The sequence below is a fragment of the Neolamprologus multifasciatus genome, chromosome 12, assembly GCF_963576455.1.
Source record: "Neolamprologus multifasciatus chromosome 12, fNeoMul1.2, whole genome shotgun sequence".
NCBI lineage: Eukaryota > Metazoa > Chordata > Actinopteri > Cichliformes > Cichlidae > Neolamprologus > Neolamprologus multifasciatus.
Genome location: NC_140450.1, coordinates 25348624 through 25470519, shown reverse-complemented (window position 1 = coordinate 25470519; position 121896 = coordinate 25348624). Strand labels below are relative to the sequence as shown.

At 40.9% G+C, this 121896-nt stretch overlaps 7 protein-coding genes across 15 annotated transcripts in view; 4 read left to right on the top strand and 3 right to left on the bottom strand.

The window, feature by feature from the left end:
- The first annotated feature begins 2593 nt into the window (after positions 1 to 2593).
- On the top strand, positions 2594 to 8268 carry slc20a1a (solute carrier family 20 member 1a). Its single transcript, XM_085179466.1, has 11 exons — positions 2594 to 2745; positions 3498 to 4150; positions 4256 to 4396; positions 4530 to 4615; positions 4841 to 4937; positions 6101 to 6220; positions 6370 to 6579; positions 6666 to 7146; positions 7235 to 7420; positions 7493 to 7577; positions 7706 to 8268. Exons 2-11 carry the CDS (start codon positions 3802 to 3804, stop codon positions 7859 to 7861), a joined length of 1911 nt encoding a protein of 636 aa, XP_085035592.1. The 5' UTR covers positions 2594 to 2745; positions 3498 to 3801; the 3' UTR covers positions 7862 to 8268.
- A 2397-nt stretch (positions 8269 to 10665) lies between these two features.
- dtx1 (deltex 1, E3 ubiquitin ligase) lies at positions 10666 to 74115 on the top strand. 3 transcript variants are annotated; one of them, XM_085179463.1, is made up of 11 exons: positions 10666 to 10972; positions 11124 to 11177; positions 11670 to 12287; positions 36563 to 37310; positions 44557 to 44618; positions 44734 to 44895; positions 47387 to 47448; positions 47556 to 47714; positions 49015 to 49179; positions 53250 to 53339; positions 53431 to 74115. In XM_085179463.1, the coding sequence occupies exons 3-11, from the start codon at positions 12029 to 12031 to the stop codon at positions 53653 to 53655; spliced, it is 1932 nt and encodes a 643-aa protein (XP_085035589.1). In that variant the 5' UTR covers positions 10666 to 10972; positions 11124 to 11177; positions 11670 to 12028; the 3' UTR covers positions 53656 to 74115. The 3 variants fall into 3 exon arrangements, with proteins under 3 accessions (XP_085035589.1, XP_085035588.1, XP_085035591.1); XM_085179462.1 differs by having other exon boundaries at positions 10666 to 11177; XM_085179465.1 differs by having other exon boundaries at positions 10668 to 11177; positions 49018 to 49179.
- On the bottom strand, positions 60724 to 77051 carry rasal1a (RAS protein activator like 1a (GAP1 like)). 5 transcript variants are annotated; one of them, XM_085179457.1, is made up of 21 exons: positions 76560 to 77051; positions 76216 to 76272; positions 74650 to 74763; positions 74173 to 74294; positions 72957 to 73086; positions 72336 to 72417; positions 72043 to 72186; positions 71786 to 71877; positions 71053 to 71170; positions 70711 to 70864; positions 69376 to 69440; positions 67874 to 67986; positions 67108 to 67300; positions 66850 to 66987; positions 65369 to 65513; positions 64570 to 64742; positions 63573 to 63710; positions 63145 to 63280; positions 62678 to 62798; positions 62429 to 62508; positions 60724 to 62266 (listed from the first exon to the last, which is right to left on the bottom strand). In XM_085179457.1, the coding sequence occupies exons 1-21, from the start codon at positions 76622 to 76624 to the stop codon at positions 62118 to 62120; spliced, it is 2529 nt and encodes an 842-aa protein (XP_085035583.1). In that variant the 5' UTR covers positions 76625 to 77051; the 3' UTR covers positions 60724 to 62117. The 5 variants fall into 5 exon arrangements, with proteins under 5 accessions (XP_085035583.1, XP_085035579.1, XP_085035580.1 ...); XM_085179453.1 differs by having other exon boundaries at positions 74233 to 74294; XM_085179454.1 differs by having other exon boundaries at positions 67108 to 67297; positions 74233 to 74294.
- A 56-nt stretch (positions 77052 to 77107) lies between these two features.
- dgcr6 (DiGeorge syndrome critical region gene 6) lies at positions 77108 to 82893 on the top strand. The gene is made up of 6 exons (XM_085179478.1): positions 77108 to 77201; positions 77370 to 77481; positions 77604 to 77764; positions 81667 to 81767; positions 81852 to 81992; positions 82107 to 82893. The coding sequence occupies exons 2-6, from the start codon at positions 77378 to 77380 to the stop codon at positions 82182 to 82184; spliced, it is 585 nt and encodes a 194-aa protein (XP_085035604.1). The 5' UTR covers positions 77108 to 77201; positions 77370 to 77377; the 3' UTR covers positions 82185 to 82893.
- A 121-nt stretch (positions 82894 to 83014) lies between these two features.
- slc7a4 (solute carrier family 7 member 4) lies at positions 83015 to 90517 on the top strand. Of its 2 annotated transcripts, XM_085179459.1 has the most exons (6): positions 83015 to 83490; positions 84025 to 84129; positions 84575 to 85638; positions 85740 to 86446; positions 86537 to 86645; positions 88442 to 90517. In XM_085179459.1, the coding sequence occupies exons 3-6, from the start codon at positions 84657 to 84659 to the stop codon at positions 88657 to 88659; spliced, it is 2016 nt and encodes a 671-aa protein (XP_085035585.1). In that variant the 5' UTR covers positions 83015 to 83490; positions 84025 to 84129; positions 84575 to 84656; the 3' UTR covers positions 88660 to 90517. The 2 variants fall into 2 exon arrangements, with proteins under 2 accessions (XP_085035585.1, XP_085035584.1); XM_085179458.1 differs by lacking the exon at positions 84025 to 84129.
- Positions 90518 to 109101: 18584 nt separating this feature from the next.
- On the bottom strand, positions 109102 to 112781 carry LOC146507109 (kinesin-like protein KIF1B). Of its 2 annotated transcripts, none has more exons than XM_085179448.1 (3): positions 112438 to 112781; positions 111990 to 112211; positions 109102 to 111843 (listed from the first exon to the last, which is right to left on the bottom strand). In XM_085179448.1, exons 1-2 carry the CDS (start codon positions 112524 to 112526, stop codon positions 112013 to 112015), a joined length of 288 nt encoding a protein of 95 aa, XP_085035574.1. In that variant the 5' UTR covers positions 112527 to 112781; the 3' UTR covers positions 109102 to 111843; positions 111990 to 112012. The 2 variants fall into 2 exon arrangements, with proteins under 2 accessions (XP_085035574.1, XP_085035573.1); XM_085179447.1 differs by having other exon boundaries at positions 112055 to 112211.
- Positions 112782 to 117630: 4849 nt separating this feature from the next.
- Positions 117631 to 121896, bottom strand: part of LOC146507108 (uncharacterized) — an 8840-nt gene continuing 4574 nt past the window's right edge. Inside the window, exons 1-2 of the mRNA XM_085180875.1 lie at positions 121470 to 121896; positions 117631 to 118550 (exon numbers count right to left, since the gene is read on the bottom strand). The exon at positions 121470 to 121896 is cut by the window's right edge and continues 4574 nt beyond it. Of these exons, the coding sequence (XP_085037001.1) occupies positions 118251 to 118550; positions 121470 to 121896 (727 nt within the window). The 3' untranslated portion in view covers positions 117631 to 118250. The remainder of the gene's footprint in view (positions 118551 to 121469) is intronic.

Genomic DNA, 121896 nt, shown 5'->3' with positions numbered 1-121896 from the left:
AAAGAAATTAATAAATATTAAACAAATGTTAAATATAATACATAAAAGGCACAATCAGTGGTGTGTTAGTGAAGGGATATAACAAGTAAATATGATTGGAAAACCTTGCAAATGCTCTTGTTATGTAGTGCGTCTGATATTAAAGGAATAATGTGGATGAACACCACATGGGCATCATTTACATGTAAAGTAGCCACAGAAACAGTCACAAAAAAATGAATCATCTATGTTGTGGGTGGATAACAGATATTCATCTGTGACTGTAGCTGATTAAAGCTGCTGTGTTCAATCTGATTTTTTTTTTTTTTGCTTTTGGTAATGTGCGATGACTCTAGGGGTGTGTATGTGTTTAGGCTAGTGTGGGAAAAATATAATAGTGTAAAATACTAGAAACACACATATATACAGCTGTGCTCAGTTTACAAATGCCCAAATGGATACAGGCTCGAATATATACACACACAGTATATACACACATGCACCTCAAGCAGATGCTTGTGGTAGCCATCAACAATCTTCTGGCATGATTCTGGCTGGATATTTGACAACCCTTCTCGGCAGAACTGGTAGAGTTCATTTAAACCTGCTGGTTTCCTGGCACGGACCCAGCCTTTAAGCACAGTCTTCAGGTCGGGGCTTGGGAAGGCCATTTCAGAAACTTAAACTTAGCCTGTTTTATCCAGCCGAAAACCAGTTTTGATGTGTGTTTGGGATCATTGTCCTGTTGATCTGTGTCCAACCATCTAGCATGTGTGCAAAGAAGTAGAGGAATTGGGAGGTAGTCCTTCTTCATCATCATCCCACCCACTTTGTGCAATGTACCAGTACCAGCGGCAGCAAAACAGCCCCAGAGAATGATGCCACGACCACTATATAGTTGGTACAGTGTTCTTACGTTTGAAGGCCTCACCTTTACACCTCCAAACATGCCTTTCATCACGGTGGACGGATAGCTCAATCTTTGTCTCATCTGACCATAAAACTTTTCACCTGAAGACATTTTGCTTGTCCATGTGGACAGCTGCAGATTTCAGTCGAGCTTAAAAATGCCAGTTTTGGAGCAGTGGCTTCTTTCTTGGCATTTGTTGGTCCATATAAAACCAATTCATGGTGGGCTTGAGCCTTGGTGGTTCCTGAACATTCTAACCAATTTCCTCTCACCTGAGGGTGACAGTTTGGGGCTTCTTCCTGACCTTGGCAAAGCGGTGACACACCCGAATAACTTGTTCTCCCGTTCAGTTGTTTGAACCGATGATCTGTGAATCAGCAGTTGTTTAGCAATAACTCCCAGAGAGCCTCCCAACTTGTGTAAATCTGCAGTTCTCCTCAGAGCTTTACTGAGCTCCTTGGACTATACCATTGTTCTGAGGATTGGTCAATCCAATGAGTGCTGTCAATCAATCTACAATCTTCAGCACCACTTATTAAAAGAGTTAAGTGAGTGTATGTATATATTTGTACAAAATAAAATCAAATTTTTGTTTTTTAAAGTCATTAAAGATGTATGCTGTACAATCATTCCATGCTGGAAAAAGAAAAGTTCAAAGAAATTATAAAGACCAAAAATGTCCATGAAATTCATGCCCATTGTGAGTGGATGTAAACTTCTGACCATAACTGTATATAATTATTATTAGGAATGTCTTTCCTTGCGCATATATATGCTTAGTTTTCCACCATCCTTCCATTTCCTGACAATCCTTTTTAGGTAATTTGAACTTCCTGCATCCGTTGGGAAGGTCAAAATATTCCACAAAGCCCGGCACTTGTGTGAACATGTTACAAATTAAATCCCACCAGCACTGAATAAATAAGTGATGAAGAGGAACTGATCAGCAGATTTGGAGGTACTGTACCATTTCGGAAAAAGACTGTGTTCTGCTGACAGCCTGACACTCTCCTGGAGTTTCTCAGTAAATGAACTCTTCATGGATGAGTAACCGATTGATGATCAGCACTGTTCGTGGCTCCTGCTTCACATTAGTTACACTATGGCTTAGTGAGCTATAGAGTCTACACTTTCCTACAGCGAGTTTACTACTTTTTTGTTTCTATTTTTTTTTTTTTTTTTTTTAAAGAGAGACGTTACCAGAGATTTGGTAGTAAACTACACATTTCAGCACAAAGTTTCCAGAGGTCTCTTTAATCTTGGTGGGTGAAACTTGCTAAATTCGACCAGCAGGTGGCACCAAAGCCCCGTTTGTAATATCTTACTCAGTCATTTTAAAGTTTTAATGTCCCCGTTCTTAGAAAATTGGTCATATTCGGGGAACACCGCACTGTTTATATCCAAACAGCAGAAGCTTAACCACCATAAACAAACTGTCACCAGAAATATTTCACTTACTTTTCTTTCTGAATTAGACTGAAAGATGGGCTATTTCGGCAACACAACAGACATTTGTCTTTCCTCGGCGCTTGGATAAATATAATTTGGGGATAAGGTTAAGCAATATAATCAGCAGACAACTATAATTACTCCCCCCCCCATCAACAAGCTCGATAAACATTAGCCCGAGTGCAGCAGCGAGTGTCCCATGACTGCTTTGGAAAGGCGGGTTCTCACTTGAGGCGCAATATATAAACCAACCTCCAAAGGGAGCCTCAAACACTGCAGGCCGCTGGACTGGCACCTCCTCTGACATCCTCTCACTTTGCATAACACCTGCCGAGCAAGGCCGATCACCTGACAGAGAAGCCCAGCGAGCGCAGGGGACAACACAGCGGACACCTTTGCTTACACATGTAAGTGTCACCTACCTTTAATCTCTACTCATGCTCCCCTTGTCTCTCCCCCCCCCCCCCCTCCTTTTGAATTACGTAAGAGCAGCAAGGCAGATTAACATACCGCTATTTTCCATAGGCCTGAGTGAGTACTAACAAACTAAGAGCCCAGTTACTCCCAGTCTCTCAAACCTCTTTCTGAAGTTTTAGGTGGGATTTGTTTGTGCAAGTGGGATTTGAAAGGCTGCTGTAGTTATGCAAGTCCCCCGCAGTGCCACACGCGTGGATTTACTCTCTTAACCGCCTATTAAACAAACTTTACTGGCCAAAAGTTAAAGAAAACTAAATCAGCTGCTTGTTTTACTACAGCGCCATTTCCTCTCTATGAAAACGCTCAGTAAAACTGCACAACTGTGCATTTTCCATTTTTGCCATACTTACCTGCTGCTTTGATCCTAGTCATAATTTAATGAATTGCTCCAACAAAACGCTGTGTGGAAATGTCATGTAGTAGCGGTAGTGTCATGTCCAACTTAAGTGTGAAGTGTATGAAGTGTTAATATACTGCTGATAACACGAAACACTTCCTTTTTTCTACCATTAGCCAGTAAATCATGGATGCCAGGTAAAGTGGTGTGTCCTGTTTGGTTGTGTCACGTACTGGAGTTTGGGCTTGTTAATATGTAACTCATCTTAGCCTTTCCAAGGATTGAACACGAGGAGTTTCAGCCACTAACTTGTGCATTTCTGTGCCTGTTTTTGTGTAATTGCAGTGTGCATCATCAGAGGCTGCCCGTCACAATGGATTTCTCCCCCATCTGTATACCTTTTCATTTTACAATGAAGCCTACAGAGAAACCCTGCATACCTAGCTAGCAATTAATTTAAATCTCCTTCCTTTTGGAACTTTTAGATCTGAACTAAAGGGCTCTTCTATTTTTTATCGTGGTAGTAATTTATTTATAAAAACATATTACCTCATGAGTTACTGTTAAATTGCAGGGGGGGGGAAGAGAAAAAAAATTTGCTTGGGTTAAGAGTGATTGTGACAAAAACTTAGTTATATTGTGAGAAGCGATGGATACAACTACATTAGCGACCCTGGCTGCTGCCACCACCGTGGCTCTGGCCTCTCAGTCTGGCATGTCGGGCTACCTGTGGCTGCTGGTGCTAGGCTTCATCATCGCCTTCATCCTGGCTTTCTCTGTGGGGGCCAATGATGTGGCCAACTCATTCGGTACAGCGGTGGGCTCTGGTGTGGTCACTTTGCGGCAGGCCTGCATCTTGGCCACCATCTTTGAGACCGTGGGCTCGGTCCTGTTGGGGGCCAAAGTAAGCGAGACCATCCGGCAGGGGATCATTGACGTCCGGATGTACAACGGCTCGGAACACGTCTTGATGGCAGGATCGATAAGTGCTATGTGTGGTGAGTGCACAGACAGTGATGACTTGAACAATCGCAGCACGTGCGTGCTGAAGATGTTCGGCCTGGTGTGTTTTCAGTGATCGCGATTGTGCCTTTGTTATCCAGGCTCTGCTGTGTGGCAGCTGGCAGCGTCGTTCCTGAAGCTCCCCATTTCTGGAACCCACTGTATTGTTGGAGCAACAATTGGGTTTTCCATGGTAGCCAGAGGTCACCAAGGGGTGAAATGGATGGAACTTCTGCGCATTGGTGAATACGTGTTGTTGTTTTTACCCCCACCCCACACTCGATAGATAAAAATAGCCGTTAAATATGAAATGCAAGTTGAGTTAAAAGCAAATTTATTCCTAATGCATTGAAAATATGCTCCGCTTGTCCACAGTGGCCTCCTGGTTCCTGTCCCCCGTGCTGTCAGGCATCATGTCAGCAATTCTCTTCTATTTTGTCCGCAAATTCATTCTGAATAAGGTAAAGCTTATTCACTGGGAATACTTAATCAGGTCCATTAAAATAACGAGCACTCACACTTCCTGTAGTCTGGAGGGTTTCAGCTGAGCAGTCAGGTCTCTCAAAGAGTTAAAATATAAACATAGAGGCACCAACAGCTGAACAGAGAACAGCTTGTTTCTGATCATTTTTGATTACATGTTGCTACTTTAAACATATAACAGAGAAAGTCTGTATTTTTCACAGACTAATCCTGTACCCAACGGCCTGCGAGCCCTACCTATCTTCTACGCCATCACGATGGGCATCAACCTATTCTCTATCATGTTTACAGGAGCACCATGTGAGTATCACGTCCTCAGACTGCACTGGTTATTTGTTTGATTGTTGCTTAACACGCCACGCTACTGCCACAGCAGTTGAAATCCCGGGATGAGGTGGAGAAAAGTCACATGGGCGAGTTGGGACTCAAAGTAGGCGGCAAATAAAGAGGAAGCAGATTCAGAGGAAAAACCAGTCTTGAAGATGTAGAATGTTCTATATAAAAAAAAATTGCAAAGATCAACAGTTAAAGCGAGCAAACACAACAGGAAAATAATCAAAGCGGCTCTACAACAGATTCCGCTAATAAATGGAAAATTTCCATTCCTTTTTGTTCTGTTTGCAGGCTTGAACTAATCAAGGAGTCAGCTGGCCTGGGCCCTTCACTGAAGGCTGCAGGCCTGTGTGCGTGTGTGTCTGTGTGTGGGTCATGGAAATTAACACATCGTAACTCCTGCAATACAAAATTGCAGAGTAATACAGTATAGTATACTGCATGCACGTTCCAGTCCGAGCATCATTTTTTATTACATGTCTTATCCGTCTGTCCGGTCAGTAGAGTTCAAAGCCAGTTTGGCTTCACGTGCATGCTGAAGACAGGACACACCCATGCAGCTGTGGCTTTAATTGTGCGACCTTTTAATTGTTGTTAAGCCGCTGTTGTCTGTGAGGAAAAACAGGTAAGCTGAGTTATTAAATGTTGCCTGACTAAATTCTATTCACCTGTTTATCTATGCACTGACAGCATTTGCAGGAAAGTGAAATTAAGTTTCTTTAACAGCAGTTTGTTTGTTTATCTCTGGGCTGCAAGGCCGAACTCTTTCGCACTATCTGATTGAAGGAGCATACACTCTCGCTGATACTCTTCTGTGTAAGAACGAGCTGAAGTGCTGGAAGAGGCCGTTGAAACATTTTGCATAATTTCTTAGCAAACGTGAACGTCGCGTGACCGCAGCCTACAAAATGTGGCTCTTGACTTTTTGGTTTATGTGAAAGCGTGAGAGTTGCGCTTTCAAGACGTTGCCATGTTTCTACAGTAAATCAAAGTTGTGCGTGAATGTGAAAGGGCTAACAGTTTTCTCTCACTGTTTTCAAAGGAACAGAGCTGTGAATGAATTAGTTACGTGTCTGTTTCACCTTTTCTGAGACCGTGTTCTCTCTCGTTCCCCTGTCTTTTGTGCACAGTGCTGGGGTTTGACAGAGTGCCGTGGTGGGGTACGCTGTGCATTTCTCTGGGCTGTGCTGCCGTCACAGCCTTGTTCGTTTGGTTTGTCGTCTGTCCCCGCCTCAGGAAGAAAATCCAAGGTGAGTAAATCTGACTTTAGACTTTCAGACTATACTTTTGTAAATATGCTGACAAAAATATGCGACTTATGTATTAAAATTCTATTTATTTCTGCACTGGCATCACTGCTTTCTCTTGCGTTAAAAATCTGAGTGCTTCTTTCATCCAGCACAAACAGCTGCTGCTCCCTGTGCAGCTCCGCTCATGGAGAGGAACTCCAGCAAACCCGTGCAACCGCAGCAGTCCCCAGTATCTCATGCACCCCGACCACAGAGCCCTCCAGCAGACAGTCAGAAGGTGGCGTTTAAACTGGGAGGCTCAGATGAGACGGATTTAGACAGCATAGATGCAGAAACCAAAGACCTGGACATCGCCAACGGTAATGACTTGAATCTGCACTCTAAATAGAGTATAACCAGAAGAAACTCCAACAGCTGAATTACATTTAACTATTTATTTTCATAGGTCTGAATGGGACCGTAGGCCCCATGGTGATCACTGATCCTCACAGTGGTCGGTCCCACACAATCCACAAAGACTCTGGCCTTTACAAGGACCTGCTGCACAAGCTCCACATGGCCAAGGTTGGCGAATGTATTGGTGACAGCGACACAGAAGAGCGGCCCATCCGGAGGAACAACAGCTACACCTCCTACACCATGGCTATTTACGGAATTCAAGGAGACGTCAGGTATAAAGACGGGGACGGTGGGCTGCAGAGGAGACCGAGAGTGGACAGTTACAGCAGCTACAGCTCAGCAGTGTCCAACAGGAGTGCAGCTCTGGACGAGAATGTGGCCCAAGAAGCTGGCACCGACCTTGCTGGCACGGACCAGGAAGAGGATGAGCTGGAAGTCGACCAGCCTGCTGTTTCCTCGCTTTTCCAGTTCCTGCAGATACTCACTGCGTGCTTTGGCTCTTTTGCTCATGGAGGGAATGATGTCAGGTAGGCAAGGAGGTTTGTTTTTTCTGAAGAATTCATATACGTTGGTTTGTTCAGATGGCTTACAGAAACTTTTTTTTTCTCGCATTAGCAATGCTATTGGCCCACTGGTGGCTCTCTGGCTTCTGTATGAGAGTGGCTCCGTCTTGTCAAGTGCACCGACACCTATCTGGCTGCTTCTTTACGGTGGAGCCGGCATCTGCATTGGACTCTGGGTGTGGGGTCGGAGGGTGATCCAGACCATGGGCAAAGATCTCACCCCTATTACACCGTCGAGGTATGCGGCTGACAAATAAAATGCTTATTTGTGTTAAATGTCGAAGCATACTGACATTTCCTTCTCTTCTAGTGGATTCAGCATCGAGCTGGCCTCAGCAATCACGGTTGTGGTGGCATCCAATATTGGCCTTCCTGTCAGCACAACCCACTGCAAGGTAATGAAACTAAAGGGACTGTCTTTACTACAAAGAGACGCATACGTTAGAAATAAGCTAAGCTTTCTGCACAAGTAACGTACACGGTGGCGCATGACCTGATGAGCTCTTAAATTATGTGCACACAGGTGGGATCCGTGGTGGCCGTGGGATGGTTACGTTCCCGGAAGTCAGTCGACTGGCGTTTGTTCAGGAATATCTTCATAGCCTGGTTTGTTACTGTTCCAATCTCCGGGCTGATCAGCGCTGCCATCATGGCTCTCTTCATCTATGTTATCCTCTGAGGCCAGCACTGTCCAGCGACACTCCTACTTGAGTTGATGGACTGCGGCCAACAAATTGTTTGACTCTGATAAATCCTACGCCAATAAAAATGTCCTGTTTGTTCTCCATTTGCTAATGATTTATATTATATCATTAAGTCAAGGCGATTATTTTATCTCCCATGGTCGCGTCCTTGAATTATGTAGATTCTAATAACACTCTTCAGTTATCCGAAAGACTGTTATCTTGTATATCCTTTTGTATATTTGTATAGAAGCAATGTTTTCATCAGATGATTCCCTTTTGACTGAAAAAGAACGAGCAGCAGTTGTATGTTTGGATATTTGGATACAGTAAAATATGGAGTTGCTTGATTTGATGATATTTCAATGTATTTTACTCACCATTAAAGATTTTCTTTTACAGAAAGATGCTTTTCTGAGTTTTAATGTGGGAGGGATGGATTATTAAAAGCAACAAAACATCATCATGAATTTGATCGGAAAACTGTTTTGAGTTTTCACTAAGGTGGACGTTATAGCGAACCATCGACACTAATAGTGTCAGCGGTAGTGCATCTGATTCTCCTCAATGTTTTGGTGCTATTTCTGCAAAATCCACGAGGTGGCAGTGCTGCAGCGGCCTCTTTTACACACAGACTGACTCCTCCATACAGGAAGAACCTTTAAATGCACAATACTGTGCAAAGGTCTTCATGGCTCTATATTCTGCTTCCAAGAAGCCAATTTTTCTTGTAGTTTTTTTTTTTTTCAAGTCTGGTACCTGAAAAGACTTGACTGAAACAGAAATTTTTCAGAAGAATCTTTTTTTTTTGGTTGTTTAAGCAACTTAACACAGAACCATGAATCATTCAAACATTAAAATGCAACTAATTAATGAGATGAACCAGTTTTGTGTCTTCACATAACTGACGACTTGGTAATGAACCGAATTTAATGTGTGTCCTTAGACATTTTGCTATTAGCAGCCTGACAGAGAACTACATTATCTTTGAATCTATGAAAAGGGGAAGAGTGGCTATCAAGAAGCCACTCTTAAGGAGGGGAAAGGCTGAAGTATGCCAAATTACACAAGAACTGAAAATCAGTGGCAATAGGTCTCATGGAGTGGTGAATCTAAATTTGAAATCTTTGGTTCAAATCATCATCAACATGTTCAGAGGAGGTCAAGAGAGAGAAAGAGGTACAACAGTGAGTGTCTGTAGTTATCCGCTTAGTGCTGCATTTCAGCCAGGTGTTGGAGGTCCTTTCAGAATTGATTGAAATTAATTAATTCAGACTTTGATCCACTACTGTAATACCATCCAGAAAACATCTGACTGGAACTTCATTTTTCAGTATGCCAACGATCCCACACACACTGCCAATGTAGTAAAAGCATATTGGACAGAAAAACACACTGAGGAACACTACTGATCACGGACTGGCCACTGTAAAGACAAATAACAATTTATTATAAAAGCCAGAAAGGCAGAACTATTATCTTTATATTATTTATTTTGAGAAGTGTTCTGACATCTTTGTTTAATCTTCCCATTGCAGTAATAGTAGTTTGGCAGCAGATGCTGCTGCTGTTCCATTTAACAAGCTTTGAAGCGACTCAGTGGATATCATGGACAACAAGATTAATATTAATTAGCCATAGAACTTTCTATACACTATTTATTTAAATAACTAGCCTCTCTGTTCTCAACAAGTCAATGGATTTGACTCTTATTACTTGCATTTTTAAACAGCCTAGCGCTTTTTGTGTATCTGTGTGTATATTTCTGTTGTTATGTAACAATCTCAGAGACTGCACATGTAAATGAGTCATTTTGGGTTTGTTTGTTTTTCTACCATTGTTATCTAGTTTCATCAATAATTTAAAAAAAAATCCACAATTAAAACTGGAAATATATAATTAAATAAATCAATTTACTATAACTCTGCTGATTTGTCATAAATTTTGCTTAAACTTTGTTGCCAGAAATTTTTGTCTGCCATTGATGTTGCCATAAGACGGAGTCAGTGTGTGATTGAAAGAGGTGAAGTTGTCAATGACATGCAATCTGTTTCTGATAACTGTGACAAATTGTTGAAATTTGCTGTCTACGTAGACAGCAAATTCACATTAGACTATTACATTTGAGCTCAGCAGCCTTCCTGCAATATAGGAAAAGTACAACTGGAGGTAAGTTGAGTCGTGCAAATACTCATTGAGATTGATGGCAACATCTGTTTGCATTTATAAATTAATATTTACAAACCTTCATCGATCTCTGAGAGTGTTTGCAGTCAGTACCAGTCAGACTGCGAATATTTGCAGAAAGATTGTCTTGAGATCCAAAGCGGTCATGAGTGTGCAACACCATTAAACTGTGGGCAACCATTTAGCACACGTTGCAATCCACCACAGACTGTGAAAAATTAAATGCAACCACCAGACAGCCACCGATTTTTTAAAAATTCATTTTAGCCGCTAGCTTGCTCTTAATTATTAGTAGATTCGTGTCGAATCTTTAATGGCTGACCCTGAAACAAAGGTTCATGGGACTTTCTGTGCAATCTGGTATGACTTGTATAACCCTATGCCAGATAGAGCTGGATCTGTATGTTTTATGAAATATAAATAAATTTAAAAACAAACTAATAAGCAATTGGACGGTGGTGTCTTAATATATTGCTTTGTTGTTTCCACATTACCTGGTCTGCTTCCCTCTCTTCACTGTAGTCTTATCTCAAGCAGGGATTTTATTTTGAAATTGGGGACAGGAAGTTGTATAAATCTTTTCGCCTTTTTATTGACACTTTGACTGATTTTTAAAAATATATATATATATATATATATGGGCTCTTCATACAGGTGTGCTTGGACATTTATTGTTGTTGTGATGATTATTTGGGGTTAGGCGGGGATCTTGCGTGTACTGCGTGGATGTTTGTCTGCTTGGCGTCACGAAGGAGCGCGCACAGCAGCGCAGCGGCGGCTTCGCTCTGCACTGAAAAACCGTGCAACTGGGGCATGCGTTCACTTTACACAGCGGACCAACAAGCTGGTGGAGACCGTGGCGGATTCACGAGAATACCGCGACGTGTCGATTTTCTGTAATAAACACCGGATTACTGGAGGTGGGTTCGGGGAAGATTTGGGGGTATTTAGCGATAAGGAAACGTAGAAATCACAAATGTGAAAAGGTGCGCTTTACCTCGGGCTTTTTTTTTTCTCTCTTTTCTTTCTTCCTCTTCCACCTTTGATAATCTGATTTTCGTCCGGATCCAGTGAAAATGCAGCCTGTACCTGACAGATGTGTGGCACCACAGCTGCAGCCTACAGGTCTGTATCGCCGCTATTAATTCAAGCGTGTTTTTTATGCCATAAATGAAAATTCAATATGAGGCTTAAGACAGACTGAGAATTGAATCAACAGAGGCAGTCTATGGTACTGACTGCATCTGAACAGCTTCTTATGCAAAAAAAAATAATGAAAAAATGTCTGAGTGATATTCTGTCTGCTGTAATTATAGTAGCATCTGGCCTTTTGTGCTCTGCTCCTGAAACACTCACTTGATTAGAATTATTTTGTTGCCAACATAACAACAACAACAAAAATCCCCAGACAAATTTCTTCACTACATTTTAAGTAAACAAAACGAATTGGCACAGGCCGGTTATCGCGCTACAGCACGGTGCAGGTTAGATTTGTGTCAGGTCCTCTAAAACAATGCCTGACTGCTTACTCAGAGGATAAATCACAGCTTTTGTTTGCCAGTGTGCCTGTGCACCTTGTCTTCTGTTTAGAGAGTATCTCCTGTCTACCTGCTGCAGATCTGCTGTGGTTGGCTGTGGAGGACTGAGATTGTTAAAGCTGCAAATCACATCATCAGCATCATCAGCATCAACATCTGCCACTTCAAACGCGACAAGACACAGGAGGACGCAGGCTGCTTTTTTCATGATCAAAGACGGAGAAGTCAGAAAGTACCTGTAGACGATGACTCCAGCGGAGCTGTTTGCTTGAAAGCAGCATGAGATAACTGGGGGCTGCCACGCTAATCGCTGATTCAAGCTTTTTTCCCGTTTGGCAATGATGAAAAAGCCCCTCTTTGTCAGCTGACTGACAGGGTCGCAGTGGTGCTCTAGCACAGGACGTTGCCAGCAGCCGAAGCGGAGACACCACAGAGGAGATGGCTCGTCCGGGATCCGGGTTGCTGGTGCCCGTAAATGGGCTGGGGTACCCCCCTCAGAACCTCGCCAGGGTGGTGGTCTGGGAATGGCTGAACGAACATGGACGCTGGAGGCCCTACACCGCAGCAGTTTGCCACCATATAGAAAACGTGCTGAAGGGGGATGCCCGGGGAAGTGTAGTTCTAGGACAGGTGGATGCTCAGCTCTCTCCTTACATCATCGACCTGCAGTCCATGCACCAGTTTCGACAAGACACAGGTAAGAGTGTGCACAGTTGACACAGATGCCAGTGCCAAGGAAAGCACAGATAACACAAATCTAACCATAACAATGTACTGTATACGTTACTGATAATTAATCAGGTATTTTAGGATGTCCTCATAGCAGATGATGTCATATTATCCAATCTGGGCCAAACCAGCTTTAATGCGCTTGGTACACAAACTCCATAGTCATTCCAAGAGAGCCCCGATTGCTTTGAGGCTCGTGTATATGAGCCACAGGTAGAGCCAAGAGGCACTGCCACAAGATGAATGTGAAGCATAGAGCCAATTAAAGTGTAGCAGTTACATATCGAGCCAGAAATGCCTTCATGCAGCTGTTGGGATGCCATGACCTTGCCAAAGGTCACCATGCTTTAGCAGTTGTGCATCCATCAGACAAATGAGATGCAGTTCAGTGTAAACCTCACTCTGTCTTGTTATTCATGTGTTAAACAGTTTGTAATTCAGCGAGTTACAGTATGTTGTTAGGATCTAAGTCATTTCTTATCCTGCTGCTACATGAGTTCAGTTTCTGTAACTTTTCACACCTACATACCGAAAATGGAACAATCTGGTTTCACAGTTGATTAGACAATCGATACCCCGCCATGTTTGAAGTACGGCGCGTGCAATCAAAAACTTTGTCCTCAATTTTGCATTTAATGCGAGCTCTGTGAGACAGCATGAGGCCAACATTATCTCGACTGAGGGATCGATCGCTTCTTGCCATAACAGTAAATGCCGACCCCCCCCCCCCCCCTTTCCTGTTACTACGTGTCGCTTTAGAGTAAAATCCAAGCCACCACAGCCTTTGTTTGGCTTGCAGTAATTCTCTCAGATGACTGCTACCTTTTAAAATAAGCCCAGATGCTTTTTTGTAATTCTCCACCAACGATCAACACTCTCTCTTTGTGAGGATTCCCGTCCTGCTTGTTCCAGTGTGTGTGTGAAGCAAAAGGGGGTGGAGGTTGTAGGCATCTGTTAAGAGCAGCCTTGGAGAAATCGCAGCTTTCTCAATTATTATTCTTCACAGTCAGCTGTGGTTGATTACAACTCTATTAGCCATTTATTGTGACATCTTTGTTAGGATGCTCTGAAACTCATTAAAAAAAAAGTCTGACGACGAGAGCTTCCACTCTCTTAAGTTAGAGGCTGGAGTTGCTGTATTTGAAAGTGTTATGTAACACGAGAAGTGCAGGGACACTCTCGCAGGATGTACAGAAGGTAACTTCACTGTCCGCGGGTCTGCACCGTGTCACTTGTCATCAGTGTGCGTGATTCATCAGCATTAATGAATAGCTGCAGCGCCGTGAAGAATACAGATAGAATTGAACAGAGCTCAAATTCCTAAAAGGTCAGACCAATTTGCAAATGCATTAAGTAATAACCGTGTAAGTGTCTTTCAACAGATGGGTGTAGTTCAGGCTATAAATGCAGAGGAATATGGCAGTGGTCACAGTGGTCTGTGGTCTGCTTGCCCCTTTTAAACTAAATAGTAACAAAAAAAGTGCTTAGAAACCAGCAAGTAGATTGGGGTATCTAGAAAAATATAAATATTAGCATAATGTATCTTATAGTCAGTCAAACTTGGTATATCAGTATTTTTCTACTGTTCTGACATGCTCTGGTTGACTGTGCTGACTATGAGGACAACTCCATTTGTGAATGGCTGTCAGGTGGGTTGTAGTACAAGCAGCTGCCTGTTTTTCAGCCGTTCTCGTTGACGTCCCCCCCTTTGATAAAACACAGAGCTGCACATGTGTCTGTGAGATGAACCACTGAGTCGTTTATCAGCCATTACCACGACACGGGGGCTAGGCCTGACGTTTATCGCTCCTCACTGTGCTGTTCGCCGTGTTACCTTCCCCCTCGGCTGGGATAAACCTGTCATGGCAGAGGCTGATGGAGAGTAGGTCTGGATGCTCGGTGCCTCCTCCACTTTGTCCTCCTCTGCGCTCTCTTTTGCTGTCCTTCCACACGGGCACACCTCTGTCCTTCGTCGTCATCGATTCAAACTCCCATGAGGCCTAGCTTCCAGGCTGTTGCGATGTTGTTGTAGCGCCGCTTGCGTGGAGGGATCTCGGCGAGCTTGTTTTGCTATAACGTTGAGTGTGATGCATTTGTTTCACATCGGATGTTTGCTGTAGCTCAGCAGGTCACCCTCAGCCACTTGCTTTATTGCAGGCTTATGGAGTGTCCCTGTGGGGAAACCCCGTTTTGTCGCAGAGCCAGTGAGCTTGCCCTCTGAGGCTGTTTCCTTTTTTGCTAAGAGTTGTAAAAAAGGTTAAGTATGATTGATATCCACTGTGTGTGTTTCTGAATAAATGGTTGTGTTTTTGCATGTGAGTAATTGTTGCTTGTGTGATTGGTGCCTTCTGCCTGTTATGATGTTTGGGTCCCGTCCCTGCAGGCTGTGCAGGGCTGCCCTTTGCTCCCATGGGTTTGGGAGGATCTGTGGGTGGTAGCCAGGCTGAGTTACTCAAACTAATGAGACAGCAGCTATGTTTCATCTCCATGACTCTCTCTAATCAGAGTGCCATGACAAGAAAACACAGCCACCGCAAACGACGCGGCAGGGCCCGGTTATGGAGGGAGTAGCCTTAGAACATCTGCATTTAATTGGCACTCAAAAACATACAGGGCATGGATTTCATCTCAGTACAGTTGGTAGCAAAGAACAGCAGAGTTACTGGTGAAAAACACCAGTCTGTGGTGAAATCCCGACTAGCACTGCTTTATGGATATAGTATAAGAGAAGCCTTAGAGGCTCATATAAGCATAGTGTGAATAGCTATCCAGCTGAAGGCAGGGGAAGAATTGACTCTCGGCCAAGAAGGATCGATCCGTTTTCCTCCCCAGAGGGGCATTTAAACCTCTAAACACTGCTGTGGACTGATCCCCTTTCACTACAGCCACCCCCACAGCAAAATACACGGGCTTATCTGGCATTTCTATCATATACCAACACTTGTGGCCTGTCTGATGGATTTCACACTGCAGCCACTGCTTGGATTTTAAGCACTTTTTCTTTTTATATGTATCAAGATCATATGTAGGTGACATAACCCAGAAACCCTCATCATCACCATTTGTGCTCTATCCCTCGATCTCATTTAGCAACAAACATTCACACTTATTAAGTATGCATCCAAAATTCTGTAACACCATAAAGAGACAGTCACTTAAATCAGTTCTTCTCCGCTGAGTGCGAAGAACAATGAAAATGTAAATATTTCAATTCACATCGTCAATCTAATATTGATGTGATTTGTATTGAAGATTGTTCAGCTTAATTTAGACTCTGATTGTTGTGAATGTGCGATATGGATTCCAGCGTTTCTGTGACCTGGAAGAGTGTTAAGGTTTAGCTAACAGTGCGCCACCATGACCGTGGCTGGACTTGTGCACGTCTGGTCAGCTTTACTTTTCAGAATGTTTGTTCAGATGTTAAATACAGCAGCATTAAAAAAAACTCACTGTTTCAAAACATGCTATATAGCAAGAAACAAGTGTGATGTAACAGCAAATGTAATGATAACAAAATGAAGTTAAAATACAGCGTTAGCAAGTTCCGAGCTCTGATTGTACCTAGCTTAGAGGATATTGTTGATGCTAACTGTGTGCCACTTATGGAAGACATTGCTAAATAAATCAACAGATATCATCAATGTTATTTACAACTGACAGAATCAATATTTTAAAAAAATGAACATTTTACAACAAAATGTGGATTTTCTTCTGAGGATGAAAAAATGTGTCATTTATACGCAATAGGGGAGGTTCAGGCTATTTGTCTTTGTTACATCTACCCTTCAGTAAACGAGGTAAGACATGTTATGTTGTTATTTTGTATTCTTGGGCTCCACAGCTGAGGTCCATCATGATCGATTTCTCTGGAAGCGATCACCCAGATTGGGTAGAAACTCAAGATCGGAACCTTTTTCCACATCTTTATATTTAAACATAATGCTACAAATCCATAACAAAAATCCAGTGGTTAAATATATGGTAAAAATTTGTTATGGTGTTCATAAATATTTAAGAGAAGCCACTCCCCTATCTCAGTTTGTCTGGTACGGGGTAGTCAGTCAGCAGCTACCTGGAAGAGCAGATTGTGTTTTTATGTTTGGATGCATTATGGATTTTTATGGAAATTAAAAGAAATTGCAAGATGTACTGACTGTGATTGGAAATGAAACCAGCTTATCCAGATCCCAAGTCTTGCCTTCTTGGTTTATATTCAGAAACATATAAATATAGTAAGAATGAAAGGACACTAATGGACCTCAGTCTGCAAATTACAAGAAGAAAACAATTGGCAAAACAAATGCTATCAATGTACCGCTGGAAAAGAAGAAATTACTTAAGGGAGGGCAAGTTCAAATACAAATGGGATCCATTTATGGTCCACAAACACAGACACTGATGTATGTGAATGAAAGGAAAAGGGTTTTTATGTGTGTTGTTTTCTGTTCTGTTTTATATTCAAAGGGGCTATAAAGGCTGGTCTATAATAAGTTTCCTGTGAGTTAGTTTTGTGATCACTGATCTGACGTAAGTAATTGTTGAACTTTGCTGTAATTATATACATTGTTTTTTATTAAAAATATGAAAACAGTGTGAGGTTGATGGACTAGATGAAGCTTTGGCATGTAATTATTATATATGTAATGATTGTGGGGTGGCTGTAGCTCAGGTGGTAGAGCAGGTCATCTACTGATCGGAAGGTTGGTGGTTCGATTCCTGGCTTCCCCTAGTCTGCATGCCAAATATCCTTGGGCAAGATACTAACCCCAAATTGCTCTCCGATGCCTCCATCGGAGTATGAATGTGTGTGAATGTTATCTAGAAAGCACTTAGAAAGATGTGCTTGTGCGAATGGGTCTGAATGGGTGAATGCACAAGTTGTGTAAAGCGCTTTGAGTGCTCAGATGAGTAGAAAAGCGCTATATAAGAACCAGTCCATTTACCATTTACCATAAAAACACTGTAAAAAAACATATTTCTATAGTAGTGAAAAAAACAAGAAGGTTTCTGTTATTTAAATGTTTATCTGTTGCATGGGGGAAAGTCTTCATCAATAAGAAAAGCTGTAAAACCTGGGGAAATACAGTTAAAATACACACATTCACATTTTCCAAAGCTGTCGAGTGGGGCCATATTGAAGTCTCTGTTGGACCCGCGAGCCTTATGTTTGACACCCTTTCTTTAATAGGTCCCGATGTTGATATTTTCTCACAAAGTTGAGAAAATACACAAATACAATAAATCAATTTGAACTGCAACAGAGAGCAGCGTGCAGGTCATTTCTGCATACGTGTCACATGTGTGTGTGCAGTTGCGGATTACGGTTACTCTGCGCTCACCGTTGTGAGCTGGCCCATGTGTGACTGCAGAGATAACCTCTATCAGCAGCTGTTGGCTGCTGTGTTGATGGAGCAGCTCTTTGTTTGTTTTTGTTTCACAGGTGTGAGAACCTCTTCTTCTCTGCCCTATTTCCCTCGGCTAAATGCCCTCTCTGACTAATTATGGTTGAAAGTGTCACAAGTCAAAAGCTCTCATCTTCTGTTATGTGTTGAGCTGACAAACAGCAGTAGTTGTGGTTTGGATGCTACCTGTGAATGTGCTCGAGCACTTGTTATGCTGTAGACCAGAAAAGAGTGTGGCGCGTTTGTGTGTTGTTTTCTTTTTTTTTCCTTTTTCTTCTTTATTGTCATTTAGTAAGTAGTAAGTGTGTGTGGGAACTGTTCTGGTGGTCTGTGGGAGGAAGCTGTAAAAAGGATCCCTGCGATGTACGTGGTAAAGGTCAGGTACTGTATGCATCAGCTCTGACTGTGAAATCCCACTTGCGTCAGAAGAAAGAAAATAAGCAGAGAGCCCAGCGACTCTAAAATGCACATTTGGTATCGAAATGTGAAGAAGAAGCAGGTAGAAATAGAAACAAGGCAGACAGAGTTACCTGAAGAAGAAAGTGGTGCATAAGCTGACACACTGCGTGAGAAGATGTCATACTACATCCTCATACTGGGTGTATTTCGACTTGCAAGAGATGAATCATACATAAATGAGTGTGCATGTATGTGAAACTTCGAGTGGATGTTTATAGCAACATCAAAATGATGCTCAGCCTATTGGTAGACCCTGTGCTCAGGTTCTCCAGTGCACCGAGCTTGGTGAAATCCACTTGCGTGTTGGCAGGAAAGGAGCAGGAGCATCAGCGCTTTGGGGAGGGGGGGGAGCACGCAGAGGTGAGGAGAGAAGAGGAACAGAGGGAGAGGTGGAACGTTTTCCTGATGGAAGCTGACAGAGCAGAGGGAAGGATAATAACACCGTGCACATTTCCCTGCTCCTTCACTCTCACATGTGCTCAAACACCTCGCCGTCCATCCCATCAAAGCGTGCCTGTTTTTAATTATAAAGTCATCTGCCCGTGTTTTTTATCACTTACCTGACAATATGCTTTGTTTATAGAGGCAGATGTCTGCAACAAGATACCAGAGTGAAAAGTTTCAAGTTTACAAGTTTTTACAAGTTTCAAGTTTTATTTGTCATATGCAAGTTAGCACAGGGTCAACATTGCAATGAAATGTGTTTGACGAGCAGCAGTCACTCAGCAGCATGATACAGTACAGAAAATATAATAAAATATAATAAAATAAAATATAAAAATAGTAAGGAGCTAAATATTAGAGAGACATGGTAAAAGAGAAAAGATGACTAAATATATATGTATCTATAAATATAAATATATGTATACTAGTGATTAAATAAGAAAATCTTGAAAAGAAATATGACGGGAGGGCAGATGGGATATTGCACAGGAATGAGCAGCAGAAAATTACAGTATTGCACTTTAAATATAAATATCAATGACAATAAAGTGAAGTGACCAGTGCAGATTAAACAGAGTACTTGTGAAGCTACAGGGTAGCTTCTGAGTGCTGTGTTGTGTGTGTTTAAGTGTTGTGGTTGAGGTGTCGTACGGCTTGGTGGTAAAAACTGTTTTTAAGTCTTGTAGTCCGAGCAGACAGACTCCTGTAACGTCTGCCAGATGGTAACAAGGGGAACAGCTGATGTGCTGGGTGGCTGTGGTCCTTGATGATGCTGTGTGCTTTACGGAGGCATCGCTGGAGGTAAATGTCCTGAATGGCAGGAAGCCTCGTGCCAGTGATGTGCTCTGCTGCCTTCACCACCCTCTGTAGTGCTTTACGGCTGCTGGCAGAGCAGCTTCCGTACCAAACTGTGATGCAGCTTGTCAGCAAGCTCTCAATAGTTCTCTCAAAAGTTGCTTGTTTAGTTTGACTGGCGGTTACCTGTGAAGCGGTACACATGATTCTTTATCCTCATTGCATTATAGTGATGAGCAGGCTGTGCATCCCCTGGAAACCACTGGCGTTGGTAGCTAGAGTGCATCTCCACATCTCCTTCTAATCCAGCGCATGAACTTCTAAAGCAGATATCTTACTTTTTCATCAAGGAAGCGGCTTTACAGCCACTCTCTGCACTGGTTGCTTATCAGCCCGCTCTAGGAGGTCAGTCAGATCAGTAACTGTTGTCTGTTTCAGCCCGTCTGTCTGCTGCTGCTCCTGCTAATAAAGACGTATGCATGATCACAGCATTATTTGATTAAACGAGCCTCTCTCCTGGATCCATTTATGGGCCGATCTCTTATCTTGTTCTAGCATGTCGAAGCAATGTCTTTAAGTATCATCACTCTCATCTTGGGTGCTTTTATTTCCTAGATAAATAACTCTTTCCAGTCTGTTGCAGATAGAGCTGCTCCAAAATATGATAAATAAAGTGAGTCTTGTTCTGTTTGTTGTGTTGAAGAATTTCCGTGCGGCTTCATAACACAGAGAATCTGCCAAGTGCTAGCTAGCTGTCACGTTGAAAAGGGACAGAGTGTTCCTGCTGTAACCAATAGAGTGTCTTTGATCTACACCGTATGGTCTAACATTTACTGAAAACATCTTTTGACTGAGATCAGAGCTGCAGTGACGCAACTCGGGCTGCCAGCGGTTGCGGCGAGCCAAACTCAGAACTCCCTTGATCAGACTCAGTGAATACACAAAGACAGTGTGGGACTTTAGCGTTTTCACTGCCTTTACAAAAAAACGAAAGACCTTGCTTTAGCAGCGTGGAGGCACGACAAACCGCTAATGCTGAAAAGGGACGGCTGCCTCAACAGCATCTTAGTGATAAGCCAGGTGTCCGTGAGCGGCTGCAATGGACGGAAAACATCATCCCAAAGTAATCTGAACATCAGGCTACTTTAAGTACTTTGTGTGTTAATAAACAGCCAATCACAGAACTGCTAGCTTGCAGTGGAAGCTCAAATGCTAGCATCTGAAATATATTTAAGGGATCTGTGAAGGGATGATTGCCGTTGTTCACCAACACTTTCTGACTTATTTGTCACACACTGGTAACAACGTGAAGGCCAAGGCTGTTACAGTTAAACGAAACTAAAAAGAAAAACTAGCTTACACGCTGTAAGATTTGAAAAAATGCCAGCCGTGGATTCAACAGCCCTCCTGTCAGGTGTAAAATAATAAACTACGTGGTCCAGTTCTAACTGCAGCTTGACGGCCGGTCGTAAGTAAAAAAAAATAGATAGTAGTCAGTTGTTTTGTTTTTCTTTATGTGTGCATTTCTATGCTGCCCTCACAACTGTTTAAACTCATGAACACAAAGGATGTATTTCCTTAACAAGGCGTGGGATAAACTCAAGCTTACTTTTCATATGCATTACACAAAAACATCACTTATTTTGGTTGTTGGCTGCCCAGCAGGCTCTGCCTAATGTCAATGCGAGGCATTCTCACTTTTCGCTCCTCCTGTCTGCGTGTCACCTGTTAGTACTTCTAAATCATGGCTGTTGGTAAGAGTCCAAGTCCTGTGACTGTCCAGCATGAGGAGCATCCTGCAGTAGCCTGTGATATGAGGAATATTTGCCAGGTTTTCCTGGCAGCCAAACTCTGCTTGTGCTATTCAGAGGAGCTGCTCACACCATCAATTTTTATGCCTCGTGCCAGCAACCGCCACGGTGTGGAGGAGTTATGTTGTCAGCTTGTCTGTGCTATACTCTTGAACACAATATTTCAGGAATGAGGGAATTTCTTCTAATTCCACACAAATGTCCTTGAACTGATGAGCTGATTTTAATTTTGGTTTGGTTGTAAAAGGGTCACCATGATTTGACAAAGGCCTTTTTTGGCCATTGCTCAAGAACTGATAAGTGAAGTGTGACAAAGTATGACACAAACTTCTTAAAGAATGAAATGGTGAAATGATGACATTTCATATCCTGAAGGTCTTAAGGTTTGTTTCACAGTTGCATCATGATGTTTTACAATAATCCTTTTCTGGCCGTTATCAAACATCATAACTCAGGAAGTAATGATAATAATGTCGTTTCACTGTCGATACAGGTTTGCAAACTGTGTATAAAAGTGTTGCCTCGGGGTCAGTTTTTATCAAGCTGAAACAGCAGTTGCCTCCTTCGTGTTTTGTTGGATGCATTTCAGTTAGAGAGAGATATGCTGGTCAGTAATGAACACAACTACAACATCTTTAGTTTTTTGTTATCGCTGTTACTTTTTCTATATTTTGACATATTACTGATTCACAGATAAAAAGGGTGGCTTTATCTGGAAGATAGCATAAAGATTAAAAGTGTTCCTTCCCATATAAAACTATATTACATATGACTAAACAATTGACCTTGATATGAACATGAATGATGGAGTGCTGGGAGTGTTCCTGATAAAATAAGAAGGATGTTAATTATTGTGTAACATTATTAGCAGCTTACCCCCAAAAACACATAATTTGTTGACTTGTCTTCAGTTAAATGCCAGACATAACACAGGTTGACAAACATAAAACAGTATTTTGCACCTAACTTGACAAAGCTTGGTATGCTGTGCAGTATGTCTTTAAAAAAGTTGAGGGAACTGCTCAAGTGGAGTATAAAAGCAGAAGTAACAGGTCTAAAAAAAACTATCTACGTCAGATGAGCAGTATCTGAAAAAGTCTTAAAACAAGACCAGATACATGCATCTTGCCCTTCATTTGATCCATCTACTGTTCACTGAAGCCTCATCTGGTGTAAGTGGAAAGGTGGATGTCAGGAAACAAATCTTAAGGATGAAAATGGCTAAAGAGTGAGTGATGACCAAAAGGTTTCGATTGAAATTGTCATCAATTTGTAAAGAGGAGGTCAGTAGAGAGATACAGCCTTTATCAGGTAAACATGGTGGAGACTCTGTCATGGTTTCATGGAGGCTGGATGTCAGTCAGTCGTGTTGGGGATCTTGCGAGCCTTGCTGAAATTGAAGAAGCACCACATTCAGCAAAAACCTAACACAGGATATCAGCGCAAACACTTCATACCATCTGTCAAGCACGGTGGTAGAGGTGTGATGATTGGGTTTGTCAGCCATGGGAAATTGACAGCAAGTTTACCATGAACTAATTTTTATACCAAAGTGTTGTAGAATCAAAAGTGAGGCCAACTGTCCAAATACTAAAGTTGGCCAAAATTAGGTCATGCAACAGGACAATGATCACAATCACACCAACAAATCTGGCAAAGTTCAGACCTCGACCCAACTAAAATGCTGTAGTATGACCACAAGAGAGCTGTGCAAAAACAATCGTCTGAAAACCTCAATGAACTGAAGCAACGCTGCAAAGAAGAGTGGACCAAACTTTCCATAACGCTGTGAAGGATAAATGATAAATGCATGCAGAATACAATTATTTTGTTTCATTGTTATTGCTTCTAAGCTACTGAATAATTCTACGTAGAATTCACAGAGGGTATACTTCTTTCCCCCATAAGTTTTCGAGGTTTATATGAGTCTGTGGCGAGCCCTCAGTGCTTTCTCTCGCCTCTTTGTTTTGTCACGAACTTGAGCTTGTTGTCATTTAAGAGGCTTGATTTAGAAGACTGACAGTCAGAGGGATCCTGCAGTGTTACAAAATATTGCGACTCTGCTGTCAGCTTTTGAAAAGGTGAGAAAGTGTTGCCTGAAAGTCAGCCCTTGTGCTCAGTATGTGAGAAATGAAAGCCCTGGACAAGCTTCACATATAGTACTGTAAGTGAGGAATGACTTAAGTGACAAAAGAATACAAACAAGTCTAATAAAGTAGTTCTGATTCTGGTATTAAAGTCACATTTAGGATGGTAAACAGAAACACTGGGACATGATTATGCTGGCAGCCTTCTAGTTTCAGTCTCTGTACATACGTCATTCAATGCCGTAATCATTTGTGATACTAGATTGAAACAGCTCATTAACTCAAATGTCTAATCTGCCAATCACATGGATGCAACTCAGTGCATTAAGGCATGTAGACATGGCCAAGATGACCTGCGTAAGGTCAAACTGAGCATCAGAATGGGGAAGAAAGATGATTTATGTGACCTTGAACATGGTGTGGTTGAATCGGATAGCCAAAAAACTGACAATGAAGAACAAAATACTGGAAAAAACATTGCCTCACTGTTTGTTCTCAATTTCTGCTGCAACATCCAGATGGTAGGGTCGGAGTTTGGTGTAAATAACATGAAATCCTCGATCCATCCTGCTATATATCAAGAGTCCAGGCTGCTGGTGGTGGTGAAATGGTTTCTTGGCGCACTTTGTGGCCCTTAGTACAAACTGAGCATTGTTTAAATACCACAGCCTACCTGAGTGTTCTGCTGCTGACCATGTTCATCCTTTACGACTACAGTGTACCCATCTTCTGATGACTGCTTCCAGCAGGATAACACGCCATGTCACAAAGCTCAAATTATCATGTTCATTGAACATAATGAGCTCCCTGTAATTAAATTACCTCCACAGTCACCAGATCTCAATCCAACAGAGCACCTTTGGGATGTGGTAGAAGGGAAGATTTACAAATCTGCAGTGACTGCGTGATGCTGTCATGTCAATATGGACCGAATTCTTTAAGGAATATTTCCAGCACTGTGTCGAATCTACCATTAATAATTAAGGGATCTCCGAGGTCTGGCGTAATGAGCTGTTAGAACCTCGATAGCATAAAGTTGTGTTCTTGAACTGAAAATGACCTTTCATTGTGATACAGGCGCTTCCAAACCACACCTTCACATAACACTATCATTCATATTCATATTTGTAGTTTTTATTTGCAGATTCTTTAATGTTACCTTACCATTGGTTTACTGAAAAGTGGGTTTGTATAATGGGTTTCTCAAAATACTTTGACCCTCAAAAGTTAGCGTGCCACTGTGCCACGTCTGTAGGCTTTGATGAGGTCTGTCGAATCTGTGGTCAGGCTTTGAGCTCAGTAAAAGCTTTTAGCAAACCAACAGCAACTTTGCAACAAGGACGTGACCCCGATTACATTCAGCCCTGACATCTGCCCTTAGCAAGCATGAATTGGTTCCTCTTAATAGACTCAATAATCGAAAAGGGAACGCTGCAGTGAAAATAAGTGAGCTTTTAAAATGAGCGATTATGACTGGACAAAAGATGAATGTCTCTTCATTAAATTTGAGTTATGAACACAGCAGAAATGTGATTACACTTGTGATTCAGCAGGGAAAAGGTCTGGGCCTAATAACTCGTCGGGAAAGTGGAACATACTTAAGGTGAAGTTGTTTTTGGTAAATCTGTAGATAAAATGTTCATCACTCTACCGGGTGGTCTGATATACGCTGACCTCTCTCACACCATGTCCAGTTTACTGCTGATCAAAGCTGAGCACTGTACTCTGGCACAGTGACAGCTTGCTTTAATGTAGCCAGGCGTTTCCTCTGATAAGACCTGACCGTGTCTGACAGCCATGAAGTGGGTTATAAAAGCCCATCTCAGCAAACTAATTTACTGCATACTGTTCATCTCAGTGAGTCAGACTTCTTTTATTTGTCAAATGTAATATTCTGTGCAGTTTTTTTCTCCATCTAGCCCCTTCCTCCATCGCCGCTTATCTTCCACTTCATATTTTTTTGTGCAATAATGGATCCTGGGTATCCATGAAATCTTCCCTTTTGATTCGCTGCTGGAATTATTTTCTTAAGTTCAGACAGTGAACCACGCAAGCTGTTCCTCAAAGCTGTGTGCTCTGATTTGGGCTGGCCGTCAGTCAGCTTTCTGCTGAGCATGTAAATAGGTTTCACTGATTTCACTGATGTACAGTCTGTTGTAGCGGTGTGACGCCTGACGTGAAATATTGTGTCGTCACGGCTGAATACTGCACCATGTGGTGTGGGAATTGCACTTGTGTATATCACTTTCTCCCTGCTGAACAGAGCATGTCAACAATGTATGATGAGCTGTAAGAGCTTGGCCATATGTTTGGAATCACTCACAAATATCAAGATATTAATGCCACTGACAGTATTGTCATTTTAACGGGTATACCTGCAATGCAGTCCAGTATATTCCATTTCTTCCAGACAGTCGTGGAGATTTTGTTTTCAATAATATGATGCTGTTGCACCAAATTGCATTTAGAGGTGGTTCAAATATCGCTAATGCATGTAAAATAGGGAAGCTAAAATAGTCAACTCTCTTAGTGAAATTACTGCACCACCACATTTAATAGTGACCTCTTAAACATTTGAGCGGTCATACAAGAAGTGTTATGCAAGAATGTTATGAAATTGTCTGCATGAAATTGGTACTATATTTTTACACCAAGGTGATTCCCGATGACCTACTGATTTTAAAACATCTGAGGTAGTAGGACAAGTGGAGGACAAAAGAAGCAGATGAAAAGTGTCTGAAAGCCATGCCTTTAAGAAAAAACAATCCAGCAAAGACCTGTCACAGGACCTAAAGGATGCATCTGACCCTTCAGCTGATCCATCCACTATTCACTCTTTCTCATCAGAAATGATCTCAGTGGAAGGGTGGCTGTCAAGAAGCCATTCTTAAGGATGAGAAACAGGGTAAAACTATAAACACAGAAATGTACGGTCAGATTTTGACCCGACATGCACAATACCATCTGGACTTGCAATGATCCCAAACACAGTGCAAATGCAGCCAACATCCAAAGAAGAGCTTTGAGTGTCCTTCAAGTAGCCTGGGGAACTATCTAGAAAGCTTGCCTAGGAGAGTTCAGGCTGTGTTGAAAAGTAAAAGTGGTCTGACCTTTAAGCTCATTTGAATTGTACAAACTGTGTACAATATATTTCCATGCATGGAAATATATTGTATTTCCATGTATATTTGCACATTTGAATAAATCTCTGCACCTACTTCTCATGTTCCTAGCAAAATAAAAAGAAATTTGAAGGTTGTCTCAAGACCTTTGCACAGTACTCTGTGAATCACATACAATGGGATAGTGCACAAAGACATCATCTCAGTTCCTTCACTCTTCAAATTCAAATATATTTGACATAAAACATAAGTGACTCATTTTATTCCACAAATATAACAGAAAATATAGAAAAGGGGGTGAGAAGCCAGATGAAAGTTTGTTTTTATTACATAAAACCATTTCATCTTTACAATTATACACTTGAAAAGGCTGGGGTTTTTTTTTTGCAGGAAGGCCAGTATGCGGTACTGTATGCAGTAGCTAAAAAAGTCAGTCTCCAGTAATTATGGGCAGGCAGATGTCATGTCCACATAACTTTCCCCCATAGACATTTTAACTCCATGGCTTCATAATACCCGTCATTACAGTAAAATGCAGTTGTGCCCTTAAAGCCACAGTAAATTCCCACAGCAAGTTGGAACTGATTAGCTTGTTAGTTTAGCACCAGCTGATTGGTACCACCTAGAAAAATCCCAGAAAATTTTGTTGATCACATAACTCAAAAGGGAATGTTGTCAAAAGCTGTTTTCAGTTTTATCAACCTATGAGTTGACTGGAAAAGTTAGCATAGCAGGATTTTGTTTCCCGTGTGTGAAAGTGCCTCTCACTCCTAACAAGAAACCTGTTTAACTGTAACCCTGGCACTGCTGTCTGGCAGTATGGAGCTATGTTTGTGTGAAGCCAAGCTTGCATGTTAGTGTGTGTTTGTGTGTCTTATGACGGTGCCTGAGGCTGTGCCTCCTACTCGCTTGCCCTAGTGATGTGACAGCACGGCGCTGACACGCTAACGAGGCTCCTGCTGGACGTGATGAGGCTGAAGTGGTGTGAAGCAGAAGCCATTGTGCATTCAAACACACTCACCTCTTCAGGGTAGTTCAGAGTCTTCTAGTGGTCACACAAACACATGTATGTACACAAACAAAATGAGTCAGAGAGCAGAAGATTCAAACCTCTTCATCCGAGAACCGTCACGACATCTATGAAGGTTGTTTCAGGGTCTATTGCGGCACTACAGGAGCTGGCAGGTGGACAGGACTGTAACTTAATTTTCTGAAGATTTTCTTTTTTTTGCCCCTCTCTGTCTCTTTTTGTTACCTCAGTAAGTGCAAGCTCTGCACAAGCGCATGGTAACTGGCCAGCTCCCCAGGCCAAGGTGTGGGAGAGTTTGGAGTGTTGAAGGGGCTGAGGATGTGTAGGGTTGCAGTGGGAGTTACGCCACTTTTCTTCACCACTTTGTCTTGCTGGCAGCAAAACTGTATTAGTTGGGCCGGTTTTACTGCAGTGTTCACTTTCTGAGCTCGGGCAGAAGTGAGACATCCTCTTTTTTTTTTTCCTCGTTGGCAGAAAACTTCCCCTCATCACATATCTGCTCCTTCTCTCCTAATACACTCACGTAGCATTTCTTTCTGCACTTTTGTCTGGCCCTTTTCCATCTCCCCATTTTCTCTCTCCTCGCACCTTCACTCAATCTTTGTCTTTCTCCCCTGCGTCTCCCCCCTTTCTTTTCTCCTGTTCAATCACCTTTACTCATTTGCTCCACCACCACCTTTCAACCAGCGGTTGCTCTTCCATTTTTGTTTCTTCATCATGTATGCCCCAAGAAAAAAATTAGGCAATATTGCTTTATGGGAATCCTAGTAACTATTCACTGCTATTGCTCATTTTCATATACAGATAGATAGATAGATAGATAGATAGATAGATAGATAGATAGATAGATAGATAGACAGACAGATAGATAGATAGATAGATAGATAGATAGATAGATAGATAGATAGATAGATAGATAGATAGATAGATAGATAGATAGATAGATAGATAGATAGATAAAACTGCGTGCTGGGGGAAAATAAAGTGTAATCTCACTCTAGAATATTAGCTTTAATGTGTGATTTTGTGAGAGAGGAGCAGGCGAACTGTGATACTGAAACATAATGCCAGACTGCCAGGCTCATTATTATGCTCTCTGATCTCGGGATATTCGTTAATGAGCAGATAATGCTTTTACAGATTTTGAGGCTTTCATGTACAGGTATGACAACAGCTTTTGAAAAGGAGAGCTTTTCTCACAGCAGCACATGCATATAAATGAAAAGTTCACTTCTCCTCGTATTTACGTTGTAGCCACAGATCTGTTTTGAGATAGATCTTTCCACGGTGCATTTTTTTAAACTGTGTTTTCTGTCTCTTGATCGTCACAAATAGCCAGCGTGGGTTTATTGTTTGCGAAGGCCCTTTTTTGAGAGATGAAAGTCCTGTTTTTTTCCCCCTAGCTGTGCTCTGGGGTTTATTAGAAAACATCAAACGCACTTCAATTATTTTATTTTCCCCATACTGTAGGATTTATTTGCATATTCATCATGCGTTCGCTGTTCATATGGACGGTATTTTGAAGGCCGTGTGCTGGCAATTGAAGAGCCTGTGCCTAGATGCTACGTTGGTACGCGGTTGCGCTGTTGAATTGTTCAACTGTAAAATGAAATGAACTTGTGGTAAATATTCATTTGTGGCAAACCATGCCCTGAAAGATATGCTTTTGTGTAGCTGAAGTTTGGAAGAAGGTGCAGTCAAGATGATGTCACAGTAAGCACACCTTATATTTTGTCCGACTTTAATTATGTGTTTACCTCTTCGATATGCCTGATTTCTAAGTTGCAGTTCAATAACGATGTTACAATGGGTATGATCACAAGTTACCTCGATGTGCCCGTAAACATCACAGTGTCATCTTGTTTCAGAGCTGTGCTGTTATTGATCTCTTGCTCTCTTCAGCAGTGTGTCTTTTGTCCTGTCTTCCTCCCTTCACCCCCAACCAGTCACACCAGATGGCTGCCCCTCGCTGAGCCCGCTTCTGAAGGTTTCTTCCTGTTAAAAGGGAGTTTTTCCTTACTACTGTTGCCAAGTGCTTGATTATAGAGGGTTGTCTGATTGCTGGGGTTTTCTCTGTATTATTGTAGGGTCTTGATAATGATTGTGATTTGGTGCTTTATAAATAAAAATGAATTGCAAAAGAAGAAGAATTGCAGAAGCCCTGTCTTTGTGCTTGCCGGTCCACCTCCAGTGTGTCAAAACAAGGACCCTTCAACTTCATTTTCTGGAAGTGGGCCAGAATCACATGGAGGCAAATCCGGTGAACAGGGATTGTGTCAGCATGAACAAAAAAACAACCGATTGCACCACATTTCCCCTCATTTCCGCTGAATCTTCACCCTCAGATGCCTCGGGACATTATAGTAGAAGTCTACGTTAAAAGTCTCAACCTGTCACACAGAATTCACCGTGTGCAACCTTGTGAATGTCGAAAAAGTGATGAGCACACACTTGACTTGGAAAACTGCTGAAAACTGCTCAGGTGTAGCTGAAGATGCAGCTCTTAACAGAGGTGATAATACGGAGTTTGGGTCTAGTCACGCCGCATTGAAATTGTTGGAAGTTGGTGCATTCCTGTACAAAAAAAAGTTTTGTAATTTAATGCATTCACAGCAAATCAAACAAAAATAGTGCATATGCTGTATGGTCTGTTAAATAGCCACTAATTCAGTCTGGTTATTGTCAGCATTGGCTCGCAGCATAAAAAAAAGCACATTTTCACTATTTTGGACAGTTTGTAAAGTGAAGGTTAATTAGTTAACTGGGGATTGGTAAATTAACCGGTTGTTATATAGCGCTTTTCTACTCTGCTCAAGCACTTAAAGCACTTTATACTACAGCCTCATTTGACCTTTCACAAAGGCACTTTTTTCCCAGCCTAAGTGCTTTCGAACTAACATTCACACTTTGATGAATGCATCGGGAGCACTTCAGGGTTCATGATCTTGCCCAAGGATACTTTTACATGCAGACTGGAGCAGCCAGGGATCTTTTAGGCTGGTAGATTACCTTTTCTACCTCCTGAGCCACAGCTGACCCAAAAATGTGGTTTTCTTCACTGTGAAAGCGTAAGATCAAGTTAATGTAATATTGCTTACATTAAAATACGTTTTGTAACTGAACTCTCTTTTATGGCAGTGGGCTGCCTGGTTTCTAACAGAGAATAGGTAGCTCTGCTTCTCAGATACCATCAAGGCATATGATGCCGGACCTGTTACTGGCCCCCATCCGTCTGTAGTTAAATTGAAAAGCGCCGCACTAATAGGTTCAACGCAGCCCCAGGGAAATTGAAGAGGTTTGTCAATTATAAGGCCATATTATAGTGCCTGATCCTGGCGCTTCTCTTCTGCCTTTCTTCCCAAAGCAGCAGCGCAAAGAAGAGCATTAACTACAAGGTGATGCGCGCCCTAATTCAATGACACAGATTTTTGTTCTCACTCCAAGAGTTGAGCGTTGAGTGAGAGCGGGACGGGGTCCAGTGAGTGACAGAGTGGAAAATGTGAAGAATGGCTCAGCGAGGCATTGCTGAAACAGATCCAGGAGAGACGGTGGAAAGCGAGGGAAAGCTGGCGTCAGCAGCGGATGAGATGAGAAAGGAGATGAGGTGCTGACTCCGTCGGTGCTTTTCTCAGGGAAAGCAGTTGTATGAAGGTTCACATACGAGCAAAGCCTTCCTCCTGCCCTTTCTCCTTTAAGACCCCAGAGACAGCTTCAGCGACAGCAAAACCTTTCCTCAGTGTGACAGCAAAGATTAAATCCTGTGTATTTTGCAGCAGCCATGCAGGTGTTACCCATGGCAAGACAAGAGATCATAAGGAACTGACAGTTTTCTTTAAGGCTCTTGTGACCACAGTTTTCTTGAACACACCGCAGAGTAGTTAGCGTGTCATAACCCGAGTGACAGATTTAGAGGGTCTCTGCGTGGAAGGAAGTAGTTTTACTCCCTCGATGAACTGTAATGAGGTGTAAAAGCCTTTTTTCCTCTAGTTTGTTGTGTGTTACATTATAAGTAGAGGATAAAGATAGAATAAGTGCGTATACCGGTGGCCATGTTTTTAGTATAACAAAATTGAAAATTGAAAAAATTGTTTTCTGCTTTGATATTTAAAGAGGCATCTGAATCTTAACTTGTCACATAGGGCCGCTTGAGTGGGACGCCTTGGTCTCAGCTTTAGCATCGTTTTTAAAACTAAAGAGTTAATGTTGTAATGTTGTTTTCAACCTGACCGAGTCCGTCTCAACCCAACCAAACAGTTTTTGTGTCTATACCTAAAAAAAGAACCTTTGCTTATGTAAATCAAGCAGAAATGATTCATTGTCTTTGAATTGGGGATTTGGGGTGTATGATATGGTTGGGTTATTGGGTGACTGTATCACCTGTCATCGATTGGCTGAGCCCATTGGTTGCTGGGTTAGCAGTTGCATGGATTTTTTTTTGGTCTGGCTCTTTGATGCTCAGGAGTTGGTGAACCTGTGAATCTCCATTCATAGCCTGAATCTCATAGGACATTATACTACGAACTCAATCACAATGTTCTCACCTCTTTTAAAATGAGGAAGTTACAGTTTCTCTATGCATACAGTTACATTTTAAATATGTTTTAATCTGAACGTGATTACAGACTACAAAACAAGTGATCCCAGTCTGAAATAAAAAAATTCCAGTGCCCATATATTATTAAAGTTTAAACCGCAGGTCAATATAACAATACATTTTTAAGATGTTGTAGTTGTTTATGTCTATTGTGTTTGAAGGAGCTGTTTTGCTGGTTAAATAAAAGGCGATTGCATCTCTTCAATCCGGAGACATAAGTTCATCTTCTCAGAAGCTTAGTTTTTGCAGTGTTTGGAGCAGGTTTCCTGCTGTGATATGCGAGCTGTCGTTGTCTTCTTCAGAGATAAACCTTTGGCATGTTTTACAAAGCATCATTTTGCTAATCTGCTGTGTCTCTATGCTGTAAGCCTCTAAGGGCAGCCAAGGATGTTAGAATTTAATGATGCATGTCCTTCCATATAAAACGGTGATTCAGACTGGGCTTCCTTCACTTCCAGAGAAAAACAAAGCTATTAAGGATGGAGACTGGCATGGCGTCATGTGATGAACAGACAGAGGGAAGTTTCCCTACAGCCATGATGTGAGAGGGCAACGAAGCTCACCCTGAACCCTCCTGGCCCCGTGTGACAGTAGGGCTAGAGTCCCACAGTGAGGCCCGATGTGGCAATGCATCACACAGCTCCAGCTTGCCCAAGAGCAAACCATGCTGTGTTGGGGAAAGGACAGCTAGAGGACAATGTGGGAGATGAGATAAGAGAGATGAGAAGGGAAGGCAGGAAAGATGGCTGCCAAAGGCGCACAGGTTCAGACAGGAAGCAGCCACTCGCGCTTCGTTTCCTGTTAGGAAGAGCAAGAACGGTCATGGGGAGAACGTCAACAACTCGGTCCTGGGTTTTCACAGAGGAAGGTAGGATACACAGCAGAGAATTACAGCCCAACATGAGACTCGGAGAAGAGATTCAGGGTGTATGTTTTGTATAAAACTTCCTACAGGAGGCTCCCAGACCAAAGTGTTGTTGTGACCTCTGGTGTTTTCTTCGGTGTGCTTCATAGTTTCTCTACACAAGAATGCAAATATTTAAAGTTTATTTAAAGTCAGATTTATTGGATTATTTATCTTGGGTTTTTTTTTTTTTTTTTTTTGCTCTGGCCTTCATTAACATTCGAAACAATGGTGTGTACTTAATAAATTACTGTTTCATTTTTCAAATGAAACAGTAACAGTAAAAACCAGATAACTTTTCGAAAAAAGTGCTCTAGTTATCCAAAGTCTAAGTAAGCATGTCAGTCAAAAGAAATGTGATAAAAGTTTACCAAATTGACAAATACCGAACTGTAAAGGTTTTTATTTTAGCTTTCCAAATTCAAAGGTCTCATTTTTACTTGTTCCAGTCTTATTTAATTAAAATGACCTTGGTAGATACTCATCACATTAAACATGGGAGTTAGCACAAAATGCTAATTTGGCTTTTCATCTGACTAGAAATGTCAATAAAATGTCAATGTGTGGTTTTAAGGAGAAGTTACATTCTGAAACTGTTTCTCAGCAAACCACATCTAGGTGCTAGCACTCCATCCCCCACACCCTCTTAACCTACATACACACCTTATAAGCTTTGTCAAACAACCCCTTGTGTTTAGTTACTGGACAACTTTACGCTCGACTCCAGTGTGATGGTGAAGAATGAGAGTCCCGAACTGTGCAGCTATCTGGCTGTAAATGCTGAGCAATGCTCGGTCTTGACCTCATTCAGTTACACTCAAGAAACCTGACTGCCAGACGCTCATCCTTTAAAACCCACTGAACTGTTTGAAGAAACTCTTTCAAGTTGAGCTCGTTTCATGCATGGTGCACCATCAGAGTGCTCACAAATACCTAACAGGATTACAGAAAGAGATAATGTCCATCTTTGCTTCCTCCCTGAAGTTGAGACTGGGAATGAAACATCTCCACATGATTAAATATTTACAGTTTACACTTTAACGCTGGTCAAGACTGTTTGGAGCTGTGCCGCCATCCATCGGGCCATGAACATAATGCATCCCGCAGTTGCCACAGTGATGAGGGGGTCAGAGCTTTCCCCTGATTTGTGTATAGAGAAAATTATTAAATTTAGGAATTAGTGCTTTGTTAATGTGCGTGTTGTATTTTTGAAATATGCTGAAATCTTTGTTATATCATTTTTATTATCTCGATGGAAATTGTGCAGTGCAAAAGTCATAAACCAAAAGAGAATACAATGGGAAACATGCAAACATACATGGAAATTCAGTATTGTGGTAAAACCATACAACAATCTCTAACACCACTGTCTGAAATGCAGCTTCAAACCATGACAGAGCCTCCACTGTGTTTTACAGCTGTAGACTGTAGACACTCACTGATCAGCAGAAGGTCCAGATGCATCTCTGTGGGTCCTGTGTCAGGTCTCTGCCTGAACTTTTCCTATTTCTTAAAGAGATGATTTTCAGATACTGTTCATCTACTGTATTTTTTTTGTTTAGGCCTGGCACTTCTTCTTTGTCACTCCACTTGTATGGTTTTCTCCCATTTTTTAAGGACTTGCTGTACACGTGCTGAGAAACACAATGTTTTTTTGCTAGTAACTCTTTGGAAATCACATTGGTGCAAGAGTAATATTATGATATATTATGCTATTACATGGTAGGTTTGCTGTTATTCTTTATCATGCCTGTCAACTTGCTATTTTGAGATTCGGCTAAATATAATAGGAAAACGTGATGTGTTTTTGCAACAGGCTGCTCTAGGAAAGTGTCTGAAGATGTTATATGTAGAAACACCAATGGCTCATCCCTTGAGTCAGGTGCTTTTTTATTGTAGAATATCTCACAGGTCAATGTTCAAGGACTGAGCTATGAAATTGTCCAGTCGACTGGACTAAAAATGGGTGAAAAAGCAGAAAGACCGTTAGAAACCCTGGAGAACTATTGCTCAAGACCTTTTTTTAATTACAACAAACTCTGGCTCACTTGAAGAAAATTTAAAGAAACAAAAGGTGGTTTTTACCCTTTTGCATAGTGCTATATAAGAAAGCAAGTTAGCAAGCTGTGAGCAGGCATGGATGTGACTGGCTGAGAAAGTTGTGCACGGCTGACTGACTGAAGACGTGAGAGACACAGGCAGCTGGCTCATTGAGCAGTCATCTGTAAATGTGTGTGTGTGTGTGTGTGTGTGCGTGCGTGCGTGGTTCTAAAGACGCTCCAAATAAAATTAGCTGTCGAGCCCAGTCCTTTATCAGTCTGCAGCAACGACTCAAGGTCAGACTTGCTGATCCTGCTGATGCATTTTATTCTCCGGAGCCAGCATCAAGCTCCCGGGTGAGGGTTTACTGCTGCCCACCAACCCTCTACTCATTCCCACCCCCATTCATCCTCGGCACACATTCCCTTCCCTCCATTATCACCCTGGTCCTCCCTGGTTTGGGAGTGTGCATTTACCCGTTAAATTAGGTGGGGGAATGAGGGGATGACGCTTTCGGCTGGAGTGCCTGGATACCCGTGCTGACGTGTGGTGGGGAGATGGATAAGCTAAGGTGTCCTAATTTCCCATGTGACTACAATAATTGTGTTATAATGGAGGTGGGAGCTGAGTGGTCATCAGCAGACGGACAGAAGTACAAAGCTCCTGGCTTTATGCCCCCCCCCCTCCCCGTTCAGATGGACACAGCAGGCATTGTGGGCATGATGTGGCCGTGCATGCAGTTTTCGACACAGCAGGAGCTTCAAAGGTTGAGTGATTGGACTATGTGTGCACCCCAGTTTGTTATCGCTTCAGGCAGAAGGTGAACTCTTATACCTCATCTCCTTCAGTTGGTCAAGTTGGCGTCTCAACACTTGTTAGCTCACTTGATGAGCTTTACACAGAAAAGCTGCGGATCTCCTCAGGCTAATGTCACAGGCAGTTCCTGTTTATTTATCATCCAAACAGTTATTCATTTACTCATTAACTGTTAATTATAGTGGCACACAAGCGAGCATACATCACCAAACTGTGAAAGGCAAACCCATGTTCTATTATCTATTATTTTTTCTCATAAAATTAGCACCATCTCATTTTCCGCCTATGGTGAGATCAATAATTGAAATACATTAAAGGGGCACTCCAACAATCTTCTCATTATGCGTGGTGAAGCCTGTGAGTATGACTCATGATAAGTAACCGTGGTGATACATAGGGTTACTTATGCAAACTTTTAAAATCTCCATGCAGAGGCACAGACGTCATTAGAGTGATTATGCATTAATGATCCTTATGATGTCATCAGGTTTTTCAGTTTCTGGGCTCCTTGCTTTTCAATCTGGAGGTGTTGGCTTTGATGCAAAAGAGGTTTTGTGAAGAAATCTGAATTGAATATTATGGACAATGTGTTGCATTATGGGATATGGGGTTTTCGAGGAGTCCCCCCCACCCCCATTTCTTTTCTACATGCTAATTTTACTGGAGTGAAACATGTTATAAGCTTTCTGATTACAAAGCCGTCCTCACGTTACTTCTCTTCTCTGTTGATTCCTCTTAGGCACCATGAGACCAGTCCAGAGGAACTTCTATGATCCGTCATCTGCCCCAGGGAAAGGTGTGGTGTGGGAGTGGGAGAACGATAACGGCTCGTGGACGCCGTACGACATGGAGATCTGCGTGACCATCCAGAACGCCTATGAGAAGCAGCATCCCTGGCTGGACCTGACCTCTCTGGGCTTCTGCTACCTCATCGACTTCAACAGCATGTCTCAGACCAACAGGCAGAGCCAGAGAAAGAGACGTCTGCGGAGACGCATGGACCTGGCCTACCCGCTCATCATGGGCTCCATCCCCAAGTCCCAGTCCTGGCCTGTGGGCGCCAGCTCTGGCCAACCCTGCTCCTGCCAGCAGTGCATCCTGGTTAACAGTACAAGAGCTGCCTCTAATGCCATCCTGGCCTCCCAGAGACGTAAACCCCACGGGGGGACGGCGGGCAACGCAGGCGCCGCAGGGACCCATACCGTAGTGCGGCAGAGCAACACCTTCGCCGGTACTTCGTTTTGGTCTCCAACATCCAGCTCCACCGGCACAAACAACAATAACATTAGCCTGGGAGGTGGCCAAGCTAAAGCTGAACAGGTGCAGTTGCCACTGTCCGCTGCCAACTTCCCCTGTTCCCCCGTGATGCCATCTCTTTCATCTGCCCATGGCCACCACACTCTCACCATTAACGGACAGAACAATCTGAACCGTCCGGGCACCCAGCGCATTTCCGTGGGGACTGCCAGAGGAGCCATCCCAGCAGGGTAAAGATTTTTTATTGTACACGAGAGGCCAATGCACACAAAGGCATTGGCCTCTTTTCCTAGCTCAGATTTTCTGGAGTTGGCAGTGGCCTTTCACTCGATATAACTGAGGCATAATGCTCCGATTCAGTTGAATTTACAGTTCCACAGAGGCAACGGGTGGATATTAAAAGCCAAGAGCCAATTTTCATGTCTGCTACACAAAAGCGTCACCCTGAATCTGTGCTGTATATTCTGTCTTTCTCTCCCTCTTTCTGCTAATTTATAACTACTGTTGTTAACGTGCCGATCAATGAACCTGCAGGATAAAAGTCCAGCTGATTCTCCTCTGGCCCAGTTGGCCGAGGAGGAACCCTTTTCCTCCATATGTGTGCCCGCCATGGTTACTGCTCCATAACGAGCTTATGTCGGCCCCCGATAGGCGTGAAATGCTGCAGCCTCTGTTGGATCCCTCTGTTGCTTCTGCTTTGAAGTAATTTGTTGCTCTCACACTTCGATGTGGTTGTTGTGTCACGGGATGTGAAGAGACAGTTTGACACTGTATGTGGATGATCTGAACGCGTGTTTATCTGCATCATTATCTGCATGTGTGTGAACGCGTGTGCTCCGGCGTAGCTGTGGAAACCTATTTGCCACGGAGGCAGAGCTCCACTGGGGAAGCATGAATAATGGATCAAGGAAAAACGGGAGCTTCGGTAGAGCGCTCTGACCTCAGAGCGATTCAGAGAATGGAACCAAGGAATAGAAGTGTGCTAGCGTTGTAACCGATACTTCAGTGCCCCCCCATCCTGCTTTCTTTTGCTAAAATAAACCCTCTCCTGATCTAATTTGATTCCATTTTGTTCTTGCCGCTCATGGGGAGAGACACACTTACTGCATGTTTGAATAACACCGTCCTTCACCCGGACACACATGCTTTCACTTTGTGGCCTAATTCAGTGTCACCCCCACCCCCATCCTCACCACAGCAGGTCATGACTTTGTTTGTGCGACGTACTCGGCGATGCTTCGTTCTGCATTTCAAGAATTCAGTGACAGCTCAGGTGTTCAGAGCTGTGGGCGAAATGTGACTTCTTCTTCTTTTCGTATTCTGTTTTACCTCACAGCACAATGAGTTTCGTACGAGACAGTGAGAGCTAGAGTGAGGGAGAGGAAGAGACCGAGGGGGTAAAAGGCGGAGCGCGTCAGTTCCCAGGCGAGTGGCTCGACGTACAGGATGAGTGTGGTTAACATACACACAGCAGGACATGAGAGCTTGCAAGCGCACAGACACAAACTGAAACGTGAACTCCCTCGCATATTCCCACAAGCCTGCTACAGACAGATAACAGAGTAACCCACACAGAATGTAAAACATCAGATCTGTGTTTTTTTCACACGCCCACGCTCTAATATAACTGCTGGGTGCACGGAAGGTATTTGGCACATTGTGGCTCGTTCACATGACTCTATTTCGCTGTTTTATGTATGCAAACGGGGTAGCCGCTATGGACGAATCAGGCAAGGTGTACTTCAAGCCACCAGCGAGAAAAGCTGCACGTTGGTTTTCGAGACAATGCATTTGTTCTCGAGTCCATTGATGATAAAAGGCCAGATATCGATCTTTGTATCTTCTGAAAAGGATACAGGTTGTGGTTGTCAAAGCGGGGGAGGGGAGGGGGGGAGTGTTTAATGCATCTGTGTTAAGTGTGAAAACATCACAAGTGGCACCATCTGCTGGCTTGTGTCAACACATCAGTTTATCTTATTACAGAGCAGCCCACATATCGCCACCTGTGCAGCTCAGCGACAGATGCAGACTGCCATAGTTTTTCGTTTCTTCTTATCACACTGTTGCACGAGCTGGAAGCAACACTGCAAATGTCTATTATTTTATTAATTGTTATATTAGATTATTTTCTTTGCTCACCGGTTGAATTGCTTGTTTTGGTTTGGTTTTTTTTTAACTGATGCCCAAAAGATATTCAGTTCACAGTGATGTAACTGGGAGAAATTAACTGACTATTTTTAAAATCAGTTCATTAAATAATACTGAACCTAGCTTGCATCATCTTTATAGATATTTCATGATATTTATGAATTCATTAAATATTTGCTGGTAAAAGAGCTGTTCGTGTTGATCTCTTTGAGTCAATAGTCTTGCATCATTTATGTGCAGCACCATGTTGCGTATATCTAATCGTTCTCGAGTATTTCACCCTTAAACCAAACTCACCATCGACACGTCGAAAAAGGAACCACAGCAGGTTCTCGCTATGAGATTTTTCTTGTCGTTATGTGTTTACGCATAGATACGAGAAATGTTAACGACGAATCGTCTGCCTGTTTAAAAGATAAACAGATATCATTTGTAGCGGAATGAACAGAGAAAGAATTTCACATGGCCTCTGGGGATTTTTTTTTGTTTTGTTTTGTGTTTTTAGGCCTCCGTTGTCAGTCAAACCACTTCCTCTTGTGCACTTTCTCTCCGCTCGACCGGGTTAAGCCCTGCGCTGCAGGTCTTTAGTTAGAGCTGCTTTATAGTATTGCTTTCAGTTCTCTGACAGGTGAAAGATGAAAGGTAAAAACAAAAAACAAAAAAAACAAGGCCTTGTCTTCATGAGCTGAAAGAAAGAGCTTTTTAATTGGGTGCGTTCCCTCGCTGCTATCGGCTGTGTTTACGAGCTGCTCGTGTTAAGGAGCCAGCCTGAGTTTTGACTGGAGGCCTGAGATCATTATCCCTCAGTGTGTTGCTCTGCTTTTCCTGCTCTGGCACTCCCCTCATGATGAAAATTGTTATTAAAATAAATGGAAAAATCCAGAGCCAGAGTTTTGGAAATTGTCTGTGCCATCGTTGCTTATTTTCAGGGCATTTCAGCTGCGTGGTGACGTGTATTTCCCACCCACACTGTGTAGCGGGGGCAAGCCTCTCTCTCCTGCGATACACATCAATATGCAATTAAGCACTCGTGGAGTTCTCTCCATTCGACTCTGTCTTTATAGCGCATAATAAACAGATGAGGAGATATTAGTCCTCCGTCAGCACTTCCTCAGCGAGGCTTAATGTGGTCTCTTTATTTTGGGAATCACATCTGATTAAGTCCTCAAGGCAGCTGGGAGATTCCCTCCAGAGAAGAAGTATTACTCTGAGCAGGAGATAGAGGAGGAATAGTGACCCTCATGCCCATGATCTGCAAGGGGCCTTTATTGCTGTGGTGTTGATGGATGAGCTTGTGGGAGGTGGGTTTATTACTAAATTACATTGGTTTTGGGTTAGATATTACAGCCTTAGTTATAAGAAATGCCACTCGGACACACTGTCTAAGGTTTGGGCGAAGATAGGCTCAAGTTAATCTTTACTTCATGGAGAGAAGGGAACAAAGAAGTGAACACAAGACAGGAGGATGAAAAGAATTGGAGTTGTCAGCGTAAAAAGCAATGTAGAGGTGACAAGGTTCAGTGTAGTTTGCTGAATGTGGAAAAGGTCTGCGCTTGTTTACGCTGACAATGAGTTATAATTGCTCTCAAGGTCTGAGCACAAGCCAACAGAGCCCATTGTTGAGGATCATTGATTGTTTTAACCCTAAAGTGGCTGTTTTGGTGAGGACAACTCAGGGTTTTTAACATGAATGTTGGCGTTTCTTGATGAAATAATCAACATCAAAAGTTATTCCGTGTTAGAGATTTTTAGCGGCATGTGGTTTAAAGCGCGATTCAGAGGCACAGGGTTCACTGATTTCAGAGGTTCCCATTTCTAAATGAAAAAACAAGAAAGGCAAGAGAATTGTGTACAAAAGGAGACAGATGTCCACAACTGTACACTGGCTACAGGTCGTCTGGCTGCCAGTTTAATGTGTAATCAGAGATTTGAAGGAAAGAACGCGCTCCAAGATGTGCGTCTGTGTGTAGGAGTGCGTGTCTTTCTGGTTAGGTGATAAGAATTATCAATAGCATCTAATGTTTGTGTGTTTTATGTTTCGGCTGTTTTATCAACATATTTATTGTACCATGGAGTTTCCGTCTTATTTTGAGATCTTCTCTAGAATCTATATGCAGTACAAATGAAACTAACTAATGTCTTGTTCTAGTACAGATCCACTGCTGTGTGTGCTTTTAGTTTGTCCACAATGAGATAGCGTTAAGGGCTCTTGTGTTGTGTCGTCCCCCTTTCTTCTTCTCATGAAAATGATTTGTTTGATCACAGGACTCTCTGTGAACTGCTTAAATTAAACATGCACTCATAAAGGGAGGCATCTTGTCCACATTGTGCTTTGATTTGAGCAAATGAAGGATTCTCCCACTGGGTGGCAGTGAATATATTTATTTTTCTTGTTTGTTAGATTATTTTTTACTTTTGTTCTGCTTTTGGTTTTTGGGTTTTTTTATATAAGCTTTTACACTTTTGTACACATTTTTTTTTTATTCCAGACACAGAAAAATAGACCGCCAACCTCTTGACTCAAACTGGTGCTTTCATTGAGTGAAGGGCGGCTGTGTGCTGTGAAGTATTGACTGGTTAGTTTTTGTTACACGCGCAGACTGCAGGAGGTGAGTTCGTCTATTAATTCTTCCTCTGTGGCTGAAGGTGTGAAATCACTCACTGGTGTCTTTTTTTTTGACAAAAATCTAATCTGACATGGCCCCCCCACCTCCCACCCCCCTCTGAATTTGACTTTCTGACATAAGGCATTTATCAGAGCTGCACATCGCTGTATTTTTTTGTTACACTCCAGAACAAAAGCAAGCTGATCCTGGTTTCTGGCCCGCTGGTGTGAGACGCAGCGTATTTGAGTCCTTCCCAGAAATGCAGTGGGACACATCGGCTTCAGTCAGACCTCGTGTCCCTTTGTTATTGCACTCAGCTTATTGAGCGGCTTCCCCTGGTGTAAGAACCGAGTCCCTCACTAATATCAAAGCGCTGTGTTGATGCGGATTTGTGCAGTGCCTAGAGCTACAGGGTCTGACACTTCACTCCCTTCATACAAAGAGCAAAGAGACGTGCGCAGGAGTGTGTGAATGTGTGTGTATGTGTTTTTAGTCAATAAACTGAGAACTCTACTGATTCAGTGAGAGCACAGCATTGAACAGATGATGGCTACCTTTAACTCCACGTTATTTGAAACATGGGTTTGGTTTAGAAGTGTAGCAGGTTTGCCACAGTAACCACAGGGTTGAAGGTAATTAGTGCACACATTTCTTTACTAATCACTCCTCCGACAACTGTGCGGCTTCGGAGCGTAATGACTCTGTGCTGCAGTCTGCCCACACCAAATGCAGGCCAGGTGTGCCACTCTTTCCACCGGCGCACCTCCCTCAGCCGACCTGCCCCACTTCTACGTCCAAGAGCCGAGCCATTAACTACACCGCACCACCACAGTGAGCTGTATTACAGGTGTCTAAGGTTACCTTCCTAAAAAGAGAGAGACCCTGGCTTTGTTCAAAAATATGTAGTGCTTGAGAAATTTATTAGACCAACACACAGTGTAAGGCTGATGCCCCAGCTGGCCCAAGTTAACAGTATTGGTAATTACCAACATGTTTCTGTAATGGTTGTCCATCAGTCTGCACAAGCTCTTGTCACACAAACTAAGTTTGTTTGTTTCCTGTTAAACAGTTCTTCTACTCTAGATGATTTCTTCTATATAAACACTTTGTCTCTATCTTCACTTGTTGCCAAAGGGCATTAAAGTACAGACCTATATTTTTTTATTTCCTAAGTGGTGAAATACAAGCTTCATTTTATTCCAGAATCCCATTAATGATATTAATTTCTGGAGGTCTCAATGGAGACATGATATATGATTTTCCCTTGGAGCCACCATTCTCAAAATATCCTCACATCAGTTCATATTGTGACCTAGTCTTCGTGGTTTCTTCTTCTAATGTCATTCTTACCATCAACTCTAATAATATTAAAACAATAAATCTAAAAATGAACAACGGCTTCCTTCTTCGTAAAATAATATGCATGAAGGCCTAACCAAGTGTCCTAGTGTAATTTTTGCAATTTAAGAGGAATTTAAATGGTTATAAAACTTAATTAGAATTTTTTAGTCCACTTTTCCACCTGTTTGGAGTCTAAACTGTTAACGGGAATAAAAATGTGTGGTTTGAAACTATCCATTTCAAAGTAAAGTGCTTGTTTTCATCATTGTCTCACACTGGCTTACGTTTGTTTTTTTATAATTGTCTGCTGTCCATTGCTTTCAAATTTAGTAAAATTTACAGGCTGCTTCCTTTAGTAGTCGCCATAATGGATAACCTGCCTCCATTTTATCCCCGGTATCCTCTTCTCTAATACCAACCCTCTGCATGTCCTCTTTCACTACTTCATGAACCTCTGCTGAGATCTTCCTCTTTTCCGCCTGGAATATGGCAGCTCCATACGTCCTTTGTCCAATACATCCACCATCGCTCGTCTGTACATGTCCGAACCACCTCTGCCTTGCCTCTTTAACTTAAGCGCAAATTGCTTGACCCAACCTGTCCCTCTCATGTACTGACTTCTAATCCTGTCTATCCTCGTCACTCCCAATGAAAATCTTTCCATTTACCCGGGCTTGGGACCGGCACTAAGAGTACATTTGAGTACACCATCATATTTGGTGTGATTTTATTTATTAGGTGTTTTTTAAAGGGCAGTGTAATCTCAGCTTTAATAACTCTTAGTTTGATGGCTTCGTACTTTTAATCCAGGGAAAAGGAAACTTGTTTCTGTGCTCTGCTTCGCTCTGGGAAATTTGCGCGCTCATATTAATGCCCCTGTTTTTGCCCGCTGTGCTTCATAGATCTTGAAGAGTGAGCAAAGTCAACTGTCTTTGTCGTCTGTGTTTGTCATGAACTTCAACCTCTCCGAATGTCATCCTGAATCAGACTCTGCGGCAGCGCTTTGCACAAGTCAAGCTGTCCCATCCTACTGCAGTTGTCTCCGTCTTTGTTGTGAAGCACATTTGACATTTTAGCTTGAGTGTTTTTCATGCCACGCAGAGCAGAACTGTCTGCTGCTTTCAGGTTTTTCAGCTGTGGCATAACAAGCAGTTGTACACAAATGGGACCGTTTACTGTCCATTTTAGCAGTCGCAGGGTCATTTACAGATTATAAGCTGTGTATTAAATGGACCCGCATGGCGAGAAGCATCTGTCTGTGTGATGTGAGCAATTCTCTTTGTAGAGACCTTTAAGTAAGGGACTGTAACAACACTGTGGTTATAATATTACTATTTTTATGTCTACTTTGCTTCACTTTCTCATTTCTTTTCTCTTAAAGGGTTCCTGCACTCCCAGTTAAAAACTTGACTGGTTCTGGACCAGTGCACCCAGCCTTAGCAGGTTAGACCAAATCTGCTGTGCAGCATCTGTTTAGCAATCAGCTATGAATGATAGTTTTTGCTGAGATGAGTAATGTTTTTTATTTTTCTGTGTGTGTGCTCTACCCATGCGTCAGGTATGACAGGTATCCTGATGTGCGCTGCAGGTCTGCCTGTTTGCCTGACTCGCGCACCAAAACCTATACTGCACCCACCCCCCATCAACAAGAGCGACATGAAACCTGTGCCAGGAATCAACGGCATGCGCCGCAAAACCAAGAAAAAGCACCTAAGAAGAGGTGAGACGGCGGGACCGAACAACAGAATGAATTCAGAACAACAGCACTGTAGTTTGTAGTTTTATAATAAGTGAAGAAATGAGAAATGCACAGATGAGAGAAATCTACCAACCACTGACAGACCATCTTTGTTCTGCCAAACTTTGCGACATGTTTCAGCCTTCTGAGTGTTGAAACTGCAAAATAAGCCACCAAATAAACTGTTGAGGGATCCATAATTGTTCCATAAGGTTAGCAGTGGCTGAGATTTCACCCAAGTTTGCTAACAGTCAGTTTGAAAAGAATTCCTGTACCTTTCGAAAAGCTCATATATGTATACAGTAAAATAACAACTTCATAAATGTAACACTACATTCAGATTGATACATGAAACCACAATGAAAGGCACGGTTACACTGAGCCGGTTCGAAAGGGCATCTGGTATATAGTTGGAGAGCTCTGGGCCTGAGTAAGTGTTGATCGATGCAAGTAGTGGAAACCACAGACCTCCCCGGGGAGTTTTTGTATTAATTGAACAGTCAGACTGTTGGATTTCTATCCTTGCACTGCACTTGTCCTCTTAGTCAGTCCTTCAAGCATCTCATCATTGTGAACAAAGATTTTGTTTAGAGATACACCAGTTTAAATTCCTTCCAATTTTCCAGTTTTCTCCAACTGTGACCTGCCGGTATCAGTATCAGTAAGAACAGCATGCGCCAACAAAAGCATTCCTCAATGCATAGTGTAATTTTCATTATAAAAGAAAGTATTGAAGTTTAAAAAAGCAAGTGCAACAAATGTCAGGTACTCACATCATCTGCTGTGTTTATAACATCACCAGATAACGGCCTTTTTCCTTTTCTCTTTCCTGCTTCTTTAGCTTTAAACAATTTTCCTTTTCTTAGCTTCTTTAAAACATCCTTGTTCAGTTGAGAGATGGTGATTTAAGTGTCCGATTAGGTTTGTTGTTACAACAGTTTTTTGCGGTGGTCCTTATTCAAATTCACCAAAATCAAGCTTTTAAACAAAAAAAAACAAGAGCCTATGCTAACAGCTATGTGAGACTACCTTTAAGTAAGGCCTAGAGCTAAGCTAAATGCTAACACAGCTAATATATCCAGACTGCCTGGTAATAGCTAGCTAGCACTAAATATATAGTTATTAGTTTTGCAAGTACACTTGGCCTTAAACTAGAATTTAAAACATGCTATTAGAAGGTATCTTTTATATGAATGTATTACTATCAAGCCAAGTTGTGCGAAAACTTTAAAAATCGCAAATTCATGACCACATATTTATTTTAGCCTCAACAAATGCTGCAGACTATTACAACACGTTCTCACTCCCAAAGCATAATATTTGACGCTAGGTGACAAATCGTCAACATATTACGCTTCCAGACACCCACCACATCCCTAAGTGACAAGATTGGAAAAATGAGGAAACATGAGAACTGTTTGGAATCAATCTCACATGTTCGTTCATTTTACTTAAATCACTTTGGAAAACGCAGTTTAACGTCATTAAAGTGCTGGTAAAGGTTAGGGATAGGGTTAGGGATAAGGTTAGTGTTAGGGCTGGAATACATGGCTGGTACGTGTATTACTGCGGGACCGTCATTCTACTGGATTTCATCCATAAACTGGTGCGTAGCATAAGAACGTGGAAGGTCACCTTTCACATACCTCAGGAATGCCAGGGGATGTGACAAATCGTCGGGATGTTAGGCCTCAGGAGTGAGAACGGGCTGACTATTACCAAAAAACAGCATAACTGCCTTTACTAATAAAATAAAATAAAATCTTCTGCTGTAGTAATTAGAAATTATTGACCTTTCAAATGTTACTTCAGGCAGCAGACAAATATGCAACCTATGTGTTTGTGTCTGATTTGATTTCTATTGCTCTGCTTTCTGCACCCAGAACAATCAGAGAAGTGAATGAAGCTGTCAAATAACAACAGAGTAAAATTATTCTTAATTCATTTATTAACTTTTTCTCTGTCTTTCTCCTCCTTTTTTCTGTTTCCACCTCTCCTTCTTTTCACACATTTCTACCTCCTGCATACCCTTTATACCTGAGGATTTGGGGGGGACAAAAGCTGTCTCCTTCCCTCACTACTCTCTCTGCCTCTGTTCACTGGCTCTCCCTCAAATGAACAAACAAAAGCTCGTGGGGAAAAAAGGTTGCCTGTAAGCGTATTAGGGATGTAAGCTGTGGGTGTGCTCTCAGCCATACCAGCCTGGTTGCACACAGGGATTATGAGAGTATGGGGTTTCCAGTGTTATGTGGCAGCTTCAAGGTGACCTCCTCTTGAACATCACTAACATGTGTACTGTTTGCACGTGCACACTTTCTTTTATTGGTAAAAAAAAGAAAAGAAAGGCACATGGGGCAGAGTAGTCTCTGAGACTGATCTGATGTTATTCTCTTGTTTTTGAATAGTCAATTTTCTCTTTGCTCACACTTACCTGTGGCTTGTTCTCATGACTTTTGTGACTTATTTTTAAAAGGAAAAAACCCAGAAGATGTGGTGCGAAGATACACTGAGAAGATTAAAGTGGTTCCAGATGAGGTGAGAATAAAACCCATCGGTGCGCATATTCAGGATTTAAGTTGCTTCATGAGTACAGTCATGTACGTGTCAAATGGCAGCTCAAGTATTTTGGCCCGCTATTCCAGGACTGTACCATCTGCATGGAGAGGCTGGTCATGTCATCCGGCTATGAAGGCGTCCTGCAGCACAAAGGCATCAAGCCAGAGCTGGTGGGCAAACTTGGCAAGTGTGGACACATGTACCATCTGCTATGCCTGGTGGCCATGTACAACAATGGCAATAAGGTGGGTAAAAGCTTGCGAGCCAGACGCTGTTATGATGTCACGCTAGGCTCAAATTCTAAACTCACGATGTCTTACAGCTCGACGGGGTTGCACGGCACTGGCAGATGATGGCCCTCGATATTGCTGCTAACAGATGGAAAGCTTATATAGCCTCATCTGATCAGTCTTGACAGCACAGTATTTTGTAAAATCACTTTGGACACTGAAGTTTGCTTGCAGGAAATTCAGATTTACTGCTTGCAACTGCAAACAAAAGAACACCATGCTGCACTGTTGGTGCTCCAGAACAAAAAAATCAAGTCAAATCAAAGTTTCTATTGTGCCTTTAAAATACCTCAGTTCACCTAAATGCTGTACAGTTTGTACAAAATATACACTATACACAAGAATCACTAAATGAACAATAAATATACAACAGAAATGTAATAAAACAAAGTAAATAAGTCTGTTTTTGCATAATAAAGCCAGGGAACTCTGCTCAACTAGATGTGAAAGCAAGAACAAATGGGTCTTTAGAAGATTGGGAGCCTCAATCACCTCTAATTTAAATCCTTGATCTGGGAATATCCAAGAGCAGGTCGTTCGTAGATGTCAGTGCTCAGCTAAGAGTTTAGGGTTTCCAAAGTTCTGTTAACTAACAGCGTGACAAACCATGAGGTTTAAAAAGAAGGAATAAACGTTTAAACTGGATCCTGAAATGGAAGTAAAGCCATTCTAAGGAAGCCAATATGGGTGTAATGTGATCACACCATTTTCCCCTTTAAATAAAAGTGTGAATTACAAAAGTAACAAAAACAACAAACTCTTTATTTACATTTTACTGTAACAATCTATGCAGATGATTCTACTATTTATTTGTCCAGTTTCTAAAATTCCCTTCTTTGAATTTAGATTTTTCTTTAAGCTGCAATAGGTGATATTGCTATACTACATTATAATAGATGTCTAAATCCTACTGTGGCTCCAGAAAGAACTGCTGTGGTGTATTTTTTCCCAGCTCTACTTGGGGATAAAGACTAACAACTCCTGAGAAAAATATGTTTTTTTATCCACTAAATATTAAAATATATTAACCAGTTAGTTCCTAACATCGTCTATCTGCTGTTTGGAATCATTCTATTTAGAGCTGAAATTAAAAATGAGCAGAAACAAATAAAAGGCATTTTTCAGTCTCAATATTTGATATATTGTCTCTAGGCTGAAAAAAAATTGCAAATCATCCATTTAATTTGGGGCTTTGGAAACAAAGGGGTTTAATTTTATTGCGTCATTAACGTCAAATCATTGTTTTTCTCCAAAGCAGGATGGCAGTCTTCAGTGCCCAACGTGCAAAACCATCTATGGGGAGAAAACAGGCACGCAGCCCCCCGGGAAGATGGAGTACCACGTCATACCACACTGCTTGCCAGGCTACCCAGACTCAAAGACCATCCGCATTGTCTATGATATTCCTGCCGGGATCCAGGTGAGAGCCGTCTCACTTCACCTAATCCACCACCCTGCCTTTCTACCCTGATCCGCTGTCTCTTGCCTCTAAATCTGTGACCTTTTACAACTGCTTATCCGCTTAAGTTGGATGGAGAGTTACTCACGCAGGAAGCTGAGGTGTCGGGATCCTGAGGAAACAGCATTTTTAGGAATTAAAAGCAGTGATTCAGGGCAAAGACAAAGAAGTGTCTAAGAGTAATTCTCTCTCATGGTAAAGGCTTATGTTGTATAAGAAATATATAGAGTGAAAACATGTATGTTTTTTTTGTCCTTATAGATATAGGCATACAAGTCCGCCTTCCCTTAGTTGATTTGTCTTTCAGCTTATACATCAAACTGATTAACATTAATAAGAAAATTAAACAGCTGGGATTTGCAATTGGATTTCACCGGGTCTGAGCTGGTGGTATTTTGGCTGGTATTTTCTCCTCCTGAGATGAGCTCAAATTGAGTCAATAAGCTGACCTTTTTCCACCAGCGGAGAAGGCATAGAGCCCCCAGGGATAGCGCTGGGGGTCATCTGACCACTCAGATCAGCATAACAACACAATACACTATTGCCAGGGGACATTACTGTAGGTCTGTCTTTTTCCCCTCCTGCAGTTCAGCCTGCACTCTAGAGAACATGAGTGATCATCATAGATGGTCAGGTTTACACTCTGTACTCTGTGGACGATAGCAAAATAATTGGGTGAGTAGGGAAGTGGTGACGCTGTGCATATTGTCCATCTTCTTTTGCCTTTTCAGTCTATGCCAGCACCCAAAATTGTATGATGAAAATAGTGGCACACTATATGGGGCTTTATACTTGTACATCTTTAATAGGTCAAAGTAGGTGGTGTGTTCACTTCAATTCAGTTCAGTTTTATTTTACATAGCACCAAATCACAACAACAGTTGCCTCAAGGTGCTTTATATTGCAAGATAAAGACCCTACAGTAATACAGAGAAAACTCCAACAATCACACGGCGCTTGGTGACAGTAGGAAAGAAAAACTCCCCTTTAACAGGAAGTAACCTCCAGCAGAACCAGGCTTAGGGAGGGGTGCCATCTGCTATAGTGGGAGGCAGGGTTAGGGGAAGGAGACAGGAGAGAGACTCAATGTGGTTTACAGAGATCATCAGAGGAAGTTCTAAATGGTCGAGAATCTAACGCTCTAACTTTCTAGGCTTTTGGTGTCACGAGGGCACCTACAAGATAGTACAGAATGAATGGAGAAATGTCACTTCTGTTGTTGGTGGTGTTGATTTTTTTTTTCTTTTTTGTGTAGTTGTAGTTAATGTTAATGTTCAGTTTTTAGATTTGAATTGAATTTTGATTGCACCACAAGCCACTTTATGGCATGAACTTTTTTGATTTCATGCACAAAGAGAGGAGCGGCAGAGAGTTTCTAGCTGCCTGATTGGAGTCTGCCATGCTAATACTTTTGTAGTTACCTTTTAGTAATAGGTGCTGATGAGGGGATTGTTCTCCCATAAACCCAGCACTCGCTGATGAATAGATGTCTTAATGTTTGTGAACATCAGAGCAGTTTGAGAAAAACAATAACATTTTTAAATATTGATCTTCTTCCCAGTGTTTGATCATCACAAGTAGCAAATAGCAAGTAGCAAGTAGCGCTATGATCAAAAGGACACATTTCTGCATCCCACACTAGAAAGAAGTTCAAAATCAAACAGATTTTCTTGTAAAAACCAAGAAGCGATCCACTGGTTGAAAAGCCCACACTACACTGCCGATGTATATGTGAAGAAAACTAAATGAGATTTAAAGATCGGCCTCTTCGAACATAAAAGCAACTTCAGGAAGAAAGTTGAAAGAAGCCCAATGACATTTTATTTCAGCTGCCATCGTGTGTGATCTCCTTAAAGACAAACTCGAGACGGACTATCGAAAAGCTATCAATCTGTCAATCCTTTCCGTGTCCGGGCCGGGTGAGGTTTCCTGTGTTGAGTCAAATTGCAGAGTTACAGAGACGAGAATACTGGATTTGTGTTCTATAAATTGAAAACGCTAAAGGTTCAAATTAAGGATTAGCATTGAGCTGCTTTTTGTGATCCAGAGTCTTGTAATTCCAGGAAAACACATAACAACACCAGCACCCTCCTTTTATCATACTTTGTGTGACGCTATTTCATTTAAGTACTTGGGGTTCATCTCATTTGTAGGCCCAACAGGGCATGCTATTTCATCCAGCATGTGCAGTAGATGGTGCAATATTCCTGCAGATTTACATAATACACCTGTAATCAGTGTCATGGTATTGATAGTTTATGTTTATGTATTTGTGTCGTTTATGTTTAACTGTGACTGATGACATATCACTCCTGTTTTTATGATGGCTTGTAGCTGAAACCTGTTTGTTTTGGTCTTTAATGAACATTAAGAAGTATACTCATCCGTGATCAGTTAGTATTAGTGCCGTGTAATACTGCAATACAATACTCGAACTGATATAAAGTAAATACTTTTAACCTATAAAGGCTGTGACGGGGAGAGCAGTTTGCCATGACTTATAAGATGAATCATCAATTTACAAATTATGAACACATTTTAATGTGTAATTGAAAATTATTCTGATTTTTAAAAACACATCTTTCAGCTTTTCGTGTATTTTGAAACTGGGATTTGTTGGAGACCTTGAATGTAAACGTGCGTGTCTCTAAAGCACTTTGGGTCAGCTTCTGTTGCTTACATTTGCTATAGGCTATACATAAAATAAACATGACAGTCAACACAAAGAGGTTCAGACATGTTTTATAATGCATGTCTGGGGTCATTTTTGTCATTTCCAAAAGAAACATGAACAAAATGCTACTGGACTCCTTAGAGGATAGGAACCACGTATTGATCGCATCGTGCTAGTATCAACCTGATACTGGTATCGATACTGTATTTGGATCGATCTGCCCACTTTTAGGCAGCACACGTTAGCAGGAAGCTAGATTTATGGTTAAAATTGGCTTCATTGTGAGAAAAAACAGGATATTAGTCTCATTTCAGTGTGATGATATAATCAATATTTTACTTGCAAAAGCGAAGATATAATTTCTATTTCTAGATGCAGGCATAAATCAGTCACTCCCATTCATTGGAGGCCACATTGCACTCCCCCTTTTGGGGGAATTACAGCTATTTTCGGTGCGCTGGGATTAATCAAAAGTGGAATGACTCTCTCTGGATCACCTCTGATGTAACTTTTGAACCGTATGCCTGATTTTCGAAAATAGCATACCTCTGGAGAAACTGAAACGAGCTGAGTTTAAAGAGTCCCATGATATCAGTTTCTGCTTTATCTAATTTTATTCAAAAAGTTTCTTCATCTTTTGGCCACACCTGTTTTTTTTTCTAACCATCTCGGCACTTCTTTCCAAAGACTGTCAAAAAATGAGTCAGCACAGAACTTTTTTCCTGTTATTGCTTACAGCCAGCTTTTAGCATGATCTGATCAAGTTGCCATGGCGACTGTGCCCTGCTGAACTACCTGATTCCATCAAAGCTTCTTGCAGCTTTATTTTTAGGTGGTATTATATTAGTGTTACAGTGAAAAGGGGCCTTATAACCTGTCCAAGAAGTGTGCTTAATAGAGGCACAAAGAACACACAAAAGACCGGGAAAAGCAAATGCGTTGTTACAGCAACCAAAGCCTGGCAATATTACCAAAATGTAAACATAAAAAAGGAAAAGGAAATAGGAAAAGGGACAAAAAACAAGAGAAATTTGTTATAACAAGGTTGCTGTAACTGTGTAACGTATTTTTATTGATAAGGTTGAGGGAATTGGTGGGACCCTGGCTTTGATGAGCTACAAGATTTTTATTTCATGCTAGTGGTTTCAAAGCACTTTATTTTGACAGAGACTGAACATATTACTGCATATTGAAAGTAACATAGTTCCCAGCTGATTATTTTACAAAAGCCTCGTTTAAGCGATGTGAGCAGTAAAGCTTGTCCTGTGGGTGCTGTTGACATTTCCCACACAATTAAGTCATAATTGCAAGTGAAGGCGTTGTAACTTTTGTTTTTTCTTCTTGACATTTTCACCAGACCAATGAGCACCCCAACCCTGGGAAGAAGTTCAGTGCCAGAGGGTTCCCTCGACACTGCTACCTCCCCGACAACGAGAAAGGCAGGAAGGTAAGCTGCGACGCAGCTCCCAGACGGAAACAGCGGGCTTCCTTTTGTGGAAGCGCCGTCACACACCATCCTCTCATTCTTGTCTCATCAGGTCTTGAAGCTGCTGATCATGGCCTGGGACCGACGCCTCATCTTCACCATTGGCACATCCAGCACCACGGGCGAATCGGACACCGTGGTGTGGAACGAGATTCATCACAAGACGGAATTTGGCTCTAACCTGACCGGTCACGGCTACCCCGACCCCAACTACTTGGACAACGTCTTGGCAGAGCTGTCGGCCCAGGGGATTGGCGAGGACAATCTAAAGGACTGATGGCCAGCAGAACTGGTACACTGAAACAAAACCCCCCATGCCCCGCTATCTCCCAGAGAGCGGGGACACTGCACGACGGGCAACATGCGGCCGACAACGCTTTACTCCCCACAAACCAAAATATCCTGCAGAAAGGGTGGTTTTTGGTTTGTGTAACCCAGGCAATCTCCCTCCCCCCTGCTGTCTCTAGATCCATGCCTTGAGCAAGTTTTGTCTGTTGGCAAAGTCTCTCAAAGTGTAAATGATACAAAGAGAGTCTTGTCTGAATGTTGGGACCTTGAGGTGAAAGGTATTTATCCCTTTTTCGAGTCAAACTGATGCTGTTCTTTGGCACTCAAAGAAAAATGACAAGGGGCTAATAACTGTACACAGGCATATCTGTAAAACGCTGAACTCCAGAATGCATGGCCCCGACTAACATAATGAAAGTCGAGCAAACACACGCGACAGGGTGAGCTGTCAGCGGATCAGCTGTTGCTTGGTATTATGAAGATTTAAGAAAATCGCAAAGAAATCCAAATTAATTATTTCCCTCCCCCCCAGTTTACTTTTTTAGTAAATTCATTACAAACGTTGGTTGTGCATTTTCGAAAAAGCAGGTCATGGCTCCGGAGTGATGTCATTTATGGTTAATCTGATATTTTCCACTTCTGATAGGTCAGTGTATTTTATTTTCTACGTTCGGAAGTATGTTCTGTAGTGCATGAAGTAGATTCCAGAGAGCTTAAGATTTAGAAGATTATTGGTGTTTGGTAACAATTGTGTGTTGTATGGTTAACCTTGTGGACAGTCTGTGAGAGGAGACATAAAATAAGATGAAACAAGCTCTGCTCCAAGGTTTAACTCATTTGTTTAGTTGACACACTGATGACGATGACCTCTGTGAATAAAAAGGCTGCATTATTATTATTCCTGTTGGAGCGAACCCAGGCGCTGGCACAATCCATCATGCTGACCGTACACAAGGGATGAGCGTGCAATCGCGTGCTCGGAGGCATTAATAAGCTGGCTTTAAGTCCTTGAGGAGAGAATCTGAACACACAGATGGACGTTCCTCTGTCTTTCAAACACCAACAGCTTTCCCTTAGAGATCCATTTTCAGGGGAGCTCCTCCGCTCGCCTGCAGTCTCTTGTGAGCTCGTTTGCCGTTTGTTGGCGTTGTACTTGGCTCAAGTCCCCTCACAGTGAGCAGCTGAGCCTCGGAAACGAGCAGCATCTCGTCGCCTTCGTGAGCTCACTTTGGAGTCTTTGGGGCGCTTCCCGATGTATCTGTTCACCCCCGCTTTCCGCCTCCTCCTCAGCTGTGGAGCACTCGTTCTACAAACCATGCAAATGTTGGTCGAGTGTGTTGTTGGCTGGGGACTATTTTTTCCTACGCCCCCCCCACCCCCACCCCCACCCCCCTTTAGACTTAGTGCCCGCGAGATAAAGACTTTTCGAAGGTCCTCGGTGGAGATCTTGTGATGTTTATTTACTCTGCGATAAATTATAACCCAGAGCTGCATAATTCTCCATAAATATGTCTGATCAATTTTAATGAGCGGGAGCGTTGGTGTCAGGTTTATTAAGGGGTCACCCAGCAGCGGGCTTGATTTTGGGGTTAATCATAGTCTTCCATAGCACTTTGAGGCAACATTTTTGTTGATTAAGTCATTTGGTTTTTAGAAAAATGTCTTAAATTGCAACTTAATCTTTTTTTAAGTTGATGTTTATAAACTGGCTTGCGATGCTTTAACTATATATATATGAATATATAAAATATATTTGCAGATGTGATATACCTTTAAATTTAAACTCAATTTGAGTCAATGGTGTAAGTTTAATTTATTTTTATACTCTTCTATATAGAAAATATACAGATTGTCCCACATATCTGTACACAGGCACATGAACATGAATACATAAAATCTGGCAAAAAACTTTGTCAGGATGTCAGGGACTGAAACATGTATGACTTGTTATGGACGTCTTATATTGCAAGTAGTCTTAGCGTATTCTGCTGTCATGACCTTAATGTAGACCTTGTGTAGTTGATCCCCGTGGGACACAAATAAATACAGTAAATGTGTCTTTAGTATTGGTGGGGCAGCTTTAGCGGCATGAAGATGGCCCATGTTGGCCTTTTTTTTTAACGTTCCGTGGGAACGGATGTTGTCAGCCATTTTTTGTTAAAGCTGAAGGTGAAAACAGCCTGGGTTCAAGATCAAATCACAAAATATTCTTAAGAGTTTGTTTAAGCGGGTGAGGTTTCTCTTAGTTAGGTGCGAGTCACAAACACAAGAATACACAGAGTTTGTCACTTTAAATTCTTCCCCTCCCTCCCGCAGTGCCATGTCAGTACTAGTTCAGAACTAGTTTTGCATTATATACTGTTGCGCGGCAGAAAAAGAGGAAATCACAGCCGACAGGATCTGCGGGCTACATCCGCAAATCATCCGTGAATTTCTTGCTGTGGAGCCTCCCGTTGCCACTGACAGCTATTTTGTTGTGGCGAGGCAGTGCCTGCTTTTTGGCTCCAGTACCAGTCCCATTTTATTATGAGAGAAACATGAAAAAGCTTTCTGCATCAAGCGCTAGCACCACATCAGTGGAAAAGTGCTACTTCTAACTCTCGCATCAAAGCACAGCAGTGTGGAAATATACATTTAAATGTCAGTGATGCCTCAGTCGCAGCCACTGTGTTGGTAAAGAGAATTTGCACATGCATATGCATACCCAGTGTGTTTGTTGGGACTCCATTTACATCTGCAATTAAAATAATCACAGCTGTTTGGTTTGCAACTGCAGTCTAAGCCAGATACATGGATTAATTATAAAACTCTTTTCATACAAATGATTTGATCTCATATAGATATTAGGAAAGATACTTAAGGTTAAATCAAATATAATTTAATATGCACTGCTCAAAAAAATTAAAGTAAGACTGAAAACACGTCAGATATCAACAGCAAAAAAGTTATGCTGAATGTTTACACTGATATGGACTCCATAATGTGTTAGGAATGAAAGGATGCCACATCTTTTGAGGGAAATTAAAAATAGTACTCAGGACCCAGTGCACCAGCGTAGGGTCTGACAGTGGGTCCAAGGGATTTCACGCTGATACCTGATCAGGGTGTCATTGCCTGACCTGTAGAAGTCAGTGCGTCCCTCAGATCATCACTGACACAACACCAAACTGATGATGCTAAACAGTGTTACAGACACCATGGACCTGCCAGTTCTGGCATTCTATGACAAATGCCATTTGGGCTCCAAAGTGCTGGACAGCGAGCATAGGCTCCTGTAGATCCCTCCTGTCATGCCTCCTATCAGAGGCATGCACACCAGTGCTCTGCTGGAGGTCATTTTGCAGGTCTGGAAGTTCTTCCTTGCAAAAAGGAGCAGATACGGGTCCTGCTCATGGGTTAAGGACCTTCAAGGCCATGTCCGATTCTCCTAAAGTAACTTCTGGACTCCTGAGCCAGTGATGGGAGACACAGCAAACCTTCTGGCAGTAGCACATATTGATGCACAACCTCAGAGGAGCTGGACTACCTGTGAAACCTCTGCAGGTTAATGCAACCCCTAATGGAAAAGTAGTGAAAAAAACTGTCAGAAAAGATGATGAGGGAAAATGTTTATCTGTAAAAGTATTGCTTTTTTGTCTCATTATTGCCCCTCTAGCGCAGCTGTTATTCATTTCATTGACACCAAAAAGGTGAAACGTGGTTAAAAGTAACGACTGCTGCTGCATAACTGATCGGATCAATATCCCAGAAGTTTATCTGACTTGATTCTGTACTCTGAAAAGTGTTCCTTTAACTTTTTTTGAGCAGTATATTTAAAACAGATTACTGACCGGCTTCATAATTCAGTCTCAATGAAACTTCTACTCAAATTTTTTTCTTGAAAAATCTTAATAAATATCGCCACACATTACTAAAATTGCATATGCATCCATGGACTACCCAAAGTTTCATCTACATATAGCATACACCATCAGCCTATTTCAGCTGGCCACATCCCTGCTGCAGTGTGGCAAAGCTGAAGACACAAAGTGGTGTGAGCTGTTTATCCCAAACTTATAAATATATTTTAATATCTTTTGTTATTCTGTTAAAGTCCACTTGCACTAGATGAGTAGTGGAGCCTGTGTTGTCTGTGAACTAGCGTCTCCATTTTTCAAAAAGGACACTTTTGTGGCTCTTGCTTCTCAGGCATGAATTTTCTTGAATGCAGCTGTTGTTAACCTTCAAATAGAGCTCTTCTTCGCTCTTCTTCAGGAGCAACAAACAAAAGATTTAGAATCTATCCAAGGTCACAACAATCACTGTAATCACTTTTTTTTAAAAAGGGTTAAGGCATTAAAATACCACTGGGTTGTGTGCATACAGCAGGATGCCAACAGAAACTGCTGGATTACTTTAAAACAAGGTTTCATTATGCATGTGAATCAGCCTGCTGAAAACTGCTCCTCTGTAAAACAAGCTGTCATTGTGTAGCTTTTAGCTACAGTAAGCTCTTAAAACCCAAAGAATGGCAGATGCTACAACTTGCTTGTGATCACTGTGGAGCATTTAGCAGCTAAAGTGCTCGGACTTTTCATTCATCAGGAGGACAGGATCATGACTCTAAATGAATCGTGAGCGAATCACTGTCCTTAAGACCAAATAAGCCAGTTGTTGCAGATTTAAGTATTAATATCTGTTTAAATACTTTAAACCTGTATATTTATTTTCAGGCTCTTTTAGCCACAGCTCTGTGTTTGTGGTATGGTATGTGATAAACAAACTATTAAGAGTATTTCTGAGTGATTTTTGACCCAGGCGCTGAAAACATTCACATTTTTGGCCTACGTCAACTTTTCTCCTTCGCACATTTGTGACACCCTTTATACAATGGGACAGCAAAAGAGAATGCTACCGATCTATCAGGGAACTTTTCCATGTGAAGTGAAATTTCGTTCACTAGAGAAATCCAAATGTTCGCTTCTTCAGCTTTTTCCTTTTCCACGTGTCGGTCTTGTAGTGTGAACGAAGCCCGGCCCTTTAGACTTTTCAGGTGTGTACAGATCTATGTGGGAATGATGTATAAATCAAGGTTTTGGTATTTGTCCGGTTAAACAAGAAGGAGGTGGTTTTTATGCAATTTACTATTTTTAAAACCTAACACATGATTTACGTGTAGCAAGAAGAAGGTTGATTGTTTTTGGTTCAAAATGACAATGGATGTTTTCTTTATGGGGCGCCTACCTCTGCGTTTCTAAACAGAGAGGTTGCAATCCAAGGATGTTCACATGCTATGTATAAAAAAAACATATATTTTTGATGTCTTTTTTTTTAATGATTGTCTCTAAAAAGAACTATTATGTAACATTTGCTGTATTGCTCTTCATCCCATGCTATTCCATTAGAGGTTAGAGGTGGGATCGGGGATGAAGTTACTTTGTCCTAACGTATGAAGTATATATGAAGTTGTACTCTCGTAGTGTCTACTGCAAACTGTACTTCTCTATATCTAAATGATACCTTACCATTTTTCTGTGGCTATGCTGTACGTTTGTATCCGTCCGTGTGAGCGTGTGTGAAAGTGGGAGTCTCGTAGACAAAGCTTAGGTTCATGTCCTTTAAAGATGCCGTAACGTTTCTTAGAGGTGCATGTTAACCAAACAGTGAGCAAGCGTATTGACAGTGCAGAGTTTTTCTTGTTTTTTGCATATGAAAACATGTTAGCTTCTCTAGAAAGCCCCACCCTGGTTTTCAGGTGGTTAGCACTGTGGTTCTGAAACTTATTCCTATTAGTTAGGGATTTTCCCTTTTTATCTCTTATTCCCCCCCCCACACCCCGGATTGGCTTTGATTTACACAAATGAGGAAACGATAGCGTTTGGCTGCTTTCCCCACTCTTTCCACGACATGTAAAACATCTGAAGTTTTTCAATTTGAGTGCCCATTTTAAATGACCTTTCCAAGTCACTGTTTTTGTTGTTTAATCTTAGGCGGCGTCTGCATATTGTTATTTAAAATGGTTCACGTGGACAAACTGAGATAAACTAAAAGCAAGCTATACAGAGACATTGATTTAACTATAAAGGGCTTCTTAATCTATTGGTCTTTAATGAATTGTGATGACCTTGTTGCATGTTTGTGTGTTTTGTTGTGGAAAAATAAATGTGCCCTTGACAGGGGTAGTGTGTTTGAGCTTTTGTTACACCGGCTCTCCTTGTCCCCCACCCCCCCACCCCCACCCCAGTCGGTGGTGATGTGTCCTCTTCCTATTTAACACCACCGTTTCCTTCTCCCTGGGTAACTCTGTTCTTTGGAGCTCGTTATATGGATATAAATGAGCCTGGCTGCTGTTCTGGAGTGCAGCAGGAAGAGTTCTCACTGGTAGTAAATTTGCTTTATGGTAATTTTCTGCCTCTGGCTTCTGTGGTAAAGAGCTGTGGTGGGTGCATATTAAAGCAGGCCTTGAGATGTCAGGACGGAGGTGATGAGACAAACCCCCTTTCAGGTTGTCGTTCCTCCTTCCGTCACTGACCTAGCAGCTCGGGGGCCAGACCCCTGCTAGTATTTGTAAATAAGCCCTACTTGCCTGCCTCTGCTCACCGCTCACCTCTCACGCCTAATGAGGGGGCGAGTAGGGAGACTGCTGCATCATTGCAGGTAGGTCTGCTTTCATTAGCATTTAAATAAGGCCGGGAGGTGCATTGCTGGCACGCATATTTTTTTCATGTGGTATAATTTAACATTACATTCAGATTCTTGTTGGATTGTGAATTCTGCGTTTCTGGTGGGTTGATTAAATTTGAACAAAGGAGTAGAGCGGTAACCATGACACTGGGAGCCTGCTCTGGCATCTATCAGATGTGACGGGGTTTCCTGTAATACCAAAAATGAATCAATGTCTGATTGAAGTCAGATCCTCCTGCACTTTAATTCTAACCAGGAGACGGACAGACATAAGCCAGCAAAGCAGATTTTTCGAACCATTCCTTCATTTTATGGAAACCAAGTGAGGATCAATGTAAAGAAAAAAAAAGTGTCAGTCTCGTTTTTTTCTGGGCACAAATTTGACACCATCTCCTTTGATTTCTTCAGCGGAGTTTATTGAATAATACAATTGTGTTCACAGTAACAACCCACTTGGAACAAACCATTATGATGAATTTGCAAAATAAGGTACAGGCGAGGGTTTTTTTCCCCTTTCTTTTCTTTTTCATAACAAGAGTCCCCATTCAAGAGAACACAATGTTCCACTCATGCCTACTCTCGTTATGACTCCAGCAGCAGAGTAATAAAAGAAAAATGTGGAAAGCTGCAAACACCAACACACTCGTAATAACCATCTCAATACAGGATGTTGAATGTAATGTCTGCCATGTGTTTTAGAGTGTTAAGCTTGAGGGTAAGAAGAATGCCTGATGAGGTCATCTCAGTGATCTCAGATCGGATTTTATTCAACTGAATATTGTTTAATAGACGGACACTGAACACTACTTTCTCTATGGAAAATTATCAAAATTCCCCACATGTGTATTTTTTCTTTAAAACTCCTAAAAGCAGATTTGGCATCTCAAACACATGAAACCAATGCAGTGGCACAAAAATCTCTGAAACTGTCAACTTAGCAAATGGGAGTGTCTCATGATTGTTAATTCCCCTCTTTTTCAAATAAAATTTGTCCATGTATGGATATTATATAATAACCAGGTAAATATTACCCATCTTAGGAATGGCATTATAAAAATGTGAATTACATCAGAACCCAACATTTACGTTGACTGGCCGTAGCACCAAACCAAAGCGGATGTTTTGTGTAAAGGGACTGAAGCAACAATTAAAATCTGAGTTTTGCTCACTTTACAAGCGGCGTCACACTGTGGAATAACTTATAATGTTATTGTCACTGCTACATTGCGGCCATGGTGATAGTTTGCCTCAATAAAAATACAAAGCATTTATAATAATAACAGCAATATCAAAACACCTTACATTAAGGTACTGTAGGTTACACTAAAACAAGCTTTTTGCATATAAATGTGTGACTCGGGTCCTGTACAGTATCTCAAAATATAAAAGCTTCTTTTCACATTTCACAACAAGTGGATGTGGGCCATGCAACAGATTGCTTATTATCTACATAAAAAATATCAAGTCAGATCATGCTTCAAAGTCCCTCCACCCCTCCCCACCCACCTCCTTTTTGTCAAGTATCATAATCTTCCTGCGGCGCTCTTGTCGGTGGCACTCGGAGAATCAAAAAGATTAAAGTGGCAGAATTCCCTCTGCTCTTTACAGACAGGAGGAAATGTACTAAAAGGCTGGAAGAGGTGGCACCACGCAGCCACTTTTTTCTCCATGACAATCAAGAGAGTGGGTTAGCTGATTTTCACTTGTGTTGGTACAGGATGCTGCCCTTCCACTCCCCACCCCTAACCCGCCTTGATGCATTAAAGGCTCCCAGTCCACATGTGAACTCTAGGGATTCATAATAACACTGGTGACGTCCTCCTTTTCTCTGCGCTGGAAGCTAGCGTGAGCCTGCTCCAGGTCCTCTATCACCACCAACAGCCGAGCAGCAATGCCCTGACATGGCTTCATTTGCTGAACAGTGCATTCAGCACCATCTGTGACAGAGAAATGTGTAGATAAAAGGATGTTGTTTCTGTAGAATTACTTCCTGGAAATGTCATACCCACATAGAATATAAGCAGATAATAATAATGATAATACAACAATTAAAGCACTTGTACATGTAAATTGATAGAAAAGTTAAAGTTCAGTGTCACCTGGGTGAACGTCCACATTCGTCTTCTTTTCTTTATTGCACGCTGTCTCATCATCATCCGGCATCTCCAGATATTTGTTCCTGCAGTATCAGTCAGAATCATATCACATGATCACACAGTGAAAGTTAAACACTTGACTCATACTAATGTCAAGAAGCAGCACAGCAGTGCTTTACTGTATAGCAACATAGACCTCTAGTGTTCAGGAAAAGAAATGCATACAGGCCGAGGACATGCTCGGGCACCAACCTGAGTTTGTCTTTGCCCTGCAGAAGCTGCTTGTATATTGTCTGAGTCTCCACGTCGGGATCCAGCGGGTCACTCCAGTCACCAAGTGTCACAGCTGAGTGGGTTCTACTGCAGCCTGCAACTGAGACACAGCTTTTTTTATTCATCTCTGGCACTTTACACAGTCTGAACTTCACCCCACTAAATGTAAAATATCATTTTAATGGATGTTTCTACTAGTTTGTATATAATAGTCAATGGAACAGCCTTAGTAACAATCAAACCTGTAGTGTTGGTGCTGAAAAGAATGTAAAATGTTTAATCCCACGTGCAAGGCGGTGAGTAAATAAAATTGATTTGGAGAGCGCATCAAAAACAGCCAGTCAAACCTTAGTAAAGTAGCAAAGGGGAGGTTGCAAGTTTCCTACAGATATTCTGGTGTCTTGGACATAAATCAGTACATCTGGAAGTAATAACAGCAGGATTACCAGCTCGGTCGGCCTGCAGGCAGCAGGTCCACTTGCCACTGCGATGAACCCCCGGGTGAAAAGAGGGCAGCATGCGCTCATTGTAGATGCTGACTTTCCTGATCGCAGACAGCCACTGGTTCAGCTCATTTACATTCTGTTTGGGAAAATTGAAATACGGTGAACCATGAAGTTTAATGTTGAACTGAAAAAGAAAAATCTGCATTTTGAAGGCAATCAGCTGAAAAGCCTACAGGGATAAAGCACATCATTGCGACAGAAAACAATATAGATATTTAGTGACTTTTTTCTAGGAGATTAATAAAACTTGTTAAAAATTCACATCTGTGACTATAGAAAACTGTCAGGGTTTTGTGTTTAAAAAAAAAAGTGACCAACTTAAAAAAACTCATGCACTGTCTTGGCAACTGGGTGGTGTACAAACGCACCTTGCACTGGATGTACGTGGTGAGCAGCTGTCCGTCGTTGTCCTGGGTGATGACCTGCATTACATTCTGCTGCTGAAAAGCATTTTCATCAACCCTCTCCACGGCGCACACACACTGAATAGGAATTGAAGAGCGCACCTGCAAACCACAGCCCCAATTAGAACAGGTATGCACATGATGGCAATGATGTATCATGCCTTGCCTCAGGCATACTGCACAAAGGACTCAGTGAAATAAAGGTGACATCTGATCACTGAGCAAATTAATGAAGAGGTTTCTCATCCTGAAATATTTTACACTCATTAAGCTACGAGGAACGGTACGGCGCAAGGAGGAAGTGAGGATGAGATCATCATGGCAGCAAAGGCTACTTTAAAGTGTAAATCAGCCACTTGCAATGGGAGCTCATCTCACTGAGACTGGAGTGCTCCAACATGGAGAAAAGGGGCCAGGACATTGTCTCCAGTGTGATTTGCGATGTTCGTATGAATATCCATAGCTTTCAATTAACCCTCGGCTTTATTCCAGTCACACAAAGCAGAGACTGACTCAAAGAGAGGCATTTAGTGACGAGGATGTTCTGCTCCCATCAACCATCTCCCTCTCTCTGACAGTCTCTGGTTAGAAAATGAGAGGAAATCATTATCACGGGTTAGGCACCACATTGTAATATCAGTAATGATGTTCTCACGAGAAGATCAACACAAATACATGAAAGCAAAGAAGCAGATGACTAAAATGTTTTCTCTTTGTGCAACACGTGGTGATGAATGCCCTTCATGGGGCACAAATGGGCATATTGTACGAGTATTTTTATCATTACTTTGATTGTTTTCGATTATTTGATCCATCAGTCGTAGGAAAACATGATTAAAAAGCAACACTTGACACAGTGGCTGATTGCCAAAATGAGCAGTAACGTAAATACTCATATGTATTTCACACATGATATGCAGTATACTGGTAGATTATAAAATTTTGCTGGCACAGTACCCACCTGCCAGTCGGGAGTCTTGGCATAAGACAGCGTCTCACTCGTCAACCAGAAGTAGCGTTTCTTAAATGCAAAGCGGGATAACAGTTGGGGTCCTTCTGCTTTGTGTTTGTGGAGAAACCCCTCTTTGACTGTGACTGAAGCCGTGAACACAGCCCTCTGAGGCACTTCAGACGCTGCGCAGAGAAAGCAGAAGACGGACATAAAGGGAAAACTGTTTGTAATCTGTAGCTAAATGCATATTCACCCGGATAGACACAAGGTGGTGCTGTGTCAATAAACTATATACATTCATTGCTTTAAACTGCACTCTGTTACAGATGGCTCCTCAGTCTTGTTCCATCACCCCATGAGGGATAGAGCTTCAAAGAGGAATAACAAGCATCTGCTTCTGTCCAACAAATTCACCTCGAGGGCATTAAATGTCAAACTGGCCTTTAGGAGAAAAAAGTGGGTGTGATGTGAAGACGGAGGTTGAAACACGATATGTCAGAGGGGGAAGATGTTTCACAACAACAGCCTCACTGACACATGACATTAAGGCAACAGCCAGGACAACAACAGCCCGTGTGGCAGCTTCTCACTTCAGCTCCCTGCCAGCTCATTAACCATGTCATCTCTTTTCCAGACTTCCAACTAGTTATGAATATTTCACTGCAAGGCTACAGTATTGTTTCACCTATATCAGCTGGGAGCTACTACACTGGCAGGTGGCCTGTGGCTGATTAGCTCAACAGCATGACCTCTGGACTTGGCTTTTGATTACACGTTGTAGTGATGTGTTTGGTGGTTACAGTCTTACCAGTGTCATGATCTATGTCAATTAACTTGTCCAGGAAGTCCTTGACAGAAGCCACACTGCGAAGGATGATGGGATGAAGAGGCGCCATCCACTGTTCTTTTCCGTGGCCCAGCTGAAGTCCCAAGTTCCCAACACTTTGTAGTGCCTGGCAACCACAGAGACACGATATCAACTACAAACTCACATCTTCACCATATCAAATCTCCAGAAAATGACAGAAGTGAGGGAGTGACTGCATATCTAAAAGTCGAAGATCAAAAGGGTCCCTGGGGCCAAGCATGCTGCGAGGCCCTTTGTCCAGCCCACACCTGGCCTAGGGCGAGGAGGAAGTCCCCCTCTACATCCTCTCTGATGCTTGGCTTTGAACCACAGACTGGTTGCAGCACACAGAGGTAAAAATAGCCCGTTCCCCGTCTCTGTAGAGGGCCCATGGCAACAGTTCTTCAGCACCATGGACAGCAACCACAGAAGCCACACGTGGGAGTGGAATGAGGTTTTACTGTTCTTCTAACATCTGGATCTAAGATCCCTGCTTTTAATGATATCAAGAAACATCAACTCAAATTCCAGTTATAACCTGCTAACATGCTCATCTGATCTATTTATGGTTAAAACGGAGCATAATGTGAGAGGGATGTTTTATGGCCACACTCTATATAGTTGGTGAAAAAAACTTCTTTGAGATTTGCTGTAAGAGTAGAGTAGTTATAAAATTTAAACGAGTTCCTAACAACAGGTGATCTAATGGCATTACTGCAGATTATTAGCACCTTTCAAATAATTAACATTTTTATTAATGTCAAAAAAATGAATACAGAGTTAGTTCTGTGAGAACAGACTCAAACAATTCCAGCAGATCAGCTCATCTAAATTCCAGCTCACATCAGCTCAGCTGTTTCCCTTTCCGTACATCCTACTGGCAAATCTCATACTCTTTTCAAAATTCTTCAGTCTACCAACTCCTTCATTTGAAGCTAAAGATGCTACTTCCATGTCATCCTGTCCTCACTGATCCCTGCTCTGTTCCCTAAGGGCATCTCGCTGCTGCCCTCACTGTCTTTAGACTTTCCATGTGAACGTATGAAAGGATGGTGAGGTCTCAGACCACAGCAGAGACATAAATGACTGGAGATGGAATATCAATCTTATTTTGCTGATTATGGCAGAACTTAAAATAAGGCACACGCAGACCTACAGTGTTACATAATTTCCAAACTAAGTGAGAAAAGCAAGGAGTGCCTCAGTGCTCTCTCTCTGTTGACGTTACGTGTTGATGATTGTATTCCTGCTCCATGTTTTATTTGTTTTACATCCACAACATGAAAATCCATCTCCTTACACAGATGGCCTGTTGCATCACGCTCAAGGGTTCCAACACTGTACTGTTTATTTTGTGTTTTGTTTTGGGGAGTGCATAAGTCTGAACATGGATAAATGATTCACAGCAGAGTCTATGTGCATGTCTGTGTTCTGAATCATACCTTGGCTAGTAGTAACAGTGTTCTGCTTGTACGCGTGTCAGCATGCTGGTCTCTCAGCTGAAACAGCTTAGGTGTGAGGATTGCAGGAGCAAAAAAACGCAGGAAAAAGAATCCACTGATGGCCAGGTACTTCACATCCTGTAAAAATGAAGACGAGTCACTGAACGGTGACAGGCTGCCTCGGGATAAGCTGCGGGTGAAAGTAACCACAAATACACTGACACGCTTTCCTCTCTGTGTGTTTTGCTTCACACTAACCTCATTCTCAGGCTCGGTAAATTGCTCCTCCACTCTCTTGTGCAGCTGTTTGAAGGCCACTCTCATTACAGGAGGACACTGATCGACTGAGCTCACGATTGATTCGATGATGCTGGTCAAATAGCTCTGCAGCATCTCCACGCTGCTGTCCCGCACCTCTGCCTCTGACACTGCACCCTTGAATGAAATCCTTCTTCAGAGACAAAGAAAGATGCTGTAAACAAATGAATCCCTGAGATCTGCAGAGTAAACGCAATGCAAACAGGAGCTATCCAAGACAGGCTTTTATCTGTTCTGTAACACAGTTTATAAAAGGACTGATAACATTTCTGTTCAGAGGAATCCAAACAATGATTGCCGTATTGACAATATCTAAACACATAAACTGAGATAATTTAAGGTTACGAGATAAGATAGTAGGTTAGAGCTACTGCATACATGGAGAACGTTAGATCCTGGATCTCCCCCCCATGTCAGAGATAGATATCTCAGGGGGCTCATGGCAGTTGCCAAGCAACAGCCATTCCCATTTTACTTTTTTTTCATTTCCTCACATTCATGTCTTTCTCTCAGGGGTGAAGTGTAAAGGAAGTGGGCAGTCTCCTGTGGCAGCTTTTCCATTTTAACACATAATTTGCGAACAGCACGCCTGAGCATACAACCCACAAATCCCCTCTTGTCAATTGTAGCAGTCCTACTCTATTACCAGGTCCGAGTATGACTATAGAATTGTGATCCAACAAGATATGTTTTAGGTCCGATTTACCTTGTGCGGTTCAGGTCGATCTTACATGGGTCAAGTTCAATGTACTTTTTCTCATCAAAGATGCGGTTGATGATGGGCTTCAACACCTCATGCAGATACAGCATGCCAACAGCCTGATAGCAAAACAATATCATATGTTGAAGACATCTGTTAAGGTCACTGTTATTCATTTTGCTTTTCTTGATCTGTTCCCATGCGTCTATTGTGTGTCCCTCCCTGTCTGCTTCCTCAGTTTATCTGTTTGTTTTCCATGTCCCTCTTTCCGTTTATGGTTGTTTTGTTTTGAAGGTTATTTTCTCATGTGGTGTTGTTCCCTGGTATGTGTTTAGCTTGTGGTTGCGGTCAAACAGACAAGAAATTTCCTCTTATGTCTGTTGATGACACTTTCCCTTGATAGGAAACATCCAGAGGGTTAAGGAAAAATGCTAAGAAGAATTCACAAAAAGGAAAACAGGATTGTTGTCCATAGGGAATCTAACTTGCACAAGACTAGTTAAAAATGTGACAAGGTGACAATTTTAACAGTGTATATATCCTTGTGAAAAATATCACTTGATTACCAAGAACAGCTTTCCAGCACACAGTGAAGTGTATCAAGAAATGCCACTCATCTCATCCTGTTGAAGAATTAACCCTTTAATAGGGCTTTTTAGCACCTCTCATATTAGATGAATTAATAAGACTAAATGCTAAGACCAAAAATGGGGACATACGCAATGCAAGCCTTCACTTCAATTAGTTAAATGCATATAAAAAAAACCTTATTTATAGAGCAATTTTCTAAAATTAGGTTTCAAAGCACTTCATACAAAGAGTATCAGTGAAGTGATCGCATGTAGGAAAAATTTAAACCAAGCAGCACATGATGTGTCAGTATGTTGATCTTTTGCTTTGAATTGAAGGGCAGCATTATGTCTTTTCATTTCATAAGGGATGGTAAATGTGCATCCTTTTCTAAAGGTGGTAATAAGGGAAGCACTGAAGCAGCTTTCCTTAACATTTAAAGAATTTAACTACCTCCTATTATGACTCTAGACACTTCTGGGTCACTTCACTCAGTTGGGAAACTTCCTAAGCAAAATTGGCTCAGTAAGCTTGTCAAGCTAACCACCTCCTGTCCTGCATCTCTCCTTGCCTCTGTCTGTTTCTTGTCCTCTTTTGGATCATCTGTGGTTTTTTTACTCCTTTTTGTAGCAATCTTGAAAATTGACACACTTTCTTTCTTTAGGTGCTTCTGTTGCACCTAATTTGGATTGATGCTGCCCTACCTAGCAGCCTGTTATGTCGACATACTCATTGATACATTAAAATTACCTTTGCATTTGTCATGCTACACATGCCTTTTTGTTCTTACACTTGACAGCTTGCCTTGTTTTTATCTAAATCTGCATAATTCAGAGAGTAAATATCAGGCACATCATGCTTTCCCTCAGAGCAGGGACCGAAAAACTGCAGGAACTATAATAATAATAATAATAATTTCTTTTTAAAACTTAGCTCACCTTCATGAACTGTTCCATGGCTTTGGAGGCAAGTGAGTTTGATCGAAATAAGGTGTTAGGATCAGCTATAAGAGCAGAAGGAAAAAAATTGTATTAGCAAAATATCTTACATATGAGCAAGATTAGTGGGCATAAAAAGATTTTCCTTAATCTGAATCAAGTGAAACAAAGCAACAGTTTTCAATTAAAGAATTAAAAAAGGGTAAGAAGCTCAACATCCACCACAACAATTTATTGCTCTTTTCCTGTCATCTATCTATTGTTGCGCCTAAAAACACCTTTTATATGATGTATGACAGTGGGAATGGTGGGAAGGATCATATTACTGCATCCAGTAGTTCCCAATCAATTTAATAAAGCGTCACATAGACCCTCATCAGGCGCTTAATTATACTCGATGAAAAAGAAAAATTTAAGATTGAAACACTGCTTCCTTAGAGTGGAAGCTGTGGAGCATTTGTTTGCTCCACCCTCATTTCACCTTTTTCTCTGGGCTCATTTATACATTTCTTAAGTATCTATACTTTCTATTTAGTCTGGCGCAAGTCTATCAATCAAGAACAAATAGTCCAGAGTCACAAGTGAGGGCAGACCGACCTTGCCTCAATGTCATGTTAGTCATGCGGTGACACTAAAATATCCATAGTAACGGGAGTGGGTTGCCAGGTAAATTATTTGGATGTAAGGAGAAGGGCGAGTTTTTCACTGCTGCCCAGCAGGTGTACTGTACGTTTTTGTGCCGTGTGCCTAACTTTAATGTCTGGGTGCTCACACAATGCATTCCTGATCAAGCAGTTACCATTTGGATCATGTGGAGTTGCTATGGAAACTTAGGCACTATGCTTATTAGCAGAAACTACACCAACAGAAACCAAAGACCAGAGCTCAGTGTGAATTATCATGGGGATATGGTGCGGAGGCAAAAACATGACTAATCCAGACCGGAGAACAGCCAAGGGAAGACTGTTGGGTGAGTAAATAATTGGCACTGGGGTAGTAAATATAGTGTTGGGAGGCTTTTACTGCCCACACACATACCATAGCTGCAGTGTTCAGAGACCTTAATGTCAATTCAGCAGCAACAGCCCTCAGAGGGTCTCTGGAGAGTGGAGCAATAACAGCAAACTGGCATGTCCGACTAATATAAATACTGACTAACAGAGATAAACTTAGATCCTACACTGTATATTCAAAGTGCAGCCACAGTTATTACATGTAATTAAGAGCACAAATACACATAAATTCTGAGTAAATTTAGACACTTGCAAGATGGAGGACATGAAATCAAAACCTTTAAAAACGGTTTAAAGTTTGCACTTTTTCGCTTCGTCTTACTGGTGTGGTTGACCTCCCGGGTGTTAAGGTAGTCCAGGAAGGGTACCACCAGTCCTTGTCCCAGGTAGATTTTCACCAAAGTCATTGCCACGTCCTGTCTGCTCTCAACTGTGGTGACCTCCTCCAGCATAGTCAGAGCGCTGCTATCCTCCACCTGTTCAGAAGAAGAGAACTCAGGTCACGGGTCAAGAATTTTGGCCCAACTGGGAAGCCGGACAGATGAAGCAGATGAGGTCTAACTGCAGATGGAAGAAGTAATGCATACAGCAGTCCTTTGACATGGCGAGTGACTGAGTGGTCAACAAATGAATATCAGCATTGAAGAGGAGCTGTCATGCTGACCTCTGTAGGGGAGATTACCGACTCAACCAGAAGGTCGATGAGAGGCTGATAGTACATGGATGGCAAGATCTGATCCTCCACCAGACGCACCTTGAGACGGAGTGCTCCCAGCTTGCCACTTAAAAAAAGGAAAGTATCACAGCACAGATTTTCAGCTAACACAATAATAGTCTGGGTCTGGTTAGACATTTGCATAAACTCTTTTTTTGTTTTTTGTTAAAGGAGTCAGCGGTTGATTGAAAAATGCAGTTTAGATAAGAAATAAAGCTTAGAGTACACTCGTAAAAACAACCGCTAAATCATCCTGCCCCTGGCAAGGACATTTTCTAAACACATGGCTCACTGCATTTGGGGGAAAATGACGCACTGCTTGGTCACAGTCCTCTCTAAATCAACAGTGGACTGGAGTGCAAAAACTCCTTACAAGAGTGAGTCATTTCCTAATGAACCTGAGAAATTCCCTTTACTTTACAGTTCACTCAGCCCTCCACTCGCTCTAAAATTATCTCGGGGTGCAGATGCCGTCAACGTGCTGGCTATACATCCGTGATTGTGCATTTAAGTGCTCGAAAGAGAGCCAGGAGGAAAATAAAAGCTTCTCTTGGGAACATTTAAGAAAAGATGTGATTATTGCTACGACAATTTCAGTCTTGATGGTTTCCGAAAGGAAATGCCTCTCTCTAAAGATGCATAGTTACCACATTGTACAAAGAAGCACACCCATAATCCTCACCCAGCATCAACCTCATTGTTTCCCAAGGGCAGTAAACGAAACCAGCCCTCTAACTGAGGTGTCTTGTGCAAACAAGCAAAAGGGATTTCCACCTGTGGAAAAGAAACAGAAAGCAAGCACACAATATCAACAAGAAGAAGTAAAAGCCTTTATTTTATAGCAAGGAACACTGTACTCAATTATAAAACCTTTTTTAAGCTACTCATGACCTGAATTTTAATACATATGAAAAATGATTAGAATTATGGGAACCTCACCTTTCCCAGAAAGTCATTTTTGCCCACCATGTCCCAGTCCCAGACCTGTACAGTAACAGTCCCCTCCTCCTCACGCAACTCTTCTGGATCCAGCTCCAGCTCTAACGTCTCACCCCAGTGAGGAAAACGGGTCTTCTTGATTATCTAGAAATCCAGCATTAAGAAATTGAAAGATATCAAAAGATCAGCCTAATCTTTAACATTTAACCTTTAAATGACAAACAGTAAGGCAACCATCAATCAGACTTCGGTGCAACCCACATAACCCACTCATGCAGGCAGACAGAGCTCACCGAGGTCTCTGCACTATGGTTGTTGAAAATAACTCTTGTGAAGGGATCAGAGGTTCCAGAAATGTCTCTTGGAGCCAGGTCTCTGCGGGTATCACCACACCAAAGGACAAGAGAAATTATTAATCCGTCAAAATGCTCCGCTAACTCTTATTATCTGTTCTGCAAGTTAAATTAGTGTGCTTTAGCGAGGAAAGAAAGCTGAATCTCTACTTCTTACTCAACCTTATTCTTTCAAACTCAATTCATACTCATCAGAGCAAATTTGAATAACACAGTGTCAAGTCCTGATTGACAAGCTCATTAGTGCCCCGCCTGAGAAGGAAAGATTGTAGCCTGGGACACACAGATGGGGCAGTGAGCGGTGTGACAGTGGCGGTGTGACTCAGAAGGGAGTGTGGAGGCCTGCGGGGTGATGGTGATAAGAGTTCAGCTCAAAAGACACTAATCAACTACAAGGAGCTCAGCTACACAAACGTGACCACGTTTGAAGTGATATTACGGTGGCTCTATCACACTCTCACATGGCAGATTCTGAAATGTTCGAGCCACTATTGTCCGTGGCCGTTTTTAAGTGAAATCGCCTTCCTGGCATTTTCTCAGCAGCGCAGGATTTCATTTTACCTGGCTTCAATGACTTGACACCGCAGACTGATCTTCTCCGTATCTTTAAGCAGCTCCAGACCCAGATGGATCTCTCCTTGGACTTCTTCATCAGGGTCAACCTTTGTGAGATTTAGCCAGCAGTCTAGCCCTGGCCGTAAAGCACAAAAAGAGATTAATCTCAAACCATTAAACACCGAGAGGAGCTGAGAGATTAGAACTTTGAAAGTCATATTGAAAATAAATCATATTCATTTTCCAATTAGCTGTAAAATATCCATTGATGACCTGGCAAATAATTCCTGGACTAATGTACTTTGAATACTATGAGTATTTTTCAGGATCGAACTAACAGTTTGAAGACCTTATTTTTAACTTTAGGAAGATACAGTTGCTTATTTTTGTTCTTTCTGACAACTAACTGGTCATTATTCTGTTTGAAGTACACAAATAAAACTAATTAGTGCAAAAACATCTACAGTTTGTACAACTGCAAGGCAGGAACAGTAAAAAATAAAAAAATAAACAAAAATACCACACAGTCGATGATTGCCTGGACAACATGCACATTGTGTGATGCTGTTAAGATTCTACTTTTGTCTTTCAGAAAATGAAAGAAAAGGTACAATATCAAGGCCGGGCTGTGAGAGAAATCCTGTGAGGGAGTAAAATGACTCAGTACCACAATGCGGCAGTGAATCACAGGACTGAGGCCGATGCTAGGTGGCCTTCGGAGGAGAATCATCAATATGCAGCAAACATACCCTTTTAAACTCTTCAAGTAATCTAATAACGCTACGACACAAAGACACACGATTTGTCAGCCCCATATGTCTGGCCGAAAGTGCGTTCATTCCAAAACTGACCTACCTACTTTTAATCCGGGAATGTTTCTTAAAACTGTGCACCACTTTTCAGTGAATACTCAGGTAATTTTCATTAGAAGCAATTCTCAGTTTCAGAAATTTGTGTTTCCATTTTCTGATTTTCCATTAAATCCCAGTTTTAAATTATTAGCAAACACAGCATTCTCTGCTTTATCTAGTTTTTACATCTTGTCCCAAATTTCTGGAAGCCCTGTAAATATTGTGAGTGATGTGCATAAATGAATTTAAAGGTTTGAGAGAAGCTAAGAAACATTCCCACCCTAAAAAAAAAAAAAAAAAAAAAAAAAAAAGCATGTCTCCTCAATCACTTGGACTTTTGAATCCATCACAGGATTCTTTGTGTGTTTAACCTCTGAGCTCTGGCCATGCAGTCATCCAGTTATAGACTAGTGCTGAATGTTTAGCCATGCCTTTAGCTTGAGCTCCAATGGCTTCTTTGGTCAGCGTAATCTTTCCAATAACATCATCGTGCCTGTAGAAAGGGATGCAAAAGAGAGAGAGAGACTGTGAGACAGAAGCTACTGAGAATCAGATCAAAGTTTTTGAGTTTTTGAGTGAAATGATTAGCGCTGGCCATCATGTGAAGAGGAGAAAAAAAACAACCTTTAATCACTCAATCTGGGCGACCATCTGCCTGATGATGTTTGTTTATTCAAAGCTTAGAGTTTTTTCCCAAAGCATTAAAAAGCTTTGCATGAGTTTCCACACAAATATATCAACTCATGGCAAGTTAAGCAAACACAGAGGACTACAAATACACGACCAGGGTCCAGCAGTTAAGAGTAAATATGGAATAGTTTTGAAAGTGCTTTGGTTGCGGGCATTACCCAATTGTGTCCTCATCCATAACGTGAAAAGAGAGGGAATGAAACCCCATTGGGAGATGCAACGTGTATTCTTCACCCCAGAAAGGATTAAGATTCTTCCACACAGTGGCCGTCCTGAAAAGAGAAGTTTACCATGCTTACTATCAGCAGCCCTGGAGCAGACACATATCACATTAATGTGCGCAAATCAGAAACGTGCAAGATTCTTTCTTTGCTTCCATTTATATAGATGTTAATTTTGTGATATGTACTAAATATAAATATTAAAATGGGAGAATCGTCCTCTCCTCAAACTATTCTCAACTTAGTGATGTACAGTTATTGTTAAAGTGCCAGGTGTGATAAAAAAAAAGGTTAGAAAATCCAGCTGTTTCAAAATGATAGCAAGCTATAAGATTCTTGGATTTTAAAAAGGTCATCTAAGGATTCTGTTGAAGCCAAAACACACACTTAAAATGGTCAGATCTGTGCAGCAGCCACAGTTTGACTCTGACGTGAGGCCCTTTGCTGCTCGTCTTCCTGCTTTCCTCTTGTCTGCAATCCAATAAAGGCAAAAAAAAAAGCCTTAAAAATCCTGCTTGTTTTTTTTTAATGGTCAGATTCATAATTTTGTGTTTATTCTTATCACTGGTTATGTTTTTGAATCCTGGTCTTTGTCATTTTGCAATTAGGCAAGATTTTGCAGGATGTGCTTTGAAATGAATGTCCTTTGATCTACTTGTTTTTTAAAGGCATTTCTGGGGAAAAGTTTGATTTTTTTTTAAAATAAAAACAAGCAAATTGCTAGCTTTTTGAGAAATGCTTTTGAATCAAAACCATTCATACATCATCCTGCCAAAATGGCCTAACCCTTCATTATTACCACCAACTTTTCTCTAGTGTACCAAAATCTAGCAGCTGCATCATTTATGAACATTACACTCAGAGGACTCAGTTGGCCAGTAACACTACAAGTGCAACATAATTAGTGTGAGCATCTTCAGCGAATCATTGTGCTGTTTTTTCCCTCACCACCCCAGATGGAACAATACCCACTAAATTCACCCCGTGTTCTTGTGAAAGTCCACAGCAAAGCAGTTTCTCTAAAGAAATTTGCTTTGCAAAGCAAACAATCCTGCAGTTTACTACAGCTGCTTTCTAAAACTACCATCTTCTGTCTGAACAGCTTGGAGGTTGAAATCATGTGCACGTCTTCACCCAATCTGAAACCACCTCTGAAATGGTGTATTCTGCTCCGAGCTCCCAGCATTCACCTGGCTTACACCGGGTGCTCACTGCAATAATTGATGCACCCTCTCCATGGTTACCTGTGGGTGTTTTAAAGGCCAGACCAGTATCAGGTTCTCTGTGATGGAAGGACCACGCTGTGGGTACCACAGCACTGATCACACCACTCCACCCTGGTTTACATGTGCACAGTAGCGGGAGCACAGCCAGAAACTAATGTAAATATATAAAGTGTATTGACTCAGATCGATAAGAACATCATCCAGCTGCAGGTCTGGATAAAACACAGTTAATTTACGTTTATCGTGCACATCTTAATAAAAATCAGAGAGAACTCACCTGGCCACAACTTCATTGTCAACTTTTACAATGCAGTATGGATCACTGGTTCCGGAGCTTAACGTGACAAAAAAAAAAAAAAAAAAGACAGAATGAGACAAAGCATGGCCAGTTTACCTGGGGGTAAGCTTAATTTAATCTTCCCTCGTCTTTAATTATACTCAGGTCAATTTGACTATCTCTACTCTAATTCAATTAGGTAATTTACAGGAAAGAGCGCACCAGAAATGGCTATATGACATTTTTTTCTGATTTGACAAATAGCTAAGAAACAATGCAGAGGCTGTGTATATTTTAGTAGATAAGACCTGAGCACAGAAGCATGCCATTCAGAAATTACTTACACGTCTTTGGCCGGGAGGTTTCTGCCCTCGACAATTCGAAAATAAAGAGATGTGTTTTTGGCCATTTTAATCGTATGAACCACTAATCCAGTTTCTCCTGTGCTCCCATACGCGCTGTTATAAACAGTGCTCTTCCCCTCCGCAAGTGAGTTTTCTTCGTTTCATGACACCTTCAGCTCGTGACGGCGCACTGCCCACCAAGCAGCGCGCGACACAGGCGCGCCTCGAGTCCAGCCAGCTGAGGTTAAACGTCACGGGTCACGGCGTGTGCACCCCAGCTGGGGATTTAAGCTCTTATTTTACAATAGGTGTTCAATATGAATAAACGTAATCGAAAGAATTGCATTTAAAAAAAATAATCTTCATATGGCACATAGCGTATAGTCTTTAACTGACTTCATTGCATGTATGTACTCAGTCATGTTAATTTGTCATGGTCTGAAATGTATTATCATATCTGATAAGTAGCCTATAAGAAGCGTCTCTTTTTTTATACAAAGCGCCACCTAGCGTGCATATTTAGCTATTTCATGCGCAATTATAGACAGGCATCTCGTAAGTCGCCAATAGGGGTCCTAGTTAGCTTGGTTAGAAGTCTTAACAGCTCAAAACTAGTCTGTTTCGTTTTCTTAAAGTGACTTAGTAAGTTTAGCACGCTTTTGTGCACACACGAAGATACATTAGATACAAAATAGCCTCCAATATATAACTTATATTATTTACTTCTAGAAAAAATGTAAATATAGAAGCGTAATTTGTCGATGTTGTTACTGTTAGCTAACTGAGTCCGTGCTGCTCTCATCTTTCCAGATGAAGAGATGGACGGTTATCCCGGTGTCACTGGGGGGGATTCTACACAACAACAAGAAAGACATTACTACCTGTTATCTGAACTGCAAACACTGGTCAAAGGCTTGCCGAGGTATCGTTACTTCCTCCACCAACTTTAGAATAGTGCTGTGATATGAAGGGGCACCTTTTTAAAGCTGTGTAACTGATCTCTAGATGATTTATTTCTTGTTTTGCTTCTTCCTCCGTGGTTAGCTCCTTTCAGCAGCGCCTGTCCTACAACACGCTGAGTGACCTTGCTCTAGCCCTGATAGACGGGACGGTATATGAGATTGTGCAGGGTCTGCTGGATATACAGCATCTGACAGAGAAGAATCTCTACAATCAAAGACAGAAGCTGCACTGTGAACACCAAGGTTTGTGGACTGCTGAACAGGAAACGCACAGGACACGTCCCCTGTTCCAGCTTAGCTGGTTTTCATCTTGTCTGATGATGTTTGACAACATTTCAACCACATGATTCCACAGAAAACGACTCCTGCGTAGTCCAGAGATGTTATCATAAAATACCATATACCTATAAAATACAACACTGTTGTAAAAAGGACACATAACTAATGCTTTAGCAAATTAATCTATTTATACTACAGGCCTCTATACTATGAAGCAGGATTTTGTCTTATTCAGGTTACTTAAGCGTTGTTTGTTTGTTTTTTTGTTTTTTTTGTTGGTTGCAAACATCTTTTCAACATTGTTATTCTATAAATATTAATGTGTTATCCTAAAATAGAGCACCAATTTGTACTTAGAGAGCTTATATCAAATTTATGCAGACTAAGCCTAAATTCTCTTTTTATATTTATTCTTTTCTCTTAGACCATGTCTTTTAAATATTAATTTAATGAAGAACTTAATTATAATCCATCAGAGTTGTTACATTGATAATTCTGTAAACTCACACAGTGTGCACTTTTGCCTGCTTTCTTTCTTGGCTAAAATAGACTAAACATCATTAATATGACTGCTCTTTTCCAGCTCTTTTTCAGTTTACTCTTATAATCCTATATTGCTTTACAGTGCATTTCCCCATACTGCTGTGTTGCTTTCAGTCTGAATTGTGTGTTTAACCTTGTCATAGTTTTACAATTAGTCATTCTGTCGCCAGTACACTTATCAATTCCTGTGATCAGTCAGATGGCACCAACTTTCATGTTAATGCACAGAGCAAATAATGCATTAGTGAGTTGATAACAAGCTTCACGACTGATTATCTTGATTGCCAGTGTTAGGGTAAGAGCAGCCAGAGAACCGAAAGATACCCTGGGTATGTTGAACTCACTTCATAGTACAGAAAAACTATGACAGAAGTTAAAAATGACAAAACATTTAAAACCAATATTAGTATTTGTGAGATTATTAACCTTAATTTTAGAAAATATGTATATAAAAAAATTATATATTAAACATAAAGTCAAAGATAAAGAGGGGTTCGAACTCAGATTAGAGCCACTACTCCTTCAGATTGAAAAGAGCCAGTTAATGTGGTTCGGCCTCCTGGGTGAGGTGTTCCCGGCATGCCCTACCAGAAGGAAGTCCCATGCAGACCCAGGACATTCTGGAGTGATTATATCTCTTAGCTGGCATGGGAACACTTTGGTGTTCCTTTGGACAAGCTGTAGAAGGTGGCCGGGGAGAGGGAGGTCTGGGCTTCTCTGCTTAAGCTGTTGCCTCCTATCGATGGATGGATGGATATTTTTCTACACATACCACTTGATAAATTCAAACACACTATTAATGAGGTATTCCACCAAACATTAAGCACATGCAAGGCAGTGCCTTCGGAAACTCACAAACTCTGGGTTTGTGGGTTCACAAAAAAACTCACTAAGCATACAAACTAGCATAAATGTAGTGATGGTTTGATGAAGTCCTGTGTGGAATCTTTCAGTTGCTTCATCAAAGGGCAAATGACACAAAGCCCTGTTCAAAAGCTCAAGTGCTGACATCTGCTGGTCATTCAATGTACAGCAGCCCTGCTGTGATAATACATGTGGGCTACATAACAGTCAATATATAAATGTAATGATGTATCAATGCAAAATACCTATATTAGGTCCTGTGTATGTGTATGTATGTGTAGAGAGAGAGAGAGAATACCTCTAACTAACCATGCTCTCTGAGATTAATTTAAGATGTATGTCATTATAGGGAGATATGATATCGCCTTTTTGGTGGGTCCCTAATGTGCTTACGATCTCTTTGCAAGTTTGTGATGATCCTCAGAATCACCCCAGATCCAGTTCACGCAAAAAATAATAATAATTTCTGCGTCTTTTCAACAGCTTGAATCACATAATGAGACACTCCTGTCACATCAGAGAAATGGGCCCTCGTTTATCTTTGGTCATGTGATATTCTGAAGAGTGGTACAGGCCTCGACATGGGCTTCATTTGGACACACCCCCTTAGTCGACACAGGCCTCCAGGCTTCAGTTTCAGACATACCAGCCCTGCAGAAATGAAAAAAGGTTGAGAAAAATGATCCTATAAGTGTTGTATTTGTAATAGGGCTGCCTCGATTAGTCGACTAGTAACGATTACGTCAACTATTAAAATCGTCGATGACTAATTTAATAGTCGACGCGTCGTTTGAAGCTTTGTAAGATCCCAAAAGACGCAGGAATAAGTAGTAGTATTTAAGAGTGTAATAACGGACTGAAACAGAAGATGGCAGCACTGCATGTACAAGGATGCCAGCTGCCGTTAAACCCCGAAGAAGAAGAAGCTGTGTCCCAGAATTCATAGCGCTGCCCTGCTCAGTTGTCAACAATGGCGGCAGCTAGTTAGTTTTTATATTACTCATATTATTATTTCTGGGTCACAAAATAAACGTTTAACATATTTTCAGGCGAGAATGTAGCTGTGTAAACTTCAAATATCTGCTCAGTTTATCAAGACACCACATATTTTCAAAAGCGCTCCGACGTTTTGCGCTCAGACGTGGGTAGCTGACGTCTCAACAGCTCAATAGCGAGCCGGGGTTCAAGGCTCACTAGAGCCTGTGAGAACACCGGACTCCCAGCAAATTGTTTTCAAACCCACCGCTGTCTTTCGCTACTCAGATTAAACATGATATATAAGTCACTTAGATAACTTAAAAATGTTATTGTTTGGCTTTTTTTTTAGTATTTTATTTATTCCTGAGTAAATTGGTTTGGCTGAGATTAAAGTTATAGTTTTTACACAGCTGAATAAACGTCAAGCAGACAACTGATAATCAAAAGTGTGAGATGTGCGAGAATATACTCTGGTGTCCTGTTATATTTTAGATAGCAAGGAGCAACGGCTGAGTTTATTAAACTCCACCGAAACAATCTGCAAATGTCATTAAAATTTAATAAACTATCCTCTTGTCTTTATTTTTAGTTAGCACATACCTTAAACACTTAAAGCTGTAAGATAATGATAGTTATATAAGAGCAGATGCATGCTGGTGCAATAAGCTGTACGTTTTACGTCCAATGGATGCATGATCTGATTAGTTGACTAATCGCAGAAATAATCGGTGACTAGTCGACTATCAAAATAATCGGTTGTGGCAGCCCTAATCTGTAAAGAACTCTTGCTACAGACGTCCAACACTGAGTGAATGACACGCACCAAACTATGGCCATAGGCGAGGCTTATGTTACTTATGAAAACACAAAGCATCTATCAGGTGAAAATATGTAGGCTAGTTCATACAAATTGGAAAAATTTATTTCCATGAGGTCGACTGCACTTGTGATGCAGCTCAATTTTAGGTCTGTTTTAAGCGATCAGCAGGTCGTCATCTGAAGATAATGACGTGGATTTGGCATGAACTGTTCATGTCAACCTTTGCCTCACACGTCTTTCCTCATGTTGTACATTTTCCATTGTTATACCTCTCTGACCTGTCTTCCCCATGTGATGTTGTAATGTATGTATGGTCGGGAGGGTAAGATGGCGCTGGCAAAGGTCGGCAGCCTTAACCCAACAAATTTTCCACACGTGGGACTAATAAAGCTTATCTTATCTTGTGACCTATGCTGCTATTACACAATGACAAAACTGCAGACAGTGGCATCAGGAACACAGAGAGGGAAATATATAAAGAGTTGTCACCTGTTCACAGGAACACCATTTAAACTGGAATGCCCGCCATTCATTTTGTCTGGTATTTGTTGATTACCATCACTAACTTTCCCTGAAATTCACCGGTGCGGCAGGTATTACAGTTGCTTCTTGGGAAAGGAAACCTTAATCTGTTGATTAACTGGTTCTCTTTTGTGTGCAGCACTCAAACAAGACCTTGCACGAAAACACAAAGATGCCCTGCAGTCATGTAAGTCTCACAACCTTGTGCTGCTCAAAGCAAACCAACAAGCCGAGCTAGAGGTAAGCACTGAAATTCTAACATCTCTGCTTACTGAATGGTATTGCTCTATGCTTTTAGTTTACAGCTTTGTGTTGTTGTATCAGGCTCTGGACGTTCGTGTGCGAGAGGAACAAAAAATGATGGATAAGAAGATCGTAGCAGAAATGGATCAAAAAGTGATAGACCAGCAAAACACGCTCGAGAAAGCAGGAGTCCCTGGGTTTTATGTCACTACTAATCCTCAGGTTAGTTAGCTAATGACTAAAATGTATACTGAGCCCTCAAATACAGGTGGAGCAGTACTTTGTGACAGAGCAGAAGGCTGACACTAGCTGCTCTTCAAACTCTGTGTGTTTCAGGAGCTGACAATGCAGATGAACCTACTTGAATTGATCCTTAAGCTTCAACAGAAGGAGTCTCAATCTGGACTTCTATGAGGAGGATGATAGAGCAACCTATTTGTGCCAAACAAAACTGAGAAAAATTGGTCACAATCCAGTAACCGTGATCTGCCCCTGGGGTTGGCGAACATACAACACTCCTGTCTTCTAAGAAGCGGCAATTTCAGGCGCATGCTCCAAGTGCTCTTATCATCAGTGTCATGTGGAAAAAAGCTGCTTTTGAAGTATTGAAGTGAGACGTTGCAAGACACAGTGAAGCGGTAGCAGGCTGTCACAGCTTAAATATCACAGCCTGTAAGAAATTAAGAAGGTGTTTTGTTATTAATCATTTAAACGGGTTTACCAGCCCTGACATGGGGACACGAGAGCCTCCCGAGACTCATTAATTCAACACTTGAAGTCAAAGGAGAAGTTTTGCTGATTTATGCGGACAGAGAAGTAACTCTGAGCAACAACGTATTGCTTTCTGTCAAGAAAATTAGTTATTTGATGTTTCTTTATGATATTTATTTAAAATGCGTAAATAGAAACACTCTTTGAAGTGTTGTCAGTTTGACTGTTCTGTTTTTTTTTAAGCAACTTTATTTGAGTATTACTGTAATAGTTCCTACACTGTCATGTGTTTTTGTGGCTGTTCTGTTTGTTTCAATTATTTTGTATTATTGGAGAAATATATTCATGGTTATTATAACTGAATACATGAATAACTTAATCCATGAATAAATAAAAGTGCAGCCAAGCAGAATTAACGATTGCCTTAAGTTTTTTGTCGGTCTAACATCAACTATCATCCATCGTGTTATGATGCTGTATCAAGGTTTCATTTTACTGTTAACTACACACTCAGTATGCGACCATGGTGACAAACTGTATACAGGCAACAACAACAAAAAATGGCTACACAAACAAAAAATGATACACACATTTTGAGAGGAGCTCAAAAGGAAAAAAATATACCAGAATAGGGACTATACCCCCAGTTTTTTCCTTTATTTCCAGTTCCCCCATTCAGTTCTCATGGATCAGACGCTTAATCATACAGTTTTATTTTAATTTTCAGCTTAGTTTTACTGGCTACATACATGCACATAGTAATTTTATCTGTCGTGTAACCATAGGGACCCCCACCCCCCGGGAACCCTGTGGATTAAAAAATGGGTGGAGCCCAGTGGGGAACCCCTTTCAGCTGGAGCTGTGCCTTTAAGAAGCAGTCAGTCAGGGCAGTGCATGTTAGTTTTATTCGTCTGTGCACCTTCTGCTCCATCACCAGACGATGTACGCCGGTAACTCGCCACAGCTCAGGACCCGCAGCAGCACCGATGACGCATCTTGAACAGCGACGGTAAAGCAATCGTTGACTTTTTTAAATGGCATTGCGGTCGTTTATCATTACAAACGGAGCGTGGATCAGAAACTCACACCTATCTGTGGAAAGTGTGATGTAGCGCCGCATTTCGTCCACATCCAGGAGAGAGGCAGGGCGATGCACTGGTGCGATCCTCTCTCTGCCTGCGTTTCCATTTTGTTCTAAATTATTAATTTGGCATTTAAAAGGACGCACATTCAATCATCCGCCTGATCTTATTTGATGGTGGATAAGCACGCTTTCATACGTGTAATGTAAACGGCTGCGGCTGTAGTAGACAGCGGTCTTATTTGTAGAGGGGAATAAAGCGTTACGTAATTATAATGGAGGCATCCTGTTGTCGCCATATGCCGATCGAGGCCAGGAGTCGGATGTTGCACCGCCCAGAGCGATAGGAGAAATATCTGGAAGTACTGAAACAAAGACTAAATATATCAAAAATAATCTGTAATATTTTTTTTTCTTGCTCTCTTTTCCAACTCTGTTTGATGTTGTAATTTTACACATCAGTGATACCTTTTAGATGACGTGGACTGGCCCACCGTGTTAAGAGGGTAGTGCCACTCACTATAGACTCTTGGTTTAAAGGAGAAAAACATGAAAGCAAATAAAAAGGTAAAGATTTAAAGATATTACAAACATCTGGCTGATGATCCTGGTTATCAGCTGGTATGAGATCTAAAGCTTTTTGTTTTTGTAGATTGTAGAGCATAGGGTGACAAAATGTTGTGTATAAAAATGTAAGAAACTGAAGTTTAACTTCATGTATGTAACTTTTTTTGTCCAGTATCTCTATGGCCCTTCTGTGATTGGGAGCAGGACCTATATTCAGATATGTTATGATTTTAAGCTGTATGAATGAAGATATTGTCAAATGTAAATGCAGGACCTTAAAAATCTCTATAGATATTATTTTTCAAGGACATGGACATAATTTCTTTAAAGGTACAGCTTGAAAGAGAACTTTGTGTCCAAAGTGGCATTGTACACATAATATGCATCAGCTGCTTCGTGAAAAATAAACATAATTAGTCACGAAATGCAAATTGCTTTTTTACAGGTCCTCTTCATAAGCAGGTAATGGATCCAGTGTGACTGCTGCACCACTATCCTGCCCAGCTGGCCTTCCAAACCCTTTAGCTATGGCAACCTGTCAGAGAGGCTGTGCGCCAGCGGTGCGCCTTTGTCAGAAACTGAACCGCCTCAAGACACTAGAAGATGACATGATGGCCACGTCCCTCAAACGCTGCCTCTCCACCCTGGACCTGACGCTGTTGGGTGTCGGTGGAATGGTGGGCTCCGGCTTGTATGTTCTGACAGGAACGGTGGCCAAAGACACAGCCGGGCCCGCTGTCATCATATCTTTCGTCTTCGCAGGTATTGCTTCCTTATTGGCTGCCTTTTGCTACGCTGAGTTCGGAGCGCGCATTCCCAAAACGGGATCCGCCTACATGTTTACTTACGTCTCTGTCGGGGAGGTGTGGGCCTTTCTCATTGGCTGGAATGTGATTCTGGAGAACATGATCGGTGGGGCTGCGGTGGCTCGTGCCTGGAGCGGCTATCTAGACTCCATTTTTAACCACGCCATCCAGAATTTCACAGAGACGCACATTATGCAGTGGAACGTTCCCTTCCTCGCGCATTACCCTGACCTGCTCGCGGCAGGAATTCTGGTGGTTGCCTCATTTTTCATTTCCTTTGGCGTCCAAGTGTCCTCTTACCTCAACCACATCTTCTCCACCGTTAGTATGGGGGTTATTGTTTTCATCCTGGTCTTTGGCTTTGTGCTCGCTGAGCCAGCCAATTGGAGCCAGGGGCAAGGGGGCTTTGCACCTTACGGCATGTCGGGAATACTGGCAGGTTCGGCTACATGTTTTTATGCGTTTGTGGGCTTTGATGTAATTGCTTCCTCAAGTGAGGAGGCAAAGAATCCACAGAAGGCTGTCCCTATCGCCACTGCTATCTCCCTTGGATTGGCAGCAACAGCCTACATCCTGGTCTCCACAGTGCTTACGCTGATGGTACCCTGGCATACACTGGACCCCAACTCGGCTCTGGCAGATGCCTTTTTCCGCCGTGGTTATAGTTGGGCTGGAATTGTTGTGGCAGTCGGCTCCATATGTGGTGAGTTTGATTTAAATGCTTGTTGGTGCATTATGTTTACCAGGTGTATTGATTTATCAGTGCCATATTTTGACTTGTGTCCTCTTTGTTCCACTTTCTAGCCATGAACACTGTGCTGCTCTGTAATCTCTTCTCCCTCCCTCGGATTGTGTATGCCATGGCAGAGGATGGATTGTTCTTCTCCATTTTTGCAAGAGTCAATCCCATCACCAAGGTTCCTGTTAATGCTATTCTAGTGTTTGGAATCCTCATGGCCACCATGGCTCTCATCTTTGACCTGGAGGCCTTGGTTCAGTTCTTGTCCATCGGAACTCTCCTGGCTTACACCTTCGTGGCAGCGAGTGTTATCGTGCTGCGCTTCCAGCCCGAGAAAACCAGCTCCAAGGGAACGCCTTCTACATCTCCCATCCCCAACAACGAGCCTTCCCCTGCCCCCTTGGAATCTCAGACCATATCTGAGGACAGCGAGGAGCCAAAGCAGTACGAGTCCTTCTCAGACAAACTCCAGTTGGTAGAAAGGCAGAAGCAAAAAGAGAGGCGTGGCGTGGGGCAGCTGAAGGCGTGCTGGGAACCGTACCTGGACAGGCTGCTGGGGGACTGTGAGCCGGGTGAGGTGGTGGCCTTCTGTGTGCTCACTTTGATAGTGAGCTCGGTGTCCCTCTGTGTTGTGCTAGAATTTGGAAGGAAACAGCTGCAGCTGCCATTGTGGAGCTTCACAATGCTTCTGGTGATTTTTAGCTTAGCCTACATTCTCAGCCTTGCTATTATATGGGTCCATGAGCCACAAAGAAACAACAAAACATTCCAGGTAAGCTTTTACAGACATTTTCAAGTCTATATTAAAAAGAAGGAAAAACTGTACTGCTTAGAGACTGACAGAGTGTTTATTTTTATATAGGTACCTCTGGTTCCATTGACTCCAGGTGCCAGTATCCTCTTTAATGTATTCCTCATGATGAAGCTCAGCCTTCTAACCTGGATTCGATTCACTGTGTGGATTGCCATAGGTAAGAGGACATCAGAACTTATGCAGAAAATATTGGGGCCACTAAAAGATTTCAGTATATTCCTCCAAAAATATATATTTTTGCCCAACTTAAACTTTGGGCAAATAGATTTACTTTTACACAGCCGGCTCCTGCAACTATCTATCCGCACAAACACTGGCCGTCTGTGTTATCTCAGGAAGTAGTTTGAATACGCTACCATAAAACATCTGCCTTTTGTTTCACGTGAACTTAATGCAACCTACACAAGTTTTACAATAAAAGGCTGGTAATAAAAGATCTTCTGTTCTCTTAGGAAGCAGAAAAACCTTTTATTATCAGTCCTCTGCAGATTTAGGAACTGGTCAAACAGCTTTTTAATGTCCCGTCTGTCAGTGGGAATCACTTGGAAAGCGTAATTAGCTTTATTAGCTTAAGGCTTCTCTGGGCCACTAAACTGTTTAAACTTCCCTGTCACACTGTTGCAAGTTAACAAGATACACACGTGTGGGATATTACTGTTGACAGAGCTTCTGGCTAAATTCTCACTCCCTTGAGGCAGGAATGGATACTTATCTCCCATAATGTAATTATGGAGTGTTTTTTCTTTTTTTTTCTTTTTTTTTAAATTTAACTCAAAAGTACTCTTTTGCTAAAGTACTATTCATAATATTAGGCTATTTAGATCATTACTGGTTCACTGATGTAACTACTACATCAGAGGAAGAGCAGAATGGCAGAAGTCAACTTTTCAATCTGCTCCCTTTGCTTACAGTTGGAGAAATACTTATTTGAACCCCTGCAGAATTTCTAAGTTTGATCACTTAAACAGTATCTCATTTTTATGCTTTGATTTTAATAGAGAGGGTAAGAATATCAACCAGAAATCCAGAAAAAGAACACATTACACAAAACTTGTAAATTGATTTGTGTGTCATTGCGTGTTATACAAGGTTTTACAAAAATTCAACCCTGTGCAGTTGTTTAACCCTGGAGAACCCATGCTGTCAGATCCGGCCCCATTGGTTTACTAGGGAAACCATGGGGTCAAATCTGACCCCATGGGTTCTCCAGGGTTAAAAGAAAGATTTAGCTACAGAGACTGTAACAGGCTGTAAACACAATCTTTTTGGCTGTTAATAATAGGTCTCTAAGGAGATTGGCTTACTTTACTCAAAGGAGAGCTAGCCTCAAGTGGCCATTTGAGAAACTGCAGTTCTCGACATTTCTGAACTGGCCTCATTTTTCACACTCAGAAGTTGCAAGTGCATTAAAAACTAAGTGAAAGCTACCCCTCAAAACTAATAATAGTTGCATTAACTTTAGCTCTGTGTGGTGTTAACTGCACAGAGCATTGCTAACAATCACTTATTAGCGATTGTTATCAATGCTAACCCTTCTATGTGGCCAAATGATTGTAAACCTTTATACAGCTATACAGTAAACTTTCAGATCTTTTATACAGTCACTGATGTGACGACGTTGATTGAATGTAACAACCTGCAGGCTTTGCATTTGAGCGTACATTAGCATGCTGACTGTAGTATTTGTCTTAAAATTGCCATCAGCATTCCTATAAGCAAGCCTGGCCATCTAAGATGGACGATAACTACAATGTCAGTTCATTTGAAAATTGTAACGTCACTTCTAGTAGATCAACTACACTTAAGTAGATTAAATAATAAATTTCTCTCATACATACACCTTCATCTTCTGCATCAAACACATGGACAAAAAAAGAGCCATTTTGTAGCTGTGTGCTGTTATGTAGAGTCAAATTCTTGCTCTAGCTTTTTTCCATCTTGTCTCTCGCACAGGTCTTTTTGTGTATTTCGGTTACGGGATCTGGCACAGCAAGGAGGGAATACGGGAGCTGCAGCCCAAAGACATGGCCGCACGCTATGTGGTGCTACCCAGCGGCAGCCTGGTAGAGACAGTGCAGTCCGTTCAGCCCGATAGTCAGCTGGACACCTCAGCGCACCACATCGACAGCCCCGCTGCCTCAGCAGACGAGGAGTGCAACAGAAAGAGATAATGTGTGACCAGTCGTAATCATTAAAACTGCCCGGTGTGTTGTCGCCCAGTCATATGCTGTACCATAACTAGTGTACTATCTGCATCTCACTCCCTTTAGCACGTGACAGGCTATACTCGTTGCTCTGCAAATGTATGCACACCACAGTCTGGGGGATGCACTCCTTCTGTCTTATTGTGAAGCCTATTTGTATATCTTGTAATATTCAAATGTACAGTAGTACAGAGCTTTATTAATGTCCTGTAAACATTAAGCATCAAAATTGTGTTACATGCCCTAAGACCAGCTCTTTTCTGGCAACCTTGCCAGTTTGTCAGATTCCACATGGTTGTACGTTATATATGGTGCTTTCTTTGTGACAAACAGTGGAGGTTTTTTTTTTAATGTTACCACAGCAGTGGAGCTGCAAAACCAATGTCTCCTCTTTTTGCTAACAAAGTGGAATATCATTTAATTCAGTTAATGCATTGTTTCCTGTTTGTTGTAATTTGAACAGAGAAAAGCACAGAGTTCAGTTTTTTCCTTTATCAGATTGAGATTCTTCTCCCCAGAACCGGCTTTTGCTATTTGGTAATATATAGACTTCCCCAAGTATTTTTCTTTAGGACAAAGTATTTAATCCTATAATATAAGTAATACTCTATGTATTTATTTTTCGAGTTTTACTAGTTATACTATTATTTTACACATTAGCTTAGCCATTCTTGTCTCTGTTATTTTTATGTGTCACTCATACATTCTGCATGTACTTCTATTGGTCTATAATCAGTAATTAGCTGGTTGAACACTTCAGTTGTTCTGTTAAATCTCCTAAATCTCATCCCATGACCCACTTCTTTCTTTCGTGTCACTGATCTTGCACTCTGAGTCTTTTTCTCATCCACCTTTTAGTCAGCAGCCCCTTTCACTTATCCCCCTGTCAGCATGAGATTATGTAACAAAGCACACCGATTGTTGAGACAAGCTGGGAAAATGTTGATATATTAATATCAGTGGAAACCTATCAAAGGGGAGTCTTCACACAAATACTGCAGTCACTGGTCGTTACGTTAAATTGGGATCTGCAGCGCTCCCCCGAGGGCCTCCATAATCCCGGCAGATTTACTGCGGTCCCTGTCGCCAGTCTGCAGCTTGACCTAGATTAGGGAAAGTCGCATATGTGAGAGCGCTCACATCAGATGGATAGCATTCCCACAGTTTACACTTGTGTCAATAATTGAATTTAAGCGAGCTTTTATTTCTCAATCACATATGTTACTCTGTGTATTAAAAAAACAAGTTTATTCTGATTTTATTCTTCTCAGCTTATGTTTGCATGTGTTACACAAGAAACCAATGGCCTTAAACATGTTGTAGTCAATGTATATTGATGTCCAAAGCGAAAACACTCAGTCTGAATGGTTCAGTTATTTATTTGTCTGATGGAGAGAAACTGTTATACTGCACACCATGCTTTGAATTATTAAACCAAAACACAAACATAGGTAAGAATGTACACTAGGAGGCATTTGGCATAGTTTTAAAAAAGGAGTCAGGTTCAAGAGAATTTTGTACAACTTTGCACAGTTTGCAATCTACTGTCTTGTAATTTTGTGTCAGTGTTCTGCTTTTAATGTCAGCCCAGTAATAGATATTCATACTGTGGTGCTTTTTTAAGCTGAACGTTCTCACAGTTATAAATGGTCCAAATCTTTTCTTACTTCTGAGTAGTATTGTACTCTGTTCTCTGCACAAGTCTCAAATCTTCTTCTTATCAAGTCTGTTGTGGTGAATGTCTATGTAAAATGCAAAAGACTAAAAAATAAATGTTTTGAAGCAGCATTTACAAAAAAAAAAAAAAACTGTGCAGAGTTTGATTTCAGGCGTTGTCTCTTAGAGAATCGCATCCATGTGGTATTCACATCCTTTTGTTGTTTATAATAATCATAATAATACATTTTATTTGTAGCCGCCTTTCTAAAACCCAAGGTCACTGTACAGAGCATACAAGATAAACAGTAAAAGGATAAACAGGTATTATACAACAATTGCAGTCAATGTTAAAAAGAGTAGGCTAGTTTCAACAGATGAGGGTTTAAACATCTATTCAGGGTTTTGATTTTTGACTTGAATAAGAATAAGAGAAGAGAGCCAGTATTCTGGAGGATATGAATTCCAAAGTTGGGAAGCAGAGTGGCTGAAATCTCTGTTCCCCATAGTGGTGAAACAGGCAAAGGGAAAATTAAGGTGAATGGCGGATGAAGACCTAAGGGAATGAGTGGGGCCAGGTTATGGATACATTTGAAAGTGAGAAGCAATATTTAGAAAGAGAATCTACAGGCAGCCAGTGAAGCTGTCGAAGAACAGGGTTGATATGCTTTCTGGATGGTGTGCGAGTTATGATCCGGGCTGCAGAATTCTGGAGGAGTTGGAGTTTGTGAAGAGATTTGTTAGGGACACCAAAGAGAAGAGAATTCCAGTAATCAACTCGAGAAGTGACAAGGCTATGGACAAGGACAGCAGCAGCATGTGGGGTGAGGAAAGGACGGAGACGACTGATGTTGCGTAAGTGGAAGTAAGTAGACCGGGTGATGTGATTAATAAGAGACTGAAATGACAAAGTGTTGTCGAGGTACTTGTGGAAGAGTTGTCAATATTAATGGAAAACTTGTGGGATTTGGTTAGAGTGGAAGCTGTGCTGATGAGTGGATCTTCAGTTTTATTACTATTGAGTTTGAGAAAATTGGTGGAGAATCATGTTTTAACCTCCATGAGGCAGTCACAAAGTGAGATGGGTGGAAGGGTGAAATTGGGTTTGGAAGAAATATACAGCTGAGTGTCATCTGCGCAGCAGTGAAAGTTAATATTGTATTTCCTAAATATGTGACAGAGTGTAAGCATGTAAATAATCAATAAACGAGGCCCCAATACTGAACCCTGGGGCATGCCAGCAGAAACAGGAAATGAACTTGTGAGATTTAGGTTGAATGAACTGAGTGTGACTTGAGGTGAACCAGGCAAGTGGGCATGACTAGTGCCAATGAATGCTTGTGTCCAGCCAAAAGCACAAGATAAGAACTACAATTACATCAGTAAGCAATACTGACATGATTGTTTATGAAATGGAGGAAAAATCAAAGCACAAACAATTTGAGGAAGAACCTAAGCTTACAAATGGTTTATAGGCTTAACTATGCTACGGTGGGGAATAAATGTCAAAGTAACACTCAGTTCAGTTGAATTTTATTTATATTGTGCTAAATCACAACAGTCACCTAATGGATATTTACATTGTAAGGTAAAGACCATACTATAATAGCATGCAAAACCTCACAAGACAATCCCTTCCCAACAGTGGGAAAGCAAAGCTGCCTTTTGGCAGGAAGAAACCTCCTGCAGAATCAGACTGAGGGAGAGGCAGCCATCTGTCGCAAACAGCTGTAGGGGAGAGGAAGCAGACCGGACATCCACATCACAACCACAAAATTGTGAAATGTGATGGATTTCTCTGAATCAGTTAAAAACAATTGTTTCTATAATATGCCAAAATCATGTACCAGCACATGTGTTTATGCAGAAATGGTGTAAATGGTGGCTGATCTTAAGTGATTTTAAGTGATTGCACTTGCATGCTTTAATGCGACAAGCTAAGTGTGGTATCGCAAGAAATTAGTTGTTTATATAAATATTTGGGTATGCATAATAGTTATTATTCATAGATACCTACATCCTAAGTTCCTGTTATTCATCTGAAAGAAACAGATAGAATGAGTGTGTCGTTACAATGGTAATGCTAGAAGAAGCAGTATAGGTTCTGTGTTACATTAATGTTGTAAGAAAGTGGGAAAGTGTCCTGTAGGAGGTAGTAAAATGGACACTGATGTTCTGAACATGTACTGAAAAGAAGGTTCAGTAACCAAGTCGCAACGATACTCTGGTGTAAGACTCAGTTATTTTATTTTTATTTTTGAAGATGCAACACTAAGCAACTTGAGCTCAATAGTGACATGACAATAAGCCTAATTCTAAGATGTTGAATTGAATCGCTTCCCAATGTAGGTACTCTTGCACTCATTTTAGCTATGACCAGGGCTGGACTGGGACAAAAAATCAGCCCGGGCATTTTGACTAGAGACCGGCCCACCAGGTATTATAGGAAAAACCATAAAGCCTTTGAATGAAAACAAACGTTGTTGTGACAGTGATGTACACTGTCTTGTTAGTACATATATATCAATCTAATAAACTTAAACCTACACCATCCTCCCTATTCTGGTATTCTAAACAGTACTTAGCCGAAACCCAAAGACTGCTTGGTTGAGTTAACGTCCTGAACTATCTACAACATATGGTGGAAACCTGAAATTAAGACAGAGCAGACTAGAGGTAAGACATGACCATTACTGAATATTAAAAATAATAAATGACAGATTTAGTGATAATTTTCATAAACTATTTATTTACCACATCAATAAACAGCATGGCAGGGCAAAATATGTTTTCTAACATGGCAACCTTTAAAAAGTGAAAGGAGACAGAAAGACAGGTGAGAAAGAATAAAACTTAACTGACTTTTTGATGGCATTTTACACAAAGTACTAGTACAGTATCTAGAAAATGTGGGAAAATACTGGCATCATGTACAGTACTTTCTTCGGAAGAAAGTATGTTGGGACCCTGAAAAAAAACTTACTGGATTTCTATACATTTGACATCAGATGAAAACTTTGGTTGTAAGATTCGGATAATTATTTGTTAAAAGCTAGAAATTTTAAATGAGAATAAGAAAGAAAAGTATTTCTTTGTGCCCCCCTTTCCCTTTAATGCTCTACCTGGCCCCATGGCAAAACTTTGCTAGACCCGCCCCTGCACAGTTACCAGCTGTCAGCTACATAGAAAAGGATCCTGGTGTAAGTTGTCTCTCAGAAACAGTTCATAGCTTTCCTTCAACCCATTCATGTCACCTAAAAGGTGAACCTGTTTCTCCATCACCTGTTCAGCTCTGATGATTCAGTAAGGACATCTCCTGGTTTCTTCTTCATGTTTTCCTCTCACCAGATAACCAAACCGATATCATGACCAGCAGCTTTTACAGCTCCAACAAACATCAGCTGATACTAGAAAGTAATATTAAATAAATTCTAACAACAGCTTATCAAGTTTAAAGGCGCTGCTGCTGTTTAACCCGACCTCCACTAGTTTCCTCTTTCTGGCGCAAAGCGGGAGATAAACAAGCAAGAGAGACAGGAGAGAGGCGGCAGAAACGCGATCAGCTGATCATTGATCAGTTTCACGATTGAAGTAGCAGCAGGAGAGGGAGGGGGGAGAATGAGAGAAGAAGAGGCAGCTGACAGCGTAAAGACACAGAATAACTCCAGCTTTTTGTCTTTTTTTTTTTTATTGTAGCTGAAGTACGGGACAAATCGCATTTATTTTCATCTCAATACAAAACGCATACTATTAACTCTGAATACCAGAGGATTCCGTTTTTTACAGGATGGTAGGCAACTCTACTAACTAACCATATGAATAAGATAAAGTTCACCAATAACATCATAGCACCCACCCAACTGTATAGAAACTCTGTCATGCTAGCTAGTACACAGTACAAGTTATTGTAACTGACTGTAAGAAGTTAGCACAACGAAAATAAACTACACCAAAACTTGGTTTATATCTGACCCAGATAGACTGCAGGTCATAACTTCTTACCTGAAGCTCATTTCACCTGACAGTCGGACCGGCAGCCGCCTTGGGTCTCTCCACCTCCGCCTCCCCTTTCCCCCATCCACCTGCTGGCCTCCACCACTTGCTAATTTTACTGAATCTGTGAAAGCTCCACCATAGCCACTACCAAACAATTGAGTTATTTTTACACGTCTGCCAGCATCTGTCCAATCCCCACCTTTCACTTTGTTTTCACTGGCCCGATGGCCAGTCCAGCTATGCTGATGGGGACTGTGAGGGTTTGCAGTTAAATTCCTGCTCTTACAGGATCAGTGAGTGTCTGTTTAAAGATTATTAACATACTTTTACATCACTATGGAACACCAGCATTTCTGCAGCGGACAGAACCCCCTGCCTTAATCTACCATGATGCTCTGTGCTATGTTGTCATGGCAATATGAAGTCAAATAAATACAAATGTAGAAAAATGCACATTTAAAGGAGGACAAGAAGACAGGCAACTGGAAGAGCTTTTGAAGCAGGAAAACTTTTCTGGATTTCTCTTATTTTAACTGGAAATTTTGCTAATACAAGTCAAGGAGGAAACAAGGAGGCAGGTTGGATTATATTTGAGGACAGGACGCATGAAGGAGAAGCATGAGGAGAAAACAGCAGAGCGATGGTGCAGAGCTAATCATGGATCAAGTCGAAGAAGCAAGCATCAAAACTGTGAGTAAACATAACACACAAAGAGTTAAAAATTACTGTGCTGATTAAGGAAACATTAAATTTGGTTAGTTTGGGGTCTCCAGCTTCAGGTTTGTGGCTTCAGTTACTCTCATAATTGAGGAAAGACAAAAAATGTTTCTTTTGAAAGGTTGTTGGAGGATTCTTACTGTAAGAAATATATGGATGTGCATCTGCTTTTATTTAAAAAAAAAAACAGTTGAATTTTATTTAGTCACATTGGAAAGGGAAAACTGGAGGATCAGGACAATAATGTGGCCAAATTTACTGTTTCCTTAATCAGATCAATAATTTTGATCTGAACTAGAAATGTTGAAATGGGTTATTTTCTTTCTTCTCTACTGATCACTGTGTTACATGGTTAGTTACTTGTCAGTCTACATGGTTAATGGTACTTTTAAAAAATGCAGTTTATTCGGAATTTTGTAGAAAAAGGCTCTGCACCTGTGAAAAACAAATCCAAACCCCCAAAATCACTGTAGATCAGAGTAGCTAAGCTCTGGTTAACTGCAATTATATTACAGGAGATTAAAAATATTAGGATGATTGAAAGAAACAAAGATTGCTTTAAGGTCTGAAGATTTGACTTTCCTTTTGTAAGAGATGAAAACTAATCCATGTGTGACACTGAGAAAAAACTGAAAGCTAAAAAGATCTGGAGGTCCAAGTGTTGTTATAAAAATGTGCAAACTTGATTTAATGACATTAGAAAGAAAAAATGGAATGTTTAAAAAGGTAATATATAAAAATGATTTTTATATTACTTGAAAAAATGATGTTGGTTACTGCAGCTGTATTTGGAAAAACTGCTGGGTCACTAGTAAGATGAGATTTAATGTGATAAACTGAGGGAAGGTAATATAATCTGCACACTCACTATTATTGTTGTAATCCACACACCAGCAAATATTTTATCAAACATTAATCATAATTGGTGATCAATGCAAGTTTTAAGCAATTATATTTATTTGCATTCAAAACCAATTTACAAAATATAAAAAAGAATCTTGTTTTTTTTTTTAAGATAAAAAGACGTTTCTAACTGACTTCAGTTAGGTGAGCTGTAGAGGAGATTGATGAGCACGCAATAAAGTGAACTTGTTAGGGAGAGATTGCAATCAACTCAAATTTTGATGATAGACACAGATAAAAATGAGCATTTTTTTAGACACTGATGTGTGGACCAATCACATGATTATAAACCAGGTGAAAATTGACTTCAAACTTTTGAGCTGTAGTGTAGATTGATTACAATGATAGGGTATAATTATCTATTACAGAAGAATGTATAGAAGTATGAGGACAGAGAGACACTGTTAAAAGTTATGAGCTGTCTTGATGCAGAGAAAGTGGAGTTTGTCATCCTGGAGCTTCTGCCAAGATTGAATGATGCTCTGCCTCTGTGGTCAAGTTCAGACATAGGCTTTAAGCAACCATGAGCCACTGATAAGCGTGATAGATTAATAAGCATGTATAAAGTGGACTTGTTAAACAGCTCTGATAGGAGAAAGTCAATGAGCACGCAATAAAGTGGACTTGTTAGGGACAGTTTACCATCAGCCTTGATAAAGTTTAACTTCATTTGTATTGAAAGACAGACTTTAAAGAAGATTCTTATTTGAAACTGGTGATAAAATCCAGGTCAGATACAGTTACATACAAGCATACAGTACACACTACTGCTCAAAGGTCAGAGGTCAGTTAGAAAAGTCCCTGATTTTAATAGAAAATTGGCTTTAATGTAACATCACATGCAGTTTATCAGTAATGTTTCACAGCTTTAATCAAATCCTTCATCATCCATAAGTTGTGATGGAAAAATGTCTGCAAGCGTGCAGGAGCCCATTTTTAGAGACAATCACTCCTGTGTCATAATGTTCATTGAAGTTTATCAGGTCAGACGACCAACAGATGATAAGAAATATAATCTAACTAATTATTAGAGTTGAAAAGTACTTTGCTAATCAAAATTCAATGAGGTTAGGCTGGAGCTTGAGACGTTAACATAACAGGTTCAGTTTGTGATGCATGAAAGAAAATAAATCTTCTACAAATCTATTGGAGAATTCTGATTGTAAGAAATGAAAAATATTCAAAGAGTGAAACTGTTAAAAAAAGTGAAGATTTTGTGCAGCTGAGTGTTGCAGCCCCTTTAGAGGACAATGGAAACTTGGTTTCATGAGGTTAAAAACAAACACTGGGATGATCCAGACACATTTATTGTTTCTTTAATCACCACAATAGTTTCAGTTTGTGCAAAAATCTTTAAAAAGCTGTTTTGAGTGATAAGTTAGGCTTTAATGTGTTAAGCTTGCATTAGATAAGACAATGTACCACTGAACACAGGAGGGATTATTGCTGAAAATGGGTCTCTGAACACCTCTGTAGATATTCTATTAAAAATCATTCATGATTTGTGATCAGTGTTAATATTAAGCATTTATATGATTATTTTCATAAATTGCTGTGATTCAATCTGAAACCTAATTTGAGTCTATTCTGAAAACAAGACATTTCTAATTCACCTCAGACTTTTGAGCTGTAGTCTACATTGTAATGATAGTGTATGGTTATTGATTAGAGCAGATGATATGAGACTATCAGGAGAGACTGTTAAAAAGTTATGAGCTGTCTTGATGCAGAGAAAGTGGAGTTTGTCATCCTGGAGCTGCTGCCAAGATTGAATGATGCTCTGCCTCTGTGGTCAAGTTCAGACATAGGCTTTAAGCAACCATGAGCCACTGATAAGCGTGATAGATTAATAAGCATGTATAAAGTGGGCTTGTTAAACAGCTCTGATAGGAGAAAGTCAATGAGCACGCAATAAAGTGGACTTGTTAGGGACAGTTTACCATCAGCCTTGATAAAGTTTAACTTATTTTGTATTGAAAGACAGACTTTAAAGAAGATTCGTATTTGAAACTGGTGATAAAATCCAGGTCAGATACAGTTACATACAAGCATACAGTACACACTACTGCTCAAAGGTCAGAGGTCAGTTAGAAAAGTCCCTGATTTTAATAGAAAATTGGCTTTAATGTAACATCACATGAAGTTTATCAGTAATGTTTCACAGCTTTTAATCAAATCCTTCATCATCCATAAGTTGTGATGGAAAAATGTCTGCAAGTGTGCAGGAGCCCATTTTTAGAGACAATCACTCCTGTGTCATAATGTTCATTGAAGTTTATCAGGTCAGACGACCAACAGATGATAAGAAATATAATCTTACTAATTATTAGAGTTGAAAAGTACTTTGCTAAGCAAAATTCAATGAGGTTAGGCTGGAGCTTGAGACGTTAACATAACAGGTTCAGTTGGTGATGCATGAAAGAAAATAATTTTCTTCTACAAATCTATTGGAGAATTCTGATTGTAAGAAATGAAAAATATTCAACGAGTGAAACTGTTAAAAAAAGTGAAGGTTTTGTGCAGCTGGGTGTTGCAGCCCCTTTAGAGGAAAATGGAAACTTGGTTTCATGAGGTTAAAAACAAACACTGGGATGATCCAGACACATTTATTGTTTCTTTAATCACCACAATAGTTTCAGTTTGTGCAAAAATCTTTAAAAAGCTGTTTTGAGTGATAAGTTAGTCTTTAATGTGTTAAGCTTGCATTAGATAAGACAATGTACCACTGAACACAGGAGGGATTATTGCTGAAAATGGGTCTCTGAACACCTCTGTAGATATTCTATTAAAAATCATTCATGATTTGTGATCAGTGTTAATATTAAGCATTTATATGATTATTTTCATAAAATGCTGTGATTCAATCTGAAACCTAATTTGAGTCTATTCTGAAAACAAGACATTTCTAATTCACCTCAGACTTTTGAGCTGTAGTCTACATTGTAATGATAGTGTATGGTTATTGATTAGAGCAGATGATATGAGACTATCAGGAGAGACTGTTAAAAAGTTATGAGCTGTCTTGATGCAGAGAAAGTGGAGTTTGTCATCCTGGAGCTGCTGCCAAGATTGAATGATGCTCTGCCTCTGTGGTCAAGTTCAGACATAGGCTTTAAGCAACCATGAGCCACTGATAAGCGTGATAGATTAATAAGCATGTATAAAGTGGGCTTGTTAAACAGCTCTGATAGGAGAAAGTCAATGAGCACGCAATAAAGTGGACTTGTTAGGGACAGTTTACCATCAGCCTTGATAAAGTTTAACTTCATTTGTATTGAAAGACAGACTTTAAAGAAGATTCTTATTTGAAACTGGTGATAAAATCCAGGTCAGATACAGTTACATACAAGCATACAGTACACACTACTGCTCAAAGGTCAGAGGTCAGTTAGAAAAGTCCCTGATTTTAATAGAAAATTGGCTTTAATGTAACATCACATGAAGTTTATCAGTAATGTTTCACAGCTTTAATCAAATCCTTCATCATCCATAAGTTGTGATGGAAAAATGTCTGCAAGCGTGCAGGAGCCCATTTTTAGAGACAATCACTCCTGTGTCATAATGTTCATTGAAGTTTATCAGGTCAGACGACCAACAGATGATAAGAAATATAATCCTACTAATCATTAGAGTTGAAAAGTACTTTGCTAAGCAAAATTCAATGAGGTTAGGCTGGAGCTTGAGACGTTAACATAACAGGTTCAGTTGGTGATGCATGAAAGAAAATAATTTTCTTCTACAAATCTATTGGAGAATTCTGATTGTAAGAAATGAAAAATATTCAACGAGTGAAACTGTTAAAAAAAGTGAAGGTTTTGTGCAGCTGGGTGTTGCAGCCCCTTTAGAGGAAAATGGAAACTTGGTTTCATGAGGTTAAAAACAAACACTGGGATGATCCAGACACATTTATTGTTTCTTTAATCACCACAATAGTTTCAGTTTGTGCAAAAATCTTTAAAAAGCTGTTTTGAGTGATAAGTTAGGCTTTAATGTGTTAAGCTTGCATTAGATAAGACAATGTACCACTGAACACAGGAGGGATTATTGCTGAAAATGGGTCTCTGAACACCTCTGTAGATATTCTATTAAAAATCATTCATGATTTGTGATCAGTGTTAATATTAAGCATTTATATGATTATTTTTTAAAAATTGCTGTGATTCAATCTGAAACCTAATTTGAGTCTATTCTGAAAACAAGACATTTCTAATTCACCTCAGACTTTTGAGCTGTAGTCTACATTGTAATGATAGTGTATGGTTATTGATTAGAGCAGATGATATGAGACTATCCGGAGAGACTGTTAAAAAGTTATGAGCTGTCTTGATGCAGAGAAAGTGGAGTTTGTCATCCTGGAGCTGCTGCCAAGATTGAATGATGCTCTGCCTCTGTGGTCAAGTTCAGACATAGGCTTTAAGCAACCATGAGCCACTGATAAGCGTGATAGATTAATAAGCATGTATAAAGTGGGCTTGTTAAACAGCTCTGATAGGAGAAAGTCAATGAGCACGCAATAAAGTGGACTTGTTAGGGACAGTTTACCATCAGCCTTGATAAAGTTTAACTTATTTTGTATTGAAAGACAGACTTTAAAGAAGATTCTTATTTGAAACTGGTGATAAAATCCAGGTCAGATACAGTTACATACAAGCATACAGTACACACTACTGCTCAAAGGTCAGAGGTCAGTTAGAAAAGTCCCTGATTTTAATAGAAAATTGGTTTTAATGTAACATCACATGAAGTTTATCAGTAATGTTTCACAGCTTTAATCAAATCCTTCATCATCCATAAGTTGTGATGGAAAAATGTCTGCAAGCGTGCAGGAGCCCATTTTTAGAGACAATCACTCCTGTGTCATAATGTTCATTGAAGTTTATCAGGTCAGACGACCAACAGATGATAAGAAATATAATCTTACTAATTATTAGAGTTGAAAAGTACTTTGCTAAGCAAAATTCAATGAGGTTAGGCTGGAGCTTGAGACGTTAACATAACAGGTTCAGTTGGTGATGCATGAAAGAAAATAAATCTTCTACAAATCTATTGGAGAATTCTGATTGTAAGAAATGAAAAATATTCAAAGAGTGAAACTGTTAAAAAAAAGTGAAGGTTTTGTGCAGCTGGGTGTTGCAGCCCCTTTAGAGGAAAATGGAAACTTGGTTTCATGAGGTTAAAAACAAACACTGGGATGATCCAGACACATTTATTGTTTCTTTAATCACCACAATAGTTTCAGTTTGTGCAAAAATCTTTAAAAAGCTGTTTTGAGTGATAAGTTAGGCTTTAATGTGTTAAGCTTGCATTAGATAAGACAATGTACCACTGAACACAGGAGGGATTATTGCTGAAAATGGGTCTCTGAACACCTCTGTAGATATTCTATTAAAAATCATTCATGATTTGTGATCAGTGTTAATATTAAGCATTTATATGATTATTTTTTAAAAATTGCTGTGATTCAATCTGAAACCAAATTTGAGTCTATTCTGAAAACAAGACATTTCTAATTCACCTCAGACTTTTGAGCTGTAGTCTACATTGTAATGATAGTGTATGGTTATTGATTAGAGCAGATGATATGAGACTATCAGGAGAGACTGTTAAAAAGTTATGAGCTGTCTTGATGCAGAGAAAGTGGAGTTTGTCATCCTGGAGCTGCTGCCAAGATTGAATGATGCTCTGCCTCTGTGGTCAAGTTCAGACATAGGCTTTAAGCAACCATGAGCCACTGATAAGCGTGATAGATTAATAAGCATGTATAAAGTGGGCTTGTTAAACAGCTCTGATAGGAGAAAGTCAATGAGCACGCAATAAAGTGGACTTGTTAGGGACAGTTTACCATCAGCCTTGATAAAGTTTAACTTCATTTGTATTGAAAGACAGACTTTAAAGAAGATTCTTATTTGAAACTGGTGATAAAATCCAGGTCAGATACAGTTACATACAAGCATACAGTACACACTACTGCTCAAAGGTCAGAGGTCAGTTAGAAAAGTCCCTGATTTTAATAGAAAATTGGCTTTAATGTAACATCACATGAAGGTTATCAGTAATGTTTCACAGCTTTAATCAAATCCTTCATCATCCATAAGTTGTGATGGAAAAATGTCTGCAAGCGTGCAGGAGCCCATTTTTAGAGACAATCACTCCTGTGTCATAATGTTCATTGATGTTTATCAGGTCAGACGACCAACAGATGATAAGAAATATAATCTTACTAATTATTAGAGTTGAAAAGTACTTTGCTAAGCAAAATTCAATGAGGTTAGGCTGGAGCTTGAGACGTTAACATAACAGGTTCAGTTGGTGATGCATGAAAGAAAATAATTTTCTTCTACAAATCTATTGGAGAATTCTGATTGTAAGAAATGAAAAATATTCAAAGAGTGAAACTTTTTAAAAAAGTGAAGGTTTTGTGCAGCTGGGTGTTGCAGCCCCTTTAGAGGAAAATGGAAACTTGGTTTCATGAGGTTAAAAACAAACACTGGGATGATCCAGACACATTTATTGTTTCTTTAATCACCACAATAGTTTCAGTTTGTGCAAAAATCTTTAAAAGCTGTTTTGAGTGATAAGTTAGGCTTTAATGTGTTAAGCTTGCATTAGATAAGACAATGTACCACTGAACACAGGAGGGATTATTGCTGAAAATGGGTCTCTGAACACCTCTGTAGATATTCTATTAAAAATCATTCATGATTTGTGATCAGTGTTAATATTAAGCATTTATATGATTATTTTTTAAAAATTGCTGTGATTCAATCTGAAACCTAATTTGAGTCTATTCTGAAAACAAGACATTTCTAATTCACCTCAGACTTTTGAGCTGTAGTCTACATTGTAATGATAGTGTATGGTTATTGATTAGAGCAGATGATATGAGACTATCAGGAGAGACTGTTAAAAAGTTATGAGCTGTCTTGATGCAGAGAAAGTGGAGTTTGTCATCCTGGAGCTGCTGCCAAGATTGAATGATGCTCTGCCTCTGTGGTCAAGTTCAGACATAGGCTTTAAGCAACCATGAGCCACTGATAAGTGTGATAGATTAATAAGCATGTATAAAGTGGGCTTGTTAAACAGCTCTGATAGGAGAAAGTCAATGAGCACGCAATAAAGTGGACTTGTTAGGGACAGTTTACCATCAGCCTTGATAAAGTTTAACTTCATTTGTATTGAAAGACAGACTTTAAAGAAGATTCTTATTTGAAACTGGTGATAAAATCCAGGTCAGATACAGTTACATACAAGCATACAGTACACACTACTGCTCAAAGGTCAGAGGTCAGTTAGAAAAGTCCCTGATTTTAATAGAAAATTGGTTTTAATGTAACATCACATGAAGTTTATCAGTAATGTTTCACAGCTTTTAATCAAATCCTTCATCATCCATAAGTTGTGATGGAAAAATGTCTGCAAGCGTGCAGGAGCCCATTTTTAGAGACAATCACTCCTGTGTCATAATGTTCATTGAAGTTTATCAGGTCAGACGACCAACAGATGTTAAGAAATATAATCTTACTAATTATTAGAGTTGAAAAGTACTTTGCTAAGGAAAATTCAATGAGGTTAGGCTGGAGCTTGAGACGTTAACATAACAGGTTCAGTTGGTGATGCATGAAAGAAAATAAATCTTCTACAAATCTATTGGAGAATTCTGATTGTAAGAAATGAAAAATATTCAACGAGTGAAACGTTTTAAAAAAGTGAAGGTTTTGTGCAGCTGGGTGTTGCAGCCCCTTTAGAGGAAAATGGAAACTTGGTTTCATGAGGTTAAAAACAAACACTGGGATGATCCAGACACATTTATTGTTTCTTTAATCACCACAATAGTTTCAGTTTGTGCAAAAATCTTTAAAAAGCTGTTTTGAGTGATAAGTTAGGCTTTAATGTGTTAAGCTTGCATTAGATAAGACAATGTACCACTGAACACAGGAGGGATTATTGCTGAAAATGGGTCTCTGAACACCTCTGTAGATATTCTATTAAAAATCATTCATGATTTGTGATCAGTGTTAATATTAAGCATTTATATGATTATTTTTTAAAAATTGCTGTGATTCAATCTGAAAACTAATTTGAGTCTATTCTGAAAACAAGACATTTCTAATTCACCTCAGACTTTTGAGCTGTAGTCTACATTGTAATGATAGTGTATGGTTATTGATTAGAGCAGATGATATGAGACTATCAGGAGAGACTGTTAAAAAGTTATGAGCTGTCTTGATGCAGAGAAAGTGGAGTTTGTCATCCTGGAGCTGCTGCCAAGATTGAATGATGCTCTGCCTCTGTGGTCAAGTTCAGACATAGGCTTTAAGCAACCATGAGCCACTGATAAGCGTGATAGATTAATAAGCATGTATAAAGTGGGCTTGTTAAACAGCTCTGATAGGAGAAAGTCAATGAGCACGCAATAAAGTGGACTTGTTAGGGACAGTTTACCATCAGCCTTGATAAAGTTTAACTTCATTTGTATATTAAAAAAGACACTTTAATGAAGATTCTTATTTGAAACTGGTGATAAAATCCAGGTCAGATACAGTTACATACAAGCATACAGTACACACTACTGCTCAAAGGTCAGAGGTCAGTTAGAAAAGTCCCTGATTTTATTAGAAAATTGGCTTTAATGTAACATCGCATGAAGTTTATCAGTAATGTTTCACAGCTTTAATCAAATCCTTCATCATCCATAAGTTGTGATGGAAAAATGTCTGCAAGCGTGCAGGAGCCCATTTTTAGAGACAATCACTCCTGTGTCATAATGTTCATTGAAGTTTATCAGGTCAGACGACCAACAGATGATAAGAAATATAATCTTACTAATTATTAGAGTTGAAAAGTACTTTGCTAAGCAAAATTCAATGAGGTTAGGCTGGAGCTTGAGACGTTAACATAACAGGTTCAGTTGGTGATGCCTGAAAGAAAAGAATTTTCTTCTACAAATCTATTGGAGAATTCTGATTGTAAGAAATGAAAAATATTCAAAGAGTGAAAATTTTTAAAAAAGTGAAGGTTTTGTGCAGCTGGGTGTTGCAGCCCCTTTAGAGGAAAATGGAAACTTGGTTTCATGAGGTTAAAAACAAACACTGGGATGATCCAGACACATTTATTGTTTCTTTAATCACCACAATAGTTTCAGTTTGTGCAAAAATCTTTAAAAAGCTGTTTTGAGTGATAAGTTAGGCTTTAATGTGTTAAGCTTGCATTAGATAAGACAATGTACCACTGAACACAGGAGGGATTATTGCTGAAAATGGGTCTCTGAACACCTCTGTAGATATTCTATTAAAAATCATTCATGATTTGTGATCAGTGTTAATATTAAGCATTTATATGATTAGTTTTTAAAAATTGCTGTGATTCAATCTGAAACCTAATTTGAGTCTATTCTGAAAACAAGACATTTCTAATTCACCTCAGACTTTTGAGCTGTAGTCTACATTGTAATGATAGTGTATGGTTATTGATTAGAGCAGATGATATGAGACTATCAGGAGAGACTGTTAAAAAGTTATGAGCTGTCTTGATGCAGAGAAAGTGGAGTTTGTCATCCTGGAGCTGCTGCCAAGATTGAATGATGCTCTGCCTCTGTGGTCAAGTTCAGACATAGGCTTTAAGCAACCATGAGCCACTGATAAGCGTGATAGATTAATAAGCATGTATAAAGTGGGCTTGTTAAACAGCTCTGATAGGAGAAAGTCAATGAGCACGCAATAAAGTGGACTTGTTAGGGACAGTTTACCATCAGCCTTGATAAAGTTTAACTTATTTTGTATTGAAAGACAGACTTTAAAGAAGATTCTTATTTGAAACTGGTGATAAAATCCAGGTCAGATACAGTTACATACAAGCATACAGTACACACTACTGCTCAAAGGTCAGAGGTCAGTTAGAAAAGTCCCTGATTTTATTAGAAAATTGGCTTTAATGTAACATCACATGAAGTTTATCAGTAATGTTTCACAGCTTTAATCAAATCCTTCATCATCCATAAGTTGTGATGGAAAAATGTCTGCAAGCGTGCAGGAGCCCATTTTTAGAGACAATCACTCCTGTGTCATAATGTTCATTGAAGTTTATCAGGTCAGACGACCAACAGATGATAAGAAATATAATCTTACTAATTATTAGAGTTGAAAAGTACTTTGCTAAGCAAAATTCAATGAGGTTAGGCTGGAGCTTGAGACGTTAACATAACAGGTTCAGTTGGTGATGCCTGAAAGAAAATAATTTTCTTCTACAAATCTATTGGAGAATTCTGATTGTAAGAAATGAAAAATATTCAAAGAGTGAAAATTTTTAAAAAAGTGAAGGTTTTGTGCAGCTGGGTGTTGCAGCCCCTTTAGAGGAAAATGGAAACTTGGTTTCATGAGGTTAAAAACAAACACTGGGATGATCCAGACACATTTATTGTTTCTTTAATCACCACAATAGTTTCAGTTTGTGCAAAAATCTTTAAAAAGCTGTTTTGAGTGATAAGTTAGGCTTTAATGTGTTAAGCTTGCATTAGATAAGACAATGTACCACTGAACACAGGAGGGATTATTGCTGAAAATGGGTCTCTGAACACCTCTGTAGATATTCTATTAAAAATCATTCATGATTTGTGATCAGTGTTAATATTAAGCATTTATATGATTATTTTGATAAATTGCTGTGATTCAATCTGAAACCTAATTTGAGTCTATTCTGAAAACAAGACATTTCTAATTCACCTCAGACTTTTGAGCTGTAGTCTACATTGTAATGATAGTGTATGGTTATTGATTAGAGCAGATGATATGAGACTATCAGGAGAGACTGTTAAAAAGTTATGAGCTGTCTTGATGCAGAGAAAGTGGAGTTTGTCATCCTGGAGCTGCTGCCAAGATTGAATGATGCTCTGCCTCTGTGGTCAAGTTCAGACATAGGCTTTAAGCAACCATGAGCCACTGATAAGCGTGATAGATTAATAAGCATGTATAAAGTGGGCTTGTTAAACAGCTCTGATAGGAGAAAGTCAATGAGCACGCAATAAAGTGGACTTGTTAGGGACAGTTTACCATCAGCCTTGATAAAGTTTAACTTATTTTGTATTGAAAGACAGACTTTAAAGAAGATTCTTATTTGAAACTGGTGATAAAATCCAGGACCGATACAGTTACATACAAGCATACAGTACACACTACTGCTCAAAGGTCAGAGGTCAGTTAGAAAAGTCCCTGATTTTATTAGAAAATTGGCTTTAATGTAACATCACATGAAGTTTATCAGTAATGTTTCACAGCTTTAATCAAATCCTTCATCATCCATAAGTTGTGATGGAAAAATGTCTGCAAGCGTGCAGGAGCCCATTTTTAGAGACAATCACTCCTGTGTCATAATGTTCATTGAAGTTTATCAGGTCAGACGACCAACAGATGATAAGAAATATAATCTTACTAATTATTAGAGTTGAAAAGTACTTTGCTAAGCAAAATTCAATGAGGTTAGGCTGGAGCTTGAGACGTTAACATAACAGGTTCAGTTGGTGATGCATGAAAGAAAATAAATCTTCTACAAATCTATTGGAGAATTCTGATTGTAAGAAATGAAAAATAATTCAAAGAGCTGAAAGAGTTGCACACAGTAGAAATTTTGTATTCATTGTTTATCTTGGTTTTCTTCTGATTTTAGTATCTATTTGTGAGTGTATTTTTTATTTGCACTATTTTATTCTGTTTGTATCGCATGTTTTTAGTGTGTCATTTTACGTTGTTTTAATCCACTGTGGATTAGCTGGGCATGGGAAAAATTAGCTGATAGTGATCACATGTTGAGGCATGGGTGTGTCCAGAGGTGTCCTTTCAGCTGTTTAAAGGTCGTATTAAAAGGAAGCAAGCTGAGCACTGGAAGGAGAGAGGCCCTAGATTGGAAGAGGAACGTATGAAGGCCAGGTGGAAAAGAGGGAGCCGCTGCGTGATCGTGGGGGGTGCGACGCCTTGTCTGGAGACCGGTCAGCGTGATGTGGTGACCCAGTCCCGACAGCAGGAACGGCGACAGTAGGAGACAACGTGTGTGATTGACATCAGGGCAGATGTATACCACTGCCTGCATTTGTCAATAGCGTCTCACTGTTGTTCACTGGGTGCAGCCGTGTTGGGAGAGGGTCGCCATGGCTATAAGCCAGGACAGCTTCCGGGATGATGGTTCTGGCTCCTATTTGTTTTTACTTACAGGTGATGACGTGAGGGGAGCCGTGGTGGTATCGAGCGACGGACTCCAATGCAGAATGCGAACTGGGCTGGGATGTGATGGGCCCAGTGGACGGATGAGACTGGGACAGGAGGCTCCTCGTCTGCCTGACACGAGGCTGGCGTGGACCCCGCTCAGCAAGAGGAATTTCTGTCCAGCTCAAGAACACACAAGGAATATTCGTCCTGGGTTGTGGGACTGGGTGGGATTTCTGTGCATGAAGAGAATTGTATTTTGACCAGTTTTAGAATAATCTCATCCAGTCTCAGTGGGAATTTTAGCATATCGAGAAAATTTCATTGTATACTTTATTTCTTAGTATCTGGTTTGTTTTATTCCTGCTGTCCACCTCGTGGAATAAACATGAATGAAACAATACTTTCCTGTCAAAAACAATATTTTAGTCAAGCCTAGCGGAAAGTTTCATATATATCATGAACATCTTTCCTCTTTGTCTCCCTATAGTTTAGTTTCATTTTCTTACCCCAACCGGTGGAGGCAGATGGCCCCTCCCTGATTCTGGTTCTGCTGAAAATGGAGTTTTTCCTTCCCACTGTTGCCAAGTTCTTGCTCATAGGGGGTCATTTGATTGTTGGGGCTTTCTCTGTATTATTGCACAACCTTTATCTTATCATATATTTCAAGTTTATATGTTGTGAATTGGCTTGATTTAAATCAAATTGAACTCATTCAATTAAAACCAAATATAACTTGTAATCAAATCTATTCAAATGTAAAGTCATCTCACTCAATTTGGACTAGCACTGAAAAATACACTGACATCCTGTTTCCCAATTAGCAGATCAGAGGTTGATGTTTTATTCATGACTCAATACTTGAATGGTTTTATCCTGTTTATAAATAAACATTTAAAAAGGACATTGCTTCACTGTCTGATTCATTCTTTGTCTGTGTCAGTCCTTAATACACACACGTATACAATAATTCTAGTTGCCACAGTCTCCGGAGATCCTATGCTCCGTTTTCTCATACTTTTCTTCACTGTTTACCTCATTTTGCCCAATAAAATGTACATTTTTGTAAACAATGACTTGTTTTGGCCTATTAAAAAAACTGGCTCCATATGAGGACGTCACCACTTTGCATTTTACAAATCAAGTAAACAAACACGGGGCTGTTTATCATATAACTAACATTTAGGTCTGTGGGATGGAAGGATGGGAGCTTTAAATGTTGTGCCTCCATAATCATTCTAGAGTCTTTACAGTGTTCAGCCCCTGCTGTGATTTGGTGCTACATACATAAACTTGAAATGAATTAATCCACCTGTTCACAGGAGATCACAGGAAGATGACACCAAACATCAGAAGATCTTATTGTGCGCCACAGTAAAAGGGTGGTTTCTTGGGACTAAAGCACATAATAAACTACAGCAGAAGCTCACATAAAGCAGGAAATAAGCAGGCAGCACTTGATCTGCTAATGCACGTTTCCCACTTTTATTGTTGCCTCATTCACTAACAGTTCAATGGTGCAAGATTACCATACACAGAATTAAGATATCTGCATGACACATCTATGCTGTACAGTGAATGGATTATAATTATTACAAATACAGTAAACATATTTACATTTTAGTTCAAGCTCCATACAACATAGATATTTACAAAGTATGAAAATAAAACCGGTCTGACAAATAATAAACAGCGTTAATGACGTTTTTTTTTTTTCTTTTCTTTTGGTGAACAAATCTGAAAGGGGGCTTGGTTAACTGTTATTAATTGTCAGAGGGGGAAGGTGGAAAATATCATGGCTAGTTTTGTTTGAAAGGCATCAACAGAAAAACACACACAGAAAAAAGTGATGAGGTGAAGAAAGACACAATAAGTTTGCTGTTGTTTTAGTTCTCACCAGCTACTTTGTATAGTCCTAGACCTCTGATATTAGAAAAAATAAAAATGAGTTAAAATACACCTTTATTTTGATAGAGTTCAGATGGATGTCTAGCATGACTAATGAGTAGATCTCCTCCAAAAAAACAACAGACTTCTAATTCACTCAAACCGCTTTCTAATAAAGAGGAAGCACTAATGTAACTCACCTCCTCCGTCGAGATGCAGGGGGTTACATTTTAGGTCTCCTTTTCCTTTTTCCTCCTCTCTCTTACATTCAAACCCTCTCTTAGTTCACACTAAAATAGCAAATATTTTCATGGGGTAGTATCAGAAATAAGACCTTTGAATATGTAGTCCCTTTAACTTCTTTCCTTCTATTAAACCATTCATTCTTTCTTTTTCCTTACGTCCTTCTAACCTTTTCACTGTGTTTTCTTTGCGTTTACAACAAGAGTGTAAAGTTAATAGCAGTAAATGTCAAGGCTTTCTGATTCTCAGTGAGATAAAGCGAGCTAGAGGAGCAGAGAGGGATGTGTTAAACGAGGGTTAACTACCACACTCATCCCAGAACAGACTGCATGTACAAATCAAGTTCTCTCCTTAGTTCGTTTTCATCCTCCTAGTCCTCCTCCTCATCTCCTTGTAACCCTGTTAGTGAGTCAGTATTTTACTGACTCACTAACTGACTGGCACTATTGGGGGTTTAGAGGCGGCGTATGTACACAGATTGAGGAGGATCTAAGTATGACGTGGATGACAGAGGAAATTGGGCGTGGCCCTCCTGTCAAAGTTCATTCCCACTTTGAGTTTTTGTTTCAGAGACGGTTCAGCCTGATGCAAATTCACTGCGAGAAGAAAAATACCCTATAAATCTATTAGCAGCTATAGTTTAGGTAGCAGAGCGTAAACTAACACGTCACTTGCAGATATCTGTAGATTTTTCCTTCATGGTTTCAAATGTAAGCTGGTTGATTTGGTTCATTTTTGTTTTTCGTTTGAAACTGAGCAAACCTGGTCTTCTCCTGAGGACTGCTGCAGGTATCATGCAAGCATGTTAATTTAATAAAAAACCAACAGCAAAAACCCACAAAATAGAATGAAACTCATTTCAGGAGACAAATAAAACTGATAGAGACATTTTTTTGTACAGATGATTGGCAAACCGAAAGTTTCTAAAGAGTCGTGCACACACAAGTAGACTACTACAACATGCTACTTAGTTAGGGGAGTTTGGGAATGACAAACAAGCGGAACAAAATTAGACCCAAACATTGTCATCGAAACAAAAACACAAAAAGCTGAGGGGAGGGAATAGAGAGGAGGAAAGCTAAGTTGGCAGCGGGGTTGCTGGAGGGAAGGGGGGAGGCAAAAGTTCTGTGGAACTTAAACGTTTGAGTCACATGAAAAGAGACTTAAGCCACAAGTCTACTTACAAGAGAAAACCATCAAGAATCACAATGATTAATACGTTTTAACACTTGGTATTTTCGGTATTTTCAAAGGCTTTTCATAAAGGATGGAAGCGGTGGTTTTCCCGCGTACCGCTCTGCCCGCTCAGTTCTTCCTCGCCAACTTAGATCTGTGGGGAGAGTTTTACGTTGTGAGGAGAAGGGAATGTTTTTGAAGGGTGCAGAAGCTGTACGTTTGACTGTGGTGTGAGAGGTGCGTGTGTGTCTGTGTGTGCGTACCTTATTGTTCCTGCTAGCAGAGGATTAAAGGCATACAGCTAGTCGTTCATGTCATTCTCGTTGTTGGCCTGCAGGAGGATGCCTCCATGTTTTGTGCACACTGCAAATGTGTTGGGCGTCTGAAAAGAAAACATCACATTATATTTATGTTCATTCAAATGATAAATCCCAGTCAATTTGCCATTTCATCAATCAATGTGTCCAAAACTGGCCAACGTGCACCAAAACAATTTGAATGAATTCTCATTAAAGACAAGCGTGTTACATCCAGCCTTTCTCTATCCTGCCTCAAACCATAAGCATGGCCTGCTGCTCTTCGCTGTATTCCACCTGTGCTGTGGAGAGGTTGAGGACGCCTCGCTCCACGGGGTCCTGGTTGCTGTTGTAGATGAAGACGTAGGGCCGGCGAACAACCACAAAAAGCTTCACCCATGAGTTAGAGCGAGGCTCCATGAAGCTTAGAAAACTCTTCTTGGACACAACAGATCTGAAAAGAAGTGATTTTATTCATTTATTTATTTTTTAAGAGAGCGCTTGTTTTTCTGAGGAAGAAGCAGAGTTGGTTTGTTTCCAGCTGAAATCATCCAGGCTCAGGAATTTGAATCAATCCACATCATTTCTGCTTGAACTAGAGAACATGAGTGTCGACTTACATTTGGTCTGTGAGACACATGTCTTAGTGACAGTATTTAGGTTAATATGGCATTACTCACCCTGGTCGCATTTCTTCAATATCAGGCACCAAGTTGAGGAACTCGTTCTTTGCAGCCCGCGCAAGGTAGGTCTCCAGAGTGAGAACCATCTGGAAGTTTTCATAGTCTCAGCAGGAGGGACTGGAGGCTGGAGGCTCCCTATACTGGTATTCTAAACAGTACTTAGCCGAAACCCAAAGACTGCTTGGTTGAGTTAACTTCCTGAACTATCTAGAACATATGGTGGAAACCTGAAATTAAGACAGAGCAGACAAGAGGTAAGACATGACCATTACTGAATATTAAAAATAATAAATGACAGATTTAGTGATCATTTTTATAAACTATTTATTTACCACATCAATAAACAGCATGGCCGACTCCGGAGTTCGAGTCTCCGGAGGGAAAATCCTGGCGGTTTGAGGCCCCAGGCTTGTGTTGGGTACGGCTCATCACAAGGACAGTGGCTCGCGCACGTTGTTGGGGAGAAGCCGGCCCAGACCTGTGTTCGGTCCAAGTACGCCACAGGAACGGCGGTTCGGGTACACTGTCGGGGAAAATCCTGGGGTTAGAGTCCCCAGGCTTGTGTTCGGTTCCGGTGTTGTGCAAAAGAAAAGCAGTCGTCTGCCAGAGTAATTGCAAAACACCGGTCCATCACAGGGAACGGTGGTTCGAGTCCACTGTTGATAATCACGTCTGCACAATACAGTGTGCGGAGTGACGGTATTTTAGCACTTTTCGGTAAGGGAAGAAGGCCATTGCAGAGGACGCTCTGAATGTAAAGGGAAACTGGATCCAGTAAAGCGGCAGGCCTTCCACCAGGCGGCCAGAGACAAAACTCAATGCGTGACTGTATGGTAAGAATTGAGTAGATGTGTGGTGTGTAAGATTTCAGAGAATGGTTGTGTGGGGAAAGTTGATGTGTGTGTAAAAACAGTGAAAAATGGGGTTAGAAAATGTTGAAAATGGGGAACAAAACAAGAAAAAAAAAAAAAAAAGAGAGAGAGGAGTGTAGAAATGTGTGTAACAGCTGTTTCCAACTAGAGGGAGAAGGTGGTACTGCAGGCCACCAGCTCCCCTAGGGTGGACACACGAAAATTTCTTTTTTTTAGCAGAATTGTTGATAAAAAATAAGCAAAATAGGAAGAGGGTTTGGTGGTTTTCAACGTAGAACAACTAAAATCTTTCTGGGTTTTAAGAAAGGGGAGTTCAGAACCAGAGAGGGGAGATGTGTTGTTTTAAGCAATGAGAAGAATGATCAAAATGTCTCAGTGTGTCACTTGCAGGTGAAGAGCAGACCTGGATCAATTTTTCACGTGCAGCAGTCGGAAGAAATTATAGGCTAACATGATTAGAAACACTCAAGCCAAGTTTTGGCTGAATTGTTTTCCAGCTTAACTTCCATGTGTTTGTAACCCTGAGAACACAAGCTCCAAGAATCTCTCCCTGAAGACAAGAAATGCAGTTCCAGAACAACGAGATGGATCTCAAGAGCTCACAGCAGCATCCTGAGCAGTGAAGAAAAGGTCCAGCAGCAACAGCTGTGCAAGACAGCGACAGCAAGGAGAAATGGTAAATGGCCTGTATTTGTATAGCGCTTTTACTAGTCCCGCCTAGGGACCCCAAAGCGCTTTTACACGTCCAGTCATCCACCCATTCACTCTCACATTCACACACTGGTGGAGGCAAGCTACAGTTGTAGCCACAGCTGCCCTGGGGCAGACTGACAGAAGCGAGGCTGCCATATCGCGCCATCGGCCCTTCTGGCCAACGCCAGTAGGTGGTAGGTGAAGTGTCTTGCCCAAGGACACAACGACCGAGACTATCCGAGCCAGGGCTCGAACCGGCAACCTTCCGATTACAAGGCGAACTCCCAACTCTTGAGCCACGATCGCCCTGCCACGATCGAAAAATGGCATCATCATGACTGGATGGATGGATGTGCATTTCCAAGGAGCTGCAACTTCACTGTGTGAATGGACTTTTGAAAAGACTGCTTGAGTTGGACATTTGCCACTTTCGGCGCAAAAATGGCAAAATGAGACAGTGGAAGACACAGGACAAAGCTGAAAGACAACTGACTCTCACTGGACTGCTGCAAGGGGGAAAGATGAGATGAGACCACAGTCAAAGGAGAAGGGGACAACATGGAGGAAGGCTGTTGTAGTGTGGGAATGAAATTTGGGTTTAGGAAACTGGGAAGGAAAAAACGACTGCCTTGCGTGGAGAATTGAAAAGTGTCTGGAGCACCGCAAAAAGGAGAGGTACACAAAAATTACACAAACAGAAAAATGCATTAATCCTACTAACACAAGCACACATGCAATGAAGCTCATGAAGACCAAATAGCATTTTAAGCATTTCTGTTACCATCATCTTGTCCAGTTAGCTTAGTAGGTTAAGAAGTGATACATAGACTAGTGAACTAGTATTATTTTTGGGGAAGGATGATTGAATCAGTGGTGAACAGAATGCTGCGGGAGGGTCAAATGAGTGGAGACTAATAGATTATTGAGTTTCTGGTTTCTGATGTGTGAGGGAGGTCTTATTATGACACACATCTGGGTACATGGGGAAAACAAAACTCATTTTCTAATAGAATATTGCTGTTGTGTGAGGTGTGTGACTGGTGGATGAAAGTTTTGGAGATTTACTGATGCATTTTCTTTTGGTACCACTTTGAACCTGCCAATTAGTTGTTTTGATCTATCATTCTAAGGGAGTATGCTTAGACAACTTCTAAACTAGGCCTTCATATTTTTTGATTTTTAACAGTGCACTGAGATTTTTGTTTGGCAATTTTCTCTTTTTCAAGCAGGCCTGCAAGATCGGAATCGAAAGCGCTATACAACATGTTGATCAATCGCAAGTGAGCTTCTCCAAAATTAAAATGGGCTCGGGAGAAAGCCACTTATTTGGGACAATCAGAAAACAAGTCCCTGGCAAAAAGGATTCAGCGAGGTAATCCAGTCTAAATTCTTTTTTATTTTTTGAACTGGCGTCATTGCTGGCAGTAGAAACTTATTGCGTCACGAGAGGTTCTACTGTCGGCAAATAAAAATGGGAACTGACTATGCAAGATTGCACCTCCACCTTGACCTGACAAAAGGGTGGATGTATGTATGTTTCTTTTTACAGATGACAGCAACATCCTGGGTTGCATGGGCTTTGGGGCCGTGCTGACTTAACCTTTAATTGCCACTTTCTGTGTCTTTGTGAATTTACCAGCGGTGTGTTATTCATGACCTTGTATTGTTTACAATGCAGAGGTCACTGTGAGAAAGTGTGCATATAGACGCGCTGCGCTAACATCTATATCACTTTTTCCACAGCAAAGGGTTAATCATATGATCTAATCACATGATGTACAGCAGGACACACCACTGGCTAATGTTTTTTCTTACGACAGGGCCTGGAGTGAAGCTACTCTAGGGGAGAAGCCCTGAGAATTTTTAAGAGACAATGCACAACTTTATTGTGCATGTCTAATTGTGCTAAGCTAACATAGGGCAAAAGAGGGTTTTCCGGGGAAGTTTTCATTTTTAAATTGCAGGAACCGTGACATGAGGGATATGGAAGGATTGACTGAGGCTCAGATGCAAACTGTGACTAGGAGAGAACGCTTCAAGAGGACCAATGAGAAGCAGGGACCATCTGCAGGACAACAGACAAACGACAGTGGGCTTCCAAAGGATTGTCATGAGGAGATTTTGAACAGCAAAATCTTAAAATAAAATGAAAGAGTTTCGACGTTGACGCTGAGGAAGACAACTAAGGTGTACGACGTGCTCTGCCTTAAATCTACAGCTGCGTTGGAACAGAAATCGAGGGATGGAGAGAGCGTGCTAAGCTCCAAAAGTGACAGCGCAAGGAAGATCAGCGTTGGAATTATGACTCTGTAAATGGCACAGACACCAGGAGCCATGACTGTGACTGAGAATGACCACCTAATGCTGTTTCACTTTGCCATGCAAAGTACTTTGACACTCTGGAGAAGACCTTTCCTCTGTATCATTGGTGTTTCCATTTGCATGTGAGAGCTTAGATTGTGGGGAAGATTAAAGATGAACAAAGGGTGGTGGGAGAACAGTGAAGTGAGGATACACAGTGTGAAACTCCTTTAAGTGTACAATAATGTTGATGTGATATACAGAATGTCAGGAAAGAAATTCTGGTTTTAATGTGATTCTTGATTTTAGAATCAAAGGGTGGGATTGTATAGGAATTTCTTTCACCTAGATATTAATGACATTATATATTGTATTAACATGTCTGACACTCATACTGTAAGACAAATGGTAGGGGGTGTAGCAAGGATGTTGGGGGGGAAACAGGAACTCCAGAGGACCAGTCTTTTGTCTCTTCGAGGATTCTGGGAAGTAGCAAGGGAGTGTGAACCTTGAGGTGTGAAACAGCTGTGTACTGCCTTTTGTTCCCGGAGAAGGTATTTAACTGAGAGCCATGCTAGGCTCAGAGAGACTCTGCTGACCGTCTGTCCCGCGGCCATGGGGGCTCCACAAGCTTGTTTGTATGTTGTCTTTGTGTGCATGGATTAAAGAATGTTAGCTACCGCTCACCGCTCGTCTGCAGGCTTTATTTAAGTGGAAAACTTCCACAACAGTTGTCTCTCAGAAACAGTTCATAGCTTTCCTTCAACCCATTCATGTCACCTAAAAGGTAAACCTGTTTCTCCATCACCTGTCATGTTTCCCTCTCACCAGATAACCAAACCGATATCATGACCAGCAGCCTTTACAGCTCCAACAAACATCAGCTGATACTAGAAAGTAATATTAAATAAATTCTAACAACAGCTTATCAAGTTTAAAGGCGCTGCTGCTGTTTAACCCGACCTCCACTAGTTTCCTCTTTCTGGCGCAAAGCGGGAGATAAACAAGCAAGAGAGACAGGAGAGAGGCGGCAGAAACGCGATCAGCTGATCATTGATCAGTTTCACGATTGAAGTAGCAGCAGGAGAGGGAGGGGGGAGAATGAGAGAAGAAGAGGTAGCTGACAGCGTAAAGACACAGAATAACTCCAGCTTTTTGTCTTTTTTTTTTTTATTGTAGCTGAAGTACGGGACAAATCGCATTTATTTTCATCTCAATACAAAACGCATACTATTAACTCTGAATACCAGCGGATTCCGCTTTTTACAGGATGGTAGGCAACTCTACTAACTAACCATATGAATAAAATAAAGTTCACCAATAACATCATAGCACCCACTATGCTGTCCTCGCCCTGAGTCTCTTAGTTTCACCAGCTAGACAGCGAGATAACGATGCTCCAATAACCAGACTTATTTCCTTTTTGCGCTGATTTATTGAAGAATGGCCTCTGACCATTGCCTTCTCTTTGACCATCGTAAAACTGAAAGTACAAAATACTGTATTAGCTAACTAACATTGAAAACTAGCTTGTTACACTCTTACAACAAGCTAACAAGATAAAACTTTCAAATGTACAAATTATCGAACCATTTTTACACAAAACAAAAGATAATAATTATTTTATCGACACTCATACTTACAGACATATCTTGTCCAAGGCAACAACATTTTAAGGTCCGTATTAGCTTAAAACAATAACCTTACGGTATCACTTTCCGCCATCTTTTATTTCTTCTTCACGTTCTCATTTTTCCTTTCCCAAAGTAACCGAACCCATATCACAAAGCAGCCACTAGAGGGAGCTCTAGGGCAGTTTACAACTCTAATATCCCATTTAAGTTATAAAAGGCAGAACACTCCCCGCCTGGTACAATATAATTGTGCCACTACAACAAACTTTTCTAATAAACCTTTTGAACAGTTTAGGGCTATTTCAAACACTTATTTATCACTTGATAAAAGCAAAACCATATCAGCGATGGGTCTCAAAAACACTTTTTCATTTCCATCCTTCACAGTCTTTACTTCTGCTTTTCGAACCTTATTGTCCTTGCTCTCAAATGTTCTTACAACTTTTCCCATGGACCAGTCATTTCTGTGTGCGAGAGCATCTTTCAATAACACAACATCACCAACTTTTATGTTTGTTTTATCATCAGTCCATTTTCTCCTTTGCTGTAGTGTTGAAAGATATTCACTTTTCCACTGTTTCCAAAAAGAGTCTGCCAAATACGGTGGCCCCTAGAGACAAAGCACGTACAAACTCCAAAACACTTGCAAACTCCAAAACACATGCAAACTCCAAAACACTTGCAAACTCCAAAACACATGCAAACGCCAAAACACTTGCAAACTCCAAAACACATGCAAACTCCAAAACACATGCAAACTCCAAAACACATGCAAACTCCAAAACACTTGCAAACTCCAAAACACATGCAAACCCCAAAGCACATGCAAATTCCAAAACACAACGGAAGTGCTCCAGGACGCTAGGGGCAGTGTTGAGCTCGATTTGCAAAATAAACGGCAAGTTTGTCTGTATGGGACGGTCTAGTCTCTGTCGCGTTTCCCAGGTTGCCTAGCAACCATGATACTAACCGCTGGAAACGTGTCATACAACTTTGTTTGACAGAAATGAAGGAAAACATATTTTGTTCATTTGTTTGTTTGTTTCTACAAGAGCTTTGTGTGATTTGATAAGTATCTGAGGTTGAGACCACAGGACAGTAAAACATGATTTTTGGGCTTCATTTCTGTACTGAACAGTCATTTAAGATTAGTTAGTAAATAACAATTAGCTAATGTTGTTCATGAGACTAAAGTCATATCACTTTGGTAATGTAAATATAATATGGCCAATATTATAGTTATTATATTAATCATTATTAGCTATTACAGCAGTGAACATGAACTCTGTGTCAAATACTGAGCCACAGTACAGATTCAAGTTGCAGTTATTTATAGGTCTTATCACCTTAAATCTTCACTCAAAGACAAGTATCTTTGACAGTGCATATATAGGTGTATCATATATAAGAGAGAAATGTTGTTCCTTCAGTATGTTGGCATTACTAAATTTGGCTCATTGCTTACATACGTGTGTAAAAAGAAATTATATGAGCTGTGATAACTGTTTCTGATAAAATGAAGAGTAGACTGATATATTGAATATTCCTTTATTGGGTGAGAAAATCAGACCATGTCATAACTGCTTTAAGTCATACAGAATAGATATCAGAGCCTTAAACAGGCTGACTTCTGCTAAATGGGTCAAACTGGGCAGAAAGTATACAAACACATAGCATCATTATAGAATATGATGTAACACTATAGATCAACTTACCTCAGAATATATAAAGCATATAAACAATTACAGCAATATGATGCAACAAACACAGCACTGCTACTAATCCAAAATACTCAAAGCTTCATAGAACTGAAACAAACATTTATTTTTAGGTCCATTCAGCTGCTGATACATACTTTAGGTTTCTGAATATTAAACTTGTTTCTTCCTTTCATAGTGTGTAACTTGAAGGCCCTGAGTACTTTCTCCCACACTGCAAACACTGGAATGATAAAATTATTTGAACATTACCTAATAAGACTGATTCAGGACAGACAATTAGTTATGTTAAACTTTCCTAGCAGTCCTTCACAAACAGGGAACAGTCTGTCTATTCTCTCCATCTGTCAGCTGCTGCTGGCTCTTCCTCCTCCTCTTCCTCACACACTGCTGAGTCCTGGTGGATCATCAGGGGTGCAAAGCCTCACAGATGATGTGCAGCAGTGAGTCCCTCAGTCTGTCCTCACTCTGGACACTTGCAGTTGTCACACATGGAAATCAAATGCGTGATAAGCTGCAGGATTCAAACACAAATGTAACTTATAAATACATGTTCATACTTTTATTACACAATCAGAGAGAAAGAAAAAGAGAGAGAGTGCAGGACAGACAGACAGGTGACAGCCTCAGGTGTATACACTGCTACAAAACAGCACAAAAGAAGGAGGACTGTGTTATTACGAAACAAGAAGAGTTCCCAGATGGTACAGTGGACACGTGTGTGACTCCTGTGATTAAAGCACCTTTCTTTCAGCTTAACGAGTGAACCGTCAGCTCGTTCAAACACACGTTAAAGTCCGTTTGGCTCTACACCACCGAACAGTGGCAGCAATATAACATAGCTAACATTAACAGTGCAGTGAATCCTGCTTGTGCCGTGATATTCAGGACTGCAAACCGAGCAGCATCACTGACTTTCAGCCTGTTGTGTTTGTGGATATATGACTGACTTTAATTATCCATAAAATCATCACATTCTCTGTAAGATTAAAGTCAACTATTGAACGGCGTATATTTTGGAGTAAAGGCTTTAAAACCAAGTTAGTACAAACATCGCTAATGTCACATAACTTTCCCGACATGTGGCCAACAGTAATGTTTTAATGTTCTTCATTATAAAAAACATTTGCGCATAAATAAGTGACATAATATTCAGTACTTACTTCTGAAAGTTTACTCTTGGCGGCTCCGCTTCAGCCGTTTTTTTCGGCAAAATTATCCACATCACAGGCGAGCTATGAAATCTGGGATATGTTGGGCCATGAAGGCTACAGCGACCCATTCTTAAAATTCAGGGAAATTAAGGACGCATTTGAGGGCCGCATTTCGAGCAGCCTTTGAATTGGGACAGCCTTCGTCGAGTCGCTGTGACGTAATCGGCCTTAAAATGTGGACTTTAAGGCTGCAGACCCCAAATCCGGTCATTGGTACATCCTGGCTTGTGTAGTTACTAGGTAACAAAAGCTCAACACTGCCCCTAGCGTCCTGGAGCACTTCCGTTGTGTTTTGGAATTTGCATGTGCTTTGGGGTTTACAAGTGTTTTGGAGTTTGCATGTGTTTTGGAGTTTGCATGTGTTTTGGAGTTTGCAAGTGTTTTGGAGTTTGCATGTGTTTTGGAGTTTGCAAGTGTTTTGGAGTTTGCAAGTGTTTTGGAGTTTGCAAGTGTTTTGGAGTTTGCAAGTGTTTTGGAGTTTGCAAGTGTTTTGGAGTTTGCATGTGTTTTGGAGTTTGCAAGTGTTTTGGAGTTTGCAAGTGTTTTGGAGTTTGCAAGTGTTTTGGAGTTTGTACGTGCTTTGTCTCTAGGGGCCACCGTAGCCAAACACTGTACTTGCTTCCATTGCTTTGAGTAGAGGTCTGGCGGTCCAAAGCTTCCTGTTGGTGCAGATAATGCATTGACCTTTTGTGTAAGGAGCATTGCTGGAGTGAGAAGGTTTGGTTTGTCTGGATCTGTTGAGACTGGTACAAGTGGTCTTGCATTCATTATTGCCATTACTTCTGCCATGAATGTACTTAACACTTCATGCATTAGTTGGACATGTACGGCTTTCAACAGAATACCATCTAGGATGCGCCTTGCTACTCCAATAAGTCTCTCCCACGATCCACCCATGTGTGACGAGTGTGGGGGATTAAACAGCCATGTGCATCCTTTCTCTTGCAGGTATGAGTTTAGTTCTGTGTCCTTGTGATCAATTTGCAACTCATTGCATGCTCCAACAAAATTTGTACCTCTATCA

Bases quoted from the DNA above. Each gene is read 5' to 3' on its own strand.
- slc20a1a (XM_085179466.1), top strand. From the start codon at position 3,802: ATGGATACAACTACATTAGCGACCCTGGCTGCTGCCACCACCGTGGCT. The intron at 4,938-6,100 runs GTGAGTATCACG...TTTTGTGCACAG, and splicing joins CATGTTTACAGGAGCACCAT to TGCTGGGGTTTGACAGAGTG. The intron at 7,147-7,234 runs GTAGGCAAGGAG...TTCTCGCATTAG, and splicing joins CATGGAGGGAATGATGTCAG to CAATGCTATTGGCCCACTGG.
- dtx1 (XM_085179463.1), top strand. From the start codon at position 12,029: ATGGCTCGTCCGGGATCCGGGTTGCTGGTGCCCGTAAATGGGCTGGGG. The intron at 44,619-44,733 runs GTTAGACCAAAT...CCCATGCGTCAG, and splicing joins AGTGCACCCAGCCTTAGCAG to GTATGACAGGTATCCTGATG. The intron at 47,715-49,014 runs GTGGGTAAAAGC...TTTTCTCCAAAG, and splicing joins TGTACAACAATGGCAATAAG to CAGGATGGCAGTCTTCAGTG.
- rasal1a (XM_085179457.1), bottom strand. From the start codon at position 76,624: ATGGCCAAAAACACATCTCTTTATTTTCGAATTGTCGAGGGCAGAAAC. The intron at 67,301-67,873 runs GTAAATCGGACC...TTGTCTCTGAAG, and splicing joins ATCGACCTGAACCGCACAAG to AAGGATTTCATTCAAGGGTG. The intron at 62,267-62,428 runs GTGACACTGAAC...TCTCTGTCACAG, and splicing joins GAATGTGGACGTTCACCCAG to ATGGTGCTGAATGCACTGTT.
- dgcr6 (XM_085179478.1), top strand. From the start codon at position 77,378: ATGGACGGTTATCCCGGTGTCACTGGGGGGGATTCTACACAACAACAA. The intron at 77,765-81,666 runs GTTTGTGGACTG...TTTTGTGTGCAG, and splicing joins GCTGCACTGTGAACACCAAG to CACTCAAACAAGACCTTGCA. The intron at 81,993-82,106 runs GTTAGTTAGCTA...TGTGTGTTTCAG, and splicing joins ATGTCACTACTAATCCTCAG to GAGCTGACAATGCAGATGAA.
- slc7a4 (XM_085179458.1), top strand. From the start codon at position 84,657: ATGGCAACCTGTCAGAGAGGCTGTGCGCCAGCGGTGCGCCTTTGTCAG. The intron at 85,639-85,739 runs GTGAGTTTGATT...TCCACTTTCTAG, and splicing joins GGCAGTCGGCTCCATATGTG to CCATGAACACTGTGCTGCTC. The intron at 86,447-86,536 runs GTAAGCTTTTAC...ATTTTTATATAG, and splicing joins GAAACAACAAAACATTCCAG to GTACCTCTGGTTCCATTGAC.
- LOC146507109 (XM_085179447.1), bottom strand. From the start codon at position 112,526: ATGGTTCTCACTCTGGAGACCTACCTTGCGCGGGCTGCAAAGAACGAG. The intron at 112,212-112,437 runs GTGAGTAATGCC...ACTTCTTTTCAG, and splicing joins ATTGAAGAAATGCGACCAGG to ATCTGTTGTGTCCAAGAAGA. The intron at 111,844-112,054 runs GTGGAATACAGC...TTTTCTTTTCAG, and splicing joins TCAACCTCTCCACAGCACAG to ACGCCCAACACATTTGCAGT.